Source organism: Coffea eugenioides, chromosome 8 (genome assembly GCF_003713205.1).
Source record: "Coffea eugenioides isolate CCC68of chromosome 8, Ceug_1.0, whole genome shotgun sequence".
Taxonomy (NCBI): domain Eukaryota; kingdom Viridiplantae; phylum Streptophyta; class Magnoliopsida; order Gentianales; family Rubiaceae; genus Coffea; species Coffea eugenioides.
This window is the reverse complement of record NC_040042.1, coordinates 40,902,243-41,017,356: the sequence shown is the minus strand read 5'-3', so window position 1 is coordinate 41,017,356 and position 115,114 is coordinate 40,902,243. Positions and strand designations below refer to the sequence as shown.

General features: G+C 35.4%; 11 protein-coding genes across 21 annotated transcripts; 7 read left to right on the top strand and 4 right to left on the bottom strand.

Annotated features, from left to right (window-relative positions):
* Positions 1 to 6,188: 6,188 nt before the first annotated feature.
* LOC113779758 (zinc finger CCCH domain-containing protein 23-like) lies at positions 6,189 to 7,781 on the bottom strand. The gene has a single exon (XM_027325470.1). It carries the CDS (start codon positions 7,726 to 7,728, stop codon positions 6,580 to 6,582), a length of 1,149 nt encoding a protein of 382 aa, XP_027181271.1. The 5' UTR covers positions 7,729 to 7,781; the 3' UTR covers positions 6,189 to 6,579.
* A 7,413-nt stretch (positions 7,782 to 15,194) lies between these two features.
* Positions 15,195 to 21,541, top strand: LOC113779903 (RNA polymerase sigma factor sigC). 4 transcript variants are annotated; one of them, XM_027325680.1, is made up of 7 exons: positions 15,195 to 15,433; positions 17,215 to 17,375; positions 17,499 to 18,071; positions 18,155 to 18,385; positions 19,820 to 19,960; positions 20,063 to 20,263; positions 20,988 to 21,541. In XM_027325680.1, exons 1-7 carry the CDS (start codon positions 15,346 to 15,348, stop codon positions 21,267 to 21,269), a joined length of 1,677 nt encoding a protein of 558 aa, XP_027181481.1. In that variant the 5' UTR covers positions 15,195 to 15,345; the 3' UTR covers positions 21,270 to 21,541. The 4 variants fall into 4 exon arrangements, with proteins under 4 accessions (XP_027181481.1, XP_027181480.1, XP_027181483.1 ...); XM_027325679.1 differs by having other exon boundaries at positions 15,346 to 15,747; XM_027325682.1 differs by having other exon boundaries at positions 15,346 to 15,747; positions 20,063 to 20,267; positions 20,988 to 21,099.
* A 7,089-nt stretch (positions 21,542 to 28,630) lies between these two features.
* Positions 28,631 to 49,198, top strand: LOC113779450. Of its 2 annotated transcripts, none has more exons than XM_027325031.1 (22): positions 28,631 to 29,876; positions 34,564 to 34,679; positions 35,810 to 36,015; positions 36,479 to 36,598; positions 37,555 to 37,683; positions 37,790 to 37,915; positions 38,460 to 38,515; positions 38,591 to 38,690; positions 38,773 to 38,890; positions 39,112 to 39,321; positions 40,780 to 41,095; positions 42,126 to 42,219; positions 42,626 to 42,734; positions 43,794 to 44,065; positions 44,220 to 44,347; positions 44,630 to 44,864; positions 45,879 to 46,067; positions 46,345 to 46,634; positions 47,624 to 47,762; positions 47,914 to 48,156; positions 48,425 to 48,504; positions 48,613 to 49,198. In XM_027325031.1, exons 1-22 carry the CDS (start codon positions 29,002 to 29,004, stop codon positions 48,758 to 48,760), a joined length of 4,299 nt encoding a protein of 1,432 aa, XP_027180832.1. In that variant the 5' UTR covers positions 28,631 to 29,001; the 3' UTR covers positions 48,761 to 49,198. The 2 variants fall into 2 exon arrangements, with proteins under 2 accessions (XP_027180832.1, XP_027180831.1); XM_027325030.1 differs by having other exon boundaries at positions 47,555 to 47,762.
* Positions 49,199 to 50,028: 830 nt separating this feature from the next.
* LOC113781666 (pentatricopeptide repeat-containing protein At2g29760, chloroplastic-like) lies at positions 50,029 to 52,603 on the top strand. The gene has a single exon (XM_027327637.1). It carries the CDS (start codon positions 50,104 to 50,106, stop codon positions 52,093 to 52,095), a length of 1,992 nt encoding a protein of 663 aa, XP_027183438.1. The 5' UTR covers positions 50,029 to 50,103; the 3' UTR covers positions 52,096 to 52,603.
* A 1,223-nt stretch (positions 52,604 to 53,826) lies between these two features.
* LOC113781667 (glutamyl-tRNA(Gln) amidotransferase subunit C, chloroplastic/mitochondrial) lies at positions 53,827 to 56,784 on the bottom strand. Of its 2 annotated transcripts, none has more exons than XM_027327639.1 (6): positions 56,414 to 56,784; positions 56,208 to 56,248; positions 55,451 to 55,506; positions 54,821 to 54,872; positions 54,625 to 54,710; positions 53,827 to 54,114 (listed from the first exon to the last, which is right to left on the bottom strand). In XM_027327639.1, the coding sequence occupies exons 1-5, from the start codon at positions 56,660 to 56,662 to the stop codon at positions 54,635 to 54,637; spliced, it is 474 nt and encodes a 157-aa protein (XP_027183440.1). In that variant the 5' UTR covers positions 56,663 to 56,784; the 3' UTR covers positions 53,827 to 54,114; positions 54,625 to 54,634. The 2 variants fall into 2 exon arrangements, with proteins under 2 accessions (XP_027183440.1, XP_027183439.1); XM_027327638.1 differs by having other exon boundaries at positions 53,827 to 54,067; positions 56,414 to 56,782.
* A 728-nt stretch (positions 56,785 to 57,512) lies between these two features.
* On the bottom strand, positions 57,513 to 72,894 carry LOC113779839 (calcineurin-binding protein 1). Of its 2 annotated transcripts, XM_027325581.1 has the most exons (19): positions 72,754 to 72,894; positions 72,568 to 72,642; positions 70,511 to 70,630; positions 70,379 to 70,419; positions 68,425 to 68,636; positions 66,408 to 68,263; positions 65,216 to 65,431; positions 64,404 to 65,078; positions 64,058 to 64,293; positions 63,669 to 63,879; positions 63,393 to 63,548; positions 62,813 to 62,970; positions 62,536 to 62,728; positions 61,799 to 62,190; positions 61,253 to 61,433; positions 60,061 to 60,290; positions 59,209 to 59,872; positions 58,280 to 58,358; positions 57,513 to 58,193 (listed from the first exon to the last, which is right to left on the bottom strand). In XM_027325581.1, the coding sequence occupies exons 1-19, from the start codon at positions 72,754 to 72,756 to the stop codon at positions 57,796 to 57,798; spliced, it is 6,096 nt and encodes a 2,031-aa protein (XP_027181382.1). In that variant the 5' UTR covers positions 72,757 to 72,894; the 3' UTR covers positions 57,513 to 57,795. The 2 variants fall into 2 exon arrangements, with proteins under 2 accessions (XP_027181382.1, XP_027181383.1); XM_027325582.1 differs by lacking the exons at positions 70,379 to 70,419; positions 70,511 to 70,630; positions 72,568 to 72,642; positions 72,754 to 72,894 and having other exon boundaries at positions 68,414 to 68,478.
* A 4,585-nt stretch (positions 72,895 to 77,479) lies between these two features.
* LOC113781075 (protein YIF1B-like) lies at positions 77,480 to 81,389 on the top strand. Of its 3 annotated transcripts, XM_027326917.1 has the most exons (6): positions 77,480 to 77,769; positions 78,988 to 79,157; positions 80,019 to 80,117; positions 80,234 to 80,267; positions 80,361 to 80,385; positions 80,870 to 81,389. In XM_027326917.1, exons 2-6 carry the CDS (start codon positions 78,990 to 78,992, stop codon positions 81,255 to 81,257), a joined length of 714 nt encoding a protein of 237 aa, XP_027182718.1. In that variant the 5' UTR covers positions 77,480 to 77,769; positions 78,988 to 78,989; the 3' UTR covers positions 81,258 to 81,389. The 3 variants fall into 3 exon arrangements, with proteins under 3 accessions (XP_027182718.1, XP_027182717.1, XP_027182719.1); XM_027326916.1 differs by having other exon boundaries at positions 77,481 to 77,769; positions 80,234 to 80,385; XM_027326918.1 differs by lacking the exon at positions 80,019 to 80,117 and having other exon boundaries at positions 77,481 to 77,769; positions 80,234 to 80,385.
* Positions 81,390 to 86,417: 5,028 nt separating this feature from the next.
* Positions 86,418 to 91,180, top strand: LOC113779066. 2 transcript variants are annotated; one of them, XM_027324488.1, is made up of 6 exons: positions 86,418 to 86,581; positions 88,816 to 88,934; positions 89,219 to 89,357; positions 89,445 to 89,573; positions 89,656 to 89,746; positions 90,609 to 91,180. In XM_027324488.1, exons 2-6 carry the CDS (start codon positions 88,855 to 88,857, stop codon positions 90,761 to 90,763), a joined length of 594 nt encoding a protein of 197 aa, XP_027180289.1. In that variant the 5' UTR covers positions 86,418 to 86,581; positions 88,816 to 88,854; the 3' UTR covers positions 90,764 to 91,180. The 2 variants fall into 2 exon arrangements, with proteins under 2 accessions (XP_027180289.1, XP_027180290.1); XM_027324489.1 differs by lacking the exon at positions 86,418 to 86,581 and adding an exon at positions 86,820 to 86,836.
* Positions 91,181 to 92,149: 969 nt separating this feature from the next.
* On the top strand, positions 92,150 to 92,899 carry LOC113781400 (oleosin 1-like). The gene has a single exon (XM_027327327.1). It carries the CDS (start codon positions 92,212 to 92,214, stop codon positions 92,617 to 92,619), a length of 408 nt encoding a protein of 135 aa, XP_027183128.1. The 5' UTR covers positions 92,150 to 92,211; the 3' UTR covers positions 92,620 to 92,899.
* A 4,899-nt stretch (positions 92,900 to 97,798) lies between these two features.
* Positions 97,799 to 101,135, top strand: LOC113779868 (serine/threonine-protein kinase Aurora-1). Its single transcript, XM_027325632.1, has 9 exons — positions 97,799 to 97,929; positions 98,571 to 98,690; positions 99,010 to 99,156; positions 99,234 to 99,329; positions 99,520 to 99,615; positions 99,706 to 99,802; positions 100,257 to 100,374; positions 100,609 to 100,681; positions 100,770 to 101,135. Exons 1-9 carry the CDS (start codon positions 97,894 to 97,896, stop codon positions 100,869 to 100,871), a joined length of 885 nt encoding a protein of 294 aa, XP_027181433.1. The 5' UTR covers positions 97,799 to 97,893; the 3' UTR covers positions 100,872 to 101,135.
* Positions 101,136 to 105,267: 4,132 nt separating this feature from the next.
* LOC113779703 (ATP-dependent 6-phosphofructokinase 6) lies at positions 105,268 to 113,010 on the bottom strand. Of its 2 annotated transcripts, XM_027325392.1 has the most exons (14): positions 112,585 to 113,010; positions 111,303 to 111,349; positions 111,171 to 111,210; positions 109,652 to 109,714; positions 109,430 to 109,567; positions 108,696 to 108,854; positions 108,518 to 108,571; positions 108,220 to 108,288; positions 107,643 to 107,772; positions 106,958 to 107,223; positions 106,548 to 106,596; positions 106,318 to 106,472; positions 105,819 to 105,984; positions 105,268 to 105,666 (listed from the first exon to the last, which is right to left on the bottom strand). In XM_027325392.1, the coding sequence occupies exons 1-14, from the start codon at positions 112,708 to 112,710 to the stop codon at positions 105,623 to 105,625; spliced, it is 1,506 nt and encodes a 501-aa protein (XP_027181193.1). In that variant the 5' UTR covers positions 112,711 to 113,010; the 3' UTR covers positions 105,268 to 105,622. The 2 variants fall into 2 exon arrangements, with proteins under 2 accessions (XP_027181193.1, XP_027181192.1); XM_027325391.1 differs by having other exon boundaries at positions 105,268 to 105,984; positions 112,585 to 113,008.
* Positions 113,011 to 115,114: the final 2,104 nt, after the last annotated feature.

Genomic DNA, 115,114 nt, shown 5'->3' with positions numbered 1-115,114 from the left:
AGTTGAGACGATATGGATGAAGATCCCGAGGCATTGCATCCACTGTTGAAGCTCGTCAAATCAATGGGCATGTCAATGTCTTAATGTCTATGTCCATCTTCTCATCCCATCTCCAACTAGGCAGTTCGGAAGGAAGGCCCCTTGAATGCAACCCCACGTCTTAAAAAGTTGTGAGCAATGGCAGACAGGAATTTACTGGCTAAGGACTTTGAGCTCCAAGACAAAAACACATTCTACTACTAACCAAAAAGTTGAACAAATTCCTCTGATTAACAATTTCGGCCCAAGCTTTATACATTTTCTGCAAAAACATAATACAGTGGACTAACAAAAGACACGTAAAATACAGTGGACTCTCTACTTAATTGTATAGAACATCCTTCCCCCCTTTTTTTTGCCAATTAAGGACTCAGGACCGAGGATCATGATGTTTCCCGATTTTGGACCTCATTTTGCCTTGACATAAAGTAAAGACAACGCAAAGTTTTTGTGATTTATGTCTTTACTCCCACCACCGCAACAACTGCCGAGGTAGTTGGGGGTCTTCAAGAAGTCTGTCGTGTTTTCAGACAACTCCTACGTTAGAGATGATGGTAGCTTTAAGTATTGTTGTTAGCTCCGTATGAATAGATGTGGAGTATATGTTTTTTAAGGCGTTTCTTTAAAAATTTTACTGCAACGATATATATAAAAAAAATTTGACTGTAAATGATTTTTTTGAAAATGTTTTTTTTTAAAACTTTACTTTATCAATGTATATAGAAAAAACTTTTACTATAAATAGATAGATTTTTTTTAATGTTTTTAGGATATTTTTAAAATATATTTTTAGAATTTAAAATTGAATAAAGGTTTTTTAAATTTTTTTAAAAAAACTACACCACTATCCACCCTCCCCTCCTCCACATCTCTTCTCCCTCATCCTCCTCCTCCCTCTTTTGCTTTCCACTGTCCTCTCTCTTCTCCTCTTCTTTCTTACCTCCTCCTTCCTCTTCCCCTTTCCTTCTCTTTGTCCCCTGCACCCCTCTGTTCCTGTGCCCAACCAAATCTGATCGCTATCAGTGCAACCAGAAAATGGGAGAGGAAGGAATAGTGGGGAATGGGGGAACGAGAAGATAAGGGTGGAGAGAGATGAAGAGACAGAGAGAGAAAAAAAAAAATAGATAGCGACCGCTAGTAGTAGTGGCTATCGGCGGTGATGGCCAATGATGGCTAATGGCTGGTGGTGGTATGTGAAAGAAAAGAGAGGATGAGGATTTATTTTATTTTAATATATTTGAAATTATTTTTGGAGTTACTGTAGACTCCAAACATTAAAAAAAAAAAAAGTACTTGAGAAACACTGGAATTCAAACAGAGTCGTCATTTTTTTTTCCCTTTTTACTTTTGATGGTTAGTTATGCTTAATAGATGATGGAGCTAATTGAGAGTCTGTTTAGATTACAAGTTTTACAGTAAAATTTTTTGCGTAATTGATCATTTGATGGCATATTCAATACGATAGAATGCTACTGTAGGAGCTTAATTATGTTTTTTTTTTTTTAAGTAAAAAATTTTGAGTCCAAGATTTTCTATACAATCCATTCATTTGTATCACCCAATCCAACCATTCTCACACCATCTTAATTAAGTGAGTTTTGCTAGAAATGAGTGTAATAACTGTCACCTGTAGCACAGTCTTAGCCCACATTTCCTGTCAATTTATGGCAGTGCAAAACTTCCTCTTTAGCAATTACGTTTGACCAAAAAACACCTAATTTCAGCTGTATTAGTAAGTAGTGAACCAGAACCATTGGGCTAATGGCTCAGTGGCCAGCATTCGTTTGACCTGGTAGTGGTTCAGTCCCTTTCGAATTATTTTTGGGCCTTCTTAAATTCGCCTCCTTCCTTTTAATGTAGAATAAATTAGATTTACCATTTTCGAAAAAAAAAAAAAGTACGTAGTGAACCAGAGTTAAGTTTTGTGACGGCTCCATAAAATAAAAGATGATCGATATCTGCTACTATGTTTTGGGGTGGGGAAGCACAGGATTCCAGGACATCCCACTGTTACATTAGCGCATCATAGGACACAAACAAATCACTTACGGCTTTTGAGGAAATATGGCTGGATAGATAGATATGCTGCCGTTTCCCCCTTTTGCCTTTGCGTAGTTCAACGAGAACTACTGAAAACTCAACCAGGTACACTTTGGACCATCCCATGATTGTTTCTTTTGTCGGCCTGTTTCATACTAGTTTTTAAATCCACCCTTGTCCCCTCCATAATGACCAATTTACCCCCAATCCCCAGGGCCCACCTTATCTACGTCCTTATCTACTTGACCATCAATAATAAAATATACTATCCTCTCGAGCCTGTAAAATTAATAGTGGATCATCTTTTATACGATGTATTAATGATTATGAGAAATAAGCGGTGGATCACATAAAAATAAAGATAAATTTGTATTGAAAAACATGAATTAATTTTTTTAAAATGATAATTAATTTAAAAAACAGTGATAAATATGATAAATTTTATGTGACAGAAAAGTACCATATTAGCAGTAGCGCTATCCTATTCTATAAGGAGGGAGGGAGGAGGGAGGAGGGAAGGGGAATCTAAAAAAATTGTGTAAGAGATTAGCATATATACAGACTTGACTAGATCAAATGGATGATCAGACACTTTCTTTAAATTTTTTTCGCTGCAGGTGTGATTCAAACCTCCGATCTACAGCCCCAGTAACGCATTTGAATATTACAGAAAATACATGAACCTGTGAGCTTGAAGAAACCGAAGAAGAGATTAGAGTCACAGATATTTGTTGTGGGACCCCCAAATATCAGCAAGTGGCACCTTGTCAAACCGGTCCCTGTCGCTTCATTGAAGGCTTCTCCCAAGAGTAAAGAAATATTAGAGATTTTGTCGTTATTAACCAGATATTGTCCAAACTGAGGATTTAATTAATTAATGATTATCCAAAAGCAGCACTCCACTTCTTTCACCTAACACTCATCCAAGTGGGCATACAGGCAAGTATCAGGCGTCCGTTTGTCTGCAGTAAATGAGTAAATTAATACTCGCTCTATTATGTTTCACTCAGCTTTTCTTTTCTTTTCTTTTTTTTAGAAAAATTTAGTCAGAGAGAGATGGAATTTAATAAGCAGGGAGAGGGATTCAAATCCAAATCAGCGGTGAAACTAATAAATTAAACTAAGAAAAGTTAAATATAAAGAGAGTGGAATAGAGACATGAAAATAGTAAGAGCGTTCACTTCTATTATCAAAGGTTTAAAGGGTTACAAATGAGGTTTATTTGTCCTCTATATTTATAAGTGATACAAGATCAAAAGTACATCTACTAACATTAATATAGATGCATGAATTTTATACTTCAAACACATGAATTCAATAATTTCATAATGAACTAATAAACTATAAGAACACACGTGATTGTACCATGAATCTTGTAGGGATTGAATGTTTCAATGTATCTCTTCGAAAAATTAATGTACATCCATACTTATTATTTCATTAACTTCATAACAAAATCATTTAATTTTTGGATTTCAACCTTAGTCACTACGTTATATTTCACTTGGTTTCTTGTTGGCATTACAGTTTTTTATCTTTTTCGTTTTCAAAAAAAAAAAAAAGGGTCCAATCTGAACGTCATTTCGGAACCTTTCTCATTGGATTTTTTTTTTTTTAGCAAAAAGTCTAATTTGTGGTGTTATGTAATTTTCACATGATGCATCTCGAAAATTCTTTTTTTTTTCCCTCAATTTCTTGTATTTTGGGTAAGCAATGTAGCAGAGATGAATTTCAAATATATATACATATACAAAGAGATTATGGACAGTAAGTACGGACCAAAATAAAAAAACAAAAAGGTCACAGTTTTGCTTAAAGATAAGGACGTTGTTTTATTGGTCCGAGCGTCCACGTCACAAATCTAATCCTAAGGAGATAAGTCTTCTCTTGCCTTCTGCGACTTAATTGGTTCTCCCCTTTTTCTTGTGTACTCAATAAACTGGTCCTGTTTTTCACAGATGGAATGCAGTCATTATTATTATCTGCTGCACTAAGCTCGTGAAGAAGACAAGAAGATTTTGTACCACACCTATCCTCTTTTTTTTTCTTGGTCAGCAACATACATTTGTATAATCTACTCTATCCTAATTTAGGGAGAGAGAGAACCTAAAGAGGCTGTTATAGGGACTAGTGAGTATACAGATCCAACTAAATTAAAAGAGTGCTATGGCACAATCCTTAAATTTTTTTTCACCGCTAGTAAGGTTTGAATTATCGTCAACAATCCAAAGAGGGATTTAAGTCCCTCCCTGATGACCATTGAGCCATTAGCCCAGTGGTTCGTACCACACCTATCTTCTCCTCCTCTAGTGACTTAGACCCCAGCCCATCCAATCCATTTTATATATGATAAGCCGTAGGTCCCGAAAATCTTTTCCTACCATTCTATGCCGCTATCTCTGTGCTCGTTTTCTTTTGCACTCGTTTTTTAAATGAATAAATCCCAATCTTTGATTAAATACTACCAAAACTTCAACGGGGGTCGCTTTAATTATTCTTCCATGGGGACAAGACGAGATCTTATCTCCATTGACAGTAGTGAACCTTTCCACACTGCAGAATTTCCGGAAGAACCAACTACAGTTTGTTGGCTCTGTTTGTACTTTCGACTAGGACCGTCAATGCAACCAGCCCCATCTCCTCCCATTCGGTCCAATAAAAGTTCGATGAATAATAATTATCGTTGAATTGAGTTGAGTTTGGACCTAAATATTAGATTTAAATTAAATATGAGTCGAGTTTGAATCTTAATAGCTTAAATTTAATACAGGTTCGACCCTTCAATATGCATCCGTATATATTATTTGAGGACTTTTAAAAATGTACTGACTGATGATCATATTTTATTATTTATTTTTCATGTACATTGAACTAATTGGATATATTATTGTTGAAAAATTCTTGATTTATATACTTTTTAATTAACTGTTACTAATTCGTGTATAGTTTTAATGTTGTGATCTTGTGGATGTTAAATTAGCTTTAGAACTTGATAGTTATAATAATTATATTAAGAAAATTCATGAGCAATAGGGGAATTTGAACTAAATCCAAATTAAACTCATAACCTGAATATTTTATAAGTCAAGTATGAGTTCATATTTATCAATCCGAAACTTATAAGCCAAAATCAGAAAGTTGTACTAACTACATGAGTAGAACTTTGGTTTGTTAAAGTTCAGATGCCCGATTGACAAACTTACTTTCAACTTTTCATATTTCACTCGTGCCCGTTTGAATTACTATATTTTGAAATTTTTATAGAAAATATATGCTGTAATAATTTAATATACATGTGTTAAAAAAGCGATTGAGAAATATGTTCACGAAAAACTTACATTTTTTTTAAAAAAAAATGGAAATCTAAACAATGCTTTAATTCACATCTTCAATGACTTTTTTTTTATGATTAATGCTAATAAAAATGGAATTGAATTTCATGCACCATATAAAAATCTAAATGCATAACACATACTAACATCTACCTTTTCCCTTTTTTTCAATTGCACGTATGATATGACATGCATCACTAATTCTCGTGTAAAAGGAATGGTTACATTGAAAGTATTAAAAAAATTATCTCTAAAAGGGTATCGGATGCATTTGGAGATCAGATTCTTTAGAAAAATCTTTCTTTTTTTTTTTTCAAGTGAGAAGATTTACACCCAAAAACTCTACTTACAATCCCTTCAATTTTACCATCAAATTCAACCCTCTCCACTTTAAAAAAAAATTACTTATTATTCTTAAAAAACAAATTTTATTTTTGAACCACATTTTGACCTCAATTACCGTATATTACAAAAAGATTACAATAAATAGTAATTATTTTCCATCGTGCATTTTTAGTTATTAATAAAGTGTTTTACTAATTAATTATCGATTGAACTTAATGTACAGGCTTTGCCTTTTAATCAATAATCTCAAATCCAACCCCTCTCTTACTTGAAAAAATAAAAATAAGTAAAACATAATAATATTGCTCTCTGGCTTCTAAAAACAGAATAAATCTTTGACAGAATAATCAGTATCCAGATACTTAATGCCCAAACCAGACTCCTCTCCGCACATATTTTTGCCAAATGCCAGACTAACCACTGAAATGTATCTCACAATTAAAAACCTCCCAAATATACTAACCACTGAAATACCAGGTAGGTGACATTTTCTAAGAGAGATTAACCTCTTGAAATTCGAAAGGCAATACAGAGTCAAACGTGGTTAAGAACATGAATATGAAATATACATCGGCAGCCCTAAAATCGTACTAAAATCGAATATACAAAATATACAAACTACATTTTTTTTATCTCCCTGCTCTTCCAAATTTAATCTCCCACAAAATGGCGATTTAAACACTTAAATCCCTCCACCATTCAAAAATTTAAAGCTTTATTTACACAACTTTCAACTTGCATCCACGTACTCACAAGGCCGCCGACCCGATTTAACCCGGTATCTGACACATCAAAAAAGAATTCAATCAAAGCACGACCAGGATCATTTCACGAGTTCGGAAATCCACCCGAAATCAGGAACCGGGGTGGCTGACTCGAGGGAGTTCTCCTTGCTCAGTTTTGCATAGATCTTTGCACGAAGGTCCCGACCGGATTCAACCCGCTCCATCGCCGGCTCCTCTTGGCATGCCTTGTCCCACAGATCAAACGCACCGAGTCCGGACCGAGTTCGGGCCGGGGCCGGGGCCGGGGTCGGAGTAGCGGGCAGGCTCGTGAACCCGGGCCTTAAAGTGGAGGGGCTCCGAGGCGAACAAAACCCACCACCCACTTGAATCCCCCATGGAGGAGACCCAGCAGTCATCCTCGTGTTACCAATCTGCAGGTTACGCATTGACTGAGCCAGTCCACTCACTGAGTTCAAACTCACCGCTCCGCTAGGCGACATGGGCGGGGACTCGGAAGCCGGGGAAGAAGGCGGGGAGGACAGAACCGAAGTGGGAGACGACCCAAACGCGCCATTTTTCGCGTTCAGGGGCGAGACACCAGAATCATAAGCATGTCGACCCGGCGAGTTGCATCCGAGTCGACTAGGAGATCCGTCATAGCACTCGGTCTGAGGAAGGACGCGCAGCTGATCAGGAGTATGAGCAAAGAAACAGACCCTCCGGCGACACTGGGTCCCATCTTTACAGGGCTGCGTACGATAGCGAGCAGGGTGGAGCCAGCACTCGAATACGCCGTGAGCGAACTCGCAGGAGTCGCCCTTCTTACACGCGCCTTTCCTGAAGTCCGGACAAGCGCTACCGGAATAATGATACTTGCGCGGGTCCCTCCGGCGAGCCTTCTCGCCCGGATGAGCATACGGACACTCAGTCCAGTCATGTGACCTGGCACGTGCGCACCTGCGGACCTTAAACTCGAACATGCGGAACTGATCGCATGAGAACGCGTCCACAGGTATATCCAAGTCATCGGTATCCGAGACGACGTCGTCGGAGCCTGTGTTCGACGGCAGATATCGCTGTAGCGCCGTCAAGTTATCCAAGGCAAGTTCGAAACTGCTAGCATTACCGCCGTTAAGGGAAATGGAATATGGTGAGTGAATATTAGCCGTGCGATGGTCATCTAAGAAATCCCAGGGAGGTACTTGGACGGTTGGATTTGAACGGGGAGAATGATCTCCGATCATCATCCTGATGGAACTATGGTGGAAGTTCTCTCTCTCTCTCTCTGGGTTTACGCTTGATGGGGTTGAGGGCAGGGTTTGAATATAAACTACTTTGTTAACTGTGGTTAAAATGTGGACTTAACCACGGTTGGGTTAAAATATCTGTTGGCTTCCGCCTCCACTATCTACTGTTTGCCGGTTAAAATTAAAGCACAAAACTAACTTCACGTAGCAGTCACTACAATTTTGTCACAGCCCGACCCTTTCTGCTAGGAAGTGGATTCACATGGGTCCTACTAGACAAGGACACGTTTGGAGAATGTTTAAGGCTCCTCTAATCTGAGGAGCTAGAGCCCAGACCCAGAGGCCTGGAGCAGTGTCTAATGCTTTTGAACGACTCAAATTGCCCACCATACCATCCGAGGATAAATCTAACCTTAAAGAGTATAATTACTTAGAAGAGGCTGCATAATCTTTTCTCGTATAGGAAAACATGTAACGTTGATTCTCTATGTTTTTTTTTTCCTTTGGTTACACTATATTATAACAGTAGCGTTACTTGTTTTTCCCTTTCTTTGAGCAATATAACTTAGTTATATCGTCCGATCAGATGGATTGGGGACCGGCCAATTTGTTCATAGAACAAATTTAGTTATGTGACTAAATTGTTTAAGAAAATAGTCTTTATACCAATAGATATTTGTGTAATTACCTAACTGGTAGTTTAAACTAAATTTATACACAAAACGACATGGATGTATAAGTAGTGTGGTGCTCTCAGGTAACTCTGACGGTTTTCATAGTCTCCTCTTTAAGAGTATATCTCAGGTTTAACTCTCGGGAGTTATCCTGTTGTGATTCTTGGGGCAGGGCTCTCACAGCTTGGGAGAAGTAGTCTGGTCCATTCAGGTGATTCTGACCAGATCAGGATACCTCCCAGTAAAAAAAAAAAAAGTATAAGTAGTGTGGTTTCGAGCATTGAAAATAAAATATAACTCATAACAATTTATTTTATAGGATTACTCGATTCATAGTTTCTTACTGAACCGTGAGACATTTAATATAGCCAACATAATTTGGATTATTCAAATATATTGGCAAAATGACAATTATAAACATTCGGCTCTATGTTCTACATCGCACCTATTAAAAATTTAAAAGTGAATTGATTTGTTCAGTCACATAATTCAATTTTACTATAGATTTGTTTTCTATAACTCTTTAAAAGGTCGAGATGGAAAGAAAAAACTTTGAGTTGGTGTAAAATATTTCAATTGTAATTTTTTGTGTAGGTCTTAACAATGCCAAAATAAGAATAAACCCAAAAAAGAAACAAAAAGAAAAGAAAACTTGTCCACAAGCTCTCTCTCCAAACACATACCTGTAACCAGGTTTTCCAAGCTGGGTCCAACCGCCGTGGCATCACGACCGTGGACTGAATCTAGGAGTAGGTTGCAGGTGCCAAGCAATGGGACTTCGTGATGTGCCGGAACTACCCCTATGGCTATGGGTGAATTTAGCATATCATTCCACGGATAGGACTTTATGATGTGCCGGAACTACCTCGCCAGGTGAATTTAGCAGACAAAAATGGGTTATTTGCAGTTAGCACCTCTCAACTATGTTGGGTCGGAACATCGATTTGGACCTTTGGTCATCATAAGGGTGGGAGGTCAAGGATTTAGACTTTATCTCCCATCAAAAAATTTATCATTATGTGTGACTAATCACTTTCAATTGATTCTTCCATGATGCTTCCTATTGATTAGGTTTTCATTTCCCTATAATATGTTATAAAAATATTATCATTGTGACAAAAAAAAAAAACTACATTAGGATCGGACTTTACATCCTAATATTTAACTTTCACCCTAAATAAAGATATGGTTTTCTTTTTTTTTTTGTTTGACAAAAAAAAGGGAAGAAAATAGTGTTAATATGAGTTGCAATTGAGATCTCTCGGTGGAGAATTGAAATCCAAAAAGTGGAGTAGATTAGAAAGAAAGAAATTTGGATTTGCTTTATAGGAAGATTTCCATACTAGACTACTGGTGGTATTAAGACATAAAGGTTAAAATTTAAATTTCAAATTTTACTCATATATCATGTATTCAATCATGATAGTGTATACACTGATAATGTATATAAAAATTACTCTAAAGGTTAAGGGGTTATTACAGTGGTGGTGCTGCTGTCACGGGAATAGGACACTGGATTTTTTTTGATTGATTTTCTTTTTTGTCTCATGACCTCGAACAAGTTATTATGATGGTTAGCTGATAAATTTGAATAAATTTTGATGGTAGTAAAAATTAAGAGGTTATGACGGCGTTAATGCTCTTGGTAGTGTTGCCGCGTTAATGGGTTATTTATCTTTTTCTCGATAATTATTTGGTATCAATATGTCAGTTTGATGTTGTATTATTAGTTGGATTGAGATATTATGGTAGTGGTGGTACGTGTGGTAATAGTTGATTGTTTTAGACAATGTACTTTTTAATATTAATTTGTGGTATTGAAGAGGCTATGGTAGTGGCGGTGTGGAACAAGTTATGATGATGGTAGTCCCACTTTTTAAGGTGTGAGATATGATTATTGCCACGTTTGACAAGCAAATTTTCGATCAAGTTTATCTACTACAAGTTTTTTAATAATTTTTAACTACGATAATTTAAAAAACTTCTCAAAAATTTTAAATTATATACTTTAAAATATTCAAAAATTTTTTTATAACTTTTACAGTAAATTATAATAAAATTTTAGATAAACATCAAAAAAATTCACTTGCCAAACGGAGCCATGGAGTGTTACATATATATAGGGTTTGATGAGTTGGTAGATATTAAACTAGAGGAGTTTTGTTTAAATGGATATTTATAGATTTTGAGGGATACCAGTCACGGCATTCTTTTCTTTATCAGCTTTAGCTTGAATTATAAATTGTTTTAAAAAACACACACACACAAAGTTGGAGGTAGTTAATTGCAAAAATTAAAAGTTTAGAATGTAAAGATCTTTATATAATTGAGGGGTGTAAACTGTAATTAACACAAAAATTACCAACCACATCACAGTCATAGGTTCCAACTTTCCCCTCTGGTGAAGTAGCACATCGTCAGAAATAGTTTAGCTTCATCACGTTCCTGCTTGTGCGCTATTTTGTCCCGTTTCTACTGTTAATAGTTGACATGGAAGTTTTCTCCTCTAATCAAATGAGATAACTATTTGTGCGGTGAAACTTTTAGGCAATCATAGTAGGATAAATATTACAATGCTGCCAAGTTGTACATACGTAATTTGGTGTATTGTAGAGTGAAAGATATGAACGAAATGCAACTTTTTTAAAAAAAAAAATTTGTCATTTTTTATTTCCCCGCGACAACAACAATCTATTCTACTTTTATACTAATCAATACTATGCGGGAGGGGAGCTCAAAAAAGTTTGTAGGAGGGTCGGGGGCAAATTATATATCCACATCACTTATTTTAGTTCCACAACAAATCTATATTGAAGAATAATTATGCCCTTCAAACTTTGGAAAGGGTGAATTTGGCATTTCAAGCATTTTTGGATCTGGCAGTATCACTGCCCAGGTTGAGAGTGAATCGCGAGATCAGACAAGTGTACTACTGCACTTTATGAATTTTTTAAGAACAACTCTCTTGTGATGTAGTGTGTGAGGATTGAACTCTGACCTAGTACACGGAAGAATTTTAAAGAAGGCTCTCCTTAACTATTGGATTTTCTGTCTAATTGAGAAAGTAGAAATTTGTGCATCAACCTTTTTTTTTTCTCTCTTTTTTGTCTAGTTGATAAACAAGAAAGTTGTGCATCGGCTATTAATGTTACTTGTCAACAAAAAATTTTACTTGACCAACTTAAAGCGAGACTACAATGCAACACGAGAAATAATAGAGGCCACATTTTAGTTAACTTTATGAGTTAATTTTATATACACTTATAAAGTATACATTATTATAGGTATATGTATAACAAATATCCAAACTTTAGATTTTAAATTTCAATTCAGATTAATTATCATGTATCCAGCAATAATAATTTGTAGATTGTTAATGCATAAAAAATTAATTCAAATTTTTATTCACGCAGTTAAAAAAAATGAATTGCATTATCCTTAAAACTTAAAGTCAAAAGAAATACCTCTAAAGCGATTCGACACAACCACTAAATCTTGATAGCCAATTAATAAACAACAACCTTAAACATATTATTATCACACTCTTAAGCAAAATGCCAAGTTGCAAAAAGTAATTCCTGTTCCTTTGTGCTGCTTGACTAAAAGTTGATTTAATTGTCGTACACTTTTCCTCACCCTACTCAAACATGTTACCATCTCATGCTATGGTTGAGGTGACGAGTGATCCGATTTGAACATGAAAGTTTAAAGCGGATATAATAGCAATTTTGCAAGCTCCAACGTGAAAAATGATGCATTTTTTTCAAGCATGATAATTTATTTATATACTGTTGGTTCATAAAAAGATCAATTATATTCTTATAAGTAAATTTTTTATATATACTGACAGTATGCTAAAAAATGAATTCTGATTAATTAAAATGGGGCAACTTTTTTGAAAGAATGAATGTTTCATTTAATTTTATATACACTTTGAGTGTATATATTATCGTAATTAGATGCGTGATAAATACATAAAATTTAAATTTTAAGATATACACACATATGCTTATGAACATATATAATAGTGATAACATATACACTTACAGGATGCAGACAATTAATTCCTATAATCATAGATAAAGATTAAAGTAGTTCATGCAATAATAATTAAAGGCGTGTATATGTTCACAAACACAAGTTTGAACCATGCTATCGTACAAAAGGATTCTTGCATAAATGTAATTTTGTTGGTCAAAGCACAAAACCATTCCATAAAAAAGTATAGCACCTGAATATTTTTAATTTGATTTGTGTGAAGGTACAGAAGAAAGTAAAAAAAAAAACATAAAAAAGTAAATTAACGAAACAATTGAAAAAGATTAATTTCACCGTACCATTTGGTGAGAAAGATCAAACAACCAAAATTACTATCTGAATCTAAAAAATCATAAAAACCAAGACAAACAAATCTGAAATACAGTTAGAACCACTAATGCTTATGAAGCACCCACTGACCACAAATCTTGAAGAACAAAAAGGACCAAAGTTGTTATTACGACATAACTATGTAATCGAATTAGACTTTATGCTCTAAGCATAATTGTAGATGAGGAGAGAACTTTTATTACTTGTTAAATGTCATGATACACTTTGTATAGCTGGTTGAGCTGGTGCTCAAGTATTATAAAGTCCCGTTCATTTATAAAATTCATCAATCGTTTCCGAGAAAAAAAAAAAAAGTTATTACGGCATAACAAACAAAAGATGAAAAGACACATGATCCTTTGGTTTTGGGCGACCTAGAAAAATATCCGTACGGATCCGACGTGGCATCCGGTCACGTGCAAGGGGAGCACCATAGTCAATGGGTGGGTACACGTGGTTGGTGGCATATTCAGCTGCTGCTGCCCCGCATCGGTACCCTGTTTAATGAGCGTGAGGGCGACGTGTCAACGCGTGGAGTAGAGTTTTCGGATATGGCTTGGGTTTGAGTGGGGGCCCACTGGGGGTCCTGAGATCCTCATGATTTTGACTCTTCTTTTGTTCTTCTTCCTGGCTTTGCTTTTGCTTTCACTTTACCCATCTCACGTTTATGCTTATCCACAACCACAACCACAAACCACAACCGGACCGGCGGCTTGGGCCTTGTTTGGATTTCATTTTTCTTCCAAAATTTTTTTTTATTTATATTTTTAATTATTTTTTATCTCATATAAATTAAATTACTACAATATATATAGAATTAATCTTTACTACATTGAGAGTATATACACTATTTATTTTAGATGAATGATAGTTATACAAAATTTAAATTTAAAATTTTAACTTTTACGTACGTGTCATGAATCTAACGATAATAGTATATATTCACTGTCAGGAAAATATACAAAGGGGAAAGAAGAGAGGGGATATATATATATAATATATATATATATTTTTTAGATTTCTTAAAATCCGAAGATTTAAAGGAATCTAAAATCTTTAAATCTTCAGATTTTTATTTTGAATTAATCTTTTATACACTGACTGTATATACACTTTTATTATTGGATACTATATATACACTTTTATTATTTATTGGATGCATGATATATAATCCAAATTTAGATTTAAAATTCAAATTTTACATATATATCGTGCATCTAATCGAAATATTGTATCCACACTCTCAGTGTACATAAAATTTACTCTTTCATTTTTAGCAAGGGAGACATGAAAGTTTGCAAAGGGCTTGCACGTAAACAGCCCATGGACTTGTTAGGATTGGCGCCCACAACCGATAGAAGTCCAACAAAAAGTGTGGAGAAGACTTATAGATTTGAAAGGTATTAGTCCAAGGCTGGCTGCATGGCGCCGTTTAAGTTGGGCTAGGATGCAGTGATACTTATCCTTGAATGCAAGATCTCTACTTTGGGCTAAATCCAGGTGGATTCTCAAATAAGTTATTCCCCATGCTTCTATATTCTTTTCAGCAAGTTTGGCTCCATTTGGTGAAAAGTTCAACAATGAGAGATTTCTGCTGGCTGCACCCTTAGCTTCCTTGGTTTTTTTGGGAAAGGAAGTACTCAGCCAACAGTACTATTTTCATGCCAATTATTTTCAAGTAGTAACATGAAAAATATATGTTTACCTGCAGGGACAAAAATCAAAGGCATCACAGTTGACGCTGATCTATCTTCCAATTAGGAAATAAGAATCAGTTAAGGCAGCTATTGATTTTTCTAAAGCACATTGGATGGTCCCTTTGATGTCAAAGGTAAGATTTGCAAAGTTTCTCACTAACCATTTTAAGCTTTGGTTGGGAAATATTGCAGTATATATAGGTGAATAAGGTTAGAATTCTAGTTTCTACTTACGGCTAGGCCAACTCAGTTGATCATCTTGACAAATTTAAAATTTTATTTAATCCTTCCTGACTTATTTATTTATCAAATCGAGTTTAAACGAGTTTTTATAATTCAAATTGAGCTAAATAACCTGAAATTTTTGCATATAAAATTTAATTTAATATTAGTCAAACCAAACTTGATTTATTTATTCGTCGAATCGAGTTTAAACGAATTTTTACAATTCGAATTGAGCTAAGTAACTTAAAATTTTTTACTTATAAAATTTAATTTAATATTAATCAAACCAATTTCGGGCAGAGTTTGAAAGTTTATTAGACATAAAATACTGTTTAAAGAAACTCTTGTCAAAACGAAGCCGATTCAAGTATGGAGTAATTTATTTATCTTTCAACTCTAAACCCATTGTTAGTGTGGTAGAATCTCGTGAAGTCCCAAGGGGTTAAAAACTGAAAAAAGTGCTCGGGAGATATTCAAAGCTCAGACTCGAACCTCTTGACCTCTGGCTTGAGATGGGGAACCAGTGGCTGAGAGCTGACACGACTTGTGCAACGTGCATCCACCGACTCTCACCTTAACTTCCAAGCTCCAACCGCCATGAGATTTAATGGGCACCATTCTCCTTCTTTCTGGGATTCGAGTACACTTGTGGTATGGGTTTTAGGCTGACTCCGAAATGGGGTTTCTCAATCCAGCTTTCCTTTTCCACCAAGACATCATCTTGGCCCTCCTCAAGTTCACGTGGGTTCTTTTAACTTTGGCTGCATAGAAAACATGAGTATTTTTTTTTCCTGTTTTTCCATTTGCTTCTTGTAGTAGCACTTACCTGCTCTTAGTGATAAAGGGTCTATTCTGAAACTGGTTATTCATGGAGCTGAGTATCACGTCGACTAGTATTCTGGATTGCTCCTGTGAAAAACTGGGAATAAGGGTTTTTCCTATGCACAAAAAGTTTGCCATTTTTAGTAATCTATTGTCCTTGGTGCAAGATAGTAAAGGAGAAAAGGTGTTTTATTCAGCGAGTTTATTGCGTCCTTATTGCAGATTTAGAGTAGGTAAGCTTGCAATTTCCACCAAAATTCTTATTGCTGATAAAGTAATCTCAAAACAATTGTAGTGTCGCTTAGGTGCTCGGGGACTGGGGAGTGGTTGCGACAAAATACAATTGTTAGAGAAGGTCGGGTGCTGCAAGATTAGTCTGGCATTTGATGTGGTTTGACGTATATCACAGAGATAATTTGTTGCAAATGACCTGCAAATAAGAAGGATCCAAGAACAGAATGGGAGGCAGCTAGATAATTTGCTTGAAGGTCCAGTTTTATACCGGATATAGCAAGTCTTGTTTTTTGTGTTCCTTGTAAGTGTGATGGGCCTGGAAGAGGGTGTAGGTTTCAAGTAAGCGCCTTTGATCATTCTTAGGACTATTCTGGTTGTAGCGAAGACACAAATAGTTCAGGGGAGAAATTTGAGCAGTTCAGGCCCTAGAAGATTAATATGGCGGGATCGTGCTCTTTATTCGTAAATAGTTTCCTATAGGACCTTCATGCCATTTGTGTGCACTGAAATTCTTTAAGGTAGCATACTTCCATTACTACAGTTTTTTGAGGCATTGGATATTTTATTGTATAACATATTGATCATTGTTTGCTTCCTATTAGTTGTTAAAACTGTTTCCCTTCTTATCAGTTGCTGTGCAATTAACATTACCTTTGGACAAGTATCTTGCTTTTTGTGGGAAAAAAATCTTTCATGAGCGAAGCGGGAAGCAGCCTTGCAACAGCAAGTAATAGTTCCAATGTCACCTTACTAACTTCACTATCAAACCAGTACCCCTTTTGAATTACAATATCGGCAACGTTTTTGTCTTAAGTATTCGAGGAGCGAAAAGTAACATTTAAAAGGGGGGAAAAAGTAGGGCCCCAGTTGTATCAAGTTGACTGCAATTTGTTTCTCTGTAATGTTATCCTATTAGTTCTTTGAAAAATAAGAAGGATTCCTTTTCATTTTCATGTCTTTTAATAGCAATTATTTTCTCACTTTTCCTATCATCATAATTTCTGGATGTCCACAGTCAAGACTCATAGTTTCATAGGTGGACAATATTTTGAAGGGAACCGAACGTATCTGGTGATTGATATTGGTCAATCTTATGCTTCTAAGGCTACGCATAATTTGTTGGGAAACAGTATCTTGTTAGTTATTTTATAAGTACCTTTGGAGTTTTACACCGTTTTACTGATGAATTTTTAGTCTTTTCACAAGCTCTTGGGAAATTGAATTTGTAGTAGTTGCTGTCGACATATAATCATAAAATGTTCATCTTGACAGGAAATCATGTGCGATTTCTTGTTTTAAGTATTTGCATGTGTTGTTTTATCATCTATGTTTGTTATTCTTTCAGGTGGATTTCTAGCCTAGTTGTGTTTAGCTTGCATGAAATTTTACTTGTTCTTGTTTTCTTTTATAACTCTGTCCCATTGCAGAAATTGTTAAATAGTTCACCTACTCTTGAAATGGTGCAGTTAAAGGCTGGGAGGCTGTTTATGACTCAGCAAAAATGTCTTCCTTTTCTGTTGCCTACGGCGATACTACAACCTGGTTAAGTGATCCAATGAGAGTCAAGATGTGTTCGTCAGCCACACAAGCCCGTGAGAATGATAACTCAGAAACAGAAGACATGGAGGTTTCTTTCCCTTTTCAATAATTGCTGAGTTCTCAGCGTAATATACTCAAGTTTCATATTCACCATTCTTTTCCCCGTCTCCCGACTTTAACATGCGATGCTTATGTGTAACTGTTCATCCAGGATGCAGTTAGCAGATGGTCCTACCATGGTTCATGCAATATGGTTCACAATGATATCTCAAGCTCGAGAGAGAATGACAATTCAATATATCTTGCAAGTTTACGGAATACTAAAGCATTACATTTTGGTTTACTGATGAAAAATCTTGATGTGTTGGAGGAGACAATTGCAGATTCAGGGGTCCTAAGGTTGGAAGAAGATATTCTGGTGCAATTGGAAAGACTTGGGGCTCTGGAGTTATTCCAGACCTGTCTATGTAGGATGCTTAAGCCCTCAACCTTATATGATCTGTCTGACGAACCAACTAAGCCTGTTGAAGCATCTCAAATAAATTGCCCAGTGGAAGATGTTGTGGGTAAGAAGGTTGCTCACTCTGTAAAGAAAGAAAAAAGAAAATCAAGAAGAAAGAGGCCATTGGATAAAGGAAATGGTAAATTTATGCAGGAAAAGTACTCAAGTACGCTAGAGGATGCTCAACAGGTTAAATTTTCTCCTGGGAGGAAATCATCCGATTCTAGAAGTAGAAGCCTGAAAATTGCTCGAACTGAGGCAGAAATGTCTCAAGGTGTTAAGGTGGTTTTGTTGTCTTTCACTGAATAACTAATTTCTGCTTCTCATATTTCACACAGGCTGAGGGCAATATTTTTGACATGCAGTTAGTTTCTGAGCTTGAAAGAATCAGGACAATAGTTGAAGAGAACACTGGACAGGTAGTTGGCATGAGTAACTGGGCAGAAGCTGCTCAAGTTAATAAACAGGTGTTGCAGCAACATCTGCAGTTTGGTTGGTATTGTAGGGATGAGCTTCTAAGAAGCACACGTTCTTTAGTTTTATACATTGCTAGAAATTACAGGGGACTGGGAGTTGCCTTTGAAGATTTAGTTCAGGTTGGTAATATGGAGTTTACTGTGTTCAGCTATGTTTTGGTTGTTCCCACTCTTCTTTATTGCTTTCATTAAAGTGTTAGTCTAACGATCGTCATGAGATAGCTTGTGACAAAAAATTAATCCAGCCTGGCCAAAGTAGGTTCTTCAAACTCCACTTAATTTTCAAAAGCGTGAAATGTGTTCAACCATCTGGTAGAAACTGTCTCTATTTTAGTTATCATGAGCAAATGAGAATCTGATTCAATTTATGTTTGGTATTAATCTAATTGGTAAATTCACTTAATTAGCCAATAAATCTTACAAGTTTCTAATGACACAACCGTGACTGAGTTTCATGATCTCTTATGTGTAGATGGACCAACCAGATTGCCAAGCCTGTCCAAATTAAAAGTTCTGTTGGTGATGAATTGACATGCATTTGAGATCACAATTTTATGTCTTTTATTCTGAAAAGTCAATATACTTAAACATTTGGTGTCCCATATGTTCTCATGTAAACTTAATTGTTGCCATTGTGATATAAAGTTTCAAATTAGAATATGGCAAGCTATTGAAAATGCCCTACTCAAGACATAAGAAAATATGATTGAATTGCTATATGCTTGGTTTTCGGTGCTTCCAATCTGAACCAAGTTTTTCTCCTTGGCACTCTGCTCACTTTTCGAGCTCAGTTTTTATAAATAGTTAGGTAACAACTCAACCGAGTCCAACATTGCTCTGAGATGTGCCTGTCAAGGTTGATTTTGTTCAGAGTAAAAATGCTTTTAGGGTTGAATTGACTTGTGGAGTGGATTGAGGGAATTAAGACATCTTAAGGCTCAGTTGTCTGAGGGTTATGCCGGTTGTCTCTTCTTTTTGAATGAGTCTCATGTTTGGTTCTATAGGATTATAAATAGGTAGCTCCGGCCAAGAGAAGAGATAATAATCCCCTTCCAATGGAGCATGACTCAATTCATGCATGGTTGAGGAAATAAAATAGGATAAGTGATCCATGTACAAAAGTGAATTAAACATGTGATATTGCCAGATCACAATCCTATCAAAACCTCATTCCATGTCCCAAAAGAACCCAAGCAAGTCTGCCTGTTAGTTTAATTGTCTACTCATGTGGTCGATGGAATTAAATTGCAATTGTCTTTCAGTGATGAAAAATGTTTGTCTTGCATTTGGTGTGAAAATAGGAAGAATAATTAGATTGACAGGACACCAAAAGGGAAGTAGTTCCTTCCCCTTAATGACATTTAGTCAAGCATTTCTTCTGGCAGGCATTTGTTTCCAACAGTTTAATTCTAGACACAGTAGTCAGGAATGAGGAGGAGAAAAGTTGTCAATAGTTTGGAGAGAAACTGCATCTGGTCCTATTAATTTTATTCTCATTTAAATCTTATTCTGTTTATGAAGATTGATTTTCTAGGTTTTAACCATATTTGTCAGGCTGGAAATCTTGGTGTCCTGCAAGGAGCTCAAAGATTTGATCACACACGGGGATACAAGTTCTCAACCTACGTCCAGTATTGGATAAGGAAATCAATCTCAATGGTGGTAGCACAACATGCAAGAGGAATTAGAATTCCTGTATGTGATTTTAATTTTCTTGAGATCGTCTCTTCTTTTAAAAGTCCATACAAGGAGAAAGAAACCTGAGTTTCCACTTCTTTAATTCTGATCTTCATGCAGTCATCATTGAGCAAGGCAATAAGTCAAATACAGAAAGCTCGAAAGGCCCTGAAGAACAGCCATGGAAAATATCCGGATGTTAATGAAATTGCAAAGTTCACTGGTCTCTCTACTGCTAAAATTATGTCAGTCAGCAAATGCCTCAGGATTGTTGGTTCGATCGATCAGAAAGTGGGAGACTCTAGCAGTGCAAAACTTTTAGTACGTATGGCATTCTCTATTTTATAGAATCTTCCTTCTTGATGATTATATTTGTTTAGATTACATTTATGACGGGTTTTTAATTTAGTAGCTGTTTGCTTAGTCTCATCAGAAACAGTGCCACTTGGCTTGGCTGTCGGAAAATGGTTGTCTGAGGGATCCTGTTGGGGATTTTTTTTTTTTTTTCGTTTTTTGGGGGGGGGGGGGGTATCTAAACATCTTGTTTAGTAGTGTCATCAGACAGACAAGGAAGTCCCTATGCTTTTTGGGTACTCCTGAGGAGAAGAAACAAAACAACTTTTTTTTAGGACACCATATCTTGGGTGAATTTCCTGGACTGAAACTATGTATAAAAACATAAAATCACTTTTTGTGGTTTTTCTGTTGTAAAAAGCCAGATACTAAAATTATAATATATATATATATATATATTTTGTGTGTGTGTGTGTGTGTGTGTGTAGATATATTATGTAGGTTTCTTACAGAGGAAAGCAAGGATGATCTGATTAATTTAGGCAACTTTCTTCAGCATGCTTCTTGAAATTTTCATAAATGAATAGCATCTTAGATGTTTTGGTTATTATAACAATTTTATCCATAGGCTGGAATTAACTAGAGAGTGATGCGCCTGTTTGTCTTCTATAGTCCACAAGAGTTTTTTTTTTTCCCCAAAGTTCCCCTACACAGGCTTATGAGCTTAATGGCCTTGGAACTCTTGGTGCAGGAACTCATATCTGATACATCAATGAGAAGCCCAGAAGAAACAGTGGTGAGACAGCACATGCTACAAGACATGTATGGCCTTATGAAAGACTTAGAGCCACGGGAAAGGCAAGTATTAGTCCTAAGGTTTGGGCTTAGATCTCATCAAAGGAAGTCACTTGAGGAGATTGGGAGGCTGTATTCTGTAAGCAAAGAGTGGGTAAGAAAAATAGAAAGAAGAGCGCTGACAAAACTAAGAAAAAAGGATGTCTTTCAAGATTTAAGTCAATATATGTATATGTAGCTGCAGTTATGTCTAAAGTACGCTATTTTATGAGCCAACAAGTTTGGCATTTAGTCACTTGATTCCTGTCAACTTTGTCAAGCTGGTCAGCCATTAGAACTGCACTGAAAAGATTAAGGGGATGTTTCTTCCTCATCAAGTGATCTTTGGTTGGTGTATTCCAACTTCCAAGAGCAGTTGCCAAAATTGAGCAATTTCTGTGTAGTTTGTCTTGTACATGAATATTACAGACACACTTCCCCTGCTTTTTGTTACTACTATTGTTTTTCATCTCTCTTAGCCCGAAACTGCGAGTTTTCTCCCCCCTATTCTAACTTGTTTATTCTCTATCTTGTGTATCAATAGGCTTGCCTTAGTATTTCCTTCAGCATTTGTGACAGTATGCTTCCTGCTATAACTGATACGTACAATTCTTCAGGAATCAACAAGATTTAGGCTTTTTCTTTTTTCCTCTCCCACCCCCCCTTCCTCCATAATCCCTCCTTGCCTCAATCCTAGCAACCAGGTTTGAACCTTGGTTTGTGAAATGGGGCATGAAGCTGTTGGCCAGGAAATATGCATTAGTAAAATTTAGCAGGCTCCAAAATTGGCTTAGCCCCATCTTGGAACATTCTGTGTTAACGTAGTGTATTTTAATGTCATTGCCTCTTAAAAACCAGACAGAAACTGATATTGCTGCTCATTTTCCTTTCTCCACTTGAATGCTGAATTTTCGTTGTGCAATGCATCTTGACATACACCTATTTATTCAATTCTTCGTCTTGATAATCTAAACATTAATGTAAAGTAATACTAAATCTTCATATGACATTTATATATACATATTAAGACATTGAATATAACAAAATCTTGATCCAAGGCGAGTTTATACTGAGTACATCACATGATCTTTGGTTCTTAGCTTTGATCAATGTTCCCCTGAAAAAGGAAAGGAAAGAATGATCTTCCCTTCTTTCTGGGGTACCCTAGAAATGATTGTTCATTTGGGTGTTGTTGATTCCCTAACTTACATGACATGCCCTTGGAACTTGTTTGTTCCCATGACCTTCAGTTCCTTGAGCAGTAGTCCTGCAGGATTTTAGTCGTAAAAAGTGGAGGCCTCAAGGAGGAAACTTGACGTCAACTTCACATGCACTTATCTATGTTTGGAGGACCTAACAAGTAACAACAATCATCATTGAGACCTTATATGCAATCAAGAAGTATTTCTTTAATCCCTTGAATTTCTCGGTACATTCTTTCCAAAAAGATGCAGAATCCGAGGAACTTAGAAAGGTTGCCAATATGAAATTAAGAAATCTAAATTTCTTTCTAGTCTTGATTGCTTAAGTTATTGAACTTGAGTAACATCATTCTCTTTAATATATATACTTGCATGATTAGTTTTATTCATTTTGCCTTCTATTAATAGCAGTGATACATCAAATCAACTCCAATTGATCAATTACGTGAGAAAAAAGAATCACAAATTGCAAAGTCAATTGCAAACGGTTGCAGGTGCATTTAATCAGTGAATGTAAAGGTAGTACGTGGAGGAACAATTAAGACATGGAAACAAGGTAGACAAAGCAATTAGTGACACTAGTACAATTATTTGGGGTGACAGGTGAAGTTTGCAGTATTGGTTGTAAATGTGCCAAGATTCAACCTCCTAGTATCTGACAAGTAACACCACCACGCTCCTATCAACTACTAGAAGATGCAATGGCTATTGAATCTCAAGCATTCTATGCAGTACTAGAAACAGCAAGAAAAAAAGATTTTGTGTGCTGTCAAAATTTCAAATTAGTATTTTCCCGACAGAAGTTAAATGGGCATTTATTTGTACACCTAAATCGTTCTCAATCAATATATTACGTAAAGGTACATACTCGTAACAACTATCTATCGTCTTACTTTTTATACACTTTTTCTATTTAATTTTGATTGGTCGAGATATTAATACCTGAACCCTATTTTAATGAATGTCTGGTAAGTATTCGTTAGACAGACCTTTGTGCAAATTCTTAAAAACACTTACATTACACTATCCGTGTCAATGCGTAGATTATCTTTAAGTATCTATAAGTTTATTATGTACCACTATAAATATGCTAAGACATGCAACTTTTCATGGCAACTATTTATATAGTAGTGGAGATGTTTTAAGGGCCTAAAAGTTTCGTGGTTGGATAGAACCTTATCCTCTTAAAAATAAAGTTGGACTTGGGTTTTAAATTTAGTATATTAAAGTACATAGGAAATGAGGAAAAGGAGGACCATGCAGATTTGGCGATTGTCTCCAAGAAATGGCCATTGATGTGAGATCTTTTGGCGTGTACTTTCTGGGATTTAGGGGATGGGGCTGTAATTTACGAATTTATTAGCATGCATCCCCATCTGTTGTCAACAAATTCATGTAAGAATTACCCTCGTATTATTTGATGAATAATCCTATACTAATCAAATTTAAAATAATTATTTTAGATGAAATGAGAAATCCTGACCCGTTTGGATTGCTATTTTTAGGATTTTTTATAAAAAATATATATATACTATAATAATTTAATATATGTGAGGTAAAAAGATAACTCAGAAACGTAAAAATTTTTCTGTAGAACATCACAATCCAAACAATAAGTGTCCAAACTTATCCGGTCTCGTAGAGCATGAATAATTGTCTACTTTCTTCTTGGATAATTGCATGATGACAAATAATTGATCGGAGGGGGATAATGGTCACAATCGGATCTGTGTAGAATCAGTGGTCCAAAACAAAGTACACATTTTTGTTTTCATTAGTACGTGTACACCTTCATGAATCCCATAATAAACCGTTTCCAGCTAAGTTCGTGCTAAAATTCAGGCCGGCCCACTCCATACGGCCTCAAACAATTAAAACATTAATTAATTATTTAAAGAAAGAGTAGCTTTTCTTCACTTTCTCCAAAAACTCAGAAACTAGATCAAAAGTCCTTCTCTGCTGGACAGATTTCAATGCATTACTTGGTGTAGATCCAACTAAGAAGAAAATACTACATTCCGTTTAGAGAAATAGAATTTTAGGGAGAAGAGTTGGGAAAAATAAAGATACATTAGGATAATATATCTGCAGGTGCCATCAAAATCTTTGAAGTAAGCTTTTACCTTGTCCAATTTGTACAAGTTTCATGCGGGCCATCCTCTTTAGATAATCAACCATGTTTTTTCTGCTTTTTCTTTTCTTTTCTTTAGATAATCCTTGTTAGTTGTATATCCCATATTGATATTCCAAGAATTTCCAGTTATATATATATATATATATATATAAAGATGTTGGACCACTCCATTCATACCCAATTGATTTTGAGATGAAAGTCCAAATTATTTAACGTGGTACCAGAGCAAGGATTTGGGTTTGTTTGTTACCCATTTATTTCACCCGTGACTTGGGTCTTTCTTTATCGGCTTAAGCCTATTTGTCAAGTCACATTTGCGAGGGGGTGTTAGTTGTATATCCCACATTGATATTCTAAGGATTTCCAACCATATATATTATATAAGATGTTGAGTCACTTCACTCATAACCAATTGGTTTTGTGACTTTGTCAAGTCACCAAGTAGAAAGAAATGTTCATGATCCAATCATTTGGCGAATGGTCATTATCTAGTCACTGGTTTTGTTTTGGAAGGTTTCAATGTTGGTTGATAAAAAAATTGAAAGTGATGGCAACCTTACACTGGAATAAATTTTTATTTACAAAGTCACATACCTTTCGTCCGTTTTGTTACCCTATGAAATGTAGGATGCCAAAGTCAACAATGGTTGCCAATGGGATATAGGCACTTTATTTGCTGGAAGATTTGGTTTTCACTCGTTAGAGCTAAATGCCATTTGGTGTTAGTGTAAAAGCCTAAGAGATTTGCTCTTCAAATTTGGACCACAGACATGAAAGAGAGTTTGTTTTGGACCAAATAAGCTTTAGGTGCACTAGTCTACATTGTTATTCATTTCTGCTTTTGAATTTTTGAACTCCTATTCAATGCTAATAAGTGATTTAGGTTAGTCAATACACATGTTTTTGAAAACTAAACCCGCAAAACCAACTGTAGGGGCCAAGCATACAAACTAGGACTTCTTGATGTACTCTTATCCTTCATTTCTAAGATATAAACGGGGCCTTATCTGTAACAAATATATTTTAAGGAAATTCGACGGTCCAAAACTAAGGTATAGTTACTTTCACATAATTTTACACTTAGTTTAATGTTTTTAACCGTTTATATTCAACTAATAGTATGATACTTTTTTCTTTTTTTTTTTTTAAATGAGTGGTTTTGAATATAGTATATTCCGTTTACACTCCCTTCCTCCTTACAACTCAACCCAATTTTCTTCCAACAGCCTTTCAAAACAATTATAGCCATTAGTAGGGTTGCAAACGCGTCAAATTACTCGCGAGCCTCTTGTGAGTTAGTGAGTTTGGTCAACATCAAACTGGAGTCGAGTTCGAGCACAGAAAAACTTAGTTCATTAGTTCGCGAGTCGCTTGATTATATTAAGATATATATATTTATTTATTTTAATAATAATAAAATTACATATATATATATATATCTAGTGTTTTATTATTTGTTAAGAAAAAATACTATTTTATTTATTATTTTAAAAATAAAATAAAATAATAATAATATTTTTAAAACTCGAGTGGGCTCGAGTTCTAACTTGGCTTGGCTCAAATTTAAGGTCAAATTCAAACTCGAGTTTTACATTGAGAGATCGATGAGCTCAAATTTGGTAAAATTGAGTCGAGACTTAACTCGATTAGACCAAAACTTGATTCGTTTCGATTCAGTTGCAATCTTAATCACTAGCGTACAGGACACACCCAATGTATGTGCAATTTAGAAATAAATTATTTCTTGTATGAACTTATTTTACATATATATATTTTTTAATTAATGAACATGATTTTGCTCTTTTAAGATTTTTTCTTTTAAGAGTATAATTATGTTGTGTGTTTATGAGTAGTTATAATGAAAATAAGTTATGATCAGGATAAAATTTAGGTCGTATAAGGCCAAAAATGAAAGTTCAAAAAGTGACAAAAAAACATTTACATCAAAACTCAAGTTTCCCACTTTATATATAGTAAGTATAGATATATACGATATTAGAAAATTAACTACATATGGTATATGTCGAGGTAAGTACCTGTAAATTGAGTCACATCAACCCTTTTTGCGAAGGCCTTTGTGTGACGTATCATTTTCTTTATATCGCGATCTGACATAGTGGGTGGCATTGTTAACAAGATCAAGCAAGATCATTTTGTGATATCCTTTGATAATTTCACTTTCTCAACATTTTCCTCTTGAGGGATTCTGCATTTATACATAGAATTTCAATTTTGAAAAATGGTTGTTAATTAATATTTTAGATAACCTGGCCCCGTTTGGCAAGTAAGTTTTTTGGGTGTTTGTCTAAAACTTTACTGTAGGTTACTGTAGAAGTTTTTTAAAAAAATTTTTGAAATATGTTTTTTTTTTAATATTTTGAAATGTATAGTTTAAAAACTTTGAGAAGTTTTTTGAGATTACTGTAGCTAAAGTTTTTAAAAAACTTGTAGCAGATAAACTCGGTAGACAGCAAAATTGCTATATTTTTCGTAAACATATTTTCCAATCACCTTTTTACCTCACATATATCAAATCGTTACTGTAATTTTTCTACAAAAAATCCAGAAGAATGCAATCCAAACAAGGCCACATCGTGACTTAAAATTAAGTTAATAATTATAAGAAAGGCTTACATGTAAGAAGCTTAAGCATTCTTGCAAGGAGAGATTCTAAACCCAATAGATAAAATTAGAATTCTAAATGAGTTCCTTGTTCGTTATATTTTTGACCATTTCCTTACTTTAGGAACTTAAGAACTAACAAAATACCGAAATTTTCTTATGATCAGAAGAAAAGAAAACAAGAAAATAGAAAAAGAGTTAAAACATCTCGTTAATCACCCCATCAATAAATAAAGAAGTAATTTATCTTTATCATACTTTGTAGGCAAAGAAAGACAAAAGGATACATATATCCCTTGAAAATCCTCTCATTCTCAGTCACTCCTTCATATTTTTTTTACCTCTTTTTTTTTTCTCTGTAAAAAATGTCAAATCATGATTTAAATTCCCCCGACAAAACAAAGAGACAAAAGTATAGAACAAGGGTGCCATCACAATTTGTAATTAGTACAATTGCAAACTTTGACTGAAAGTGGCCCAATCAGCCATGCACTCAAGCTTAGTGTCAATGAGTCAATCTAATCTTCCTCCTCATTGAACTACGAATCAGCCCCCAATCACAAACATGAGACATTTGTGCAAGGAAACAACCCATCACTTATCACGCTGCACTATTTTAGACAAAAAAAGAGAAGAGAATCTCTCTATTCCTTGATTAAGATATAAAGAAGAAGATATAAGATGTATGTAAATAAGAGGAAGAATCACAATTCAAACATTCTTGCTTTTTTCTTTTTCTCGTTTTGATAAAAATTGTCAAACCTTCCTGTCAGATTCCTCCAACGCAAAAAAGAAACTTAAAAAAAAAGAAAAAAAGAGAATCCACAGAAAGCCAAGAAAAAATAGGAAAGGGAAAGAGAGACAAAGATGAAAAAAGAAAGGCATAATTTCAAAAAATTGTCCTGAGATTTTTCATAATAATATCACTCAGTTCTCCTATTCAAATTTTTAAAATTTCACTTACCTCGCGTATCAGTTTGATAAGACTAAAATATTCCCATCACAGGTCAAAAAGTGACAACATTACCCCTAGCTCTTAATAATTGCTTAACCAAAAAATAAAATAAAATTTTAAACAAAAATATGTGGATTAGAGAAAAATAAATTGATATCTAATAATGGTCCATATTTCTCTATATCGAGGTCATGGTGGGACGACAAAGAACGTGGTAAATTAAATTTAGTCAAAATCAACCACTTAGAAGGATTATAGTGAGTGATGGAGCCCTTGGAGATAATTATGAGGGAGTTAAGAAATTTTTTTTAGGAAATATATTTTAATAAATAATCTCTTTATACGTGTGAATTTTTCGAGGTGTAAATAGTTTGAGGGAGGTACGTGAGATTTTAAAAACTTCAAAGGAGCCGACTGATACTACTATGAATAATCTCAAGGCAAGTTTCTGAAATTATCCCAAAAAGAAAACGTCATCACAATTTATTATTTATTTATAAAATTCAACACCAAGTTTTTAACGGATGTGATTGTTGTGATCAGTCATTCTTTCTACCTCAAAATCTCAGTCTAATCTTTAACCCCTTCACCCTCCTCTCATTAATAAAACACTAACCCAATGTTCAGCTCCCCAATTTCTCTAGTCTCCTATCTAATCAGTAATCAGTCGCCCCCTTAACCCTTTACCTTTATTGCCCTCTCTTTTTGCTCTCCTCATATTCGATTTTCCCCAAAAACTGCCTCCCTCTTTTCTTCGCCCTGCAGAATCCGCTAGGGAGTAGTTGTCTTTGGCTCCTCACCAGAAACCCCTTTTTCTAGGGCATTCTCCGTTCCCAAAGCGCCACTTTTTTTCATCCGCACCGGCATATATCAAACAGTTAAACCGCATTTGGAACGAAAAACTAACAAACTTTTCTGGTGGGTTTTGTTTTCGAGCAAAAAATTCCACCGATGATGCAATCCATTTCTCCCTCTCCCAACCATCATTTCTGATGAATATTCCCATTTTCATCAGTCAATGGCGTCTTCTTCACCTTTTGACATGTCTGTACTTCCTTTCACTTTACTCTTAGTGGTGACACTAATAATAGGCTTGCTTCCGATTCCTAGCTGCGGTTATGGTACTTTAGTCCAGGACGGTGGCGGAGACGCCGATTTTGACTTAGATGACGACTCCGGCGACTTCGATTCATTCTTGTTTCACCGGGATTACTCACCTCCGGCGCCACCGCCACCGCCTCCTCATCCGCCGTCGGTGACTTGCGAAGCTGATCTCGGAGGAGTTGGTTCGTTAGATACTACTTGCAATATAGTTTATAGTTTGAATATCAGTGATAACGTGTATATACAAGGGAAGGGGAATTTTAATATTCTTCCCAATATTACGGTTAATTGCATGTTTCCGGGTTGCGAGCTAGTGATAAATGTCTCTGGGAACTTTACTTTGGGTCAGAATTCGACTATTTTTGCTGGAACTTTTGATTTGACGGCAGATAATGCTACTTTTTCGAATGGGTCAGTTGTGAATACTACTGGTTTAGCCGGTGATCCTCCTCCCCAGACGAGCGGGACACCCCAGGGGGTGGATGGTGCTGGTGGGGGTTATGGGGGACGAGGTGCGGCTTGTTTGTTGGACCAGGAGAAGCTTCCAGATGATGTATGGGGTGGGGATGCATATGGGTGGTCATATTTGCAGGATCCTTGTAGCTATGGGAGTAAAGGTGGGACAACAAACAGGGAGGTGGATTATGGTGGGGGTGGAGGTGGGATAATTCAAATGAAAGTGCTTAAGCTTTTGGAAGTTAATGGGAGCTTGCTCGCTGACGGTGGTGATGGAGGAAGCAAAGGAGGAGGCGGGTCAGGTGGTAGCATCTACATCAAGGCCTTTAAGATGTAACTATTCTCCTCTTTGCCTTTTTAATTGGATTTTGTAGAAACGTCTACTTTAGATTGTAGAGTTGAAAAGACAGAGAATACTTAGCATGTAGACTTGCGTTTGGCCTTTAAAAACTTGTTTTCGTTTTCTTAATATGTGTAGACTCTGTGAGTAGATTTACCACGTTTTATGGTTTTATTATGTATATCAATTGGTAGTTGCATCCACATTCATACTTTGTATTCAGAATGTTGTTAATATTGGATTACACTTGGAAATCCATATAAGTGGTTTCTCCTTGCCGCACTTAGTGGAATTGTTGAATTTGACTTAGAATCTGATGAGAATTGAAGACAGAAAATTGTATATAATTTTGTTTTATTGCACTTTTCTTGACCCTCATTTAGGGATTTTGTCCTCGGATCATTGTTTTCTGGGTGATTTAGGTGAACATATTTCTCCTTTGGCTTCTTTTGTTTTTAAATTTTACTGGTGAGCCGAACTCCTTTTGTTATCATTTGAGCCTTTTCTGTAGATGGTACAAATAATGTCATCCTTTACGTTGATTAGGAACACAAGGAATCAAAGGAAAACTGGGATTTCACTCAATTTGAATTTAAAACGATTGTTTGGAGGTGGTTCATGCAAAGAATGACGGAGTAAAATCATTGTTGGAAGTTCAAATTTCCTTGAGTTTGTTAAAAGAATGAAAACTTCAAAGTGTTACATGTTAACTAATATCCTGTTCTTTGGGGCCGATTAAGTTTGTTTTAGCATGGAGTGTCTTATAAGCTTTGGATTATGGTATTGTTTGCTCATAGGTTGGAGAGAATGTAGAAGACTGTTGTTTCTTGAAACTCAAGCATTTATTATTATTATTTGCTGTTGTCATCATAATTTTAATTCTTTTCAACCTATGTAAATCCCATTTGCCTGCAAAAGCAACTTTTTCGCTACCTGAAACTCTGATTTTAGCTTGACTGTGTAGTAATCATTAATGTTTTCTGGCTTATTTGGTTTCTCTACTAGATTATTGGCTTTTTAAGTAAAATGAAGAACATTAAGTGGTTAGGGGGCATTTCTCTTTTGGAAACACCTTGGCATGCTGATCTCTATCCAACAAGTTGGCAGTGGTTGATAGGTTTGCTAAGAGAACTTGCTTATATTCTTGCCTAAAGTTAAAAGCTGAAACATTGGAATCTGGAAGTTATTTTAAATGCTGGCAGTTCAAGTTGCTGATAAAAATGAAACCATATCCTTCTGTTAACCAATATGGCAGCCTAAGTTGAGAAATCAATGTGGCAAATACTTCAATTTAACTTAAGAATGATTGCTGTATGTGAATTTTCTTTGAGACGTCCAGTTAGCTTCTCTTTAAATGTTACTTTTCATTTAGATTGTTAGTGTTTATTTTATCTTCTTGATTAGCTATTCTTCTGCTTCTTCTTCTTCTTTTAATTTAGTTTTCTATTTTTCAATAGACTTCTACTTTTTGAATGCCATAGTTGGTCCATTAATATATGAGTAATCAAATATTATAGGAGAAAGCTATTTGATTAATAAATGTAAATAAGTAGCATATGATGAACTTATTTTAATTAGACCTCAGAACAAAGGTGTTCTGATGAACAGTCATATATACTGTCAGAAACATAATAACAATTTTTCATGTATTTGAGAGACAGAAGGTTGGGGGGGGGGTGTTGGGGGGCAGTATGAGAGGGATATTTTGGCATTCTGCATGAGAGGAGGTTGTGTGTGTGTCTGAGTTATTTTTTAAACATAACCGAGTGACAAAAAGCTAGACTGTTAAACAGTTCAACAAATTAAGTGGTATTCTCTTTTGTTTCTATAAAAAAATAACTGGTTCTTTATGTATTATTTGTTTGGAAAAGTATCATGTTGAACTGGATGAATATAACAAACTCACAATTCATTCATGGCTTTATCTGTTTAAAAAGTTAAGTGATTTTTTTTTTTTGGTTTGTGGGAAAAAAAGAACTGGTGCTTAATGTATCAATTGATCGGAAAAGTATCATATTGCTCAGGATGAATGTAAAAACTTGCGATTCATTCACTTCCAGCACTTAAATACAGTTTTCAGACAGACAGTACATTTTCCTTATTCCTTTTCCCTCCTTTGCAAGACTTTGAATTATTGTCAGGTTTCCGTCTTTTGTGTTTTTTCACTTTACAGGTGTAAACCCGGCAGAGTTAAGCAGAGATTACCTACGCAAGGTTTTTTGTAATATAAAACTCTCTAAAGCTATGGGCTTATAATTGTTAACATTTTGGAGGTCAACTTTAAGATCAATTTTTTTTTTTGAAGGTTGTTTTGAGTTTTATTATTGGACTTGTCTAAAGGACAGTGATTTGTTCTAAAATGATTTTCAATACCTGATTTTAGCTCTTGATTCTGGAAAAGCTGTTATTTTAAAGTTCTCAATTGCTTTCCAATACCTGTTCACACCTTTTTTGAGGCAAAAAATCTGAAAAATCGGAAGCAGCATAGCAGGTTTTTTTGCCTTCTGATTTTGCTTCTGAAAATCAGAAGCCATTGAGAAGCACCCAATACTCAGTTACAAGCTTGGACCGGAGCTGATACAGTTTTAATGCCAAGCATTTTCATTTACAGCCTCATTCTTCTAGAGTCATTTAGGATACATAACATTGCTTAACAACAAATCGCATTAATAAACTGGTCAGGTATTATGTAGGTAAACAATAAGCCCATGCATAAAATATCCTTTGTTTTGCAAGCTAAAAGATCCATTTGGAAGTTATGTTGTTCGCATAATTGGTAGCGTCGTAATCAACCTAAAAAGATGTATCAATGGTCAACTATGTCTCGTCTTTTTTAATTGACAATTGTGATTAGTGCTAGGTCTTAAGCTTGACATTAATAGCCTTGAAATTTTACTGATCCTGACACATACTTTAGGGTCTTGTTTTTGAGGTGGTGTGAAAGCATCTAACTGCTGTTAAACTGCTTAAGCTTTTGGCCAGTTTTGTGGTGTTCCCCTTTACTGCATTTCACTGGGATTTGGATTTTTACAATTTACAATGAGGAATTTTGTTAGGTTGGGGCAATGCTGATGGGTAGAGAGATTGTTTTACAAGGTTTTTCTTAGAATAGGATTGGTGCAGTGGTCATATGGGTTTTTTGCCCTCCCAAAAATGAATAACAAATGTTATCTCCAAATTAATAAGAACAAGAGCAAGGAAAAGTGGAAAAAATCATACACGTGTAGATGAACTTCAGGGATAGAGATTCCCAATACTAAGGTAGAAAATAAAAGAAGTTACTTATGGTTTAATACCTTTTAGCATATAAAAGTGGAAAACAGATATTGAGAACATTGTGAAATATGCACAGGAAAGTGTAATTTCTTCTAATGCAGGTTCTTTGCGAGTGCATGGTAAATAGCTGGATATAAGCGTTCAACCATGAAACTGGTGTTTCTTGGTTGATTTCTGGACAACACTTGCAAAAACTTATATTGCCACTTGTCAAATCCATTTCAGTTCTCGCTATATATTGTCCTTTTTCTTTATACTGGAAATTTGTTTTCTGCATGTTACTAAATATCAATGGGAGCTCTCCTGTTATGTGCATTAGTATCAATTGGTTTGGTCTATTGCATGCTGAAGACTATTTGAGAGGGGGAGAGAGGGAGGCATCTGGATTTTCTTTGTGGGAGGGGAACTTCCCTTCAAAAGCTACACTAAGCTAATGCCCCAGTCAAGCTGACAGCCTGTCATGAAGTGGGTTTGGAGTCTTTTGCAATACTTTGTATTTTTGGAGTCCGTCCTGGAGAAATGAGAATTTTCTTTAAACCCATTGCTCTTTTTGAACAGAGTCTAATTCAGAATGAGAATTTGAGTTTTACCTATTATCTTAGTTCTATTTTTTTCAATTTTATTTGTGTGTTTACTAATTCTAGTAGAACTTAATCTTCAAACGACTTTGTTGATGCTAATACTTGTTATAGTTACTGTATAAGGCTGCTAAACAGTTGCATTGCAGTAGTGATAAATTGGGTTTGTTTGGATAGGAGGTTATTTGAAATAATTACTGTAGCATTTTTTGTGATGTGATGTATGTGAGATAAAAAAGGTCGTTGGAAATTGTGTGTATGATGCAAGCAAAACAAAATTTGAGATTTTTATTTGAAAGTCTTGCAATCCAAGCACACCCATTATATTTCATGGTTCCTGACATACGATTTTTGGTTCTAGGGATATGCTAATATGATCTAGATCAGTGTTTCAAGCACAATGTTTCTTGTTCAAAGAGTGGATGAGTTCACTAATAATCTAGAATTGTACATGGTCTGTTTCCTGTCATGTAATTGTGCCAAAGTCCATATCTATCCATTTTACAAGTTCTTTTGTGCATATAATTATCGAAAATTTTTGTCTATTTGCTGGAGAATGTCATTCTATTGAATAATAATCTTTTATTGGTTCTCTGATGCTTTTTTTTTTTTTTTGGTTCCAACTTATTGAATAGGAATAATAGGATTGTGGCTTAGCTGTCATGGCACAAGCCAAAATTTTTGCAATTACTTTCTCATATATGCTATTGGTTTCTGAAATTATTCTTATCTTTGTGAGTTATAATCAATTTATTAGCACCTTTAGTACTCATGAGTATTGATAATGTAGTTTTATTCTAAAGTACGACAATTTTTGCAAGTTTAGGATTGGGAGTGGTTATATCAGTGCATGTGGAGGTAATGGCTTTGCTGGTGGAGGTGGCGGAAGAGTATCTGTTGATGTTTTTAGCCACCATGAGGATCCGGAAATTTTTGCATATGGTATGATTCATAATATGATTTTCTTGTGGTAAAAGTTTTCCAAGCTGTAAGCCAAACATGATATTGCTCTTTATCCATAATTGTTTGAAGTTTCATTAGTTCTTTCAGTGCTGGAAAATACTATATCTGCAATTTGACTTTTCTTCTGATGTCCACTTTTTTGATTGCTAGATAATCAGTCTCCTTTTTATGCTACTCACCTCTGTAATAATAATGTTGCAGATCTTTCTATCCTTAGTTGCTTTTTTCTTAAACGTGGGGCTTTTATTTCTGTCTTAATTATCTAAATTGGATCCTGTTGGCTTTTTCTGTACCATAATTTAGAGTTGAAGCTCAGGATAAATTGAATGCTTTGAAGGGCATTATTGAAGGTTGAACCTGTGATATATTTGTTTATAGCTCCATATTTTGCTTATATCCGTTGTGGTAAACCCTAAAAAGGGAGCAATTGGGGAGGCTTTTTCTTCATCCTATTTGTTGACAGCAACAGGTTTCTACACATATGGCCATCTAGTGTTTACCAGAGATGACAAGTCTATATTTGTGAGAGGTGAAAAGAGATTAGAGAAGGGGTTCATTTCATTGGAACTTTTGTATAGCCAAATTAATCTGTTGGGAAGTTTTGTCATAAAATTGATGAGGTAACGAGGCTGGGGGGCTATGTTACTCAGACTCTTCACTTTTCCCTGCTGTACCCCTATCTGACTCATCATTTTGCACCAGAGTAACCATGTCGGCAGGAGTCAGTAGCCGAGTCCAAGTAACATAGCTTGAGGGATTATCATAGACTCTCTCTGTCCTTTTTTTGGGAATAATTTTTGTTGCATATACTACTAACCTGTTTGTTGGTAGCTTATTTCGGGCTTTTTTCAAAGCAATGGTCTTCCGTGGTCTGGTTGTAATCCTACTGTACATTCTCTGGTCTCTTAGAATTGGCCTTGCTTGGATATGTCATCATCAGCCTGGGCTATGCCTTGAATAGGATAACAAGTGGATGAGAGTTTGTTCCTGTTTTGATCTAAAACATCAAATGAGTACAATAATTTGCTGGTTATTGCCTTAAATTTACCCAGCTTTAAATGTGGAATGTGGATTTAGTGTGCATGCTGAGTTAATTTCTGTTCTTACAGGAGGAAGCAGTCGTGGCTGCCAAGAAAACGCTGGTGCAGCGGGGAGCATTTATGATGCTGTTCCGCGCAGTCTTACTATTGACAATTACAACAAATCTACAGATACAGACACACTTCTTTTGGACTTTCCTCAACCATTTTTGACAAATATCTACATCCAAAATCAGGCCAAGGCCTCTGTTCCCTTGCTTTGGAGTCGTGTTCAGGTCTATAAATTTAGTCTTTCTTACTTTCTTAGTGACATAGTCAGAACCTATTTATTTGTTCAGATTTATCTTAAAACTCTTTTGGATAATAAGGAGACAAATTGACATCAAATAAAAGTGGAAAGTCAAATCAAGCACTAGCGATGTCCATGCCTATGCGTGCCTTGTTCTGTTTGTGATGTGCCTTCTGTGTTAGCAGATCTGAATACTTTCAACTATTATATACTTTGGAACTAATGTAATGTATTGGTTCTCTCATTGGATATTTTGTATGTTGTTCTGCTATTTGTGTCCTTGGCCATGTGTGCCTTACTATATCTGCAGATATGATTATTTTCAGTTATTATTAGCTTTTGGAATTGAAGCTAATGCATTGACTGTCAGTGGATATTCAGTACATTATTCTGCTTTTTTCCATTGAATTATTCAAGTACTTGATGTATCTGTAATTCTTATGTCTTAGGTCCAAGGGCAAATTAGCCTCTTGTCTGGTGGAGAACTGAGCTTTGGATTGGCACATTATTCTATGTCAGAATTTGAAATATTGGCCGAAGAACTGTTAATGAGTGATTCTGTTATTAAGGTAGCGGTAACCTTTTTCTTTTTCATTGGATACTGGCAACATTTTATGTTTTCTTTGTTGTATCATACTGATATGATGAGATGGTGTGTTTCTAAATGATTCTCCTGCAATTAATTTTTTGGAAGCATGTTCCTCTACTTTTCTCCCTTTATCTGTTGTTTTTAGACATATATTCACATTTTTCTCTCTGTGTGGTTGTGTTTCTACTGGTTTAAAGTTCTTGTAGACTTAGCGGGTGCATGCAGTTATAAAATTCTGTGCACTTAATGCAGCATGAATTCTTGTCCATGTTTTTCCTTTCAAGCTCTATTGTCAGGACATGCTGCAGTCTACCAGTTCTATGTGGAGTTGTGATATTTCATATAGGCCCTCTTGAGGAAGCTTTAGGTAGTCCCCATCTTTAGTTGTGCAAACTAAGTCAAGGACAGTCCTAAAACTCTAAGTAGACATCCAAGTTGGGATGGATGAAGCACTGGCTGACCCATTTTATGGTCACGGTGATGATTGGGTACAGAGTAAGGAAAATTTATGTTTGATGAAGATAAAATAGTTGGAAAAGTGATTTTTCATAATTAAACCTCAAGTATTGTGTTTGTTTATTTCTCATGATCTTCACTGCAGAAATCTTGAAGGAAGTCTATACAGGTAAATGGTTATTTACTTGTGTTTCAGATCATTACAGAGTGACTATGCAACAGAAAAAAATCATAACCATGACAAAATAAATGTGGATGGAGTAGTACAATTCATTCTAGATGTGCTCTTAACATGGGTTTTTTGTTTTAACAATTTGGCTTTTTTCATTATTCTTGAATACAGAAGTTTTTATGCATTGCTTGCATGTGGCCTCTTGTAGGTTGACATGACCATATTCTTTTTGCAATTTGATCTCGCTAGAATACTTTTATTTAATTTGGTAGGTAGCCTTGTATGATCGCCTTTTTTCGGCCTTTCAGGTTTTTGGGGCTCTCCGTATGTCTGTTAAAATGTTTCTGATGTGGAATTCGAGAATGCTAATTGATGGTGAAGGAGATGAAAATGTTGAAACCTCAATGCTTGAAGCTAGTAATCTTATTGTTCTTAAGGTGCTCTAGTTATTCTACTTCAGTTTACTGGTATGCCGTCTTGCTTTGGATCCTCATGACTTGTTTGACCTTTTCTTAATTTCCCTCTTCCTGGCTTCCATAACAGGAGTCATCTATTATTCACTCCAATGCTAATCTAGGGGTGCACGGGCAAGGTTTGTTAAATTTGTCTGGACCAGGAGATTGCATTGAAGCAGAACGCCTGGTTTTGTCGTTGTTTTATAGTATACATGTAAGCAATTTGTGGCATGATATTTCTATTCATTCATTACCTTCAGCATCCATGAGATTGAATATGTTGGATGGTTTTACGTAAAGTTATTTAAAAAAAAAGTAGTGCCTTTGGTGAGAACAAGATGTTTGGTTAGATCCAAATACTGCTTGGTTCATTTGTTTGGTTTTAAGCCTTTCAGGTTGCTATTCTACTCTTTTCCCTGGTTTAGTCAAAGTTGGAATTGTATGCTATTTTGTTAGTTTTCTCTCTCTCTCTCTCTCATGCGTTTGTGTATAAACACATGCATGCAAACATCTATCTATGTGACTATGTCTCTCGCTCAAATACGTGTTTGACTACAAAAAGGTTTCTACTCTTGCATAATTATGCACAATCAAAGTAAGTTGAAGGATTCATTGCTCTTTTTTTTGGTTAAACTATTATATACTGCTAATATCTGTGCTTAACTCTAAAGTTGCATGGTAGTTTTTTCCAGAAGTGTGTACAAAATACTTTATACAATATCAGTTGACTCCTTTGACTTTTCTGTTTCTGGATACAGGTTGGTCCTGGATCTGTTTTACGTGGTCCTTTAGAGAATGCCTCAACTGAAGCTGTGTAAGTTGAATAATTGTTGCATAGTATCTCAAATATGCAACTATTTTAATCTATATTTGTGTTGTTCTTTTATAGGACACCAAAGTTGCATTGTGATCAGAATGATTGTCCAGTTGAACTCCTCCATCCACCCGAAGATTGCAATGTGAACTCTTCACTGTCTTTCACTCTTCAGGTGGAGTTTTTCTTGTTCTGCATTCTATTGGGATATAGTTTTTTTCACTTCCGTGAGGTCTCAAGTTGGTTTGTCTCTGCAGATTTGCCGAGTTGAAGATATCCTTGTTGAAGGCCTCGTGATAGGATCTGTTGTTCATTTCCATAGAGCCAGAACTATTAGTGTCCCTTCTTCTGGAACAATAAGCACAACTGGGATGGGTATAATTGCATCTGAGTTCCTTTTTAATTACCATATTCAAAGTGTATCTCCTACCTTGCCATCAGGCGGGCATTATTTAACATTTGAGTGTGATTGGCGTGGCCCTTCGTCATCTGTATTTAGCATGAAAATGAATCTGTTTTCAAAACCTTGCGAATTTGGCATACATGTGGTTTATTATTGTTCCAGGGCCTTACCAGTGATGTTTTTTGTTCCTCAGGTTGCATTGGAGGTGTGGGACAAGGGACATTTTCAGATAGTGGTATTGGCAGTGGTGGTGGGCATGGTGGTAGAGGTGGAATGGGATGCTTCAATAATAGCTGCATTGAGGGGGGTATGTCATATGGGGATGCTAATTTACCTTGTGAGCTGGGAAGTGGGAGTGGAAATGAAAGCCTAACTAGTGCAAATGCTGGTGGTGGCATTTTAGGTCAGCTCATCTCTCTAAAGTGGACTGTCTTTGGTCCAAATGTTGATGTTGTAGCACTTTGGGAAACTCTTTCATTTTTATTTAAAAAATGAGCCAACAGGAACCAGAAGGTCATACTGCGTTAAAAATTTCAAATTTTGTCTAACCAAGTTGGAAGCATGCTGTCAAAAAATGATGACAGTATTAGAATTCTGACTTGTGGAGATAACTGGTTTTCTTGGCTCTTAGCTTCTTGGTATTTAATTGAGTTCAAATTGTGATTGTCTCACTTTGTAGACTAATCTAAACAATTGTGTGTACTGTTAGAAACATCACATGAGACAATTAATACTTTAATGGATATACTTTGTAAATTTGGGAGATGGTTACCCAAGCATTAAGTGTTCCTTCCAGGAAATCTGTAGTCTCCATATAGCTGAATGAAGAAAGGGGTCTTGTCAGATTTTCCTGCTGCACAGGATGCTTAAACATATTGCTGAAGTCAACCTGTTTTTCTAGTCATAGTTTGTTTGGTTCATTGTGTACATCCTAGGACTTTTCTCCCATTAGGAATTAGGTATTTTACTTGCAGCAGCATTGGAGTTAGTTTTGTGTGTTGATCTTGGGTAAGAATTATGTCATTAACCTGATAGTTATATTTACAGAAATTTTCATTAACAGAGTTTGAGTAAAATGTATGTTTTGCTTGAATAACAGTGATTTTTTATATTTAAACTATTGTAAAGCTAAATGTACTTCAGTTTCATTGTCGGCATCTACAGCTACATGTTTCCTTAACTTTTGGTTTTAGAACTTGCTCATTTATTCTTGCTAGATTGTATTCTTGTTCTCAATGTTGCAAATTAGTCCATATAACCTTTCAAATGTGTTTCCTATTTAGACCATATTTTGAAAATTACCCAGCGAAGTTTTTTTATTTGTTTTAAATGTTACATTTGTTGTGAACTTTAAGATTCTGATTGTATTTGCTTCTATTACACGGTCTGCTACTGAATCGCAGGGAGGTGGAAAGTACCCATCTCTTTCTTCTTTGAAACCTGGTACTATGAGTAAGTTAAGGAGGTACTTGCCATTTGCAAGCTTAATAATGCATTTGTGTTGAGATGGAGATTCTTGCCATTTGCAGGCCTCATGAATTAATCGTTTCGGTCTCTCTGCAAATTTGCAAGCTTAATAAACCATCTATAGTTTTTGGTAGCTCCGTCAATAGACTATTACTTGTCATTTTTCAAGTATTTATTTATTTATTTTTAAAATTTTCCATTCTGATTTGTTTAATGAAGATCTTTTAAATCTGTAATTTCTTGTGAGTGGAGAAATGAACAGCTTATACTGCTGACAATTTCATTGAAATATGTGTCTTTGAAGTTTATGCATGGCTTTCTGAATGTTGAAATGATCTCGTCTGTGTTGCACTGCTTCCTTGATTATTCATTTTTTTCCCCTTGATTCATGAAGTGATGGGTTCATGGGAGCATCCACTGGTAAGTTTATCTGTTGAAGGTTCGGTTAAAGCTGATGGAGACGGTTCTGGAGGACAGTTGAAAAGCAAAGACAGTTTCCATCCTGGGGGAGGTTCTGGTGGAACAATCTTACTGTTTTTGCATTCCCTGGATCTTGGTGAGTCTGGTGCTATGTCTAGTGCTGGGGGTCATGGCAGTGTTGGTGGTGGTGGTGGAGGTGGTGGGGGGAGAATTCACTTCCATTGGTCAGATATTCCAACTGGAGACATGTATCAGCCCATAGCTACTGTAAATGGAAGCATCCTGACCAGGTTAGTGGAAATAGTAATTGTACATTTTTTATGTGATGCATGATCTACAATCTCTCGTTGAATTTAGTTGCTGCCACATTGGACTTGTGTGGTATTCTGATATAAGATGAGGTGGTTGTCTCCAACTTTTGGCAGATATTTTGCTCCTCATTGTCGTAAAAAACATGAGGATGTGGTGCTAATGTATTAATAATTTTAGTTTAGGTCCAGACTAAGAGATATGTATGCTAAAATGTTGTCTTAGAAAATTAATGAAATTGGTGAACAAAGTTTGACACAAGAACAAAATGCAGGTGAAGCATGGATAACCCCCACAATCTGAACCTCTATGCAACTGAGATGTTTATTTGTGGTTTGGACATCTTTTGAATTTATTTTAGGAAGATATCAAAATGAAGCCCATAGTTTTTCTTACACAATTTGCATGCAGCTGATAATTTCCCTGCAATTTCTAAAATTTTTAAAATCGACTTCGGTAGATGTAGCTTCAAGAAGTCAATACCAAACTGAAGATTCCGCAATTGGTGCCTTGCATGTTTCGAATATATGATTCTGTCTCCCACTTCAATGCTGCAACCCACTGTTTGAATGATGATTCATTCTTCTCATGAATTTTTGCTTTATACCTAACCATGATGATCCTTGATTTTCAAGGAGACTGCAAAAACCCAATTGCCACTCCATCCATGAGGGTAAAGTTATGATTAGTGTGTTGCCTGTTAAACTGTTGTCAAGATGTTTCTCACTATCAGGTCTAATCGTCTTTTGTACATACCCACTCAGATGTAGTAAGTACCAAGCTTTCATTTCCATTTGCTGACATCTTTCATGTGGCTGAAGACTCTTTTTATTTAAAAAACAGCAGGGCCAGTTTCTTTGGTATCTGCTGATTGTGCCTTCAAGTAGTTTCAGATTCTTGTTTCTGTAATCTTTTATTAATTCATAATTGTGAAAGGTGATGATTGATTAGTTTCTTTACTACTAGTTCATTGTGCCTCAAAGTACATTAACCAGTGTGCTTCTACTTTAGAGGTGGGATTGGGGTGGACCAATGTAATGCTGGGGAAGCTGGAACCATTACGGGGAAAGCTTGTCCAAAAGGTCTTTTTGGAGTATTTTGTGAGGTATGTTAATCTTGTAACTTCTTGTGATATTGTCAGCATAATTATTTTTTGAAGCATTCTTTTTTCTGCCATCGTTCATTTTCTGTTTGCTTCTGAGTAAAATATGTTTTATACTTGTTGCTTCCATTTGTTTTTAGTGTGTACATTACCCAGAAACTAAGTATATACTTTTCTGTAGACTGAACAAAAGTTTTTTTTTTGGGGGGGGGGGGATTTGGCTATTTAATGAATCTCACATCATACTGTTTACATGGTTTTCGACCTTTTTGTTCTTTATTATATTGATCTCCAAAGGTTCAAACCTGAAGCAGAAAGAGAACTTTCTGAAAATATTTCATTTCTGTTCTTGGAACTGCCATCCCATTTGTTGGTTAATTCATGGATATCATATTTTGTGATTCTACAGGAATGTCCAGCTGGCACATATAAGAATGTATCAGGATCTGATAGCTCTCTCTGTTTCCCATGCCCTAGCAATGAGCTTCCTCATCGTGCTACTTATGTTTTGGTCCGAGGTATTTCTTGTATAATGCCTTCGATTTTTTTTTAACACATTTGATGAGCTGCATAGGGTTTATATACAATTTAACTGCAATTACCATTGATGCTATTCAGAGAATTAGACAAATGATGGATACTTATACAATGCCTGGGAATTGTGATCCTCTGTGTTTGTTTTTTGCTTTCGCGGCTAATTTGTTCCTGGAGTTCGCTCTTGACTTTTAACTTATTTTGGAACTTTACATCTTCATTTGGCCTGAGAATTTGGGGACAGTATCTATAGTAAATTAGAGTCCGGAGGCACTTTAGGGGGGGAAGTTGGTTGTAGTGGAGCACAAGACATAAGCCTGATTTTCAGGAGATGATTTATTATCAAAACCATTTACTCCCTCCCTCACATCAACTCGTCATGCTTTTTATTTTGGTTTGTCCTGAAATAGATATTAGCTTAACACCCTCCAACTTATACCTTTCCTTATGTGGGCCCAAGAACAAAGAGAGAATTTTTCAGTCCTTACAATGGCATATATATGCATTGTATCAGTTGAGTGGTGCATGCATTTGCCTAAACCTCAAATAGCTAACAATATATCTGTTGGGTATCGTGTTTCATCAGCCTCATTTGGGCAGCCCCTGGGGGGGAGGGGGGGGAGGGAGGGGAGGGGGAACCTATGTGGGCAACTTGGATAAATTTTGAAAAGCAAAACATGATCTACTGACATCTCTCCCCATTCATAAAATTTATGTTCCTGTAAATATACTGTCTTTTCGCAATGGAGGGTGTACCTGTTTCACGCGTGAGTCTTGATTTTGTTGGCTTTGTTAATTCTAGTGGAACATATTTAATGCTTGCGAATGCGTATAGATGCAAATATTTCAGCTTAGGGAATGTATTATTGGAGTTTTTTTTTTTCAAAATAAGTCTTAAGAGTTTTATAAAGAGGGTAGGACTGTAAATGTATCCCTCATTTTGCTTCTTGGTAAAGGTGTTTAAGCGAACATTTGGTTGTGGCAGTGAGGTTGATCTTTTAATTTTTGTGCTAATGTAATGTTTCACCACATCCCTACTGCAGGCGGCATTACTGAAACACCTTGTCCATATCAATGTCTTTCAGAGAGGTATCACATGCCTCACTGTTACACTGCCCTTGAGGAGTTGATGTACACATTTGGAGGGCCTTGGCTTTTTGGTCTTCTCCTATTGGGTCTCCTCATTTTATTAGCCCTGGTCCTCAGCGTTGCACGAATGAAGTTTGTTGGGGTTGATGAATTACCAGGTCCTGGGCCCACACGGCATGGCTCCCAAATTGATCATTCATTTCCATTCCTGGAGTCACTTAATGAGGTATTCTCTGGATGACATTGCATTATCCTATCTTGCTATAATGACTGATGTATGGACTCAAAATAATATAACAAGATTGTGACTGATCTAATATCTAGACAATTTCAGCCAGCATTGAAAGGACTAAAAGTCTGATACATGTCAAAACTTTCAGGTTTTGGAGACGAATAGAGTTGAGGAGTCACAGAGTCACGTACATAGAATGTATTTTCTGGGTCCTAATACTTTTGGTGAACCCTGGCATCTTCCTCATACACCTCCTGAAGAAATAAAAGAAATTGTGTAAGTTTTAGTTTAAGGCCTGTTGTAGTTCTCTTATAGTTATGCATCTGGTCCGAATGCATTCCAAATATATTTATATCCGAGATCAAGCCTTGGGTTTATTAATTTGTTTATACATACTAAGGACCCATGTTTGTCATCTCTCTGTTTCCGAAATTTCCTCTTCTGGGCTTTGCAGTTGGTGGATGGGATTTTTTTTAGATATACATTCTTTTAGATCTTAGATTAGTTCTCACTAAAAGTATGATGAAATTGTTTTGCATTTGAAAATTGAATTTGTAGGTATGAAGGTGCATTCAACACATTTGTAGATGAGATCAATGCTATAGCAGCATATCAGTGGTGGGAAGGATCAGTGCATAGCATTCTATGTATTGTTGCATATCCTCTTGCATGGTCGTGGCAGCAATGGCGCCGTAGGATCAAGTTACAACGTCTCCGTGAGTTTGTGAGATCAGAATATGATCATGCTTGTTTACGTTCTTGTCGGTCCCGTGCTCTCTATGAAGGGCTTAAGGTTAGCTTTTTGCTCAATAGAAAAGAGGAATTTAGGTAGTTATACATGTTTTGCATAATTCTGTTCAGTCTCGAGGAGTTCAAGTGCATTATGATATGTCTTTCAATTTGCTCTTATTTGTGGTGGTCAATTGGACATTAGTCAGCTCTTTTGTTCACTTTTGGGAGTTTCCTTGTTTGATTGGGATGTTTCCTTTTGACTTAGCGGCATACTACTATATTTTAGAGCTTCAATTATACCTTGTTAGTGTCAGCAAATTATTTACTATAGGAGCCTATGAAAAGGACATACATATTATTGATGAAGGGCGGAAGGTGGTTTTGGGGGTTGGCCAGGACTGGAAGCAGAATCCATAGGCTCTACCAATTCACAGTCATAATCTTTGAGAAATTAATAGTAAGGGGAAAAGTTAGTACGAGGAAAAAAAGTATTCAATTGTTGATAGGTCTGTTTTATTGTTGTTTCTTTCAATTGCTGGGTGAAGTAATGGATAAGTATACGAGATTTGATCAGGGGAACTTCTGGCACAATGTGTTTTCTGGATGGAAATAATTGCATACTAGCTCTTTGATATGACTCATTTGGTTGTTTCTAGCTCTCTGCTTTCCCACATTCTGACTTTTTTCTGTAAATACAATAGGAAAGTTGTAAATAACAGATGATACTAATTCAATAGAAATAGTAAGCTGATTAGCCATTCTGCTTTTATTTCTTTTCCAAAACTGGATGTAATTGATTCTTAAGGCCACCTCAAAAAATAAAGACTTGGCTTTTCTTCAGGTGAATTGTGGTGTATTATTTGTTCTCCTTTTTTAGCTTCTTATGTTTGTTTATTTATTATTTCTCTCTAAAGCACTATTTCCTGGCTAGCTATTGTCATTACTACAAAACATAGTACTGTTTTTGGAGCGAATGTTGCAGAACCCTTGTTTATCTGATTAAAAGTATTTCCATTGTCCAGAGCAACCTAAATGTGAATTGATACTAACATACTCGAGCTTTTTCAATTTTTAGGTAGCTGCTACATCTGACCTAATGCTTGCATATATGGACTTCTTTCTTGGTGGGGATGAGAAAAGAAGTGATCTACCTCCTCGTCTTCATCAAAGGTTTCCTATGTATTTGCTGTTTGGAGGTGATGGAAGTTACATGGCTCCCTTCTCACTTCACAGTGACAATATCACCACTAGTCTTATGAGTCAGGTTTGTCGTGTTATACCGCTTAGGTTTATAGCTGGATGTAGGTAAATGAACCTCAATTGCAAATAGAAAGGCAAGATGTTTTTACTCGGACGGTTTATGTGATATTTTGATTGCCTTGAGATGTTTGATACACTAGAATACAATGCATGAGCTTTTCTTTCTCCTTAGCTTCGAGCAAGTTGGCTTGGCACTGATTTCACTGTTTGTTCACATGTGCTATTCATTAAACTTTTCTACACAAAAATAAGGTATGGTTCTCAAAATTCTTAGTATGCAGGCTGTCCCACCTACCACATGGTTCCGATTTGTTGCTGGTTTGAATGCCCAATTACGCTTAGTACGTCGTGGTTGCCTCAGGTCGACGTTTCGGCCTGTTTTCAAGTGGCTGGAAACTTTTGCCAATCCTGCTTTAAAGATCTATGCCATACATGTAGATCTTGCTTGGTTTCAGACTACCACTGGTGGTTTTTGTCAATATGGGCTTGTGTTATATGCTGTTGATGGAGATACTGGACGTTTGTCTTTTCAAGACCTTGATGGAGCTCTTAGGACTGGGCCTCAGTTACGGTATTGTTCTATACTACACCATTCCAGCAGATTATGTTAGTTGCATGAGTATTTGTTTCAGAAGTCAAGAATGCAAATAGGTGTTCCAAGTGGACATGATTGTTAGTTCTTTTGCGGGTATGATATTGTCAAAAAATTCTGTAGTCAACAGAGCTAATATAAAAAGCTACAAAATAAACTAGTGCAGGCATGAAAGCACATCATCCGAAGAGAAAAATGTGACTTGCGTCTCTAGGAGATTCAGAATCCAGACTAAAAAACCACACCCTTATCCAGCAACAATGATGACTGCCCCTTCCATGGCCATCTCTGTCGTCCCACTATGCTCATAAATACTTTTTTTATTAAAAGAAAAACAGATGGGGGGGGGGGGGATTAAGTTTCTAAATTTCTTTCACTTAGTAATTGCTTTGCCCATCTTGCCAAAAAAAGGGAAAAATTAAGGAGAGTAATTTTTACAATGCAAGGGCATGCTGCAATCCCCCTGATATTAGTAAATGAAAGCTATTGGGATGAGGTCGGCCTGGGAGGTGCCGGTGGTTTTGACTGCTGCATCTAAGACTAAGTCTGGAGTACTTCAATATTTTGTTTAACCAACATTCTCAGTCAAGTGACTAATAGTGGCATGTATTATAATCTGCCAAAAGTTCAGTTGGTAACATTGAAGCATTGCTGGAAAAGCCCGATAGTAGTAGGTAGCTAGATAAATTTTACAAAAGGGTTAAATTGTTTGATTTTTATTTGTCCTGGAACTCTAATACTATTTGCTTTGGGGTAGTCTTCTTAGACGTGCAGATTTCCGGCTGAATTACTCTTGGTTACGGAAAATTTATAGATATTGTTTGCTAACCCTTTTGCCAAATCCCTTGAGCATAACTTCTTCTTTCCCCCCCCCCCCTCTTTTTTTTTTCTCGATACAGCGGTAGCACTATTAATTGGGAAGTTCCATCCAGTTTAACAGAAGATTCATTCTTTGGTCTGACTCGTAGAAGCAGTGAAAGTAATGTCAGGCGGAAGATTTATGGTGGGATTCTAGATGTCAACTGCTTAAAGAAAGTTGAGGAGAAAAGAGATATACTTTTTGCGCTCTCTTTTCTAATGCATAACACTAAACCTGTTGGCCACCAGGTAGTTGCTCCTCTCTCTCTCTCTCTCTCTCTGCAAATGCATGCATAGAGGCTGCCTGTGCTGTCTGTGATGGTATTTGTTGCATGTCGTGCTGTTAATATTATTCAAGGTGCTATTTGCTCGCTGAACATGCCTTGCGCCTTTACTGCAGGATCTTGTTGGTTTGGTCATTTCAATGCTACTTCTAGGTGATTTCAGCTTAGTTTTGTTGACTATGCTCCAGCTGTACTCAGTTTCATTGGCCGATGTCTTCGTCTTTTTGTTTATTCTACCATTGGGGATCTTACTTCCATTCCCTACTGGAATCAATGCTCTATTCAGTCATGGACCAAGACATTCAGCCAGTCTTGCCCGTCTGTATGCTTTGTGGAATGTCACATCCCTGATAAATGTTGTAAGTAGCTTATTTTTGTAAATGTTTATTCTAGAATCGTTCTTTAGCACCAATGGCAGGGGGTTGATGCAGATCTTTTAGTTATTATATGCTTCATCTGATTTTTTAACTTTATTTCTGCCGTTATGCTTATTTAAGTTTTCCTTGTGAGTAATCATTTCCAATCTCCTCCCCCCTCCCCCAACCCCCAACACACGAGCGCACACAAACAAAATAGCTACAAATTCATGTGATAAATGATTTGTTAAAATTTGAATTCTTGTATCAGGTTGTTGCCTTTGTTTGTGGATATGTCCGTTACACCACCCAATCAAGGAGAAAAATTCCGTACATTCAGCCTTGGAACATGTAAGAGAATTCATTGGCAGTGCTCAATAATTTCATTTAAGGAGTTATTGCGATTTTGAACAGCAAATGCATGTTCTAAAGTTGTCTCCTTAATTGCTGTGGATGCAGGGATGAAAGTGAATGGTGGATATTTCCTTTTGCTTTGGTTTTGTGTAAATGTATCCAGTCGCAGCTTATAAATTGGCATGTTGCAAATTTGGAGATTCAAGATCGCTCTTTGTATAGCACTGACTTCGAATTGTTCTGGCAATCATGATTTTTACATGTTAACACCATCCAGTTGTTGTTCGGTTCGTGTTGGTGCATTTTCGTTTAACGTGGCCTCAGTGTAGAGTGTAGAAATAGAATGATTAATACAGGAGTAGAAAGGTATTTAGCAAAATGAAAGGAAATTAGAAAATGACGTAGATAGAAAGAGAGAGATAAAAGAGATTGGCATCATGTGTGTAGCTGACCATTTTTGATGTGCAGCTGTAGCTTTTGCAATGTAAATGTAAATGGATATGCGCAAGGAATAGATTTCTTCTAGTTGTTAATTCTTTTCAATTCCAGCAAGAGAGAGTCGTTCATTCTACTTAATAATGCTAATGATTTAGTATGGATGTATTGTATTATTGTCTTCCAGGCCATCGATTCATACATGGTTTTGTTGCCATGCCATCTATTCATATAGAGTTGCTTTGCGGTGGTTATTTTTGATCTTCGTACCCTATTTACTGTTTTTTTTTTTGTCGAATGTCAGCAATGCGGTGTGCTTATATGTGATAGCATTGCTCCTGCTTATCGAGTCATTTCAAGCCTACGGCTACCATTTGAGTACCGTTTGAACAGATTTAACTCTTCCCTCGCACAGCTGGGGTTGAAACAAAATGGTGGCATCAGATATTCTTGGACAATGGTGTACTGGAGCGTTTCATTTTTGTGGTCTGGTTCACAATGTTCATAACTGATTCTTAATTGTCTGATGATAGCTTTTGTTCCAGAAGTCTCTTCTAGGGTTGCAAACGAATTGGCTTGTGAGTGGTTCGAGTTAATCAAGTCGAACTCGAGTTTAAAGGTATTTACGAGTTGGTGTGATTATATATATATATTAATATTTTATTATTTGTTAATAAAATTATTATTTTATTTATTTTTTAAAAAATAAAAATAATTATATATATATATTTTTTTATGCTTGAGCTCGACTCAAACTCAAATTTGAACCTAGTTTGAACTCGAACATTACATTTTGAGTTCGGGTTCAAATTTTAAAAAATTAAATTGAAATTTGGCTCATTAAGTCAAAATTCAATTAGGTGGATTCATTTGTGCTCTTTGCAAATGAGGTGGTAACTTTTGGAGTGCTTTGGATGAGCTTCAGGGTAAGCGGAGGTAATGGTCACGTGATTGTGGCTTTGGGCTTCTGATTTTATGCCGAGGAAATTGACAGTGAGTCCTGATGGTTGAAACCTGCTCGAATGGTTACAAGATAAAGGGAGGAGATCTCAAGGTTTAGATTACAAGGATGCAGAGGGTGGAGTTTGGAGTGAATATTACTTTGGAGAAGTTTCGGAGCACCAAAACCCAAGCAGATTTGAAGTCCAACGTGGGACTGATATGTTCAAATCTCTTGGGTACTTGACCGTTGCTTCCCGCCTTAATTGTAACCGTACTACTTCGTCGTCGTTCGCTCACAATGTTCAATCTCCTCGGCTCCAAGCCCTCCATTCCCTCATCAAAAAATGCTTATCCGTGAAAGGAATCAAGAGTCTGCACGCCCGAATCATCGTCCATGGCCTAGCCCATCGTGACTTAACTGTAACCAAACTCATAGCGTCCTATGCACTCTCTCCATGGGGTGATATTCAATATGCGCAGATACTGTTTGATGAAATTCCTCAGCGAAACCGTTACGTGTATAACAGTTTAATCCGGGGTTATGCAAATAGTGAAGATCCAGAAAAGGCTATGATACTGTATAAGCAAATGATTGTTTCGGCTATTTTTCCAAATGAATTTACGTTTCCTTTTGTTCTGAAGGCTTGTGGTATTAAAGAGAGTTATAGAGATGGTGTTTTAGTTCATCTGATGGCTGTTAAATTAGGATATGAATCTCATGTTTGTGTTGAAAATGGTCTTATAAATGTATATGTTCGCTGTGGGACTATCGCCTCCGCCAGGAAGGTGTTTGATGAAATCATGGAAAAGACTTTGGTTTCCTGGAATTCGATGATTGGTGGGTATGCGAGAGTGGGTTGTGGCGAACAACCGTTCTTGCTGTTTCTTGAAATGAGGGGTAGAGGTATCCAACCCGATGTTTTTACTCTTATGTATTTGCTTTCTGTTTGTTCTCATGATTGCAACTTGGAGTTGGGGAAGTTCGTTCACCACAATGTTGTCATAAATGGGATCGGTGTTGATATTGTTTTGCAAAATGCATTTCTTGATATGTATGCTAAGTGTGGAGACCTTCACGCAGCACAAACACTTTTTGATCGTATGGTCCATAGAAATGTTGTTTCTTGGACCTCTCTTCTTACTGCTTATGCCAAACATGGTTGCCTTGAAAGAGCCAAGGATATTTTTAGCCAAATGCCCGTGAAAAATGTTGTTTCTTGGAATGCAATGATGTCAAGTTGTATCCATGAAGGCTGCTTGCAGGATGCATTGGATCTCTTCTTTGAAATGTGCAACTCTAAAGTGGAGCCTGATGAGATTACTTTGGTTAGCGTTCTCTCAGCTTGTTGCCAACGTGGTGATTTGGTGATGGGGAATAAAGTTCAGGATTATATCCGCTGTAACAACATAAACTCTAGTGTTACTTTGAATAATGCACTTATAGATATGTTCTCAAAATGTGGTTCTCTTGAAAATGCATTTGATCTTTTTAATGAGATGCCAGAGAAGAATATTGTCTCCTGGAATGTCATGATTGGAGCCCTGGCATTTCATGGGTTTGGACATGAAGCCATTCAGCTATTTGAAGAGATGCAAGCTGGTGGAAAGTGGCCTGACAAGGTCACCTTCATTGGCTTATTATCTGCTTGTTGTCACAGTGGTCTAACAGACATTGGGTGGTATTACTTTGACAAAATGAGTTCTGTGTATGGAGTACCACGTGAAATTGAGCATTATGCATGCATGGTTGATATTCTTGGGCGTGGAGGCTTTTTGGATGAAGCAGTAAAGCTGATAGGAAGAATGCCAATGAAGCCACACACTGTTATTTGGAGTTCTTTATTGAATGCTTGTAGGATTTATCATAATATCACAATTGCAGAGCAGGTCCTAAAGCAGCTGCTGGAGCAGGAACCATATGCTAGTCATTGTGGGCTCTATGTGCTCATGTCAAACATTTATTCTGAAGCTAAAAGATGGGGAGACATGAAGAATATAAGAAAATTGATGAATGATAATGGTATCAAAAAGCATGATGCAGTTAGTTCCATTGAAATCTGTGGCAATATACATGAATTCATGGTGAGTGACGAAAGACATGAAGATTCAAGGGCAATCTACAATCTGCTTGATCAGTTCATGGATCATCTAAGATCTGACGGGTACATGTATAGCCTTTCTACTGTACTCTTTGAGGTGGACGAGATTTAGTCACTGAGAGCAGTTTGTTGTTGGTGAGGAATCCTGTGAACATATTTGCCTACCGTAACTTGTAAGATCATGCCTCATTCCATGCTCGCTTGAAGATACTGTACAACTTCCTTGAACAGCGTTGGTACCATGCTGCATATCTATGGATCAAATTAAGAACACAGAAAGTGCAGAGATGTAGCTTGATTGGAGTATGATCATGGCAGTAATCGCAGGTGCCAGTACAACAGAAACAGGTAGGGGTTGTTAGTGCATAGCACAAGGGTGAAGCCCATGGAAATGGAGTCGAGGTTGTACTCGAGCCAATGCACAAGTAACGGCTATTCATGCCAATTAGCATCCTCAAAGTTTGGATGAAGTTACCTCCAAAGAACCAAGTCTGAAGGTTTGTTTATTCTATTGTTTGGCGTTGCATTCGTCAACTTGCTGTAAAACTGGCTATTGTGAAATATTAAAATTGATAAATTTATAGTCATGTTTAAGGCACGCCCAATGTGTGTGCAATTTAGACTTTGTGAATTTTATTTTTACACTAATAAATTTTATACGAATTTTTCATTAACAGACTTCAATTTATAGGTAATTTTTTCTTCAATTAAAAAATAGATTATTTAGTAGTTGCAATACTTGGAGTAGTTATGAGCGGTTGTGTCAAGAAATGTGATCAGGTGATTAGGGTAAAAAAAAATGTAGGGGTAAAATTGAAAGTTTGAAAAACGACAGAAAATATTTATACCAACTACTACTGCTCTCCATTTATATATAGCATAGATATTGTATAGATATTGATGAGATTGGAGGGAAATAATAAAGTATACATAATAACTAGCCTTGTTGCTAAAAATTTGATTTTGAATTCAAAGAAAAAGTTCTCCTGAAAACAAGATGGATAGCTAATGGTTAGATTTAATGTTCAAAAAATAAAAAAAAAATCTCTAAAAGCAAGATGCACGGAAGAATAGAATTGAGCAATCGTCCTTTCACTTAACTGGGTTGCTGCACCAAAAAGTAGAGTACAACCAACCACTGTACTGAATATGTTTTGAGGAGAGAAGAAGGTTTGCATTGTTGTCAAGTTTGTACCAAATGAGGGTGCATCATGCATGGAGAACACTCAACAGTGAAAGAAGTGACTCTCGGACCTGTCTCTGTGATATGTTGAAGGAATAACCAACACTACTACTACTAGCCCTGCTGTGAAATATTTGGTGAGTATTTGAACCTGAAGGGTTGGGTTAAAGGTTTGATGCCTAGTGAGATTCTTCAAGTTATAGATGCTAACTTGTTGAAACCAAATGAACAACTATACCAGAAAAGTCGAAAGGTCCATCATCAATCATGGAACTGGACTTAAGTTGTGTGTCTGAATCTCCCAAGGAAAGACTTGCATGAAAGTGTTCTTGAAACTTTGAAGAAGATCAGACTCCAATACATCAAATATCAGGGAGGTAGATGAACTGTCAAACAAGAATGTATAGCATTATTTTGTAACAGGAAATTATGACCAGAATTTCAGGAAAAGGGCAATCTGTTGCTCCAAATTAACCAAACCCGAGCTTTGATGATTTTTTTTTTTTGTTTGTTTTATTGTGCTTATACTGTTTATCTCGAAACCTTCATCTGAATGCAAGTTATCAGTTTAAATTGTCATTTTTGTCCAAATTTTGTCCACAAATTTAGGTTGTAGTTGTATTCCTTCAGTCCTTGTTGCATTTCTTTTCAAGCAGCATGTCAATCATAATAATTTTCTCATGTTTTTACAGTCAAATATAATTTCAACTCAAACGTACTATAATATTCTGAACATACAAAAACTGTAACAAAGCACAATCCCCTATTTTATTGGGAGAACTATGAATCAGAAAATGGATTCTACAGCTCCTTAAAATTTAGATTTGCGTACTTGGGGAGGCCGAACGGGTTTCACTATCTTGTCAGAAACTAGAAGCTCAGTCCAGCTTCATCATGTATTCTGTCCAACACAAACCCATAATTTGTTAATTGGTGCATTCCACAACCCTGTCCAGTAAGATGGGATAAGAGTATGTGATATAAAGATACCTAGAGACTAGAAAGATGCACCAAACTACTTAAACTGTGAATATACTGAATGCAAATGATTACACAGATACATAATCAACTGGCGCAAGTACATCAAACTGGTATTTCCAGTATAAGTCAACCATAGAAAAGAATTCAAGATGCCATGAGCTAATGATCATAAAAACACAAGAAAATGGAACTAGGAATGTAACTCATGCTACTTGTAAGTTTGAAAATCAGTAATGCAAGCTTATGTATGTAAATTGACTGGGATCACACCCCATTCATAATCCCCGTTTAACCTAAAAACAAAAGAGTCAAGAGAGGTAAATTTTGAAGTTTGACATGGAGCAACCAAAAACAAGACCATAAAAACAGAAAATACAAAGTGCGAATGCAAAGAGGCTAAACATAGATGAGGTAAGACGTTCTTCATAAGCAACCTTAGTATATTCAAGTAACACTTATGAGAGGAGGAAAACACACCAGTAGAGTTCTACTCCTTGTTCAAGACCTTTGGAACTTTGATATAAGGTTCCTCATAGCTTGGCATAGCTTTTATTATTGCTTCCCTGTTGAGAACGTGTGTTCATCTAAGATTAAGTGATGATTCTTATAATTGCAGACAGAGATGCAATGCTACTTTGAACAGTAGTAGATCACAGATATTCCTGATACCAACCGATTCTCAAAAATTTGAGGTAAATCATCACGTGAATTGTCATCTTCAGTATCTGCAGTTCAACATATTTCCAACAAATGAATTTGTAACTAAAGTATAAAATCTGCAGTCAAAGGACAATAGCAGTAGATGAAACCAAGAAGGCATGTCTTGTTCGTGCTTATATTCTTATTCACTTATATGACAGATTGTCAAAGCAAGAAAGGATCATCAGTAGCAATATCAATATTCTGGTTGCTGGGGTGGAGCAACATTGAAAAAAATATGAAAACATGCCAATTTAAATTCCAATTGCATGTTATCAGCACGAAGTCTCCTGCACTTTAAGTTGACAAATCTCCCACCTTGTGGGTTCAAATCAGCTAATGCTAGATATTTTCAATGATAAGCAAGTGAACATGCTGAGAATAATTTTAAATAAATCAAGTAGAACAAGAGGTAGACACAATAATGCCTGAAAGAAATAAAAAGGAAGGAGCAGATTAAAAAAATACTTTCATTCTTTAATGTTACAGAAAGCCTGACCTCTTTTTTAGAGTTCCAAAATCGGACCAAAAGGTAAGCCTTATCAAGCGTTTCAACTATAGACTAGCTACCAAATAAAGATTTTCATTCAAAACTGTCAAGTACCTGCTCGCATTGCTGGCTCAATACTTTCAAGATCAATAGCTTGGAGTTGCCCAAACCTGTTTCATAAAGAATAATCCAATTACAAGAAAGCCTTTAAAAATTAGAACAAAGCAATGGCGTGTCTAGTTACAAAGGAAAAACTATACCAATCCCCAGAGACAATCATCAACATAGCTCATACCCTGAAACTACCCTTTTATGACATCAGATTTATAAAAACAACTTCATGTCGGTGCAAAAATTCAGGGAGATCAGTCGAATGATCCTTTCTGGATGCAAAACTTGCTTCTAGACTGCATTTGAATGCTACTAAGAACTACACGAGTTTCAGCAAATCAGTCTGTAAACTAATTTGATTCACTCAAATTATGATGAAGAAGCATAGATAAAATACTCCAGTCTAAGACCATACTGTAAAAGAGCATTGTATTTGGAACAAAACCCACATCTCTGATTTTGTAAATTACAAACACTTATATCAATTTTTTTTATGTCATTTCATATCAGATTTTAGAGCAAACCAATACACAAAAGTTCACAGGGAAAATCAAAATTACACCAGTCAGGCTGACATTCAAGTGTAGAAGCCTAAAACTATGATCAGTATTCACAAAACTTCAATTTTTAAGTTCCGCAAACAAATGATAAATATAAGGCTCTTCAGCAAACTCCCACATTTCAATCATACATGCATATGTTATTAGTTATAAGAAAGAGAGACAGCCAAAGAAAGAAAGAAAGAAAGAAGATACATTACCAATCTACCACTTGTTTCATTTTAGGAGCAAATTCTTCCACCTGTAAACACCCAACAAAGGAAGGGGAAAAATAAAGATTACAATCCAAAAATATACCTTTGCAACTCTGCTTAAAGAAAAAACACGGACTTCTAAGTCATCAATTATACGAGTACACATGGATATGAAGACAAGGAAGAAAAGGGCATATATATAGTAGTAATACTTCATCTGGGGTGAGGGAAATTCGAGCAGTTTCAGCCAAACGAGGAAGATTAGGGGGCTCAAGGCTAGAGTTTGCTGCGGTGGAGAAGTTGTGGCTTGTCCTATGATTCCTGCGTTCTACAAGACATTTTATCTTCACAGGAGAAAATGGGCTTTGCCCGAAAGTCAAGAAAAGTTGGGCAGCATTAGCAGAAGGATTAATGTATGCTCCTCTATGACTTAGCAAAACCATGAAAGCTCTGCTTCCCATTTTTTGCAGCAGATTACTGAAAAAACGAGAAAATTACAGCTTCAACTCTGCAAGTTCCTGTTTTAGGTAGATGTCTATCGGGGCTGTTTTGGCGGACGTGGGCCTGATTCGGAGGTTGGAGTCCAATTACCGATGGCCCGTTTCACAGCTGAGATAACCTTGTGGCTTTATATATTTAATTTTGTTAGATAATTTTTTACATGAATCTACTTATAAATTTGTTAGATAATTTTTTACATGAATCTACTTATAAAGGTGACGGTAAATTACAACATTTCTAAGTAATAGATTTCCTTTCTATATATTCAAGGATTAATCTACACTCACGTAAGAGACGCTCTCGATTAATTTTTGTACATAGAATTTTAATGACATAGATTTCCTTTCTGTATATTCAAGGATTAATTTACACCCACATAAGAAAAAGCAAACTCATGCTATCGGTTACTTCTTCTACATAGAATTTTAATGATTTATAGTACCATTTTGTATAATAAAGTATCATCGTAATGAAATTTTGGTCAGATAGTGAAAAGAAATGTTAATGCCAGAGGATATTTTACAAAAACTGTGTAATCTATTTTACTACTTTAGTGGTACTTTTGGGCAAAGTTGGGCAGTTGTTTGCCTAAGGAAACCTCACCATAAAAGAAAACAAGTTGTCTTACCCAACTTGTGTGTTTTACTTGTTGCTTCAAAGCTGCTTATTGGCTCAAATCAGCACCATGCAAATGAGTTCAGCCTTCCAATGTACGTGTGCACCTTCACTTGGAAAACTTCAGCTCCAAAATTACTAGCAAATTTCCAGCAATCGGATTTGCAATGGGCATGTAAATGTTTATTATCAATATAAACATCTGCTAGATAGAAGCAGGAAAATGCACAATTAAATCAGCGTCTGTATAACATGCGAACATCATACGGGAAGTACCCCAATGAAACTTTTTATTGCAGCTGTACAAGGGCACATAAGAAACCCACTAGAGTCTAGAGACACTACTATCAATATTCACAAGCTGTTGCCTTTTACCAGTTCCCATTTCTTCCCTACAGACAAATTATATACACCAAAATGAATCATTTTCATGTTATCGGACGTAAAATTGGCCAAAATTTGTCCGCCCCGTGAGAAATCAATCATTGCTCAGATCTGAGGCACCTTCTATATCCACACGGCTCATTTCTGTGGGAACAACGTTACAATCGAGAAGATCAGAAGTAGCTGATGGAAACCCTTGATTCTCATTGGATGATACAACATTTGGCAAATTTGTGCTCCCACTATCAGGCATAGATGTAGATGATACACTGCAGATAATCTTTGTTTCAGTCGGAGATACGGATGCCAAATTACATGCCTCGGTTCCCTGCAAAGAAGCAGATGCAACATTGCTCGGCTCCAGCTTTTCAGGTAATGGAGAAGATGCCATTTTAGTTGTAGTATCTATTTCAGGCAAGGAAGCAGCAGTAGCAGAAGAGATAGAGGGAGTATCGACTTCATTGCTTTTACCAGTTCCATCTTTGCCACCCCCTACAAGACAGTTGTAAGTATACGAGTCCAATTAGCATCATTCAGTACACATGTATAAGAGTTTCCCTTAATGAGCTTATAGATACCTGTATTAGATGCTGAGCCCGAGGGAACATTTGTATTTGAAGGTGTCAATGGAGTTCCAGTCCCCTTTTTCATCTTCACCTGCAATCACAACCAGAATGCAACAACTATAAGCTCCACAAGCTTGTAATGATACTATCCAACTTTTTGCTGAAAATTTGGTAAAGAACACCCTGAAATGCTTCTTTTCACACTACAAATCGATACTGGATCAGTCCAGGTGCCACCAACAAAGCAATTGTTTTTCCTTTTCCCACCTTCACCCTTCTCAAATCTGTTTTATTTTTATGTTTTACTTCTTGGACAGGATGTCCTACAGGACCCCCAAAGTTAGCGTGACAAAATAAAAGATAAAATGGGACTCAACTCCAAATTGCCACACACATTCTTCAATGCCTACAACATTCTGAAGGAAAGGGGGAGGTTCAAAAATCAATGGGTTTTTAAAAGGCAAGCTAACTTACGTTGAAAACATTTTTTCTTTTCTTTTGGGGGAGAGGCAGGGTCGGTTTGCAAAGTTCAACGCCTACCACATTCAGAAGGAAAGGGGGAGGTTTAAAAATCAATGTGTTTTTAAAAGGTAAGATAACTTACCTTGAAAAAGGGCTTTTTTTTTTTTTTTTTTGGGAGAGGTGGGGTTTGGTTGGTGGTGGTTCTTGGAGAGGAAGGAATTTGCGGAAATTGGGTAATGCGGTAAGTGAAAAAAGAGAAGAACCTTTCTAGTCAACCAAACACATTTTACAAACCAGCTAGCCCAGAGATCTTCTCCGCTATTTTAGAAAGAATGAGACTCATGAAAGTTCCCCCTTTTCCCTCCTGCATTCTATCCACATCCAACAAGCTTTTTCTGCATACTCTTTTCACTGAGATAATCACCATTTGACTGGCAAATCTATGATGCTGACATAAAAACTATAATCTACTTGCATACCTTAACATTTTCTTCACAGTACTTAATGACGACTGAAAGGTTTGGACAATATCCATGCAAAAGTGTGTAGGCCCACAAAAGAAGCTTCCTTGAAGTGTTCATGTCAAGTATGTCCACGCCATCTATACCTGGCTGGACATATGTCTCCGTTGCTAACTGAGATGGCACCGTATAAAGATTTATGCCAGATGGGAGCAATGCACAAGAGGTATCCTTGTAAAAGTTATAGGAAGATCTGAGCAAAATAGCAGCAGTCTCCAAGTCTTCATCTGATACCCTCTTAACTATCACATTCTTGATCTTAGACAATGAAGGATTCCATTTGGTTTCAAGACACTTCAGATGCTCTAGGTCATCAGATGATGAACTCCACAATTCATCTGATTGCAAATCTACACAGAGCAACTGTATATTTTCTAGTCCACTACCTAATGAACCTGGAACATGGATCTCACTTGGAATTCTTGAGTGCAATGGTGTTATTAAAGCCATGCTAATAACAAGAGACCGACACCAAGCAACAGAAACGATCTTATAAACTTTAGCACAGTTGCTATTAGACAACTTTGGGTTCTTCAAACGCTTCCTAATTTTCTCATTTATTCCTTCAAGTGCTTCTACCTTGACACTTCTCTCTAAGCATTGGATGTATTGATACAGATATCTGCACCAAAGGCCAAACACAAAATCTGTGTAAGTACATTGATTTCACCAGTCAAGATAGGTGTCACAAGGATGGAGTTGAGTTAGATTTATGAAAGTAACCAGCAGAAATCAACAAGGCATCTAGACTGTTAAAGCAAAGTATTATATTAAAGTCACAACACAAAGTAAAGTTCATACAGAAGTTACCCATATAAATAGCTCTCCGTCAATTCTGGGGTCTTAATCTCAGGCAAGTTGCATATGTCTGACCATAAGTTGACCTGGTCTAAAAACAGAGAAAATAGTTTCTCCAGAAGATGTTCAATAGCACCACGAGTAGGATCAGAGCACGAGAGAGATTGCTGGATGGACAAAATTAAGGTCTTGATGTACCTCCCGATGGCAACCGGAACAATATCCTCAAGGCATGGAGAGAACTGAATTGAAAATCAAATAAGATAATATGATCCCACCAACACAAAGTGTTTCTATGACAAATGACGATCATCATTTATTGTAAAGAAATCTGATCTGAAACTAGTAACAACAAATATCACCCAGATCATGCAAAATTATAAACACTAGTTCCATGTCTAAGAAGATTGTTTCTCAATCTTTCTTTGACCTTTTAATCTTTCAAATCAAGAGAAAAAGACAAGTAAAAAGGCTTATTAAGTTTAGATTATGTAACTAACAAACATACTTTGCAAGGTAGAACATAATTTCATAACTGTCCTTTTCTCCTCACATTGCTCAAGCATGATGAACATGTGGCTGCATCTCATTCGTGCTTATTTGTTTGATTGTCCCATGCGTATGGACCTGTTCTCTGTTGTTGATTTTGCCTAAAAACAATTTTGAAGCTTTCTTATTTGCTTAGACCTTATGGTTTCCTCCTAAATACTCGGGAATAACTTTTTCAAGACAAAATTTTCTTTTCAATGCTTTGACATGACAATTTCTTCCCAGCGTAAACAGCTTTCAAAGCCAACGGAGAGGGATGGGTTGGGTGGTACGGGGGAGGGAATGTAAGTGAGAGGTCCTGGGTTTTGAGACCTCCCACTTATACTATAAAAAAAAAAATTTAAAAAAAAATTTTCAAAGCCATCTAGGCAGCTTTAAACAGTAGTGTGACAGATCATGCATCTGACATCAAATGAAAAACAAAAGCCACTACTAATTTCATTTACTTACTAAAACAAGAATAATGAAACAATATGCCAATATTTACATAGCACAGATTTTACTATTTCAGAGTTTCTGACAAAAAAATTTTGCTTCAAATCTAAAAGAAGTATCAAGGATGTAGCTCAAAAAGAACACCCTGTATAAACCACTTAACCACATCAAAAATTGACAAAAAATAGGCAAAAATCCAAACTCATTCAAATGGTGATACCCTCTTATCTGAGCGAAGAGAAACATGAGCCCGATCCAACGTAGAGACATCTCCCGTCTCCTCCAATAATTTCAGATAGAACAATATGTACTTCCTGATGCAAGTGATAAACTTTCTAGAACTTTCTGCTAGGTTAACTTCCAGAGGTTTCCTATTTACAGAAACACTTGGTGTTTTGCGCCTGTAAATCAAAGAAGCACGTGGCCAAGATTGAGATACTTGTATGTAAAATTATATACAAGGCTTCAAATTTCAAGGGAAAATGAGCTATTCCATTATGCTAATATCCAATCAGTTTTCAGAGAATTTTATGCTAGTCATATTTAGTGAAGAAATCTAAAAACATGTCCCTACTTTCTTATTCTAATAGGCCTATATATGTTGGTAAAAATTTCTTGCGTATATAAAAATTCAATTAGCTTAAAATTATGTGACAACAAAATTCTCTTGACTTGCCAAATTAAGGAAAAGAAAGAAGTAAATTACATTGTTTTCATATATCCTTGAGAAGTAGTTTGAGAAATGAGAAAAAGACGAAAGCTGTACCTTCCTTTCTTTACCATACTGTCAATCTCCCACATGTTTATCGTAAATGAAGAACGAGATGACTTAAAGCAGAAGGAAATCTCCTCCTTTGCCTTATCCAGATCCCCACTGCCCCCCCTTCTAAACAGCCCTTGAGCGAGCATATATCTGGCCTTGTGAAAATGCTTGAGTTCTCCTTCAACACAGATTTCAAGTGCAGAAAGGCAATCATTGTAAAGCATATGCCACACCTCTTCCAACTTGGCAACTTCCACCATATTACCGGCACAATTGTCATCTAAGTTTCTTTTCTCGCTATGCATTGATGGTTCCAAAATTTCACCACCAACTATGCCAAGAGTACTCATTATGGTTTGCTTTGTTGACTCCATAAAAGAATATGCTGCAACAACCTAAAGAAAACGCAGAGCTATTCAGCATCATACATACAAATATACATGTGTTTGTGTGTATCACTCCACAGGGATGATACTAAGAAACAAATAAAATAGTTGATCAATCAAATAACATGATAAGTAAGGAAGAAGCCGATTTTAAAAGGCCTGGATGTATGAATTTTATCTGCCAGTCTTCCTATTAGCTTATGTCGATGCGTGGGGCTTTAATGCACTAGGCTTAGTTTGTACTCAGCTCCTTCTATATTGCACATTTTTGTCCTTTCCGTCAAGTAGAATGTGGCTTTTTGTGGTGTGGAGAAAAGAATTGGAGAAAATTCAAAGATAACAGCTAGGAAAAACCTTCATAGCTTCTCGATCTTGTTTCCCACATGTGCAGAGTAGCTTCAGGCGAGAAGCATGCATCCTGTAGAATGGATCCACAGCTGATGGATTCAAGGCAATAGCCTTAGCATAATATGACAAAGATGTGTCGTGTGAACAGCCAAGCTTCTCACATATTTTTCCCAGATAAAATGCATGAGACCAATCTTCCCTGTAGAAATAGATTTTAATATGTAAGACCAGATAATGCTGTAAGTCCAGAAGCACTGTAAGAACCTGAGTGAAAAATATTTACTTATGCTCAAAGGCCTTCTTGAAATGTCTCATTGAGTTCTGACAGAACATCATCCAAACTGCATCCTTCGAGGGTATCATAGATCTCTGGTCATAAAATGGTACAACATTCTGAACACCATCATAGTACACTAGTGCTAACAATTCGTGTATCTCACCCTGGAACCCAACATAAGCAATAAAAGTGGCTTCAGCCATGTAATATAGTTGACAACTAAAAGATTCAATCAAACGGCAGAGGCACATATGTGTAATACCAACTCATTCACTATTTCTGATTTGTAATAGTAACAAATTTCACAAGCAAGATTCAACAACCACAGGAGATCAAGCAGTTCAAAGCCTGTGAAGATGCAACCTATATTCTCATCTTTCCTAGTCAGCTCCATGAGATCATTGATTTTGGATCATAACTTATGTAAATAAATAAATAAAAAGAGGTCAAACCTTTAAACCATATCATGAAGACATCTCCAACAGAAAATAGTTGTTTGCCATCAACACTCTAGTTCCCTATACTAGTATACGCAGCAAGAAAAAAGGCACCAAATTGAACAAGCATCATCAAACTGGAGCATAACCTGTTGAATTGCCGTTTTTGCAAGAGCCAAAGTCATCAATAAGCATCGCCTGCTCCTCCTCCTACTTTTTTCAACCCTCTGAGGTAAAGTAGGATTCTTCCTCCATCCCAAAACATTTATTTGCTTACTTCCATCATTTAATAGTAAGTCCACCTCCTGCACACACAAGTAGTATTTTGAAAGCAATAAATGAATGTTTAATGTGGAAGTAATGTTCTTTTTTATTTTCTCAATGCATAAGCCAACACAAAAGATTACACAACAAAGGAAAGTCACCTCATCATATATATTTGCTAGCCGCTGCCAACTCTCAAAGCGTAGGGGATTGTACAGTAAATCATACTTAAAGAGTTTTGCATTTTGCTCAACAAACTCTTCCCCTTCCTTGGTTAATACAAAACCTGCCCATTTATCTGTTGCGCTCATTTCTTCAGACAAAGCTAGAAAGTAATACAAGTTGCTGTACACATCATGGTAAGGTCCAGAGCTGCATTTAATGAACATATTATTCAGTCTATACCAAAAATCTGAAGTAATCATAAGTACCAGGTCCCTTTCTTGCCAATCAATGACAAGCCCATACCAAACAAGTTGGAACTGGTTATATAGAAGATCCTCAAGTCCATAAACTAAAATAATAAAAAATATTGGTAAAGACACAATACCTAACAACCAACAATGCTTGCTGTTGTTTGAGGCTTCCAGGATCAGAAAATACTGTCTTGATAACTGAATCCAGAAAGCCATTACATCCAGCTTCTTCTGACAGTTTATCTTCACATAAGTCAGGATCATCTAAGATTTTATCTATTGCATTTCCCACCAAAACATGATCAGGAGGCTGCAGAAAGTGCTTCCGTATAGCTCTTAGTACTCTCCGAATTTTAATAAGACCGGTTCGCTAATAGACACAGAAAACTTATTAGCAACATAGTTTTGAATGAATAACACAATGATCACAAGTTCAAAAGAAATGCAAGGGAGGAAAAAGACTGGTCATTATTTACTTACTGATGAAGCTTTAGCATAAGGCAGTATGTATTGGAAAACATCAGCACACTGTTCCTTTGTCTGATAGTCTCCCCGGCTAGTGTTTTTGTGTATGGCTAAATCATCTTCATAAGATGAGTCAGATCTAAGATTCAAACCATACAAACAGTAAAAGCACCGATCCAAAGCATTATCAATTCCCAGTTCTAATTCTTCTCTCTCATCCTCTGTCATTTCTTTTCCACTTTCTATAGATTGAGTGTCTTCTTTTTCTTTTTGTTTCTCAAGGAACACGCTATTTGGCCTAGCAGCCACGTTTCTATCACATTCTACTCCTGTCTCCTCTTTCTTTAGACCTTCCTGAGTGCAAAAGCTTTCTGAATAGTTCCTTTCAGTAGCATCCTTCTCTGGTGTACTGATTTCATCTGTATGATCCACATCTGTAGCCTGTTCAATAATCTTTGCTTCATTAACAGAACCATCAATCTGAAAAACAGGGGATATCTGACCAGAACTTTGGACTTGATTCTCAGCCTTGCTTTGGTTTTGACAATTAGATTTAAGCTTCATATCCAAGGCTAACAGGTGCTTTATGGCAAACTTCAAAAATGTACCCCCCTCCTCGTCATCATTTCCATGGGCACAGCAGAGTCCAAACTCAGCAAGCATGTCATGCACAGCAACAATCAACTCTGTCTGATAACAAAATATATCCCAATTCTCTATATTAACACGAAATAAATTCATAATATGACATCAAAAAACTTAAAGCAATATATGGGGCCATGAGAAGTAAGAGTTAACATTTTAAAAAAACAGGATTTATGCCACACCTGAGTTTTGATAGGAACACTAGGGCTAAGGTGCTGGAGTTTACAGAATGCAATAGCTGCATCTACAAAGTAGCATATCTGTCCCTGCAAATTTTCGTCTGAAATCCCAAGTCCAGATGATTTCTTACAAAGGTACTTATTTGCAACATTGCACATAAGTACTAGCAAGATAGACTGGATATCCTTGATAACTTTCATTGGACCTATAACACCATTCTGCAAGAAACCCAAATTATCACTCACTGTAAATGAATATAGCGATGTAATGGCATCGATTATATCCAACTTGTCCAAAAATAAATAAAAACTGCACAAACCTTCTATTTTCTCCAACAAGTAAAAGACTCAAAACTACATTATGCGAGAAGAAAAGTCTGACAAGATATATTAAGCATCATAATTGGACCAAAGCATGGTTCAGAGCAAAATAATTTGCCATTACAGAAAAGTGTAAATGCTGTAACAAAGCTACTGACAGCCTAGCATTATGGCATTCTTGGAGGTCAAAGCACTAATAAAGAAAACAAGTCTACTTTTCTTTGCATTGCCAAGCTTGTGATGAGGCAAATAGATTTATCATTTAGAACGAACAAACATCAAACACAATGTCAGAGGCTTTATCAAACCTAGCGCAGCAGCGTTTGGTCTAACTTAGAACTTGCAAGGTTGCAGATTTTCATAAATGTTCACACAATTACATATCTAGAAAAAGTAACTGAACCCTGATGCTTAACGTAGCAGGTTTTCGTAAATGTTCATCCAATTACATATCTAGAAAAAAGTAACTGAACCCTGATGCTTCATTGAAAACCAGTAGATACACAGAAGTACTGGACCGCCAACCTCATGAGTTCATGACACATAAAAGTGATTTCTAATCTCTTAGTACATAAGATTGACCTCATCAACAAGAAAGTGATTTATGCAAAGCATAGAAGAGCGTAGGATAAGTTCCATGAGCTTTACTAGCCCTATGTACCACCAACAGAATATAAAACCACAGGGGGACATTGACAAATTCCTCTATTAGCTTGCCCAGAAAAGGTGCATCAATAGACATGAGCAGATATGTCAATGAACAAACAACATATATAACAATTACCCATATCTGAATAACTAGCAAATTTAAGATCTTCTGAAAGTTGAACAGTGGCCTTAGAAACATTAACTTTGAAATTTTGAATTGACCTACCAAATGATCGCATGGAATCATGCTCTTTATCCGTGACGTACATCCAGAAATTGCCTTGACTTCTTCAGCAATGACGTGGTTCCAGTAGATGCATGCGCTGTCCTTTGCTTCTGTTTCAGAGGAAGAGAAGACATTCAAGCCATGACTTTTAATTGAAGGAGGATAGTCTCCTAGACCAGCGGCAGATATCAGTATTTGTAGTTTCCTTCTGTGACACTTCAAATAAACCTCAATATCCATTGACATAGCTTGTTCACATGCCTTGATCAAAGCATCTATTGCAGATAGCTCAACATTGGTAAATCCTTCATCTAGCCCGGAAACATTCCCCACATCAAGATGGACATCTTTAGCAGAGAATAAAAGGGGAACAAGCATATCTACACACTCTGAATACATATTTTTCCCAATCATTTCGTGTACAGTCTTCTTCATCAAGAAGTCAACCTCTAATAGATTAATTTCACTGAGAATCCTATCAACAGTAAGCTTGTGAATGACCTTGCAGTGGGGCAAGCAAATAGAACTAGTAGACTCATTCTTGTTCTCCTTATTGACCAACAGCGACAGAGAAGTAGAAAACTCTGCTTGAGCTTTTGCTTTGTTGCCATCCACCATCGAAAGGCGTCCACTTAACCAGAAAAAACGTACCCAGAAAGGAAAGTCATTGCTCAACGGATGACTGTTGTCAACTGCAATTTTACAAGGGTCCGACAAGCTCTCCCTTGAAGAGAGATTATCATGTGAAGCCACAGCAAGACTTTGAAGGGGACACTCCAGTGCTACACATTCAATAACTTTACAAATATGATATGATACCTCTGACATGTATTCAGATGTTGATGAGTCTGGAGACCGTAGCCCAAAGTCATAATATAGCTCTGCAAGAAAAAGACTGCATTCTGGAGTTCTTTCCTTCCCCCATTGCCTAGTCAACTTCTCCAAGTCCAAAAATTTAGCATTAGAATCCTGAAAAAAAATGCATCTACTAGCAATCTCTTCTAAAATTAAGTGACTCATGTGGTAAGCACCATAATTTTCTGAAGTTTTCTCCACAAATCTGATCACATCTGTACTCTCTGAATCCTGTGAACGGGTCACAATTTCAGCACAATCGGATGATGTACTAGCATCAGTCGTATAGTCATCGCTACCTCCTCCACCTACAATAAAAGGTCGTAGAAATTGCACTATGACTTTAGCTAGATCCCTTGTGGTGCCAAAATCTGAATCCTCTTTCCCTGGTTTACGACTCCTAAGCCTCTCAATGCGACTACTTCGCCTTTCTTGAGGTTGTTCCTCAGACACATTTGCTTCCTTTTCCTTAGTGTGAGAATTTTTCTCAAAATTGCAATTAGCAAACGGCATATCTTCACTGGATGTGGTCAACATAGATCCTTTGCTTTCCAGGGTCTCCATGCCACTTCCAGAAGTGTGAGGCAACCGTATGCTTAAGCTAACATCCCCAGATTTATATTGCCCTCTTTCCTGATCAGGACTAGCTGAAACAAACGAATTTAACAGCTGCAGAAGCTCACCAGCAAGAGCAGTCCATGAAGGTTCTGAAAGCTGAACTTCTATAGTCTGCTTTAACTTTTTTGATGGGGCACCATCTATCAGGTCATCATTTTCTGCCTTTCTCTTTTCAGGAAATTTCAACCGGATATGTTTTGGTTCCAGTTTGTCTATCCCTCTTGGAGCAAATGGGATGGGTTCAGACCCTTCAATTGTAGTTTTGACATGCAAAGCACGTGAATGAGATGGCCAATGCCTCAGTATTAATTCAGCCACAGAAAGACAGGCAACCTCATCCCCAATAGCAATGAGAACTTCTAAAAGTTTTTCCATGCAATTCCCTGCATTTATGTTGTCAAAGAAAAGCAAAGGAATTGATTTATAGCAACAGTTGAGGGATTGATTACATGGCTATTAAATTGCTTAAGTCATAGAATGCAAATGATACTGAGAACTACAGAAGTTCCCAGAAGTTCCCCAAGAAAACTCACAAAATGCTTACAATTGTTGGGACTGCAAAATAGTCCTTGTTCAAATGCCCAACGCGAAATACTTAGAAGTCCCATTGAGCAGGATAGAGTTCCTAGCTGGTTCCAGACAACTGAATCTTTGTTATCAATCTCCACAGCTTGAAGATAGCACTGTAGAGCATTCTCATAAAAAGTAGGACCTTGTTGAAGAAAAACGGTAGCAAGGTTCTTCAGCACCAAAAATCTGCAAAAGAAAAAATTAAACATTCTACTCCCTTGTTTAAGAAGAATCAATGTTAATCTTTACTACTGTGCTGATTTTTTGTCCTCCAGAAAAAGATAATATTAGGGTTATGTATGGTCAACGGGCACCAAAAATTTGTCCATCTCAAACCTCACAACAATGGCGACAAGTTCCACAAACCTATAAGAAAAGAAACAGCATATTAAGTTCCATTGTCGACTAATGCCTCTTATATATAGTTACTTTGTTTTGTAAGGATGAACTGTTATGAAAACCAGTACACAGTACATGAAGAAAAATAGTTAATGAAGGCTAGAACTCCTTAAATTTCAGGTACAACAATTTGGTAACACCAAAAAATATGCACATTTAAATGCTTTTTAACTTTTCCCTAGCTGGAAAAAGATGGTTGTACCTTTTCCATGTGCATCAATTCCCGGATGTTCAAATAAATTGTAAAGTTTGGTCCAAGTGCCTCCATTTCTGAAACATTATTTCATGGCAATAACAGAGAGGGGGAAATTTTCATTTAAAGAAGCGGATACCGTTGTTGTTTGCACAAAATAAGGAGTGAACTTATCCAGTCAATAAAAAAAGCTCTCCATCCAAGAAAATAATACTCCTAATCCTTTGCATGATGCGCAAAAGTAGAATAGCATGTGACTAACCCTTCTCTAGTTTTAAGATCATCCTACAATGATGGGATCACTTAAGATGCCACCAAGGAGAAGAAAGTGAAGAACTGTCCATGTGAAAAAATACCACATAGAAACACTATAAGCATTTTGTAAGACTCCCTTATGGTGGCATTTCAATTGTAAACTATTTCAGAAAAGGAAAAGGTTGAAAATGATTTCTATTAACCATTATGATTTCAACTTATCTGAAAACTTAATTTGTTGAGTACGAAATCCAAAATAATTTGGAATGTGAACCATACAAGTATTTACTTATACTTCAAAGTATGGAACAAAATCATAATGAATCATGGTCATAGCAAAATATAATAACCATGTGGGTGGAGTTATATAGAAGAAGGATGGTTAACAGAAAATAAACAGGCTCGTTATACTATTTCGTTCATGTCAGACACACAAAAAATCATCCGCATGATCATACAGCTATCTGACCTTAAGCTGCGTATGCACCGCAAATATGTCAACCAAGATTTAAATCAGATTAACATTCAAATACTTCAATAACCTTATGATCTCAAATATTTTATACAATCTGGGGGAACTGGAAGCACCATTCAGTTTTCAATGTCTTAAATTTTCTAAAAACCACCCTATTTGTCAAATTGTACATTTCCAACAGACTGTACGCCAGGAAGCATAAAGTCATTGACTAATTTCACGAGGTAAACAATTTTCACATCAACATCAATGGTCAAGCTTCAAAGAAAACCAAAGGGTGGTTCAAAAAAGCCGGTTAATAAAGCCACCATTTAGTTATTGTTTTTTTTACTCTTTCACTGTTGACACACATCCAGAAAAAAAAGATGCTAACATTTTGGAAATGACTTTTATTGCAGATGAGCCTAAGTGTTCATTTTTTCACAGGAAAAGGTATTGTTGATCTGAAGTCGACATGGTAATATAAATCATATCACTAACATTCACCCATAGCATGCCATGGACATTATTAAGAAAGCAACTTCATGAACTGTGAGTGCGTAAGTAAAAAATTAAAAAGACAATAAGTAAAACATCTGTTTCTAAGAATTTTGCTTCAACCCAAACCTGAGCTGTAAAAGATGACCATCACTAACATTATTGTCCACCTACAAGATAAGAAATGGAGTGAGCAAGGATCAAATAGATGAAGCAATAAAATTTTGGAACACCAAGAAGTTAACAAAGAACATAAACTACCTGAGCACTTGATACCATAGGATCTTTTAGAACAGACTCCAAAAGTTCACGAGCCTTTTTGTAGTCTTTAGCTTGCAATTTTGCAAGCCCTTCATGATAAATTTGTGATAGATGAAATTCCTGAAATCATACAAGTCAATTTATCCAAAAATAGCTATGCACATAAACATTTAAACAGATGGTAGGTGAAGCATCATAAAAATTTGGATATCTTCCCATTTGGAAAATGTTGTTCATAAAATATCAAGAAAATGAGATTAATTTTGAATTCTACTCCATAAACAACTCATTGCTACTGTGCTTGCTATAGAAGCTATAATAGTCATTTTTCCTGTTCAACTTTATATTAGTATGTGTTCTCGATGCAACCACACTTAAGCATGTACTAGCCCAGGTCATTTCATGTTGTCTTATTTATCATCATCCTACTTGTTTATTTAACAAACAATTAGCATGTCACTCTATCTACTCAGTGCTCTATCAAATTGCTATCGGACTGTTAAACTATGCTCTTGGTTTCTGCTATGGTATTATCTCCTGGAATTCAAATTTCTGTCCTTCTTTAGATATCATCAGTTCTCTTGTTGTAAATATTAGTATCTCCAAGCATGCAGATAGTAGGTGGGTCAGTGCTTGAAATTTTTCGTGTAATGTATATTTAAGAATTCTGATTTAGCTTACTGGGGCAAAAGAATTAAGGGCAAAACTATTAGGAGCAAAAGTGGTGCAAAGTAAAACTTTTATAGATGACTTCTCAGTAGAAACTTAAATATTCACGGATTGAAGCAACTGCTATTCGCAGACTAGCCATAGGATAAACTTGAGATGGAAAAAGTGTTGCTAGTACGGTGGTAAGCATAAACTGACCACAATTAATCTTCATTATCTTGTTTTGAAGTAAAGAGGCACCTGTTAACCATGACAATGCTAGAACAAGCAATCAAAGCACATGAATTACGAACACCATCACAGCCAACAAGAGATTTGCTCATAAAAGGCTGCCTCAACTACGCAGTTAGAATAGAATTCCAGCCTCCTTAACATGCAAAGAATTCAGATGCAATATTTTTCCTTGATTCTCATCCGAGCTATCTGATTTCCTTACGTTTAATGACACCCAAAAACTGCCTCTAGCACACCAAGGATGAAACAGCATAAAGTTTTTTTCCAAGACCTTCCTAATTTCCTAGGACTTTACATTTCAAAATCTGTATCTACTCTTCCCACCTCGACTATTCAAATACCTCTTCCCAAGCCCTCTTCTATGTTAGTAATCTGTGATTTGGCAACTATACCACTTCCTATGCCAAATCACCTCCAAATTCCAAATGTTAACCCACTCAATGAGCCACCTAAAACCCAGTTGAGCATAAAATGGACCAAAAAGATGCCTAATAACAGCCCAATCAAATCCAAAATTCTCAATATCAAGGTCAAGCTAGATAGTTGTTTACAATCAAATACAAGTCAGCCCTATCCATGGCAAAACAGGTTTCCTGAACCAAATCAAAACTCTACCACTGGCACACCAATGCACTATCATTTCCTCCACCCTCAACCACCAAAACGCCCATAAACCACCATAAGACAGTTGAATCTCATCATTTGTCCTCGCAACTCAAAACCAGCTCCCAAAGAGTGAACAACAGCTTTTGCGTGTATGCACGCGTATTGCGACTTCTTTCTATCATAAACAGAAACCAAACAGGTGAACTGGCCAAAACCGACTGAAATAGAGAACGAGGGATTACAAGCTTTTTGAACATCGAGATCCCACTTCAGTTCTTGTTAATAGAATGCGGAAAGGGTTTCAGTTGCACTTTTTTCTTTGTTCTTGATTGATTACGTTTAGCTCCCACTATGCCCACAAAAAACTACCTAAACAGTAAACATATTGCATATCGTAGCCATACCACCAAGACTGACTAAGAATCTGCAATATTTCAAACTGTAAAGAACCAAAAAAAACAACAACAACAACACTGAACCCCATAAAGTAAATTTTAAGATGACAACAATAGCTGAATGGAAGGACATAGTAGGAAGTAAAATCTTACCTGGGCTTCTTTAGTGGGAGCAAGAGGTTCCCACTGCTTTTTCGAGTCTGTATCGTTAATTGCTGCAATTGAAAACTGAAATTCCAAAAATTCAAAAAAAAAATCTTGAGAAACTAGAAACGCAGAATTTCCATTGTCGGGAGAAAAAAACTGAAGAAAACGAATGGTGAAACCAGAAAAGTATACCATTGTTCCTTTGTTCAGTGTTTTGGGGTTTCTACTTCTTCTTTCTTCTTCGAAGGTTAGGGATTTAGGCGGGGGTTCTGGGATTTGGTTTGGTCGTTTACTTTTCCGTCACTACTCTGTTAACTCTCCCTGTTTGGGGGAGTTCCCTCTTCTGCTGCTCGCATCTTCTGCAACTCTCTTTTTCACGGCTTTTTATTTTTTATTTTTGCCCTTTGCCAATTTAGCTCCAAAATTTATAATGGCAATTTCACTGCCTTTTTTAAGGTAAAATATTGTAAACCCCCATCAACTATCTCCCTATCCCACTTTGCACCCCTATTGTTACAAAAGCTACAACATCAATCCCCCTCATTAGTTTTAAAATTGATTCAAATGCAGTCAATTGCATAACCTTTTTGCGAATTAATTTAACTAAATTAGTCCCTCGATTTGTTCTTAGAGCTAAACTAACTTAAAGTAATGTCACTCCCTTGACTCTTCTTTATGAAAGAAATAATACCAAAAAAAAAAATAAAGAGGATCTCAACTCAATGTTAGTTGTGACAAACTATACAAATTCGTAGACATTGAGAAGATATCTCAAGTGACAGTAAAAATGTTTTTATTTTTTTCAATCAAATTTTCAAAAGAGAATGCCCAAGGAAATGTTAATTAAGTTGGTTGGATTGTAGGGCCATTTATATAGCAGAGATGTAGAGGGATCTGCATTCCTACATGCTTCTATTTGCACTAGGGGTGTTTCGCGAATCGAGCCGATCGCGAGCAGCTCGAATACGAGCTCGACTCGAGTTCGTCAATATCGAGCTCGAGCTAATTAAGTCGATCTCGAGCTCAAAAAACATTAAGCTCGTTGGCTCACGAGCTCAATTATATATATTTTTTTATTTTTTATTTTAATAGTAAAATTACATATATATCCCTAATATTTTATTATTTGTTAAAAAAATTATTGTTTTATTCATTTTTTTTAAAATAATTATTTTTATTTTTTAAAAATAAAATAATAATAATTATTTTTTTATATTTTTTAAGCTCGAGCTCGACTCGAATTTGACTCGAGCTCGAGCTTGATATTTCGAGCTCGTCGAGTTCGAGTTTGAGCACGAGTTCGAGCTGCACAAAATTAACTCGAGCTCGGCTCGATTAGCCAAAGCTCGACTCGAACTCGGCTCGTTTGCACCCCTAATTTGCACCCTACTTCGGTTACAATTAACATATTGACAAACTCTTAGTTCGTGCTTCAAAAAAAAAAAAGATTTAATCATTGTTTGATAACCCAATTCAATACTTAAATTTAATAGATTTATAACTTAATCAAAAATTGAACATCTTGGTTAATTAAGTGACACAGAATTTCTTAGGCAAATCTTGCTCTAAAAAATAAGTGATGAGTTATTCATTTATCACTTAATATGATATACACTCAAATGTATCATATTTAGTACTTAATAATTTAATAACTTAATAAATTCATATTTTAAATTTCAATTTCATCAAACACACCCTTAGACTCTCTTTTGTTCTTAGATTTAAGGTTCGAATCATGTGTCATATAGTTGGAGATGAGAATGATATAAAGAGGGGCGAGAAACTATTTACAACAACAATAACAATGTGGCAAACTATTCACAATCGACAATAGATTTACATTGAATTAAAAGGCAAAGACGTTAACGTGTTGCAGTTGAAATAACAAAGGGAAATCTTGGCGGGAAGGAAATATGTGCACAGACTTCCTCGCAAAGGAAAGCCCGAAGACGAGCTGGAGTCACTTGGATTGAAGGTCCAGTACAGAGCTTTAGACCAATTTTAGCAGCTGATATCATGGGGTTTCTAGGTAACAGGCCGTGGCCATCTAAAGCACCAAAAAACAATAACAAGGGAAACAAAGTGGCATCGGCACATAGTTTAGTGGGTTTATTGTATTTTACCTTTTTTAAAAATTTTCTTATTAAGATCCTATTTAATAATTAAATTCAGTATTTAAATTTATTCAAATTGTTTGATAACAAAAAATTGAATATTTGAATTAATTAAGTAATACTGAATTTTGGAGGCCAAACTAGGGGATGAAAGCCCGCGCAACGTGCGGGTGTTGGGTGCCTCTATTTAAAATTTTTTACATAATTTTTAAGAAAAATACAATAAAATTGAGAATGCAGAAAGTATTGCAGATATAAGTTATTGAAAAAAACATGTATATAAAGTAAATATCATATCAGTTGAAATAGAATTACCCATAAACAAATCCTTTAACACCCTACACAAAAATTAAGTTAATTTTTAAGTGCTCATATTATTTCTTCTACATATGTTAATCAAGAACATAGAAGGAGATGTCAAAAAAGGCTAACTAAATAACATAATAAGAAAACATCCAAAGTTGAAGTTATAATATATTACTTTTTATTAGTCAACATCAACATAACAAATGAGAGCAAAAACTTTTTTTTAATGTCAAATAGATAATTTCCATCCTTATACTATAGCTCATTACAAGATTAAAAATGTTTAACACTTAGCTTTGTTCTTAGCCAGTTTTATCTCATCCACATCAATTTTGACAAACCCGACACTCGAAAAGAAAGAGTCAACCTTGTGAATATATTATGGAAAGCTCAAAAGCATCACACAAATAATTTGGAAGTATCAGACAACCCATCTTAACTATGATCGAGGAAGTCCCTAAGTTTTTGTGCACATAGAATCCAAAATCCAAGAAAGTTGATATTTTTGGTTGTGCATATCAGACAACCTAATATATTTTTGGTCTTATCAAGCAATCCGTCAAGCATGATGTGGATTGGAGCATAGAATTTATAATTGCTCTAGTCAACAGAAAAACAAAACATAACATGATCCAAAAGCAGGATTTTTAGAAGGAAATAAATTTATAGGTTCATATTGATGGAAATCCATTGAGAACTAATAAATTGACGTTGAGAGTTGGCTCATAAAACTTATTGAGGATAATTTTTGCACTTTTGCCTCTCCTAAAGCAATCATTAATGTGGACACCATATTTGTTGCATTGGACAAAGAAACATGATTAAAACTTCTTTGGGAGCTCAAGATGTCTATTTCATAAAGCATTATTGAAAGGAATAAGTGACCCCTTGTCACAATTTAGCCCTCAAAAGAATACCCTTCCCACTCTCTTGAAAGATTCACACTATAGGACAATATGAAAATTTGTTTCTTCTTTGATAGTATATCTCAATCGTAATGGTGAAATACAATAAAAAAAACACCCTCATGTGAAAAGAGATTGTTTGGTAGAACAAACCCATCATGAAGCCAAAATGAGACGAAATTGCCCACATGAATTGGAGTTGGAAGCCATAAGTAGAAAGTGGTTAATGATATTTTCCAATATTTGCTTGCATATGTGGTATTTTCACTGCTAACCCTACAATGATGATCAAACATTCACTATATGTTTCAAAAATTCCATATGAATAATGAAAGTATGCAAGTGGAAAACAATCAAACATAGAGTTCTGTGAAAGCAAGCAAATGAAAATTTGGTGGAACAAAAAACACCTCTTTGGAAGATTGTACTAAACTGGAGGGAGTAGTTAAATCAGTAAAATTCTAATTTATAAGCTTCAAAACTTTGATACAATTAAATCGGAAATAAAGAAGAAGAATTGGAACAAGTTGGCCATGATTGTGATAATGATCATCCAACATAAGTTTCATAATAATTTGCATTAATTTTACCCTTACATCCTTTTTCTCAATTAGCTTTTTCACCCTTGTAAGAAACACAAAGAAATATATGACTTTAGAACAAAATTGGAAAAGGCAGGAAACTGATCTTAGTTTTATAGAGTGGTAGGAATAAAAAAAAAAAAGTTTTATAGAGTGGTATGCATAACTGGCTCAATTTAAGGTTAGGAAGAAGAAAGATCCTATATTCGTAAATGTTGGGGAAAATGGAAGAGCAAGAAGCAAATTGATGATTGTGTGAATAATTAGAAACAGTTGTTACTTAGACAATAATTAATTCAATTGATTGTAGGTTATGCGTGGCCAAAAGAAAGAATTTTGATTAGTTGAAGTTTATTGATTAGGTCCGAGGTAGTGGGGGTTATATTATAAGGAATTAATTGCACAATAAAAATTACAATTCAATTAAATGTGTTTATAACACCATTTGAGTAATTATACCAACACATAAACTTATATGAGTTGTACCTGATGCAAAAAGATTGTAAAATAATTATACATTTCAAAAATACCCAAATATCTCCATAAATAAAAGTTTTAAATGTACGTATATGAGGACATTTCTGTAAATATATCCAAAAATATATTGCCATCAATTGTACCAAAAGGTTTAAAAAAACTACACTTCATTTCACATTCCTAAAATGTCCCTATCCATACGGTTAAAATTCAAAACCATAACTCATTCTTATATAGTATAAGAAATTTGCTCTCAAAATTAAATGATAAACTTCACTTATTTCTAAATGTGACATGCACTCAAATATATTAAATTTAATACTTAATAATTTGATAAATTAATGAATTCAAGTTTCTGATTTTAGATTTTAATTTTATCAAACACACCCTAAAATAAATTATATTTGTTTCAAATATTTTCAAGTCACATGTCCTTTCGTGATAATAAAATTGAATAATCTTAGTTAGTAAAATTCCCTTATTTTTCGATAGTAGTAGAATGTAATTCCAGAAAGTAGCAAGTCTTCCTATTCGCTTTTCCTTATCGATGAAGTAAAAGGTTAAGGAGAACGCCAGTCCCTCTACTCGTCATATTCCCCAGCTCAAATCTGGGCCAACTCGATCCGCGTCCACCCAGCACCACCAGCAGGGCAGCCGCTCCTCCGGCCCCAAAATCAGTCCTCCTCGCACGCATTAACACACAGCGTTCTCTTTTTCTTTGGAATCCTCCGCCGCACTCCAAATCCAAGCTATTTTTCCTACAGAACTTTTGATTGCAGATCTATATACTTTACTCACTCCTTTTCCTCTGTCTCGCGCCAACTGGTAATATTGCTATCTTTTTTTTTTTTTTTTAATTAATCGATGTTTTTACATCTAGAGACTTGTTAGGGTTTCGAGTTCGGATCATGTTTCTTAGCAGCTTGCTTTTGTTTGGGAGAATTTTGAATTTCGATTTTAATTGTGTTGTCGAACGGTCTCCTCTAATTTGTGATTCACGCTTAATTCTTCTGGGGAGTGGTTACCCTGTCTTTTTTCCTACACGCGGTTCCTGGAGAAAGGAAAAAATCCTGACAGTTTATTTGTTGATTCAGTCCTGAATCTGGTGAATTAAGGTGACAATTATTGTGATATATGACTGAAATCTTTATCACACTATGAAAAATTTTTCAAAAAAAAAGTGAAAATTGTGGAAAGAGTTGAGGATTTGAATATCTAGATTCTGAAAGGCGTTAGATGAACCTTACTTCATCTTGGTGAATGTTTAAATACTTTACAGGTAAGTAGTGTAGTTTTATTTTTTCCTCATTTTTAATGATATCCTTTGCTTTGGGTAGTGCTCAGTAATGTAGGCGCAACTATATGTTCAGATTAAACAGAGAAGAATTTGGAGATTTATGTAACATCAAAATAACTGTTATGTGATAGAACAATTAAACAGTTAGGTTTCTTGACTGCAGACTTCTGTTTGAATTTAAATGCTTTACTGTTTGCTTTTGCCTGTTGATTTGCCTACTTGATGCTGTTTACGTTTTGATTAATAGAGGGATCATGCTAAGTTTGGATGCTGATGTAGTGAAGTAGTATTCAAAGGGTGTTAAATTTAGTGGATCTGTAAAATGAAGAATGATAGTGATTAATGGAACGCCTTGCAGTTTTGTAGTTAATAATGCTAAAAAAAGAAGAAAAATTTTCAACCTCTCCCCCCATGATGTGCTTCTGTTTGGCAGAATTTCTAGAAAAAGAATGAGAAGGTCAAGTTCAAGGTTGAGGGGAAAAGAAGTAGGAAAATTGCAAAATGAGAATCGTTTGTCTCAATGGTGACTAGGTTAGCTTTTGTACAGTAGAACTTGCCCTTTTTTTTTTTTGGGGGGGGGGGGGATAACTCGTATGTACCAATAAATATGCATTTTACACATGGCTGCCCCTCTTGGTTTGTCAATTTAAGTTTCCTTTTTGTAGCCAAAAAGGTATTCCATGATTTTGAAGTAGTTTAAGTGCTGCTTCCCTGTTTAACATATTCTTAATCTTGGAATTTTACAGAAATGTACGATAATCTTGGACAGCCTGGGGTGCCTAGACAGCCACCTAACTCACAACCAAATCCATTTGGGAGTTCCTTCTATGGTGCAGGATCTGATCTTATCAGAGGGGGATTGGGAGCTTATGGGGAGAAAATCTTAGGATCAAGTTCTGAGTATGTTCAAAGCAATGTAAGTCATCATAGTTGCTATGATTATATATTAGGATTCATTTTGGGATAAAAGCTGTACACACTTGTTATCGTCTCTAGTATAACTTGAAAAGTATAAGCCCCCAGTTTATTTTTCCTTTTATCAAGTGATGAGGCATTCAAACCTAGTCCCATCAAAGTCTAGACATTCTGGAAATTGACATACCAATGGCTAAAGTGATTGATCGGGTGAGCAAAATAAGTACCAATTTTATGACTGCTTGTAGAAGGTATACTGATGAACCATTACGCCTTTAGCTAATATGAATCAGTTAATACTAAAGCTGGGATTGGTTATGAGAGTGCACCGTAGCTCTAAAGTAGTGATTGGCATTAATTCATCCTTCAGCTGCTCAAAGTTAAAGCTGATAAAAAAATTGACCCAAGTGAGTGCAAGGTTTTTGGACCTTTGGAAAGAAGTTTAGAGAGGGCAAAATAAAAGGAAATAATAGTTTGTTGGTTCTTCGCTGCTTAGACTGCTTCATTTTATTTTTTGCCGGACAAAGAAAATAGGCAAAATAGTTGTCTTTTCCTGGGTCCCACTTCTTGTTGAGAGTGTTCTTGAACTCCAATTACATTTGTCCACTGATACCGCATTTTTTGACATTAGGCAATGTCATTCTTTAATTCTGTTTCTGGCTTGCGATATAACCTGTATTGAAATTTTAGTTTTTTAAATTGCTGTTTGAGCTTGAGAAAGCTTTAAATGTTTTAAAATGGTCTAATAGTTTTTGTTAGTCCATATCTATATATGTTCACAGCTGGATTGACGTTGCCTTGTGTTTGTTGAGGTATAAAATGTTTTGATCGATAATATTTTTTTTTTTTTAACAACTGGCAGATTAGTAGATATTTTTCTGATCCTCAATACTATTTCCAAGTGAATGACCAATATGTGAGAAACAAATTGAAGGTTGTTCTTTTCCCCTTCCTTCACAGAGTAAGTTCCAGTTTGCTGCCCACTGCTGTGGCTTTTTTTTTTTTTTTTTTTAAATTTGTTTCTTGCTTTCCTCCAGCAAATGAAAAGTCTTCTTACTTTGTTGGATTCTCCTTCAGGGTCACTGGACAAGAATCACGGAGCCAGTAGGTGGTAGGCTCTCTTACAAGCCTCCTATATATGACATTAATGCTCCAGATTTGTACATTCCATTCATGGCATTTGGAACATATGTTATTCTTGCAGGCTTATCATTGGGTCTTAATGGAAAGTAAGCTTCCTATTTTGTATCTCTCTACTGATGATCTATCTTTAGCTAACACAATGGCTGCAAGTAGTTTGGTTAACATTTTTTTACTTCAATTAACCTTTCCTGGGGAAGAGTCCTTGGATTTGGGAACCAAATGACTGCAATCGTAGGAAGTTATTTGATCATGACATTGATTTAATTATTAAAAATTTCAAAGTAATCCAGGAAATATGTTATTTATCTTTATTTGGTGTTTGGTGCTGTATTGAAAAGTAAAGGAACGAAGGATAACAGGTTAAAATGATTTCTTAGCATTATCTGGTGGAGTATTTCACTGCTTTTGGTAAATGAGCTCCACAAATTTTAGATTGGGTTAGGTTTTGGGAAGCATCCTAAGTAGTCTGTCTTTTTTCTGATTCTCATTTTCTCTTCCTTGCTGACTTGACTTTTTTCCAATTTCTTTTTATTTGGTTCTTTTGTTGAGCAAATTGATGTTTCTTTGCAGGTTTAGGCCGGAAGCTCTAAATTGGTTGTTTGCCAAGGGATTGGTAGGATGGTTTTTGCAAGTTGCTCTACTGAAAATGTCATTGTTTTCGCTGAGTGGCGGGGAGGCTCCTTTACTTGACATTGTGGCATATGCCGGATATACATTCACGGGATTGTCTCTGGCCGTTGTGGGAAAACTTATTTGGAGCTATTCGTACTACGCTCTGATACCCTGGATATCTCTATGCATGGGAATTTTCTTGGTGAAGACAATGAAGAGAGTTCTTTTCGCAGAGGTGAGGAGTTATGATTCAAGCCGGCATCATTACCTCCTCCTCTTCATTGCCATGGCTCAGTTTCCCCTTCTCATTTGGCTTGGAAACATCAGTCTAAATTGGCTTTTTTAAGCTGTATCAAGTTGTGCTGTAGTTCGGGACAGCTCATTAGTAATGACAGTATTCCAAGTTTTGTAGTCGTATTTTAGTTGTTTAATCTCTTTGGGTGCCTTGCCAGTATTACCGTATTGAATTGTTTCTTTATGATCCATTACGTACTACTAGGAATATGCATGTCATATGCAGATGCCCGCAGGATTTTGACACACTAGCACGTTTTAGTTGGGGAGAAAGTGAAAATAGAATTTTTTGTGTTATATATGCGGATCTGTGAATCGATTGTTAAATTTTTGGATTATATATCTAAACGACGGTCAAATTCATTTGCTCAAGATAAAGAAACGCTGCCGAAATAAGAGAAAAATTGTTCTTCTATTCTCTTAAATTTTCCCCTGTAAGATATTTGATAGCCCAAAAATTCCAATTCTTGCATATCGTCTGATTTGGATAAGCAAAATGAATATTTCAATCAGTCTATATTTAAATGAGTTCAGCTCTCAAAAATATAAGTACAAAATCATGCATTATGACAATACTTTAAATTCGTTTAAACAATCAAACAAATTTGAATACTATAACGTCTATAATCAATAGCACTCTCATCTATGGACACCATCAATAGGTGGACTGATGGACTGTTTGTAACAGTAGAATAAAAAATTTTCATTTCATAATTGAAGCATGCACATACATACACGAATACTTGGTTGCAATTCAGATTAGTATCAATCAGACCACACGCACACGCATATATCAATGACTGACTGGAGCTTCATTCAATTTTCACAGCAGATTGATTGAATACAGTTTAATGTTAATACAATAGCCCAATGGGTTTAAGGACCTTTAAATTTTGTTTGTAATTCTGGATATCCATTCTAACTGTTATAAAGCACTAAGAGGGTCAAGTGCGGTCTAGTGCGGTCCCTTGTGGTATCGCATCCATTTTAAGGTTTGTGAGTAATCATGTTTGAGTCTAGTGCGGTCCCTTGTGGAGGAAAAATTTTCAATATTGTTTTTTCCATTCTCATATGTTTCGAATTCGAGATCACATGATTAAGGGATGTGAATCCCTTCCACTTGCACCAACATCCATTGGCTAGTATTGGCCTATAAAACAATCGAGGCAATTCAATTTTTATCTCCAGCATATATGCAATCTTATAATAGTCATGGAATCAATGCGAAAATTTTGAATTTGCAGTAGCCAAATTATAAAGGTTCTCACTCCGTTATAAAGGAGTAAAAAGTGAAAGTTTCGAGTCATTTGGATAATCCACTTTCAAGTCATGAAATGTAAAGATAATCCACTTAAGTGTATCTCTATTCTCATGAGTCTACTGCTTAAGTTTCATTTATATTGTTCCATCATTATTACCAATTTTCATTGAATAATAACAACTAATACCTTGCTATTGGTGATCAAGTAACAATAAGTGATAAGTACGCATAAATGAACAAGTTAAGACAAGATATAACAAGTGCAAATCATATTCGTTTCATATCAAGTAGCCATAAGTTTCATCTACTCCCTAAATTTAGAAATTTAGCTACTCATATGATATGTGACAAGAAGGTACATAGCTTCATTGCATGAATACATATTGAATCACAAGTAAAAAAATAGATAAAGAAAGCTTAGCCAAAATGATGAACAAACTCCCAATGATCTTCTATTTCTTCAACAAAATGAGTTGTACAATAAAATTTCCAATTGTTCTCACAATTCTCTTGTTAGATAGAACAAAAAAAGACTCTCTCCAAACTCTCTCTAACTAAAATCTGATAATCACCACCCTAATGACTAAAAATCTCCCTTCTCGAATGATTCTTACACCAATAATGTTAAGAGAGTCAAAAAATTATTAATGACAAGACATAAAGTTCCTTTTCTTTTTCCAAATGACTCTTGAGCATGTGCAGCCGAAATTCTTGTCTGAAACTGAGCTGGAAAGTAGTGTGAAAACATAACAAGTGGCAGAGCAAATTATAGAATTTCTGAGCAGAATACATGACCTCAGCTCACGTATTCAAGGGTCGCGTATTGTCCTTGTTTACATTCGCTTGCTTCTTCCTTGCTCCAGTTCATCTCGAATGCCTCGTGCAAGACGTTCATGTTATTTTTCATGCATTCCACCATTGATCCTTGCAATTGATGCTCTTCTACTGTCCACATTTGCTGTTGAATCAAGCGCTAAGGACTTCGAATGGGATCCATCTTGAACCAACGTTGAGAGTTCACCTCAATTCCTACAAATATATCCAACTTTTGCAAACTCAAATAAAATTCACAAAATTTATAAGCTTAAGGAGAAAGTTACATCTTAAATCATCCTAATTTGTACCAAAAATACACACAAAATGCTACTAATAACTATGTATGACATGCACTTATCAAATTTTCCCACACTTAAATTATTACTTATCCTCAAGTAATAAGAAACTTTTACTCAACAATGGTTTAAGAAGTGAAACAAATCAAGTGAATCCGAAATTCAAGTTTTACTCAATTTAGCAAACTTTCATTATGCAACCATTCATATCGCCTATAATACTCATCATATCATGTAAAAGAGAGACAATTATACCTGAAATTCAACCAAACAAATTCAAACTCTCTATCTCACCCAATTTCACAAATAAGTAACCCTATATAGTCACCTTAGAGTTTCTTCCTTCAAATTGAAGTTAAACCTTTACGAACCTCTAGACGGGAGTGTTCACTTTCTTTTTCCCTTTATTTACTCTTAATTTGTGAAAATGTCTTTTGACGCGAAAATCGATATTTTTAGATGAAGATTTCCGTTTACTCGAAACTTTCACTTATTACTCCTTTATAACAGTGAGAGGTAACACCGAAAATGTAATCAATAGCCAAATTTTGAATTAGCAGTAGCCAAATATCACATTCATAATCAATTTAAATAAACCTTATCTGTTGAATAGGTGCTATACAAGAAGTGTACTTGGAACAACCTTGAAGAAATTTAGAATAGTAAACGACCATTTATTGGCCATCTCAGAGTGTTTGGCTGGACCATTTATTCTCATATTCGTAATCCGTTGAGAAAGAAACTTCATGAACAAGGATGTAATGAATGTGATATTATACATCCGCATGATAAGGTACGTATAATTTATGCTTACTAACATGTGCCCAAGATATTTATTAGAAATTTCTCTCTTAATTCTCTCTTAATCGTGTAAAGAATAAGTTGAGTCGATAGGGTTGATGATCGATTTAAATAAACCTTAAATTCGTCTCACAAGTTTATTTGATTCTATTTTTATGCCTTCAAATTTAATTATACACATAATAACTCCCACTAAAAGGTCAAGTACTAAATTGCAATTAAACTTTTGGGGCCAATACTGTATTCTATCATCCTTACGAAAAAAATTCACCAATAACCAAGATGCATTAATAATTTTGAAATGGCCATTAGCAGCAAATCATCTCCTATAAGACACAAAACAAGACGAGTCACAAATTTCTGTTTAGCAGATTAATCAAGAACGAGTATGCGTATATGCACAAATCCAACTTTATAACTAACCATAGCAGATGATGGCCTCAGTATTTACTAGAGGATTATTTATTCCATGTTGCAAAATGACCAAAAGCAAAAGTTCAACACGGGGTTTGGTTGTTTGAATTCCCCACCCCCTCCCCCAAAACACATGCATATAAATATATATATATATGAATAAAAAAGTCTCAATTGGGTCTTTTTAATTGAGAGATGATGTCCAACAATTACATATGCTGGGAGAATTTCTCGAAATAATGTTAAAACAAAAAATCATCACAAACGTGGTGTTAGTTGAGGGGTGTTTCTGGTTGAAGGGTCGCCGCAAATAGGAAGTGAGGCTTCATAAAAAAAATTGTTTTAATTTTCACTTTTTTTTTGCCAACGAAGTTAATGGAGCGGTTTTTTTTTTTTGGGCAAAAGCTTCGGCCTCTCATGAAATGACGGGCGAAGAATATTATATTAAAAAGGAATCGCCGCAAAGCTCATGTGCGGCGATTCCTTTGTTTATTTTTTCCCGCAAAATCCTAACCCTCACTCTAAAATCCTAATTCCTAAAATCTAACACTAAAACCCTAATATGTAAACCCAAACCATGGAAGCCTAAAATTTAATTTACCCACATTATTCTCAGAATAATGTTAAAATCAATTATCCAATTTGCGGTAAAAATTGGGCGAATTTCTCGAAATAATGTTAAAACAAAAAATTATTACAAAAGTAGTGTTTTGTAGGGAGTTTGTCTATCATAAGGGTCCCCACAAGTTACAATATCGACTTGGCCGATTTATTTTTTCATTTTTTTTCCACAGCTTAAGAATTTTTGAAGTTAAGATTTTCGGTTGCATTTTTTTTATTTTAGCCAAAAATGAACCGTTGATTAACATATGATCAAGGGTTGTGATTTGAAGGAGCAAGAAAAAAATGTTTTTTAAATCTTAGATTAACATATGCTGCGTCCACATTGTATGAAATGATGGGGTTGTTTTACCCCTTCGAACCTTAGATAACTAGTTTATAACCAATAAATTCATTATAGTAATTTCAATCTTAATAATTTATCATCCAACATCGTTTTATACTTTTTTTTTATATGGCCCTTTGGCAAATACTCTAGAACAAAAAAGGATAAATTACCAATAATTGCCATGTGTCTCTTTTTTCCATCTAATCCTTTTAAAGTTTTAAAATATCAGCATAATTTTTTTGTAGTTATGTGTAAAATGAAAAATTTAACGAAAAGCAAACCGCATAACATCATTGATTGAAATATTAATATTATACTTACTTTAGGGGTCTAACCACTTTGCATGAATCATAAAAGGATTATTTAAGTATATGCAAAACCCTAGGGAGGGATTAAGTAAATAAAATGAATATTATAATTTCGTATGAGTATACTTAGAGTTCGTCTAGATCAATCTGTTCTAGTCGGATGTACTTTTTATCCTTTTTTTACTTTATATAAAATCATTTACTTTACTATTTGATTAAAGTCGTTTACACTCTGTTATCTATGGACACCATGAGTTGCAATAGCTGAATTGTTCTATAATCAATCAGATGGACTGTTTTGTAATTTTATTTGGCTTCTTAAAGGAGAATTTTGTCCTTGCGCTAATTTTCCTTCCACCACGCAGAACTGCCTGTAACCGCCGCTAGTGAGAAGCAGCGGCAAACTCCAAATCAAGCTGCAGCAAACCCTTATTCTCTTCTCAAATACTCACACTTAACTCGAGATCTTTGTCATATTTGCTAGGTTGTGTTGGACTCAGTGGCACTAGGGTTACTCCACCAAGCTTTCTGGTATGCATTGAAATACAAAGTTCTTTTCCTTGTTCAAAGACATTTGCAAATGCCAAATTGAAATCACTTGATTTATTTTAAGATATCTCTTATAATGCTTACGACAGTTTACTCCTATCTAATTATTGTAATTTTTCTGTTTACTCCTATTAAAACCGCTTGTCTATATCTCAGGAAAGAGTTTAATAGAAGCTGTCTTTTGAGTGTGTATTGGATTTGATCTTTATGCTGATGGGTCGAATTATATCTAGCTAAGTATACGCCTCCACTCTTATTACGAAGCTTAATAACTTTATCAGTCTTTCCATTAGCATTTAGTGCCTTTGTAAGACCCTTTGGGCATAATTCTGCTTCTTGGATTATGAACTTTTGTTAGTAGACTCGATCACATTGCTTTAATCATGACGCTCCAGAATTTGCTTTCAGTTTCACTAGTCAGAAAGTGGAAGGGGAAATATTAATTTCTTTAATCTTCACTTAATGGCACTTTGCTGATGGCTAAATTCACCGCCATCCGAAAGTGTTTTTAGGGTCAAGTTTAGGTATGAGCTGAAGACATGTCACGGATAGAATTGTAAATACGGATTTACATATAATCTAGCTTTGCTGGAAGTTGGAACAAACAGTTTCGGGGGTACTTCATGAGGTTTTTGTGATGCACAAAAGAAACGAATGAATTTAAAGCATTTTAGTGTATGATGAGTGGGAAACTATTTTTGTGGCTCATTTTAAAACCATTTAGAGTATGACAAGTTAAAACCTGTTTGTGGCTCATTCTTTAAATGATTACAGATCCATCTTTTTCTTGTTGGTAAAAGGTAATTTTAATGCAAGAAGAATTGTCTCATATTTTTCTTGTTGGTAAAAGGTAAGTTTGATGGATATGGTTATGATTGTTTTTAATGATATGAGTAAGGTAACCATCTGGCTCAAAATTGGTGGCTATCCCTGTTAAATGACCACACGCTTTTCTTGATTTGTTTTTTTCTGCAGTATGATCCATGCTTAACTCTTAAATGCTTCTGTTAGAGAGTTAACAGCTTTAATGGATCTTACTCAAGAGGTTGCTTTGCTGCTTCATTTCTTTTACCAGTTTTACTACTTATTTGCTTGGTTACCTTAGCAAGTCCGTTCTGGTTTTAAAGATGATGACAATTGAAAAGTTATCAATCAAGAAATTGACGGTATTTCTCTATATTGTTTGCATGGAGCTTTCCTTTAGTAATATTGTTTGTGAAAGCATCGAATTTTTGTTTATTCATATCTTTTTTATGTGATAATTTATTTAGCAGGTTTTACCATTTTGCTTCATTAATGTAAAATTTTGCTTTTGTTTTTCTGTTTCTTGAATTCAGTGCAAAGCTTATGTATATAAAATTTACAGTTGGTTTTTTTAGCTAGGTAAGTTAAGTATTGACTGTTTGTAATTTTACTATTCATTTTTGTTTGTTTGTTCTTGCTGCTTTGATTGTAATTGTGATTCACATTTGGCATCAGTTGAAGATACTGCTTAACATAATGCATCAAGTGTTTCTTTTTTGCCAAATAAGAAAAGATCCAGATAAGTTTTTGTTTCTTATCTTTTTAAAATGTTGGAAGAACTTTTGATAATTACTGAATTTATAGATTGATGATAATAGTTTACAACTAGCAAGTAAAAGTACATACATACGAAATACCAATGCTTCCATTAAAGTAAATGAGTGGGTAATGGTCTCATTAAAGAAATGCTAACAATTAATAATACTTGAGACCTGGGCAGCCTCACGCATCCCATTCAAGTGGTATACCCGTAAAACTTCACCAGTCTCCATTTCCCTGAGTTCTACTACAGTTTAATTGTTCACAAGTTTCTAACTCTTTCTACAATCTAACATTACTTTTAGCAGGTGATCAGAACGTCTCCGCTGGTACATTTATATATTTAAATTTTTCCTGAGAGGGTACTGTAGGAACATCCTTTTTGTTTGTAATGGCTACTAAATGTTTGACAGAATGCCCAATTGAAGTATTGCTTCAACTGCATTCTTTCAGTATATTGCTAACCTGGGTTTTGTTGCAAGAATGATTTACATTGTTAGAACTAGTTCATCAGTAAGCTTACCCAAGAGAATATTAATGGTTCTTTGTTAAGAATGTAGAATTAGTTAACTAAATCTGTTAATCCATACCGCTATTAGCGTTCTTCAATTTCATTGGTATGACTGAAAGTTGATGTTTATGGCTTTTTCAAGTTAAAACTTCGAGGCCAGGCAGATTTTCATCGCTTCAAAATGAGTTGTCTATCAAGCCTACAGCATTTTTGCCTTTTTCTGCTCATTCTTGCTGTCCCAGCATTCAGTCAGAGCAGTGTGTAAGTCATTTCATGCTTTGTTTTGAGATTGAAAAAGATATTCAGTGCAAATAAGAGCTCATGTTTTTAGTCTTCCTTTGTGCTTGGATCACATGCTGTTGGAGTGAGATAGCTGGATAGGCCTTCACTAAGTGGAGATTATTTGGTTTAAATTACAAGGATGTAGGCATCTGTTGATTTACTGTTCCTTTTTGTTGACAAATTTTGCAACGTTAGCTTCTGCTGTGCCGATGTGTCACTAGCAAATTGGACGTTACTTGACTGCTTTTGAATTGATGATGTAGGGCCAACACAAAGGTGTTGCATGTTGGCAAGGAGCTACTGAAGGAAACTCTACCACTACAAAGTGGCTCCTGCTTATATCAACTGCAAGGGCTAAAATCAAATATGTGGTATGAAGTGAAGATATCATATCCCGCTTCTGTATGTAAATTTGTATTTTAATTTTGCAATGGTGAGTTTGGACTTTCTGGGTCAAAACTTGTCCAACTGCCAGTGAATGAATTGCAGATACCGGCTAGTTTCTCTATACAACTTAAAAACGCAAGTTCTGATCCGGAGCTGAACTTTGGAAGGAAATTGCTGAATACAGAGAAGTTAATTTTCAAAACTGACAAGCTGGAATCGCTGGATGACCAGGTCCTTATTATGTCTCTCGAACAACCAAATTTTTTAGTGCTTTTCTTAAGGTCAAGATTCTAAATCTTCAGGTTCTGTTCAGGGTGGATTATATGTTTTAGTGAGTGTGATGCCTGAGGGAGTTGTTGCCATACCAGGAGCAAAAGAGAGAAAGTACATCATATTTAATATAGGTACTCGAGAGTTTGGATTCCTTCCTATGTGGTCTTGTGTATATGAATAAATCTGATGCTGTGCATGTCACAATTTCTCTACCATCTTCTGTTTGGCTGTTTAAGTGTTCTAATTTCTGATCTAGGTGAAGCTTTATGCATTTCAAAGCTTTTATAGATGTAAAACATCTCTATTTTTTATTGTTTTTCCCTGCTGAGCAGTCTCTTTTCCCAAAAAAGAGAAAAAATTAATCAATTTTAGAGGTTCAGTGTGAAGTGCAGTTGAAGCAACTACCAAACTGGTGATTTTCGTAGGCAAAAATGTGAGCAAGGAAACATTTGACTACAGAGCAACTTGAGACACCTGCAGCAATTCCTATCATTTTGTGACTCAGCAATACTAGATGAAACTTTGATTTCAGTAGGGTCTTAAAACCTTAAGTCTCATTTCTACTCTGATGCCCGCCCCCATTTCCTCTTGTTCAATGTTATAACCTCGCTTTTGTACTACGCTAAAGCTGTAATTCCTTCGTGCTGTGATCCTTTATCCTAATCTTTTATCTTACATAACATGTATGGACAGCATTTGATTATATTCACTGAATTCAATTTTAATTGTCCACAAACCTTTCTTCTGAGACGTTCTTTTAGCCTTTGTAATCCTTAAAACTTGGGCAGTTTATTTTTGGACTTGTTAATATTTTTTAAAAATTTTTTAATTTTCCTTTTGGCTTTTCTGCTTTTCTGCTGCTTTGCTGTTCATCTTCCATTTGGCTCCTCATATGCATCTATTTCTTGTATCTTTTACTTATCAGTTATAACTGCATCTCAGAGTCCATCGTGCATTGCAAAATTCTGATCCTTTTGATTGTTTACATGGCAGTTTGTGATGAACTATTTTTGGGCATTCCTCACAAGGCCTGGTATGTGGCGATATTGGTATTGCTTTGCTTGGTTATTGCATTCCTGATCCCATCTTTTCTCCCACCATACCTTCTATTGAAGAATCAAGAGTCACGTGGAGCTAAAGATTCATAGCTGCATTTTCTGCCACAAAATGGGAACAATGATGTTATGAGTTCAGACTTGAAATGTTGCAGCTTATTGCTGGAGGATTTTCTAAATGAGATTAACGTGTGCCTCTGAACAAGATGGTCCTTATCTTTCGAGGAAAATGTGATTGATATGCATATGAATGTCTACTTTGTGTTTGTTCTGAACAAAGTTTGTAATCTTACAATAAGCAGTGGGGTGTCAAGCTGGAGGATACATTTTTGATTAAGTTGATAGGCGCAGATTGCAGAATAGGTTCGTGTGAGTTTTGGGATAGGAAATGATCTCCTTTTGCAGTCCCTTGTCTTTAATCTCATAAGATGACTAAATCTTGGGCAATAACTGGGAACTGCTTTATCTTATGGTTCGACTTTAAACCAGCAATGACTGTTACTGCATCCATCAAACGTTCTGCTTCTTTACCTGTTAAGCACTTTAACTATTTAACATCCAACTGTAGTTATGCGAATCTACCTCAACACAACATGGATCACACCACCATAATAGCACAAAGTTTTAGGGGATAATTTCATAAACTTCCCTTGAGATATCTGACAATTTCGTTAAATTCCTTTGAGATTTTAAAAATTACACATACTTCTTTTGATTTGACATTTTTTATGGTCAAATTGTAGACTTGGTAAAAAATTTAAATGAATACCTCAAAATAGTCTTATCTTATAAAGTTCAATTACTTTCTAAAGCAATAATAACACATTTCACACAAATATAAGAAAAAATTGTCAAGTTGTCAATACCAAATTTATTGTTTGATAAGCAATTGTCTATCAATTATGACAAAATAAACTTTGTGGATTTTTTAATTGATGAAATTATCATAGTTTAATAGTAATTTTGGGCCCTTTTTTTTTAGTTAGCGCTGCTTTTGATATAAAACAAAAAAGATTGACAAATAAAAAATTGGATCACATTAAAAGATCTCAAAAAAAAAAGTCATTCATTTAACAATTATGGTTAACGTTTATAATCCTATAATTTTACTGGCAAAAAAAATATTCAAAAAGGAGGAATAAAAAGAGAAAATGAAAAGAAAAATAATTATAAATCTCACTCTTCATATATGCAAATTCAACAAGGGAGTTTTATTAAAATATTAAGGCTAATATTATCATTTTAAGTGGATAAGGGAGGCAAATATAATTTTAAAATCACGAGGGAACTCGGTGAAATTTTTAAAAACCTTAGGGAAGGTTTCTGAAATTATCCCAAGTTTCAGATACCCTGACTCGCCACACCGCCCAAGGCGATGATCATCCTTGGAATTTGCCATGTGTCAGCTGGTCCCAAATCATCATGGGTTTATATAGTAGTGCCACTGGAAACTCCATCCTGCGTGTGTGATACACCCGAGGAAAGAGAGCTCCTGATTTCCTTTCAGGCATAGCTTCCTCCAAAGGCAACAACAATCAATCATGTCTGATCAGCAAAAGCCCACAGATCAGCAAGATCCCACATCCCAGAGGCTCCCTGAACCAACTCAAACATCAAAGCAAGTCGTTAGGCTGATAACAGCAACAACTATAGGTGCTGCGTTGCTTGGATTATCTGCATTGATCTTAACCGGGACGGTGCTGGCCCTGATCCTGGCCACCCCAGTTCTGGTTATTTTTAGCCCAATTCTTGTCCCAGCTGCTGCATTGCTTTTCTTATTCACTGTGGGATTCTTGTTTTCTGGTGGCTGTTGTGTGGCTGCAATAGCTGCTCTGACATGGATATACAAGTATGTGGCTAGAAATAATTCTCCTCGCTCGGACCAGCTTCAGCTTGATCATGGCAGGATGAAGATTGCAAGCCCAGCTACCGACAATGCTGAAGGCTGAAAACTATAGCCAAGAAGTGTCATAAATAGATCAATGTGGAGGTTCTAGTTATGCAATGCATGTGTTGGTTGGTCAGATTTTGCCTGTATCGTATGACGGTGCAGGTTTTGCTTCCAAAATCTTCCATCCATCCCAAATAAGCAGAGTGTGGGTTGTTGCTAGTCATTCAATCTTGCATTTTTATGGTATTATGTTGTGTTCTGATCTATCTTAACTTTGAAATTAGGCCATGCCCAGGGGCCATGTGGTTTGTGATTGTGTGACCCGTGGTGTTTTCGTCCATCACGGCATAATAATTCTGCTGGAATTGGTGATCCAGGAGCAACCCCTTGTGTTGATTCTACTGATGCTATTTAAACACAACACTGATGCAAAGTTTTGAAACTCAAACCGTTAATGGAATCGTTAATGGAATCGATGAGGTGTTTGGATAACTGTTCAATCGATTGGACTAGTTCAACTTCGATTCAATTAATTTTTTAAAAATAAATTATATATATATATATGCATAGAATTTCAAATAAATAAATTTCATCTTAATTATATTTATCAAAAAAATCTTAAATCCTACCTAAAAGCACCACAATATTTTGAAATAAAACAAAATTCATGTTGTTGGGAATTAAACATTGTGAGATTAAGCTTTAATCATGTCTTTGGGAATTAAAAATTGCAACTTTATTAAATGAAAAAAAAAATGAAACATAGAGCCTAGAGGAAGTCAAGAAACTAGAAAATAGAGAAATGAATACTTGATACGAGACAAAAGGTAAAAAGAATGTGAGTGATTGAGGCACTTTGTAATTAGTCTATAGGATTAAAGAAAATTTTTTTCTTTGTTTTTCAGTTTAACAGAAAAAAATAAACTGTTACTAGTTCAATGGTTCATTTCGATTCGCACGGTTCTCACCGGATCTTAAATCCAATTAACCCAAAATATGAATCAAACCGCAGACATGATTAATATGCAGTCAAATCAGTCCAACCCGGGTTTCAAAACAATGCATGGAGGGTATCCTATTGATGTCTACAAAGAAAATTGTAGTTTTGATACCAAATGTTTGAGGTACAGTTGATTTTAGTCCTTATAATTTGAACAAAAGCAAATCTAGTTCTAAATGTTTCAATTTTTAAGCATATTTAGTCTAATTAATTGATTTTAGCCATTGGTACTTGCTACTGATCGAATTCCAATAATAATTTGTCAAAACCAGTCAATTGGATTAAATGTGTTTTGAAATTGAAATACTGAAAACTTATATTTGCTTTTGTCCAAACTTTAAAAATAGGGAAAATCGTTCTAAACGTTTCTCACATTTTACAAGATGACTTTTTTCATCCATCACTTTTAAAAGTATAATTTTACGTCCCTTACAAATTCACATTGACCAAATTTGGTCTCTACCTAGGTTTCTGACTAGTTTTTTGCTGGAATTCACCACGTGACTTGCATGTGGGGCAAAATTGTCAAATCAAATTTTTACGTAATTTGATTCATAGTCCCTCATATTTCACAAAATGAATTTTTTCGTCCCTAACATTTTACAAAATGAATTGTTTCGTTCCTCACATTTCAAAAAATGAATTTTCCATCCCTCACATTTTTCAAAATGAATTTTTTCATCCCTCATTGATCATGTGTATGAATAGCTTTTTTTCTATAAACCCCCGTATATGTCGATTTGATTTTACCTGAACAATATGAATAACATGTAATTTATCTCTATTGGATTTCATCTAAACATGCTAATCATAGTTATACACATGCTATTCAATAGATATATATATGGGTTTAAAACTAATAATTTTGTTTGAAACCGATATCTATATTTATATGATTTCATCATTTGAACCTATTTAATATTTGTGATATTTCTCTTTTGGTAATAATTTATTTATTGAATTGTATAATAAGGTCATCTAATTAATGGGTCCTAACTCGAATTCTATAATTGTACTAACAAATTTCAGTTTAAATATGAAATTTCTACTCGACACTTTTAAGACCAACAGTTGAATTACTTGTCTTATGATTGTCTTAAAATTTGAAAATGCCAATCACTTATTTCTTTTTGTTCATACTTTTCTTTTGTTTATTTTTTCTGTCCAAATTTAATTCGATATAAACACTCGATAATATTTAGGATTAAATGTCTTCTTTATTTCAAATTTCGAGTAAAAGAAAATGAATATAAGTGAAAAACTAATAATTTTTTGGGATAATTTCAGAAACCTCCCCTGAGGTTTCTGACATTTACACTTACCTCCCTGTGGTTTGAACAATTACACTGACCTCCCCTGAGGTTACTAATCCTTTACAAATTCAGTCCAAATGATTAAAATATTATTTTAGAGAGTGAAATTAGAATTTTGTACCTAATTTGTCCTTTGTGCCACATGTCCAATGAATGGCAAAGTATTACAAATTAATTAACAATTAATAAACTTTAACGAGCGTAGTTTATAGGCAAATACGTATTGCCTATTTAAAGTACCAGCTCTTTATATGTATTTTACTTTCAAACATTTACTTTATCACAAATATTTATTCTCAAATACAGATTTGTATTTACTCTCAAATATTTAATTTTTGTTAAACACAAAACCTACCAGTTTTTCTTCCGTAGAAATATTAATATAATACTTTTTCAATTTTAGTTATAAATATTTATGTATTTAACATAAATTAAATGATTCAGGATAAAATATCTATAAAGAGCCAATACTTTACTCATGTAATGGATGAAAGTCATAAAAAATTAATAGTTTATGAGGCCATTTATTTTTTAAAAAATATTTAATTTATATTAAATAGATAACCTACTGATTTTTTTTGCAAGAATATTACTTTAACACTTTAACACTTTTTAATTTTTAATTACAAATGTTAATATATTTATCATAAATTAAATATTTGAAAATAAAATATCTGTAAAGAGCCGATACTTTAAATAGAATATACGTATTTGCCTATAAACTACACTATTTAAAGTAAGGAATATAGTTTATTGATTTAAGTTAAGGAGTGTAGTTTATTGATTTAAGTAAGGAGTGTAGTTTATAGGCAAATACGCATAACTTATTTAAAGTACCGGCTCTTTATAGGTATTTTATTTTTAAATATTTAATTTACAATAAATATATCAATATTTGTAATTAAAAATTAAAAGGTGTTACAATAATATTCTTGTAAAAAGAAAATCGATAGGTTATCTATTTAATATAAATTAAAATTTTTTTTTTTAAAAAAAGAAATGGCCTATAAAATGTTAATTTTTTATGGCTTTCATCCATTACATGAGTAAAGTATTAGCTCTTTATGAGTATTTTATTCTGAATCATTTAATTTATATTAAATACATAAATATTTGTAACTGAAATTGAAAAAATGTTATATTAATATTTCTACGGAAGAAAAACTGGTAGGTTTTGTATTTAACAAAAATTAAATATTTGAGAGTAAATACAAATCTGTATTTGAGAATAAATATTTGTGATAAAGTAAATGTTTGAAAGTAAAATACATGTAAAGAGCTGGTACTTTAAATAGGCAATACGTATTTGCCTATAAACTACGCTCGTTAAAGTTTATTAATTGTTAATTAATTTGTAATACTTTGCCATTCATTGGACATGTGGCACAAAGGACAAATCAGGTACAAAATTCTAATTTCACTCTCTAAAATAATATTTTAATCATTTGGACTGAATTTGTAAAGGATTAGTAACCTCAGGGGAGGTCAGTGTAATTGTTCAAACCACAGGGGAGGTAAGTGTAAATGTCAGAAACCTCAGGGGAGGTTTCTGAAATTATCCCTAATTTTTTTAAACACATATATATATTTATTTGATTTCACTTAAGCAGTACGAATAGTATGTAATATATCTCTATTTGATTTCACATGCTATTCGTACTATTTAGGTGAAATCAAATAAATATATACATAGATTTAAAAAAAATTATTCACACACATGATCAATAAAAGATGAAAAAATTCATTTTTAAAAAATGTGAAGGATGAAAAAAGTTCATTTTGTGAAATGTAAGGGACGAAAAAATGTATTTTATGAAATGTGAGGGATTATAAATCGAATTATATAAAATTTGATTTGACAATTTTGCCCTTAAAATATGATCACGTGCAAGGCACGTAGTGAATTCCGACAAAAAATTAGTCAGAAACCTAAGTAGGGACCAAATTTGACCAATGTGAATATGTAAGGGACGTAAAATTACATTTTTAAACGTGAGGGACGAAAAAAGTTATTTTACAAAATGTGAGGGATGTTTTGAACGATTTTCCCTTAAAAATAATACCCTCAATATTTGATACCAAAATGCAATTTTCTCAATGTCTAAATCCTCAACGGGAAAATGAATACAGCGTCTTCTCAAGTGTTGAAGTTTTGCCAAATTGATATCTAGTCTTATTCCTATGCTTTTGAGGAGTGTATGAGTGCCAAAAAAAAAAAAAAAAACTAATAGATATACACTACTGTCTTCTCAACTCTCAAGTGTTGAAGCTTTGCCACATTAATCTTTAGTCTTATTATATTTTTTGCACCATTAAAATCTTTACATTAGAAGAAACAAATGACACCAAAATGATAAGATATGGCAGCCCAAAAAGTCACACCATTTTTTTGTCAAGGAAATCAAGAGAGAACATGGATTTATTCGAATAGAAGATTATTTAGAAAAAAAAAATAGAATTATACTGTAAGACTTTTTTTGTTTAATGTATTTGAAATTAAAAAAAAAGATTGAAAATATAAAGAAATAATTATAAAATATATTCAATGATGAAACGAAAAGCTATTTTGGACAAACTGACCAATTTAAAGAAACTAATTATTATTTGAATTCATTTTATCATTAGTATGGCCTTAAGAAAATCAATTCATTAGAAAAAGGGGAAAAAAAGAAACAAATGAAATTAGAGCAAATAAAATGCGTTGGGAGTTGAGACCCGCAAACTGCCAAAGTCAATAATGAACCGAGACGCTCCCCGGCTCCTTCCCTAATAAAAACAAAATCTAAAACTCAAAGCTGAAAACAAGAAAAACAAAAAGAAATTAGAAAAAAAAAGGGGATAGTCATTAGCCACGTGCTATCAACGTAGATATGACCGTTGGAGATCTCTCCAGATTCAAAAATAAAATTCATCCACAATTGATTTCTCCTGAATTCGTCCGCCTCCGCCCCTTTCTTTCTCTCTCTTTTCTTTCCAATCTCTGCAATTTTTTCCATTCTTTTCGCTTCCTCTCTCTCATATGGCGATCGCCACTGAGGCTCAGCAAGAGCACAAGGTAAAAATTTTTTCTTTTTGTCTAAAAAGAATTGAGAATCAGTAAACAGCAAATTTTTTTTTTGGTTCCTTCTTGGAAATCTGAATCCGCATTTGGGAATTTTTGCACGAGATTTGTGAATGTGTTATTTTTTGCTTTTATAAGGGCTCATGAAGTTAGGGATTTGGTTGTAGGATATTCTTGGACTAATTTGGTGCTTTGGTTATGGTATGAACAAAGGTTTATTGATTGTATCGCCTAAACCTAGGTTTAGTTCAAACAGCTTCGGAAGCAAATTTCTCTCTCTCTCTTTTTATTTTTTCCATTTTTCGTAAACATTTTTGTAGTTCCAGTCTCCTATTATTTTCATGTGGATTTCTAGGTGTTCTTTAATTCCTGTTCGTGTATGTATTTGATGAAAATGCAAGGTCCGTCGAATAAAAAAAATGGATCTTGATTTCTCTTTTTTTTTTTGGGGAATTTAAACTACTGTAGCTCTGTGGAAATTAGGGTTCATTGGCGATCGACTTGAAATTAGAACATTACGATGACGTTCAAGGCAAAGAGAATGTGTTTACCAAATTGGATTCTTTTGGGGGTTTCAATGTCCTTTTCGCTGGTTAGTTTTTGAAGTTTTTTGTTTTTTGTTTTTTTTTTGGTAGGGTTCTTCAGAGGGATCGACAGCAGTGGAGAAAAAGAGGTGGACTTTGAATGACTTCGACATTGGGAAGCCTCTAGGCAGAGGAAAGTTTGGTCATGTATATCTTGCTAGGGAAAAGAGGGTGAGTTGCTGATGCTTTCGGTTTTATTTAAACATGGGTAACTTACTGATCTTTATTAGAGAACGCATAAAGTTGCATTTCAGATGCTTTAACCTTTAATAAGTTGTTACATGTCTGAGTCAGTATCGGATTAGCTGTGCTTCTGTTTTTGCACCATAATTATGTTTTGTCCTGCTGTCATTCGTATATTTTATTGATGACAAGGGGAAAAGAGGAAAACAAATGGCTTCTGGGTGTGTTCGTTTGAGTATCTAGAATCCATTACAGTTTAATATCATAACCCTCTTTTTCTTTTTCTTTTTTCCTGGAATTCAAACAGAGCAATCATATTGTGGCACTGAAGGTACTATTCAAAAGCCAGCTGAAACAATCTCAAGTTGAACACCAGCTCCGCCGTGAAGTTGAAATACAGAGTCACCTTCGGCATCCCAATATTCTAAGACTATATGGCTACTTCTATGATCAGGTACAATTCACTCTTGAGAACATTTTGTTTCAGGTGGAAATTGAACAGAAGGTTAATTTGTTTAAGAACTATTGCAGAAACGAGTTTATTTGATTCTGGAGTATGCTGCTAAGGGTGAGCTCTACAAGGAGTTGCAGAAATGTAAATATTTCAGTGAAAGGCGGGCAGCTACTGTGAGTCCGTCTTTTATGTTTCTATTATCAGCAGGGATTTTCAAGTTTGAAATTCATCTTAGACCTTTTTCTCCTTTGTTTTGGTTTCCAATCAAATTGAGTTTTACAGTCCATTTTTTAAGTTTTATTCTGTTCTGTTTTAAATCTTGTACTGAATAAATACTTTGGTTTCTTGTGGAAAATGAACCAGTATGTTGCATCGCTTGCTCGGGCCCTCATCTATTGTCATGGAAAGCATGTAATTCATCGAGATATTAAACCAGAGAACCTTCTGGTTGGCGCACAGGTGAATACTCAAACCTTGTCCTATTAGTCTTCCATCTGATGATGAATTGGTGGAATCTCTGTTTATACAATTATCATCTGAATCTGCCAGGGTGAACTCAAGATAGCAGATTTTGGTTGGTCAGTGCACACGTTCAATCGCCGGCGTACCATGTGTGGCACTTTAGATTATCTACCACCTGAGATGGGTATGTCAGTTTCAATTTCATCATGGATATAACTGTATGATAATGTTGTGTTGCTGATACTTTAGACATTCATATTCTATAGATCCTTGTCAACACTTTTGAGTTCCTTAACTATTATAGGATTAAATACTCTGAACACCTAGTATACCTCCATGTAATGATTAAATAATTCTACATTCTTTATCACCTGTGACAGGTATATCAATTTCATTTTCACCACTGATGTAATTGTACTGGACTCTTGCACGTCGCTGATCTTTTACACACTGATATTTTACAGATCCTTGTTAACATTTTGGTTACCTAACTGGGTTGTATGATAAGATAGGAAAGTGGATAGTCTGAAATGCTTCTAGAGAAGAATACCTCGTAATGGATTAGATTATCCAGTATGGTTTTAGTTGTTTTAACTTTTAATTAAAAAATTGACTGTATTGCATCCATAATTATACAGTGGAAAGTGTGGAGCATGACGCAAATGTGGATATCTGGAGCCTTGGTGTCCTATGCTATGAGTTTCTGTATGGGGTTCCTCCTTTTGAAGCAAAGGAACATTCTGATACTTATAGAAGGTAAATTGATCTTCAAAAAAGGATATTTGATGTTAATCTTTTAGGAGGTTGTTGTCTTTATATTCTTTAAGAAACTGAGAAAGACACTACAATTTTGATGGCAATGTCATTGATGCTGATATCAGCTTTACTTACATGTTTCACAAATATCCTGCAATAGATGTAAATTATTGAGGGAGCTCTTGAGGTTTTGACTCAATTGCTGATGCTTTCTTAAATTCCTAACATGTACAGGATAGTCCAAGTCGACTTGAAGTTCCCTCCAAAACCTGTTGTATCAGCATCAGCCAAGGACCTAATTAGCCAGGTCTAGTTGTCTAGAATACCCCAGCTCTTCAACGAAAAAGATGTTGAGGGTTTTACCTGATTTGATGTTTTCTTATTTGTATGAACAGATGCTTGTCAAGGATTCTTCACAGAGGCTTCCACTACACAAGTTGCTTGAGCATCCCTGGATTGTACAAAACGCAGAACCGTCAGGCATATATAGGGGTTAAATCTGTACTGTATTCTTATTATTCTTTTAGCTGCAGTTCTAATGTGTAAAATGGTCAATTGCTGTAAAATGGAAGATGGAGTGAATTCTACAGTGACTCCGATTTGTCCAAGTGTATAACTGTCTCAGTTCAGGCGGTTTCCTTCTTATGTTTCGTGTCATTTCTTATCATTATTTTAGCTGCAATTCTAATGTGTAAAATGGTCAAATGCTCTAAAATGGAAGATGGAGTGAATGATAGAGTGACTCCGATCAGTTCAAACAAGTATATGAAGAATCTCAGTTTGAAAAGGTTTCTTTAGTATGTTTCTTGTCATTACTTTGCCATTAAGCATACACATGAATGTCATTACTTGCCATTCATGCGGTAGTAAATGTCTATTTCCAAGTGAAGAAGGCTGTATATATGCTTTCAGTATCTAGTCACTTCTGTAGCCATAAGACAATCGACCATGTAGCATAAGATTCATGCTACAGAATCAAACGGCAATCAAGATCTGGGCACCATATTATGACCAGAGACTTTGAAGTAATACCTGCTATAAGATTAAATTGAGAGCAAATGGCAAAAACTTGTACAAAACTTTTTGTTTAGCCAAAATAGTCATTTAACAAATAAAAGAGTATTTTTGGTCACTCAACTAAATGGAACTTTCACTGTTAGCCACTCAATTAATGAAAACATACACTTTGTGGCCATAAAATATATGTTCTAATTAGTTGAAGGACCATTTTGCCTAAATAAAAAGTTTAGTGGCCAAACTAGGGTATCCTATCTAGTGGTAAGGATATAATATAGGGATAATTTCAGAAACCTCCCCTGAGGTTTCTGACATTTACACTTACCTCCCCTGTGGTTTGAACAATTACACTAACCTCCCCTGAGGTTACTAATCCTTTACAAATTCAGTCCAAATGATTAAAATATTGTTTTAGAGAGTGAAATTAGAATTTTGTACCTGATTTGCCCTTTGTGCTACATGTCCAATGAATGACAAAGTATTACAAATTAATTAATAATTAATAAATTTTAAGGAGCGTAGTTTATAGGCAAATACGTATTACTTATTTAAAGTACCAGCTCTTTACGGGTATTTTACTTTCAAACATTTACTTTATTACAAATATTTATTCTCAAATACAGATTTGTATTTACTCTCAAATATTTAATTTTTGTTAAATAAAAAACCTACCAGTTTTTCTTCCGTAGAAATATTAATATAACACTTTTTCAATTTTAGTTATAAATATTTATGTATTTAGCATAAATTAAATGATTCAGGATAAAATACTCATAAAGAGCTAATACTTTACTCATGTAATGGATGAAAACCATAAAAAATTAATACTTTATGGGCCATTTCTTTTTTTAAAAAATATTTAATTTATATTAAATAGATAACCTACTGATTTTCTTTTTGCGAGAATATTACTGTAACACTTTTTAATTTTTAATTACAAATGTTAATATATTTATCATAAATTAAATATTTGAAAATAAAATATCTGTAAAGGGCGGGTACTTTAAATAGGTTATGTGTATTTGCCTATAAACTACACTTCTTACTTAAATCAATAAACTACACTCCTTAACTTAAATCAATAAACTATACTCAATAAACTGTACTTTTTGTGTGATGCGCTACGTGGGGTTTGAATATTCAATCTAATGCACTGAAGAGTTTTAATTTTTGTGTGATACACTAGATAGGGTTTGAATGTTCGATCTAGTGCACAGGAGAGTTTTAAAGGAATTCTCCCTGACCATTAGGCCTGTTGCTTGGTTGGATATTTTTTTTTTTATTTTTAGATAACGATAATATTTTTATAATTTAATCTATCCTTTTTTAGGATAACGATAATATTTTTATAACTCAATATGTCCTCATCTACAGGATAGTCGCCTAAAAAGACTGTGTATAAGAGGCTAATTGATATAAGAATTTAATTAGACCAAATAGATATTTCGACACGTCTTTTAAATTTTTTTCACTTTTAAGTTAAATTCAAACTCACGACCTACGGTTTAGTTCCTTTTTTATGGATACTTGATTGGACACTTGGAGTGTAAAATCTTCAATAGGAGTACAAGGCGTTGTTGTTGTTTTCCTGTTGTCATTTTTCTCTGTGCCAGTTCCCATTACTGTCACCCCGCTGCTGCCTGCACTCTCTCCAAGTGGATAACCAAAGGACAGCGAGAAGCTTCCTTGATAAGGATGATAAAGGAATGGTGGAGCAGATTGATTTGGTTGGACATCACGTTGGAACGGAGCTGCTTGCGATGGAACTGTTGATCCATACCAGAGGCTACGATAAGATAGGCAGTGGATCATTTACAGTAGGTGTCAGGCGTGGATGATTGTACAAAATCCTCAGCCAGCCATACTGGCTTCTCTGGTCATCTCATCACTAAATCTAGTCCTAGCGGTGGCTGAACAATCAGAATTAGAATTATCAGCAGTAGGTTGCGCATAAAAGAGGGATGGTGAAGATGAGTTTGCAGAAGATGCTGCGGTGACCAGAAGAACCTGCACAGGACCTACCAGACACCAATGGGAAAAATCCACTTTTCATCCCCAAACTTTGTGACAAAGACACATTTGGTCCCCAAACTTTTCGTCAGAACACGAGTACATGAATTAACGATTTTTTGCCACATTTAGTCAAAAAATGGGAATTTACTCAATTTGAGCGGTGAAGACCACGTGACTGTTAACAGATGTCCAAATATCAATTTATAACCAACACAAGTAAGTTTTTTGTGGACATTACACAATTCCTTGAACAAGTTGTCCATTTTGATATTATTTTAAGTTCTTACTTAACGGGCATTACCTATTCAAAATACTAGCTTTTTGTGGACATTTTACTCTTAAACATTCAATTTATAATAAATATATAAATTTTTTTAAGTAAAATTCAAGTAAAATGAAAAAAAAAACTAGTAGGTTATCTATTTAAAAGAAATTAAATATTTTTTAAAAAAGAAATATCCCATAAAGTACCAACTCTTTATGGCTTTTCTCTATTACATGAACCAAGTACCAAGTTTTTATGGGCATTTTATTCTGAATCATTTAATTTATGTTAAATACATAAATATTTGCAAATAAAATTCAAAAGCCGTTACACAAATATTTTTACCAAAGGAAAACTAGCATGTTTTGTATTTAATATAAATGAAGTATTTGAAAGTAAAAAAAATTGTCCATAACATACCAGTTCTTTACGAGTTTCTTCTATTATATAAATAAAGTACTAGTTATTTATGAGCATTTTACTTTGGATCATTTAATTTATATTAAATACATAAATGTTTATAAGTGAAATTCAAAAAGTGTTACACTAATATTATTACGAAAGGAAAACTAGTAGGTTTTGTATCTAACATAAATTAAATACGTGAAAGTAAAAAAAGAAATTACGCACTTTTTACTAACTCTTTACGGGTTTCTTCTATTATATGAATAAATTACTAGTTATTTATAGGCATTTTACTCTGAATCATATAATTTATGTTAAATACATAAATGTTTGTAAGTAAAATTTAAAAAGTGATATACTAATATTTTTACGAAAGGAAAACTAGTAGGTTTTGTATTTAATATAAATTAAATACGTGAAAGTAAAAAAAAAAAGAAAAGAAATTGCCCATAACATATCAGCTCTTTAGGGGTTTCCTCTATTACACGAACAAAATAATAGCTATTTATGAGTATTTTACTCCGAATCATTTAATTTATATTAAATATACTGGATTGGAAAAGCTTTGTTGTATCACTCCATTTAACTCTGCTAATCTCAAGCAGCTTTTCACTTCATTAACTCAGTAGAAAAGGGGGAAACTTGGAGAAGAAAAGCTAGTGGGTTAGAGAGAGAGTAAAGTGTGGACTTGTGTCTAACTTGTGTTGGTTATAAATTGATATTTGGACATTTGTTAACGGCCACGTGGTATTCACCGTCCAAATTGAGTAAATTCCCTTTTTTTGACTAAATGTGGCAAAAAATCGTTAATTCATGTACTCAATGTGTTCTGACGAAAAGTTTAGGGACCAAATGTATCTTCGTCACAAAGTTTGAGGTTGAAAAGTGGATTTTTCCCGGACACCAATTGATGACCAAATACCCATTAAATGCAACCCACTCATTGCTAAACACGGTTCACCATTCCAAAAGCCACAAGCCTTCCCTTCTTAACAGGACGACAAAACAGAAGATAAAAGGGAAGATTTTGGGAAAATCTTTTGCTGCCAAAAGAAATTTCTTTTTATTTTATTGAAGTTTTCTAATTACTATTACAGGTGTACGTATGAATTCTTAATCAACATTTCTCTGCCCACATTCTTTTTTGTTTATTCTTTTGCATGGAGAGCAATTATACAGGAGGTTAATGGGACTTGTTTGTAATATTCCGGGCTTTTATAGCTGCATTTAACAATAGAAACTAGGAAAAAAGGTATTGGAACCTTCCCCGAGTCTCTCCCTCTCGCAAATCACAATAGCATGTCATCGGCACGGAGAGAAGAGTGTGTATTAAAAAACCTCTACTTATTTCTGAAAGGGGGAAAGGGCTCTTGGAGTTAAAAGCTTAAAGACTATTCAAGCTGCAACTCAGAGGTGGACTCACTTTCCCTTCCGATAGCTGATTACACATACAAAGAATCAAGGCTTCAAAAAGCAACAGAATGTTTTGCCATATTTCACTGGCACACAGTCTCCGCTAGACAAAACTTTTGGGGTATTACAAAGTCACTAACTGCAGCGGAGGCATCTTAAGAGACCATCGATGTTGATTCCTACACGATCCGATTAATCAGAAATTACTCCAAAATATGGCAGCAGATGCAAAGGTGGCAGGGAGAGCAATTGCATTGGCAAACTGGGGAAAAGAGGAGAGTTTTTCAAGTGTCACGTGCTTCTATTTTATGATTACCGGTGTCACCATTACCTGAATTCGCTCCATCATCATCCAATAACTGGGTTTCCGGTGGTTCCTCTTTTTTGGCTTCAACAATAGCGTTAGGACCCAAGAAGCTTGGCTGGTTGGTCGAAGAAAGAAGTCGAGCCCACATTCTGTCGGTTATCACAACCTTGTTTTGTGTCTCAATGATGCGCTGAATCATGAAACATATTATTCAACACATAAGAAAGGCAGTTAAAAGAATCAGTGTTTTCTTCAACATCTGCATTACACATTCAATGACTAGCCAAGAAAAAACAAGATCATAGCAAGGTAGCTTTTCGTATTGTTCAGCCAGACCACAAATACTCTAGAAATTTGGTTTGGAGGACTTAGAAAGGGATTATACTCAAAAAGTAGCGTATTTGTATCGTACAGTGCCCACTGTAGATGCAAAGTCATAGGAAGAACATCTTTAAATTGCAGCCACAGGTACAAAGACTTCTAAGCATAATAACAAGATGCTTAATGGTACTGAGGAACTTACATTAAAAGGAATATACGTGTGCCGACCATGAACAAGTCCACTAGTGAAGCCTGTGTATCCTGCCATTGCTCCATGTACAGCACTTTGAGCAAGGAGTGTGCAGTACACATTGTCAGATGCATTGCTAGGAATAGCTCGAATCATGTAAGTTGGATCTGCCAATTTATTTGTTAGCTCCCAATCTTTAAAATGCTTCACAACTGATCAGATGTGAGGACAAAGTTACTCACCAATATATTTAAGGGTGATAGCCATTTTACGTTGCTTAGCAAAATAATCCTAGAAAAAGAAAGACAAGATTAGTTGCCAAACTAAGCAGTTCTTCCACTGTTATACGTCACTACAATTCGGGCTCTTCCCTGAAGGAGGATAGGATTGCCACAGAAGATTTGCAGAATCATATACATGTTTTACCAACAGGAGGTTTGGCATTTAGTCAGCAGATTTACTACTCAATAGCATCAGCAAAACAAATGAATGCAGTTAGAAGAATACCAACTTTTAACGGAAACAAACATGTACGGATGCCTACCAGCTATAGTAATGGATGAAGCAATTACTAATCAGATACCACAGACCAACAATACCAGCAAAGAACCTGATGATTCAACAAAACCTCTACAAAGATCATAACAGATACCTTAATTTTTTGTGAGATCCACAAACCAACATCTTGGAGTAACTTGTTTCCTGAAGCATCCTGTTCATCGTTGGCATGCCCGCTTTCTGCTAATAGCTCCTGTCCTGCTCCTTCAGCAATCACAATCACCATGTGTCCATTTTCCTTCAAACATTTCTCAACAAACTCAAAAAGTCCCCCCTTTCCTTCAAGATAGAAGGGTGACTCTGGAATCAAACAGCAATCGACATCTCGGCTGGCAAGAGTGGCATACTGTGCAATGAATCCTGCACATACAATTCCAAGAATCTCAAACAAATCCAGCGAGGGATGAGAAACAGTGATAAGCATTTAAAAAGTTGATAAAGAAGGGCAGCATAAAAATTCCATCGCTGCAATGTCACCTCATTTCACCATTTATCATAATTAGACGAAAATAATGCTTCATTAACCCTTATTTTTACAGAATTTCCTTCAGGCCTTAAAGCAGACTTAATATTTTGGTCGAATTCAGTTAATAACATTTCTTTAGCTAATTTGCAAGCTAGAGGTCCAATTTAGCACCATTTTAAAGTGCAGGGAAAGAAGTCAAGGCGAAAAGGAAATAGGCATGCTAATCCAGGAAAACTAGGGAGGATGGATGCCCATAACTGGTAAATATCCTCATCTTACAAGTGGAGTTGAGTTGGTATTAAAGAAACCTTACCACAGTATCGACCCATTAGCTTCACTACACCAATACCATTCTCTGCACTTTCAGCTTCAACATGAGCAGCATTGATAGCTCGCTGAGCCTCTTCCACAGCAGTATCAAATCCAAATGACCTGTCAACGACCTGACAAGACAAGATAATAAGTCGTCCTGACAAGACAAGATAATAAGTCATTAAAAAAGAAAAGATCAAAGGTTTTCATATGTCAATGAGACAATAATTTAACATGACAACATCCATTGCTTCCAGTTTTATGAGTATGCATGCTTGAGATTATAATGCTGCTTGAAGTTTCTCCATATTCTCCTCCGCAGACAGATAATTAATTCGGTGAATTTATGAATTGATTTAAGCATTAAGCAAGAAAAACAATTAGTTTGACTGTTCTAATAATCATCAAGGAAGATCAGCAAGAAAACCTATGTAACATTCTCAGGAGAATATAGTAACTTGAATTTTGACTTTTTTCTTTATCAACCAAATTATCACCCAAGAAATGGAGAAACTAAAGCACTTTTGCATGAGAAAACAGCAAACATCCATGTCATAATCATTTTAAACCACAAATACCGGAATGTCATTATCAATTGTTTTCGGAATTCCAGCAACAGCAACTTTAAGACCTCGACGCCTAACTTCCTGCATGACATATAACGATTATTAGGAGAGACATCACAAAATAGCAAAATACCAATTGCTAAGTAGCATCTCAGTGCTCTCTGAAACTAAGAGGCTTATGCATCTCATGCCAATTATCCTTCATGCAGGCCATATAAGAGCCCCTTCAAAGAAAGTGAATCATCATGGACACTCTTCCACTAGAAGTAATAATGCAACGGTCTTTTCATTTGCAGAGTTACAAGCATACCTTGTAGATTGCAGCAGCTCCTTTCTGAGTACCATCTCCTCCAATTATATAAACCTGACAATTGCTTGCAGTATCAGACTCAATCCAGGATTTTTACGAGCCAAAGCGGTGTCATGATAACAGTGACACAACTTACTCTTTAGATAATTACTACGTTATACCACACAATTTGACAAACCTGATTGATTCCACGGTCCTGAATGCTGTCAACAATTTTAGATGTATCATGCCCTCCTCGAGATGTTCCAAGGATCGTCCCCCCACGTTTATGTATGTCATTCACAGTCTTAGGTGTTAATCGAATGGTATTCTTTGAATAGAAACCCCTGTAGCCTCCCTGTAAAAAAGGATCACATCATGCCCCAATAATATTGTTTGTAAATTAAAAGAAAAAAGCTTAAGCTTAGCGGAAGGGAAATTTGCAATTTCATTTCTGTAAAACATTTGGCAATAAAAATAGGAAGCCGATGATGTCATTGTCCTATACAACTATATAGCTCAATCCCATACCCTTGGAAGCTACAAGTGTTTAGTTTAAGCATATTACTCACTGAAAGCAAGCAGTAAGAGCATTTGCATCCTCCATTCAGCATTTACCATGCAAATTAGTTTCAATATAATTATTAAAATTACAACTATTCCTAAATCTAAGTAAGTATCTCACTCAATAGTAAACATGAGCATGATCACTTATCCAACAAAGCAACTTTCAAGTCAAAAAGCCGCTTCAATATTATTTCATTTCATGCATAAATTCATTTGCAGAATTAAGTTGTTAAAAAGTTCAAGGCTCAGTATTTTTCTTTTTGAGTTTATACACTGAAGTTTGTGCTCAAAACAATGCTTTTCAATTTGAAAAACACTGTGGAAATAGTAGAAGTGAAATCCAAAGTCAGGAACCCTTCAACTTACATCTATTCCGAGGACTTTGTTGACACCATACATATAATCAAGACTGTGAACAATTTCCCTGATCACCGTGTTTAACCCCGGGCATAAACCACCACATGTCACAATACAAGCAGACACATCATCTGATTTAAAATATACCTGAGCACAAACAAGGTTTGCATTAGTGAATGTAAACAATAGATTGACCTTTAACCAATATTCACATTCAAAGAATGTCAATACCTTCTGGCGTGGTCCAGCACGTCGGAAATGTATCCCCCTCGGACTATCCTTATGGACAACAACCTAAAAAGAGGTCGTGAATACATTAATATGAACCAAAAGATATTGTTGAAAATTCCATGCAGTGGCTCTAAATGCCTAACTAATATGAATAGCTAGCATGAAAGTGTAGCAGCAACACTCTTTTGTTTTAATCAAAGGAAGAATATATGCGGAAAAAAGGCTAGAAAATTTCATACCAACCTTCACAACTAATAAAGAGCAATATATAAAAAAAGAAAAAGAAAAAAAAAAGGAGTTACTTAAGGTGCAAGAAACATTGATCAGACATGTCATATCAAATAGAGAAGAAAAGAGGTACCCTCAACTCCAATGGCATGACAAAATAAGTACCAAGGGACAATTTAAAGGAAGACAATCCCAAACCAGGCACACTGATTAGTCATTTCAATTCCCAACAAACTCTTTCCATCAATCTAATAGTAGCACATCTCTGTCACTCTTTCTGCATATTGGTTTACAGCTACACATCCGTATGCCAATTCAAACTACAGCTTATACAGATAAATAGCTATGTGATGCAAGAACTTCATTTGCAATAGGTAAATAATAAGTAAAGGGATACATATAAGATGCTTTGAGAATGCTATATTTGGTGAAATAAGAAGAACATGTTTCAGTTGCTGCTGTTGTAGCAACACCCCAAAGAGGCGCACGAAGAACATTTTACAAAGCATGGGAACCAAAGGTAGCAGATAGACTGTTTGAGACAATGACCGTTTAAGTTTGCTACCAGTTTTTAAAACAAGTATATTAGCAGCCTTATTGTTGGAAAAGGGACCATTAGAGAGCAAATGATAGAGAACTGAAGAGGGGCATTAGAAGAGGAAGACATATTAGTAAGTGTCTTTGTCTAGATAAGTCTAGCATCAGTGTCATGAGAAGGGATAATAAGGATATTCCTTCATAGAGCTATTTACTTGATCACAGACATTTCTGGAACACCTCTAACAGAGAGGCATGACTTGGACAACCTATCTTTGCACCTAGTCCTGTTCCAAATGTAATGCTAGTGATTGTTATATCAACACAAATTGCCTTATCCTAAGCAGAAAAGAAAAGCAAACTTAAACTATCACTTGCTGCGTGCTGAAAACGTTAAACCATACAATGATATTTTGTTCGAAAAAAAGATTGTGGTTTGGGCTAAACTGATACCAATATCTATCCATCAGTTGGAGCATGTACAACGATACAGGGGAAAAAATGAGCGAATGCTACTCCATTATGCTCCAGAAGAAAAAGATATAATCCAGCTTTAATTGTCCACTTTTGCATTCTTAAATTCTTTATGGAATACACGGATGACAACCGTGCACCTGAATTCTTTCCATGCCACAACCCCCCGCCCCCAAAAAAAAAAAACCCAACACCCAAAAGTTGGTTTCTGGTTAGTTAAGTACCAATCAAGAATATCAATATTTAAGTCCCAATACAGCCAGCAGAGTTAAGAGCCCACCTTTTGTGGCACGGTGTCATCCATGTGAACAAAGTACTGCCTGAAAGTACAAAATGCATCATTTTCTTTTGATTAAGGTGCAAAGAAAAGGTAACTTACCACTCTGCATAAGTAAAAACTAACTGGACTTACTTCACAACTGAATATGCAGGATTTGACCGCAGTGGGTTGGGATGAGTCTGCCAAGGAACCAAGAACCCAATAAGGACACATACTAAAAAAGAAAAAAACAAATAGAGAGAAAAGAGAAACGTGCTACACTGACATGACAAGAATATTGTCATATAATCTATGACCGTGCTCATAAGGAACTAGCAATGGGAATGAGCATTGGAGCATTGTAGACTACTGGCTGAAATAAAAACGTTACTCTCCATAGACCATTCACGCTTAGCACTAGCTCAAAAAGTGCCTATTTGACTTGCACACATGTGCAGTACAACTATCATATAACAATTGCAGTTTTGTTGTTCCCTTTGGCGTTATGTTCAACAACTTTTAAGGATATTATTAACAATAAGATGGTAAGGCAAGTGAAGAGTTAAAACTCTCGCAAAACAAATTCTTCTCTTGTTTCCACTAATAAGTTACTCATATTACCAGATTCATGCTGTTCTACAAGAGATCCAACACACGAAAATAAATATAGCTCACCATGCATGAAATATAATTACAAGCTATTTCGATTGTCAATGTGAAGGAAACTCAAAAAGCTAATTCCTTAATTTGAATGAAAACCGAAACCCCTAATCCATGAGGTACAAAATTCAAGAGGTAATAATAGCTCATTACGACCAGATAAGACCACGTTCCTCAAGTAATCCAAAAAACTCCTTAAACAAGAAATTTTACAACATTGCGCTAATTTTAAATAAAGAACTGATTTGTCATGAAGACAGCATTCCTGTCACTTGCAAGTTTGCAAGTTGAAAACGAGAATTTGGAGACACAAACTACACCCGTTTTCCTGTAAATTATATTGGATCATTGCTTATACGTCGAAAAATTATTTCTGTAAATTAAGGTGTCAAGAATCCTTCAGACTAAAATTTCCTGCACCTAATCACCTTAATCCTTGGATATGCGAATCAGTAGAAACTATCACATCACGACCGGATATACGATTTCTGACGTAATTAAAACAAATAAAAAAATAAATTAAAAAGAAGAAGAAGAAGCAAAACCTCCTGATATCGACTACATGAAATTTCTAAAGTTCGCCAATAGTAACACACGAACATAAAACCTATTCCACAAAGAAGGATTACATCTTCAACCAAATCATCCGCATCATATTTCAAAAAATACGCTCCCCAGTCCCCGCGTGCACTTGTGTATAATAATTACATAACATGGCGCGAAAGCACGAAAAATCAATTTCATACAAAAAGAGAGGAAGGAAGAAGATACAGACAGGGAGATCGGGGATGTAGTCGGTTAAGTGAGGGACATCTTGGAGAATGTAACCGCCGGGACCGGTGACAACCTTCATCATCACCCCATTCTCTTCGCCGCCGCCGGTATTGTTCGGAGTCCCCATCCCTCTCAGTAGTGCCTTAACAGAGCTGATAAGATTTTTGACTAATTTAGTTAATTAAATGAATTTTTTTTTTTACAAGTCTATTGACAGTGGTTTATATTCTGGAAAGAAGAGAAGAGAAGAGAAGAGAAGAGGGATGGATCAGTGGAAGCTTCTTGGGAGACAAGAATCACGGGTTCATTAATGATGGCAAATTAGCACTTAGTTAGTTATCTTTACTAAATTTTAACGACAGTGGTTTTAATTAGGACGGAATAAGATTCAGTTTAATGATCAAAAAATGAAAGGTGAGTTGGACAATTTATGTTGAGTTTTTTTTTTTTTCAATTTTCTTATTCAAAACTGACTGGAAAAGTAGAAGGTCAAGTGGGGAAGGAGAGGCGGAAGAGGAACGCGACTTTAGCAGGAAACCGCGAATCCTTTGAGCCGGTTGTATTAAAAACAGGTGGCGCCACTGCGCTTTTTTCTGTCTGGACGTGTGAAATTACCCAAAGATGTGGGGCAGGTAAGCGTTTGTTCTCGAAACATTTGTCAAAAAGACATTTGTCTTAGTCTTGGTTGACCATTATATTATCCTCATTCTATGGTCGATGCCCGATGGATTGGACTCTTGACCCTTCCCTGGGGCAGCTGTTGCTGAAATTGTCCAAAACCACCAAAAATGATTCCATTCAAGTACAAAATGAAAGTACGAGACTGTATCCGTATCCGTATCCTTGGTTGTGGTACGTTCTACGTATATATTTTGGAGTAGGGAGAGGCTGAATTCGTGCCCCTCCATGCTAAATCCACATCTCATGCACTCAATAGAGAATAATGCTCGTACATTGCCGTTTGACAAAAAAAAAAAGAAATAGAAAATTATGCTCGTATTTATTAAGTTTATCTGATGCTTCTTGTAGTTTAACTCATTAGACAATAACACGCTCATTCATTAAGCTTATTTGATGCTTCTTGTGGATTTAAGAAACATATATTGACAAAATAGAAAAGGAGATAAAATGTTTACATCGTATAAAAAGAATATTTTGAAACATCTTATGAATACTTAAAAATATTCAATTTTTTTAATTTAATATCAAATTAAGCGTTCCTGATTTTTCAATAACGAATAAACATGTAAATAACAATAATATCTATATATTTCAATTCCATAGAATTAAAATGTTCGCAGTTTTGAAGGTTCAACATGCAATTATAATGACTTCTTCAAACTAAAATCCGCTCTTTGATTATACGTAAATTAGTATAAAAAAACAATTCAACAAAATAAAGGTAGAAAACTCACAAAAAAAAAAAAAGAAATACCCAAATCAACTTCAGAGAAAACATAAATTTTGGAATAAAATAAACAAGAAAATAAATTCCACCATTGAATTAATATAAAAATTGGGGTATATAAATTTTTTTCTTTAGAAAGTATATTATTACTCCTTGTTTTCATTATATAGAAAGACAATTTAAATACTTTAAAAAGCTTTGGGTTAATGCATAAAAGTTAAAGGCATTAATGTCTACATTCGAATGTATGTGTAACCATGTCTACGAACACACATCAAATTTTGAGAGAAATATAGTAATTGCATTAATTGACCAAAAGCCAACGATACCTCTCCTACTCCCATTTTTATGTGCAATGGTTTCATTAATTTAGTCATATAATAGCACACAAATATGGAATTAACTGACAAAGTGGGCAGGTGATTGGGTTCGCGGAACAAATAATAGCAGACTCGAGATTCTGGAGGCATTACGCAATGGATGTGGACTTGAGTGTTGGGCCTAGTAGGCAGTAGCCGTGATGGATGGACATTTTAAGGAGGGCTTGTAGTTCGCACAATCGTTGTAGATCATCACATGACGTCAATATGTACGGTCAGAGCCCAATAGATGATCCAACTGCAGTTGGTTTAGCTTCTTCACTAATAGTAGTAACAATTTTTTTTTTTTTTATTTTCAACTCGAATAAATCTCTAACTAATACTCCCTCCGTCCCACTTTGATAGTCATGTTTTCCTTTTTCGTCTGTCCCAAATTGTAGTCCATTTTCCAATTGAAGAATGTAGTTATATTTTAATTTTTCTAAAATACCCTTATTCAATATAAGTTGTTGTTACTATAAACCTACCCCATTTAATGAGAGTTTATTCTTTTTTTACCATCAATTCAAGTTCCCATAAAGTTGTACTCTAATTAATGTGAGGGTATTTTAGGAAAATAGCTACCTAAATTGATTGTTCTAATAAAGTTAACGATTTTTTCTTAAACTGTGTGAAAAAGGAACTAGAACTATCAAGGTGGGACGGAGAGAGTATTTTTTTAATATCCAGCTAGAGTGTCTGTTCTTTTATTCTGAGTCCCATAGTACTCTACTCTTCTGATCGACTGATTTTCTTTCTCGTTG

Coding starts and splice junctions, on each gene's coding strand:
- LOC113779758 (XM_027325470.1), bottom strand. CDS start 7,728: ATGATGATCGGAGATCATTCTCCCCGTTCAAATCCAACCGTCCAAGTA.
- LOC113779903 (XM_027325679.1), top strand. CDS start 15,561: ATGGAGCTGAGTATCACGTCGACTAGTATTCTGGATTGCTCCTGTGAA. Junction 15,748..17,214: donor TTATTGCAGATTTAGAGTAG/GTAAGCTTGCAA, acceptor GAAATGGTGCAG/TTAAAGGCTGGGAGGCTGTT. Junction 17,376..17,498: donor CAGAAACAGAAGACATGGAG/GTTTCTTTCCCT, acceptor CTGTTCATCCAG/GATGCAGTTAGCAGATGGTC.
- LOC113779450 (XM_027325030.1), top strand. CDS start 29,002: ATGGCGTCTTCTTCACCTTTTGACATGTCTGTACTTCCTTTCACTTTA. Junction 38,516..38,590: donor AATGCCTCAACTGAAGCTGT/GTAAGTTGAATA, acceptor GTTCTTTTATAG/GACACCAAAGTTGCATTGTG. Junction 44,348..44,629: donor GAAGAAATAAAAGAAATTGT/GTAAGTTTTAGT, acceptor TTGAATTTGTAG/GTATGAAGGTGCATTCAACA.
- LOC113781666 (XM_027327637.1), top strand. CDS start 50,104: ATGTTCAAATCTCTTGGGTACTTGACCGTTGCTTCCCGCCTTAATTGT.
- LOC113781667 (XM_027327639.1), bottom strand. CDS start 56,662: ATGGGAAGCAGAGCTTTCATGGTTTTGCTAAGTCATAGAGGAGCATAC. Junction 55,507..56,207: donor ATGAAACAAGTGGTAGATTG/GTAATGTATCTT, acceptor TTTATGAAACAG/GTTTGGGCAACTCCAAGCTA. Junction 54,873..55,450: donor TGAGCCAGCAATGCGAGCAG/GTACTTGACAGT, acceptor GTTGAACTGCAG/ATACTGAAGATGACAATTCA.
- LOC113779839 (XM_027325581.1), bottom strand. Junction 70,420..70,510: donor CTATGGTATCAAGTGCTCAG/GTAGTTTATGTT, acceptor CTTATCTTGTAG/GTGGACAATAATGTTAGTGA. Junction 59,873..60,060: donor ACGGAGAGCTATTTATATGG/GTAACTTCTGTA, acceptor CCTTTGGTGCAG/ATATCTGTATCAATACATCC.
- LOC113781075 (XM_027326916.1), top strand. CDS start 78,990: ATGTACGATAATCTTGGACAGCCTGGGGTGCCTAGACAGCCACCTAAC. Junction 80,118..80,233: donor TTTTCCCCTTCCTTCACAGA/GTAAGTTCCAGT, acceptor ATTCTCCTTCAG/GGTCACTGGACAAGAATCAC. Junction 80,386..80,869: donor TCATTGGGTCTTAATGGAAA/GTAAGCTTCCTA, acceptor GTTTCTTTGCAG/GTTTAGGCCGGAAGCTCTAA.
- LOC113779066 (XM_027324488.1), top strand. CDS start 88,855: ATGAGTTGTCTATCAAGCCTACAGCATTTTTGCCTTTTTCTGCTCATT. Junction 89,358..89,444: donor AGATATCATATCCCGCTTCT/GTATGTAAATTT, acceptor AATGAATTGCAG/ATACCGGCTAGTTTCTCTAT. Junction 89,747..90,608: donor GTACATCATATTTAATATAG/GTACTCGAGAGT, acceptor TTTACATGGCAG/TTTGTGATGAACTATTTTTG.
- LOC113781400 (XM_027327327.1), top strand. CDS start 92,212: ATGTCTGATCAGCAAAAGCCCACAGATCAGCAAGATCCCACATCCCAG.
- LOC113779868 (XM_027325632.1), top strand. CDS start 97,894: ATGGCGATCGCCACTGAGGCTCAGCAAGAGCACAAG. Junction 97,930..98,570: donor AGGCTCAGCAAGAGCACAAG/GTAAAAATTTTT, acceptor TTTTTTTGGTAG/GGTTCTTCAGAGGGATCGAC. Junction 100,375..100,608: donor CATTCTGATACTTATAGAAG/GTAAATTGATCT, acceptor TAACATGTACAG/GATAGTCCAAGTCGACTTGA.
- LOC113779703 (XM_027325391.1), bottom strand. CDS start 112,710: ATGGGGACTCCGAACAATACCGGCGGCGGCGAAGAGAATGGGGTGATG. Junction 109,715..111,170: donor ATGACACCGTGCCACAAAAG/GTGGGCTCTTAA, acceptor ACCTCTTTTTAG/GTTGTTGTCCATAAGGATAG. Junction 105,985..106,317: donor ACACGTATATTCCTTTTAAT/GTAAGTTCCTCA, acceptor TTCATGATTCAG/CGCATCATTGAGACACAAAA.